A 144,179-nucleotide genomic window follows, 5' to 3' on the forward strand; every position below is an offset into this window, starting at 1 on the left:
GAAATTAAAGGTACATCTTAGTGCTTAGTGTGTGTCCAGTGTTTACCGAGGTTGACAACTGATAAAATTAAGTTGACTATTAAAAAGAACTACTGCCTTTAGTTATATTTTGAAATAAATGTAAAAATGCGTATCTTGATGAGATGTATACTTGGCTTTAATAAACAGAACACTAATTGCCTAGTTAATGTTTAAATACAAAATAGAATTGTTTCTGGTTTCTTTTTTATTTAATGTTTATTTAACCAGGAAAATGTGACAACATTAAGTTAACTGGGACATGAATTTACATTTGATTAAAAAAAAAAAAAAAAAAAAAACAACTGCGAGGACTTTGTCATCTCATTTCAGAACACCACTGTACAGAACTACATATATTGAAATAGATGATAAACTAAAAAAAATGGTAATGTAAAATTTAAAAACCCTTTTTCTAATTTCTCCAACCATATGTTTTTACAATTGTATTATTTTGTGTATTGATGACCGAATTTATTTAGTTAAATTACTTTTGCATCTAATCTCAAAACTGAATAAAAATGACAGAAATTATCAGAAATTAAATGACAGTTTATATGGATGGAAAGAAATTTGTTGTTCTAACATAATGATGATAGCAAACACAGTGAATCAGATACATAAACATGACTTAATTCAATAATGGTTTTATTTATTTATTTATTTGCTTGCTTGCTTTGTTTAAACAATTACTCACCTCTCTGGCAAAGCGGACCCTCTGAAGGGAGAGCTTGAATACATCCACAAGTGCCTCCCACAATGCCATCACACACCTGATAGGCCCTGCAGGTGTCATTGGGCCAAACATGATGCTCCTCACACTTGCACTCATATTCTGTTCCATTTAACCCACACACTGTAAAAAAAAAAAAAAAGATGATGTAGACTTTTAGGCTATATTCATACAATCAAAAGAACTTTTGAAAATCATTCATGTTCAGTTTAAAACCAAGAAAGCATTTCTGGATCTTTGCATCTGTAAGCAAAATATATATTATGGAAGTAACTTTGTGTTTATGCACATGTTAATATCCAAATACAGTCTACACTTGTGTGGTATATAGTCTCACGTCAAAATACCCCAAATTTGATGATTTTATGGAGTCTAACTAACATGATAAGCAATATATAACTAATCATATTAAAATTGCTACTTTTTGTGCAAACACAGATGTAACAAAGCTTTATGCTCTCACCGGTGGTCACATCGACATCTGTGATATTTATGTTGTTGCTGAGAGTGAAAGGCAGGCTGATGTTCATGATTAGATTTCGTAAGTAGTTCACCTGGACCAAGTCAAAGGAACTCACATCAATGTCAATCTCATAGTTAGTAGGTGGTGCTGTGGAAAAAAAAAAAAAACATGAGCAGAGCAAAAGTGAAACTATGTACTCTCACTGCGAAAAACAGGTTTTTCTTGATGCCAGTGCCTTCTACTGGAATGTTGTTGTGTTGCTGTATTTTTATGAAAGTTCTTACTCTGCAATAGAGATCAGCCGATACTGATTCAGATTATTTTATACACCAGTGTCCAATTACTGATATGCTGAATAAATCTTTATGCAATTTCTGCTTTTTTACACAATATCTGGATGATCAATTGACTACCAATATAAAAAAAATGATATCCATTACAAATGTTTTATTAATGATTTTATTTTTTATTTTAAGAAATTACTCAAGGTGAAATGGAGATGAAATGTGAAGTCCATGGTACACAAATAATAAGTAGTTATTTATGCCATTATATTTATACAAAATTCTGAAAACTAAATGGTCTGAAATTCATTTTCAGCTTTGTTTTGGGTTATATTGGGTTATATGCTACACAGAAATTAGATATAGATATTAACTGCTGTTTTAAAAAAAACATGGTTGTCTTATCCAAACAATTCATTAAATAAGTTACTGTGAATACTGTTGGTGGAAATGTTTCTTTAGAGACTCAATAAATGGTTTCAAATTATCAGTAGACCAGATATTAAGACAAAATTAACCAAGTTTAAGATGGGGTGCTACAAATCAAATGTCAAATATAAAGAGTTTATTAGAGAATGCTGTTGTTTTCAGATTTATGAATGTAATGTCTCACCTTCTTTTAACTGACAGAACTGTCCGTTGGTTGGAAGGGCATTGATACATGTACATGAACCATCAATGATGTCATCACAGGCCTCATATGAGTGACATGTGTCATTTGGCCAAACAAACAGACCCTCGCATTTACACTGATACTGTGTTTCGTTCAAAGAACACACTGGAAAGCAGAATCCACAAGTTCATCATTCATTTATAGCAGTATAGTATAAAGTACAAGTCAAAACGGAGACAAAGCTCATACCAGTAGTTATGTTGATTTCTGTGATGTTAGTGCTGTCACTGATTTTCAAGGGCAAACTGAAAGCCATCAAATAGTTCATCAGCTGATCAATGACGGAAGTATTCTCAGCATCTATCTGAATTTCTGTTAGATATTCAGCTGGAACTAGAGTGAGTGTGGGGGGGAAAAAAGAGTTAGGAATATTCACTCTTCTCTTCTAATATGCATGAAAATGCTGCAGTTAAATGGACTTTGGGGTTTAAGTCAGATGTTTATGTACCTGTTGATGGTTGCGCACATGCTGTGTTATTTTATGGGAAAAGGATGAGAATGGATTAGAAATAATTTGTAACAGTAACTGAGGTCTTCTATGTGATTAAAAACAGAAATGTATAAAACTATTTTACTTGTTATCTCATTGACTGGTTGACAGAACTGTCTATCACTTGGAATATCATTGATGCAGCTGCATGTGTTGTTAGTGATGTTGTCACAGCTCCCATATTCTGTGCACTTTTCACACGACCACAAATACTGATCCTCACATACACATTTGTATCCACTGTCATTGAAACTGCACACTAAGCAAGATAAACATAAATGTAAGCTCATTTTTAACAGATCAGGACTGCTGTGTTAGTGTTTAGAAGGTCATGAAGGTCACATGATATACGTCACCTGTCGTGATGTCCACATCTAATACTTCAACCAGCTCATCTAAATGAAGTGGAAAGGTGAAGTTCTGCAGAAATCTCATCATCTCATCGATCACGGAGATGCTTGATGATTCAATCTCAACTTCAAACAATAAGTCTGTGAAGGGTAGTTCTGTGACAGAGACAAAGTGCATAACTCTAATGACGCATTCATTTATTTCCAAGGGCAATGTGTTCATTAGCTATGCTTAATCCGCGCACGTCTCTCATAAGGAACGTCACGGCTGTGATTGACAAGCCAGAGGGCCAATCGTTTACGTGATGATCGCGTAAACGATTGGCTGATGTTTTTAAGGCCCGACCTCGTGCACAGATGATGTATATTAAAGGGATAGTTCACCCAAAAATTAAAATTTGATGTTTATCTGCTTACCCCCAGGTCATCCAAGATGTAGATGATTTTTTTTCTTCAGTCGAACGCAAATGATGATTTTTAACTGCAACCACTGCCGTCTGTCAGTCAAATAATAGCAGTGATTGGGAACTTGAACAATAAGAGTCGAAAAAACCTCCATAGACAAGTCCAAATTAAACCCTGCGGCTCGTGACAGCACATTAATGTCCTAAAACACGAAACGATCGGTTTGTGCGAGAAACTGAACAGTATTTATATAATTTTTTACCTCTAATACACCACTATGTCCAACTTCGTTCAGCTTCCGGCTAGTGAGGTCTGATCGCGCTCTGACAACGGAAGTGATGTCTCGCGCTCATTGAAGTATATGGGCGAGACATCACTTCCGTCTTCAGAACGCGTTTTTTGACCTCACTAACAGGAAGCTGAACGAAGTTGGACATAGTGGTGTATTAGAGGTAAAAATTATATAAATAATGTTCGGTTTCTCACACAAACCGATCGTTTCGTGTCTTAGGACATTAATGTGTCGTCACGAGCCGCAGGTTTTAATTTTGATTTGTCTAATCAAGTTTTATTTACTGTTATAGTTGAAGTTCCCATCTACTGCTATTATTTGACTGACAGACAGCAGCGGTTGCAGTTAAAAATCATCATTTGCATTCGACTGAAGAAAAAAAGTCACCTACATCTTGGATGCACTGGGGGTAAGCAGATAAACATCAAATTTTCATTTTTGGGTGAACTATCCCTTTAATATTATTCCTTTCAGTGCACCTAATAAATAGTCTTTTATCAGTTAGTAAAGACAGTTTCAAGTAATATTGCAAAAAATCTATAAAACAAAACATCCTATTTAGCACCTTTAACGCACACTAAACCCACACTATCTTGAATACCGCTTCGGAGCGGTATACAAGGCCAAGCGTATCCCATCAATCCATCAATATTTTTCCAAATGTGCATGATTTTAAGCTAAAAGCCTATATGAAATGCCACAGAGGTAACATGAATGTTCAGCCGCTATGCATCACAGAAATACATTAAATTTTAAAGTATATTAAAATCGAAAACCATTATTTTAAATTGTAATAATATTTCACAGTATTGCTGTTTTTTCTGTATTTTTGAATTACAAATCTCGCGTCATAAAAGCATTAGCCGAGGTGCAAGTATAGAGCACGTATTCACGTCGACCGTTACGACTGCGGTCACGTCCAATGAGTGCCAAAAAACTGAGCGGCAGCATTGGTTTTCAGCGTAAATGTCGCGAAAAACACACAAAACACATCCAAAACGGTAAAAAGCTTTGTGATTGACTGTACAAATAGCTTTGACACAAACCCTGAGGTATACGTTATATTTAAAGACCGCTAAAGAAAGCTACAGAAAAAGAAGCAAATGGATCACATTCATAGAAACAACTTGACTCCAGCAGATAAACATAGATTTAATCATTTTGTGTCAAATTGTTGGATTTTGAGGTAAAATCACACCGTATATATTGTATTGTTATATATTATGTTGACAACTCATTAATTAAATATTTTCCATCTATATTCTGCATAATTGGGTGTTTTTAAATAAACAACACTGACAAAAACTATACTATAAAACTATATACGTTTTAAGGCTGGACAATATGACGATATAACATTGATATAAGTGATTACGCGGATTTAAACTTACCTATATTGTAGTTATATAAAATATTAACAGGCAGATTTGCTTTATGTATTTCCCCGCTGTCGAAATCAGGCACATATAACTTAAATGTCAGGAAACACGACTCATGGCTGCATGTCAATATCCATGGATTAGGTTTATTTGACAAGTTGTAAAGAACACATTCAGTTCCAACCTTTAGTGTAATTCGTTAGTTTTACTCGCGTTTTCGCAGTTTCCCCTACTAAATCCAGTCACGCAGCAGCTTCTTTTGCCACTCAGTCCAGCAGAGGGAGAGCGCTTTCGGAGGGAAAGTGACGTCGATGCATACCCTCTACCTTATGTAGCCCCGCCCCTTTTCAGCGCTCCGCTCGTTGTCTTTTGACTTCCGGCTTGCATTTCCACAGCGATCTTATGTATTTATGAATGAACTGCTCATTTTAAAATCTTCCCGTTCTACTGACATTTGTTAAGACACCCGCTTTAAACATTACAATGCTCATGATAACTTTGGTCAACTCTACAACACGTAAATCCACTTCACCAGCTAATAGAGTGCCCCATGGATGACGCGTTTTTGTAGGCCAATTAACCCGGAAGTTAGCGGCGCACAGGTTCCCTCGACTGAAAGCCGATTCATTTTTCCCATAGACTTTTTGAAAATCGCAGAAAATAAGCTCTGTGTTTAACAAAGGGTTATGACACTTACACGTTTTGTCTATCAAGATAATCTTTACAAGTTAACACAGCATTTATTAATTTTAAAGCCCAAATAAAGTCGTCAGATATAAAAGGCTAACAGTAGGCTATAAACGGACTACAGCACACCATGGTCGCGGATCAACATCACCACCACCAAGCTTCCTCAAACTGTATTTAGAAAACAACTTCATTTATAAACATGCTCGCTGATTATGATCTGCGCTGTGTATGAATACTTATCCACTTTTTCATGAGAAATGCTGTCCAAATGTCCTGTTTGTCATGATGACGTCTAAAGTCCCCCCAAAGGAAGTAGTCCCTTTTAGCAATTTGTTAGCAACCGCCGATTTTAAGACACAGTAAAAGTTTAAAAAATCACAATTGGGTTATAACTGGTGTGTTTTATGTCATAGATCAAAACGTGAAAGTATTTAGAGGCTTTGTTAACCACAGACCTTTCAGGCGAAAACAAAGCAAAAACCCATTCAAAAAACCCATAGACTTTACGGCGTTGGAACTGGAAGTCCTAAAATGCTAACTCGCTTCCGGGTTTTGCCTACAAAAACGCGTCATCCCTGGGGCACTCTATTCTTCTTCAACAGCGATGCCATAGAAATATACAGGACTACCGCGAAAACGGAAGTTCAAAGACAATATTCTAAAGAAGGCAGCGCGCATGTTTCTCTGGAAAATAAGTCTATGGCTGCGTCCGAAAACTGGAAAATGCTGCCTTCTGAGGACACATTTCAAGGTAGTAAGGCATCAAGGCACGTCCGAATCCAATGTTAGCTTCACTTCCTGTCTCATGAGATATCTTCCTCAGATCAATTTTTGAAGGAAGCATGGATGTATCCTTAGCTGCCTTTGATATCCCACAATCCTGTGCTTTCCATTCTGTGACAGTTGAGCTAGAAAAATAAAGATGGCGTCCGAAAGTTCCATTTGCTGCTCATTTTGTGTATAAATGTATGATTTTGATCAACATATTTCAATTTTGATATAATTTCTATCGAGAAATTACTACTGTAATAATTAAATATTTGTTTAATTAAATATTTTGTTCTCACCAAAGCTCGCTGTAGATCATTAAACTCTTACGCTGCTTCAGAAGTCTTTCCGAAATCAGTTTCGTGAGGTGCCTTCATGCACAAACGCTGCCGTACAAGTCATTCTCTTATAAGACAGTGAGACAGCAAGACAGCTACTTAGGTTTTTGGACACAGCCCTTATTTAACCACTTACATGACAGCCGAACGCATGATCGCTATCCAGCACTCTTCTTTGTGAGCATTTAAGTGTGTGGTAAAAAACTAGCCTAGAGCGCCATCTAAAAACTAAGCTAAGCTCAGAATCGATTCAAGAGAGAAAATATCAGGATCGATCTAGATTCATTGGCTGCGTCCGAAAACCTAGGTAGCTGTCTTGCTGCCTTGCTATCTTATAAGAGAATGACTTGTATGGCAGCGTTTGTGCATGAAGATACCTCACGAAATTGATTTCGGACAGACTTCTGAGGCAGCGTAACAGTTTAATGATCTACAACAATATAGCGCGAGCTTTGGTGAGAACTAAACAAATATTTAATTACTACAGTAGTAATTTCTCGATAGAAATTATATGAAAATTGAAATATGTTGATCAAAATCGTACATTTATACACAAACTGAGCAGCAAACGCAACTTTCGGACACCATCTTTATTTTTCTAGCTCAACTGTCACAGAATGGAAAGCACAGGATTGTGGGATATCAAAGGCAGCTAAGGATACATCTATGCTTCCTTCAAAAATCGATCTGAGGAAGGTATCTCATGAGAGAGGAAGTGAAGCTAACATTGGATTCGTACGTGCCTTGATGCCTTACTACCTTGAAATGTGTCCTCGGAAGGCAGCATTTTCCAGTTTTCGGACGCAGCCCTTGTATCGATCGAGAATCGCTGTATTGTCCCAGCCCTAACACATCCACGTGTTTGGCATATAAAACCACAACATCGACTTTTATGACACAATGTTTAATTATTTAAAATCTATGAGGTTTCCGCCTGACAGTGACGATATTTAAATTTGTTATTTCATCATTACCAACAACATCAAATAGATACCTACCTATGATCTTATTGTGTTCCTACCTGCTCAAGTTTCACAATAAATGTGAGTTCTAACTTTAACATAATATCCAGTTTTAATATGCCATTTGAAGCAATGCATGTTTGTGAAATTTTGTTGTTTTAAATCATAGGCCTACTGGTGTGCCATGGCAGTGTTTACCTATCAAAACCGTGCCATTGCATAAAAAAGATTGGGAAACACTGTCCTACATCATACGTTGGGTCAGAGGTCACTCTTTCGCTGGAACTCGACTTGCGTATGGCCATTACCGAAAGCCAGTGATTATAGTTTATAAAGTTTTAAATAGGGATATTTTTCTCACAAAAAAAACATTGCTTTGCTTCAGAACAGATTTATTAACCCACTGGAGTCATATGAATTACTTTTATGATGGATGTAACTTCAAAAACTCAGGCGCCATTCAATCTCATTACAAAGCTGGAAGAGCCAGGATATTTTTTAATATCAACATTCAAATACAGGTACTTCTGGCTGTTAGCAGTCTGCAGCGTGCTTTTAGAAACCCTTCACCTTCCTCAGCTCCACCTATATAGATCTGCTATTGGGGTTATTTCATTTATGTTATGTGTGCAGCAGCATGTCTTACATGCTCACTCACAGCAATGTTTGTGAATGTATTGGCAGTAGCAAGTCTTGGTACTTTCTCTGCAGTAGCAGCGTATCAGATCTATTCCGCCAAGACCAAATACTTTAACACTACCATATCCATTACCATGTCTGATATAATGTTAATGTACCAACCTACAGTAAATCTATTTTGTACCTTAAAGTGATCAGCAGCACCATAATAATACATGAAGACTTCAGATGCAAAAGCCTCTAAGTGCCATCTGAAATTTTGTTCTAAAATAATCATTTTTATCAGGCTCCTATGTTTATGTTCAGTTATTTCACTTTAACGGTAATGAAAAGGATCTATTAACTGCTAATAAAGTGAAAATGCTAAAATTAAAACATAGCAGCCTGATAAAAACACTAATTTTAGAAGAAAATTTCAGATGGCACTTAGAGGCTTTTGCATCTGAAGTCTTCACATGCTCATGATGACTAAAAGTTAATAAAACACACATATTTATATAATTGATCAGAATTTATTTTCTTAAATTGCTTTTCAACATAATTTATAAGGTGACGCATAATTTTTCTTAAATACTGTATATGTTAATGTAAACATGCATATATTGTCTTGTTAAAATGTTCACTTTAAATTATATGCAAATTCATACTTTTTACTGTATATATTAAGGTAACTTACAGTATACCTATTTTATTTATTTATTTATTTACTGTAGCATTTTTAACATAAACATTAATAAAGCTTTTTGAGTGCATTTGCAGTTGGCTTGTTTGATCATGATTCTTACCGCTCTCCGGCACACACATCTCTCCATCACTCGGAACGCCACTGATACATCCACATGAGCCCAAACTGATGGCATCACAGGCATCATATGTCCTGCAGTTGTTGTATGTCCATGCATAACCATCTTCACATACGCACTGGTATTCGGTCACATTTGGCTGGCACACTAATGTAAATATAATAAAACAAAAGAATATTTACACAACATTAGAGAAAATGAAGCAGTGTGAATGACGTAAATTGCTTTTGATCACCGGTTTAACAGGCTCACCTGTTGTGATGTTCGCAGCAGTAAGTTCAGTATTGTTGTCCAGTTGAAGAGGAAACGTAATGGAGGCCAATGACGCTCTTATCTGTTCAATCACCACAGCTTGGGATGCATTCACTTCCACAACCACAATGAACTCCAATAGCTCTATACATAAGAGAAAATGAATCAGATTTTAATAATAATGCAGTCATAAGGAGCCCTGTACTCTTGAAGTAAAGGATGAGACAAAACCATTGACAGTGTCAAAAAATAAAGCATATTAAGTTAATGTGTCTGGATTGTTATATCAATTACATCAAACAATTATAACAGTGTGTGAGTAAGGGACAAAACTGTGAATCAGACCTGCGCTTCTTGGTAATCTATGACGCAGTTGCCCATCTATGTAGCTAAACTGAAAAAATAAAATAACACAAAAATAATTTTTTTTTATTTTTTATTTATAATCATTTATCATGTGAGTTAATCATTTGACCATGGTAGGGTTATTATTATTAACTAAAACCATTAAATAAATTTCTGTTAATAGAAATAAAGCTGAAATAAAATATAATATGAATTAGTTTAAAAACGTAAAATATTAAATTAGAAATGTTGCCTTTGTGATAAACTGGTTGAAATTATTAAAATGAATTAATATATATAATATATAATACTAAAATTATTAACTGGAAATAAATCAAAACTAACACTAACTAAAACTAAATCTGAAATAAAAATAAATTAAACAAGTAGCACAATAAATAATAATAATAATAATACAATCACAAAAGTGCATAACAAAATTACTAAAATTATAAAAATAAAAGCAAATTCAAAATATGAATATACCTATAATAAAACTAAAACTTTTACAAAATATTTCATTCTTAATGAAAATTATATTATTGTAAGTTAATCTAAGTAAAGACAGAAATCTGTTGTTTTCCATGCATGATTTGTGTTTATGTATAAACGAACCTTCCCCTACCTCTAAATCTATACTTGTTTCTGGGAAATCAAGTGTTTCCACAACACATTCATGGGTCAGCAGAACCGTCATTATGATTCCAATGAAGTACTTTAATATTTGTCCTGTATCTGAGAAATTGAGAAATTAAACATACACACACACACACATATTATATATATATATATATATATATATATATATATATATATATATATATATATATATATATATATATATATATATATATATAGCATTATATCAGATCTAAGTACAATGTTTTGCATTACAGCATTTTTGTGACAACAGCAGTTACAGTGTATCAAAGATAATTTAGTTGATTTTACCTTGACCGGCCATGTTTCTCACTGATGTATGTTAGTCAGAATCACTTTAACATATTTCTTCAGTACAAAAGGCAATTATATGGCTCATCCAGATACCTTAAATCTATGAAATAGGAAATTCTGTCACAGATAATCATTGGACAATGATAAGTCTTGTAATATCTCAAACCAATCATATTTTTGTGCTATTTGTCACAAGTCAACAGAAATTGTCATGATAAAATGACTTTCAGTGATTTAGAAAATGTAATTCCTTAAAAATCAGAGGAACTATTTGTTTGATTGTTCTATCTATTAATTGTTACAACAAATATTTACATTATAGGCTAGATTAGGGTCAAATATTTCATAAAAGTACCCTGCAATTAATAGATTAAAATAAAATAAACAAAAGGATTATTTCTTTATAAATTACAATGACACAACCTGCAAGCACAAATAATGGTTGCGTACCAGTCAACTGCAATCACTCATCTAAATTTAGGTCAAATTTCTGCTCTTTTATAATAATAACAGACTCCAGAAATGACAGCTTTCAAAAGTACAGCACTGAACAATACATTTTAAAGTCAAGGTAAGCATTTCTTTCAATGAATGTACATCAAAAAGGAAATTTAAAACAGTTATACATTGAAAAGATTAAACAAGCTCACTCCTAGCTTACCTCTGGAAACAACCATGAAGAGATGCCGAACCTGTTTCTCAGGGTCTGAGATTTTGTTTCCTTGTCAAATGATCCACCTACAAAATCTTTCTGGAATTGACATGTCTTTGTGCAGGTCACCACTACAATGTGACTGCGTGTGGGTCACCTGCTAGACGAGTTTGATTCTCTCTATTATTTCCTTGTTCTCTTGTGTAAGAGAACAGAAGTGGGCTGAGATTTAAAAGAAACAGTGTAAGGTCTTATGGGCTACATTATCAGGAGTAAATCACATATTATATATACTCAGATATCCTTAGACAAAAAAAATCCATTATTGGCATATTATGAAAATTTAAGAGAGTAGGCTATTATAAATATAGTTACATACTTTATCATGCCTCATCTCTGACATTCGATCAATAAAGCAAAACGGTATCCTATTTGAACTGCTGATAATAAATAGATTTTAATATCTCTTTAATCAACTCAATGTTTTACATTTGTATAAATATAAGAAAATGCATTTTCATGAGAGGAGTATAAGATATAGTATCGTCATTGCATAATTATATGTACACTCCTATCATTATCTGTGAAACAGAGCATTTGAGAGTTGTTATGCAAGATTCATCAGATTCCTTTACGCTCAATGAACATTAGTTATACTGTTCCACTAAAGGATGGGGCCAACACATTAGTAATCCTGAATACATTTATAACTTTATTAACTTGTTCAGGTGTGATTAATCAGGGCTGGAGCTAAACTTTAGGCCTGATTGATATGTGTGTGTGTATATATATATATATATATATATATATATATATATATATATATATATATATATATATATATATATATATATATATATATATATGTATATATAAGTCATTAATAGCCATAAAATAAGTAAATTAGCCAATTTTGTATATATTAAGAATTGCAGAACTGAATACACCCTAGATTTAATTCAACAAATGTATAATACTCTAGCACTTAGTATGCCCTCCATAATTTTGAATATACTGCTCTGACCCTTCTTGGCATGGAGTGTACACGTTCATGACAAATTGTCACATCTGTCCTGTTTAACTCCTGGATTGATGAGCTCCTTAAATGCCCTGATCTGTAATGGGGAGTGTTGCTCAACTCGTCTCTACAGAATCCCCCACAGGCGCTCAAGAGTGTTAAGACTGAGTGCAATACGTGCCCACAGAAGGTGAGAATGCATCCTCATTGTCATGTTGAAAAACATGCCCAACAATGCAGGGAATGTGGAAAGGGTAACAACTTCTGCTTCAAGTTTGTGTATTAAATTACACAGTGGTGTGGGAATTCAGGGCAGCATTGATAAAGCACAACTCCCTCACACCTTCAGCACGCATACATCCCTATATAAGAGCTTTACTACCACTGAACTTTACTGTGGGAACCAGGCACTTCTCACTGTACTCCTCCTCTAGCAACACCATAACATTTTGGATGCTGTTAGATCCAAAATGATTGATTTGGTCTCATGAGACCAGAGTATTGATTCCCAGAATCTATATTTTACAAATATGGACTTTGGAAATGGCCAACTGACTTTATTGTGCTTTGGCTACAGTAGTTCCAGTGAGAACAACAACCACAGTTTTATTTAGTTACTTTTAGGAGGGTGTACTCATTTTTGCTACACAATATTTTTGTTGATAACAAAATCCTATTTTCCGGAATAATTTTGACATGCTTATTTGGTAATTGATTAAGCAGACTTGCTGGAACATTATATCTCTAAAGAACCCTAACATGTCTTCTAACTCGTAATCTGTAAACATTATTTTGCTCAAAATGAAAGTATGAAAAGGACAGCATAACAAAATAAAGCCCTTTGCTTTTATTTGTCTTGCGCAGCAAAAATCTTGACTGACAGCATTCTTATTTCCAAACCTTAATCATTTTTCATATGTAACAGAACCATCCGGGTTATAATGTTGCTTTGAAAACAAACAAATCTGACAAAGCTGCCAAAGAAAAACAGCAACTTTTTATGTTTTTATTTTTGTGTGTTTTTTTTTTTTTTTTTGTTCTAAACTGGCATGAATTTTGTAAGGCCTATCATTTTTACACCGTAAAACATTTTCAGCTGGTTAAACTGCCTTAAAAATTTGAGTGAACTATCAGGACCACTACCGTCAAATATGATTGATAATTGCATAGAGTTTGTATTGGCGGTATGGTTCTGTTCTGGGCAAGAACTTCCTGCGCATACATGCAGCCTAACATGGATAAGCGCAGGGAGAGCAGCAATAACCCCCCTAGGGTAAACAGAACAGAACCAACATATGCAGATATAATTAATATCAATAATTTAACATGTACACATATTTCAAGAAGGGGAGGAGCTGGGGATGGAGGAGGGTAATTAGCTCCTGAGAAATGCAATAGCTGATAATACTGAGGAGCTTATACGAATGCCGTGATAGGTGTCGTACAGGTAGACGTAAGTCACCTGGGAGTCAGCTGATGCAAGCTTGACTGACGTGATCTGCCAACGTGACCTTCTCCTGGCAAAAGGTGCCTTTAATTTTATTTTCCTCTACACCACTAGATGGCACAAAAACTTGCCGCAGCACTTTCCTAAATATCTGCTTTTCAAGATGCACATGCAAATTTGAAGCGATTGCAGGCAGCAACATAGTTGATTCTTAGATAGTTTGATCTAATATTTTATGTTTTTGATGCATTTGAAGCAAATGAGAATCTATTAAATTAATATTTGTATTTTCAGACAAAGGTCTTCTTAATGATTTTGAGTTTTGTTCATGGTAATTCAAGCAACAGTTTTTCAATAACGGAAGAATATGTAAAAGTATGGTATTTGGGGTAAAAGGTACAGTAATTAACATGATAATGAATAGCTGACTGACTTTTCCATTTGTTGACGTGACATGGTTAGATTCAGATGGCAAATATCATATATCAAAATGGGTATCCATCTTAGAGATAATACCCATATTTAATGAAACAAACATATTTATATATCATAATAAAATGTAATTTATTGTTACTACTGTAAATCTATATTAAATACTACGGGATCTCCTTCAATGCTTTCAGAATCTTTACTTTTTAAAGTTATTTTGTTTTTGTAAAATATATTTTTATATTAACATACACCTATTTTAATGACTTGATGTATTTATTGAACAAAAATGAATTCTTTTATTTATCAAAATAAACAGAAAATACCAACTTTGCTAAAGTGATTCTTTTGAACAAGTATTAATTTACACATTATTAAAAACGTTATTTTGGCTAAAGTATTTGTATGAATACTGTGTGCCTTTTACCCCATGTGTGGGGTAAAAGGCCCCCCTTACCACCTAATATTTTATAAAAAATTAACCAATTGTATGATTTATTTTCACACAAAATATGTTGCTTCATCAATATTCAATACAAATATATATTTTTTCCTGCAATCATACACTTTGGAGAGTAGTGAAATGCACATTTTTTCCTAAGGTGTTCCTTTAGCCCCGTTGTACCCTATTCTCGTCGCTTCATAATATTAGAGTTGAACCACTGTTGTCGCGTCGACGGTTTTAACTATGGGTGCGTTCACACTTGTCATGTTTGGTTCGATTAAGGGTGCGTTCACACTTAGTTCGGTTCGTTTGGTTCATTTGGTCCGGACCAAAGAATGGTCATGTTTGGTTCGATTAAAACGAACCCTGGTGCGATTGCTCGGTTAGTGCGGTTTATTTGAACATATGTAAACGCTGCCATCCGAACCCTGGTGCGCACCAAACAAGCGGACCGAGACCGCTGAAAAGATGGGTCTCGGTCCGCTTCCAAACGAACTCTGGTGCGGTTTGAATGATATATGAAAGCAACACGGACCAAAGACATGTAACTGAACCAAAAACAGGAAGACGAGACCCTAAAAAGGACAGAATCCTCACGCATGTCGGTTTTTCTTGTCAAAGTCGCGCGTTTGCCCATCACAGGCAACAGACGCGCGTCTCCATGCAGCAGATCATTTGTGTGTGTGACGGATGGATTCCCGCCGCTGTTTTGACTACTTTACACATTTTATAAGCTCTTCACGAGTTCCCAGCACCTGCCAGTTGGCAAAAATACCATCACATGCAGGCCACGCACCGCTACGCACACACAACGAACACATTTACCTCAGCAAACAGCACTGTTTTGGATGTTTGGTAAGTTCCATCTCAAAATAGGCAATACGTCATAAAATCCGTCCAATCACGTTGTGAACATATCCCTATGCCTGAAGGTTCGGTATCTTTTGGTTCGGTGATAAAATTGGCAATCTGAACGCTAACCGTAACAGGACTAAATTTTTTTTTTTTTTCTTTGGTCCGGACCAAATGAACCAAACGAACCGAACTACAAGTGTGAACGCACCCTATGTTCCCTTTCGATACTTCACTCGTACTGCGTATGGGGAAAGGTCTCCCTTTTTCCCCGCTGCTGAAGCCTTTTTCAATAACGCAGTGTAACTGCACCGTCATTGGTTCACTCATAGACAAGTTGTTGAACCAATGGCGGCGCGGCATAGCTGCGCGGCCTATGGCGACAAAGCGCGCGAATATTCCCGCCGAAATGGGCGGGGTATAGGGCTATATAAGCAGGCGTTTCGCCATAGGATTTCAGTGTTTTCTCCTTCAGCGACGACATCTACTTCTCTTCGCTGATCTCCGCCTGAAGCCGAAGAAGCTCGCCGCCTTCTGCTCTCGCCGCCGTCTGAAGAGGCTCCCGCAGCGGACTCGCCTGGACTCGCCGGTGGAGGAAAGCGCCGGCGCCCTCGCGGACTGCAGCTTCTAGCGCCGTCGCCGAGCCGCCGCCTCCCGCTTCCCGCTTCCGGCCGCTTCCTGTGCGTCCCCTGCCGCCATCCGGCGCGCCGCCTGAGAGCTTCATCCGCGGCTTAAACGCCGCTCTAAAAGAGCGATTTCCAGCGGTTTTCACCGCTCTAAGAGCTTCCGCGGCCCTCGCCGCTCTAAAAGAGCCACCCAATTGCCGTTTTCACGGCAGCGGCGTCTCACGATGCCCCGCCACTCATGTGGTACTTGCAGGGCCCCCCTGCACTACGACGATGGACACAGCGAGTGTGTCGCTTGCCTGGGCAAGCCCCACGCAGACGGCGCGCTCGCTGGAGACTCATGCCCGCACTGCGAGTGTATGAGTCTCGCTTCCCTGCGCTCGCGGGTCGCCTTCTTCACTGAAGGCGATCTCGCCGCTCGCGCCCTCCCGTCTCCTTCCTCCCGCGAGCCGGCGAGGAAAAGACAGCGGGGTAGAGCGACTCAGCGCCAGGAGTTGAGCGAGCTCACGCCGGCCCAGCCCCCGCGTGCCTCGCCCTCTCCTCCCAGGGAACTCTCTCCCGTTCTGTTCTCTCGCCCTGAGCAGCGTCCCTCCGCAGAAGCGAGTGACCTCGTCTCATTCGGGGGAACAGACGACGAACAAGACGACTCCATGTCTCTTGCGGCTTCCGAAGCGGAAGGATGGGCTGGCGAGCCGGAAGACCCCGCTCCACCGCCTCCCTTGGAACCCATCGAGCATGGCCAGGGCATGGATGCCGAGCTCTTCCGCATCCTGTCTAGAGCCGTTGAAGAGCTGGACCTCGAGTGGGCCCCTCCAGAGGAGCCGTCTCGCAGCCGCCTGGACGAATGGTTTCTGCCAGGCCGCCGCCAAGCACCTCGCCAGCGTTCAGCGCCCTTCTTTCCTGAGGTCCACGAAGAGCTGACGAAGTCGTGGCGCGCTCCTTACTCTGCCCGCCTCCACACTACGCACCGCTCCGCCCTCACCGCCGTCGACAGCGCCGAGGAGAAGGGATACGAGCGCTTGCCACCCCTAGATGAAGCGGTGGCTGCTCACCTCTGTCCTCCCGCGGCTGTGGGTTGGAAGACGAAGAGGGCCCTTCCTTCCAAGCCCTGTCGGACCACCTCTACTCTGGCTGGACGGGCTTACACCTCGGCGGGCCAAGCTGCCTCTGCGCTCCACACCATGGCCATATTTCAAGCATTCCAGGCCAAACTCCTCCGCTCTCTGGATGAGTCTGGAATCGACGCGCCAGCCTTCAAAGATCTCCGCAGCGCCACGGATCTTGCCCTGCGAGCTACGAAGGCTACGGCCCAGGCCATCGGTCGTTCCATGGCCAGCCTGGTCGTGTTGGAGCGCCACCTGTGGCTCAACCTAACGGAGATCAAAGACCTAGACAAGACGGCCTTCTTAGACGCCCCGGTCTCGCCTTCTGGTCTCTTCGGGCCTGCAGTGGATGGCTTCACTGAGCGCTTTACTGCCGCGCAGAAATCGTCTCAGGCTATGAGGCATTTCTTGCCTAAGCGCTCCAGCTCCGCTTCTGCGTCTAGCCGCCCCAGGACTGCGCCGGCTCAGCAGAACAAACCAGCCCCACCTGCAACACAGGCAGCGCCGCCCCAGGAGCATCGCCAGCGCTCGCGCCCTGCGAAGCGCCCTCCCTTCCCGAGGCGCCAGGGACCCCGGCCCAGGATTGTGCTGGACCCGGTGCCTCCGAAGTCGTCCTGATTCGTCGGACAGGAAGAGGATGGGGGACCGTCCCGTTACGACCGGACCACCCCAAAAGCTCCCACGAGTAATTTCCCCTCCGCCTCGTTTATTTCCGGGCGTGGGAAACATACTCCAAGTGACAGCTGGGCCCACACCTGTTGCGCCCACTCCAAACGCCGTTTTCACGGCGGACAAATTTTTACCTCATCACAAAAAGAGCAAATTTCCTCTTCCACCCCTCGCGGTGTACGACCCTCTCAACGGCGGTCTGTCACCCAACATTATTCAACCCCTAGCCACTCGGGCCGAGGCCTGGCAGGCCATCCCCGATGTGTCAGAATGGGTCATGGGGATCGTAAACCAGGGCTACTCGCTCCAGTTTGCACGACGGCCCCCCGCTTCGCCGGGGTGCTTCAAACATCGGTCAATCCGGACGACGCTCATGTCCTCCGGGCCGAAGTCATGTCGTTGCTGGAAAAAGGAGCTGTGGAAATGGTTCCTCCGTCAGAGAGCGAGACAGGCTTTTACAGCCGCTACTTTCTGGTCCCCAAAAAGGATGGCGGTCTCAGACCCATCCTAGACCTCAGGCTTTTGAATCACTCCCTCATGAGACGGAAGTTCAAAATGCTGACGCTGAAGCAGATCCTCGCGCACATTTGCCCCGAGGACTGGTTCTGCTCGCTGGACCTGAAGGATGCATATTTTCACATCCAGATAGCCCCCCGTCACAGACGATTCTTGAGATTCGCATACGAAGGGGTGGCATACCAATATACGGTCCTGCCCTTCGGGCTGTCTCTGGCTCCCCGCACTTTCACCAAGTGCATGGACGCGGCGCTTTCCCCTCTGAGACAGATGGGAATCCGGGTTCTGAATTATCTCGACGACTGGCTCATCTTAGCCCGTTCGCGAGACGAGCTGGAACGCCACAGATCCGTGCTCCTCAGCCATCTACAATGCCTGGGTCTCAGGGTCAACTTAGCCAAGAGCTCGCTATGCCCCACTCAACGAATTTCGTTTCTGGGAGCAGTTTTCGACTCGGTCCGTATGACGGCAGTAGTCTCGCCAGAGCGCGCCCTGGCAATTCAGCAGCTCACGGCATCTGTCACGAACAAAGCCTATCTCCCTCTGAAGTTTTTCCAGAGGCTGCTAGGGCTGATGGCTTCCGCCTCCCCGGTGCTGCAGCTAGGCCTTCTTCGGATGCGGCCTCTTCAGTACTGGTTGAAGTTCCGGGTTCCTCCCAGCGCATGGCGGCACGGCCGCCTATGTCTCAAGGTCAATCGGGCCTGTCTTCTAGCCCTGAAACCTTGGATGGATCCAGTATGGTTCCAACGCGGAGTCCCTTTACAGGCGGTCTCACGGAGGACGGTGCTCTCAACAGACGCCTCCAACTTGGGCTGGGGCGCTGTGTGCGAGGGCAGACCGGCCTTCGGCTCGTGGAGCCACGAGGAAAGCCATCTACACATCAACTGTCTAGAGATGCTAGCAGTGATGAAAGCCCTTCAGTTCTTTCAGGCTTACTTGACGGGACGTCATGTTCTAGTTCGGTCAGACAGTATGACGGTGGTGTCATACCTGAACCACCAAGGCGGTCTTTCGTCCAGCCGCTTATGCGCTCTGGCGAAACGTCTGCTGGAATGGGCTCTTCCGAGGCTTCAGTCGCTCAGAGCGACTCATGTTCCTGGCAGGAACAATCTGGGTGCGGACATGTTGTCACGGAGCAACATCCCCTCCGACGAGTGGATGCTCCACCCCCAAGTGGTCCTCACGATCTGGGAGTTCTTCGGGAAGGCAGAGGTAGACCTCTTCGCCTCAGAAGACAACTCTCATTGCCCAACATTTTTCTCGAAGGAAGTAGATGCTCTGGCCCACACATGGCCCAGCACGCTCCTTTATGCTTTCCCTCCGATCGCACTGATCCCCCAGGTCATCAGGCGTATCAGAGAAGACCAGCACAGAGTCCTTCTGGTGGCCCCGCTCTGGAGGAACCAGGTTTGGTCCTCAGAGCTATTCAGGCTCTCTCTAAGAGCCCCGTGGCCGATTCCCCTGAGACGGGACCTCCTCTCTCAGGCAAACAGAACAATCTGGCACCCACAGCCGCAGCTCTGGGCTCTGCACCTCTGGTCCCTCGATGGGAGCCGACTAGCCTCCCCGAGGACGTCCTAAATACCATTTCTCAGGCTAGAGCCCCATCTACGAGGCGCCTCTACGACCAGAAGTGGTCAGTCTTTGTTGATTGGTGTTCAACACGCAACATAGACCCTGTGGAGAGTGACGTATCTTCCATACTGTCTTTCCTCCAAGAACGCTTGGAAATGGGGCGCTCCCCTTCCACGCTTAAGGTTTACGTAGCAGCCATTGCAGCGTTCCACGCTCCTATTGCTGGCCAATCGGTGGGACGAAACGGGCTCGTGATCCGTTTTTTGAGAGGTGCTAGGCGTTTGAATCCTCCTCGCCCTCTCACTATTCCCTCCTGGGACCTCTCGTTGGTCCTCAGGGCCTTGAAAGGAGCCCCATTTGAACCAATGGGTTCAGCCGACCTCAGGCCCCTAACACTAAAAACCGCTCTGCTACTAGCACTAGCATCGGTAAAGCGTGTTGGCGATTTGCAGGCCCTCTCTGTGAACCCTGCATGCCTCGAATTCGGGCCTGGTGACTCTAAGGTCGTTCTGAAACCTAGGCATGGCTACGTCCCTAAAGTGCTCTCAACTCCGTTTAGAGCTCAGGTCATCTCGCTCTCTGCTCTTCCTCCCTCGGCGGACGAACCAGAGCTGCAGCTACTCTGCCCAGTCAGGGCATTGAGGACCTACATAGACCGATCACAGTCTTTCAGACTGTCGGATCAGCTCTTTGTTTGTTTTGGCGGCCGCACCAAAGGGTCTCCGGTCTCGAAACAACGCATTTCCCGTTGGATAGTGGATGCTATTAACCTGTGCTACTCCTCACTGGGCACTAATTGCCCCATAGGAGTCAGGGCCCACTCCACTAGAGGAATGGCTTCCTCGTGGGCTTGGTCCAACGGAGTTTCCATCCAAGACATCTGTGAGGCGGCCGGCTGGTCTTCGCCGTCCACCTTTGTCAGGTTCTATCACCTCGATGTCCCGACCTTACAAGCTCGGGTCCTGTCGGTGTGATTAGCGGCTTCCAACAGGTCCCGCTTCACGCCACCATAGGAAGTATCTTCCTTCAGTGTAACCATGGGTTCGGTTAGGCTTTGCCTCCGCTTGTCCTTTTTGCCCCCTCTGGGTGGCCAAATGCAAGCTATATCGTTCCCAGCCGTGGCACGGCGTGGTTGAATTCGTTCCCCATACGCAGTACGAGTGAAGTATCGAAAGGGAACGTACTCGGTTACTAACGTAACCTCGGTTCCCTGAGATACGGAACGAGTACTGCGTCACTTGCCGTGCCACGAGGCTGCGGCTCAGGGTCGTCGCTTCAGTCGATTGACACTGAAATCCTATGGCGAAACGCCTGCTTATATAGCCCTATACCCCGCCCATTTCGGCGGGAATATTCGCGCGCTTTGTCGCCATAGGCCGCGCAGCTATGCCGCGCCGCCATTGGTTCAACAACTTGTCTATGAGTGAACCAATGACGGTGCAGTTACACTGCGTTATTGAAAAAGGCTTCAGCAGCGGGGAAAAAGGGAGACCTTTCCCCATACGCAGTACTCGTTCCGTATCTCAGGGAACCGAGGTTACGTTAGTAACCGAGTACGTTTTTAGTAGGCCTACCTTTCTGGACCTCAAAAAGTGCAATGTCGTTGCTGCCTGTGTGGATCAGATACCACCGTATTTCATCAAAAAATATCTTAATTTGTGTTCCTTACGTGTATGGGACGACATAGTGTTATTACTTAATGACAGAAATTTCATTTTTGGGTCAACTAACCCTTTAGGAATCATGCAGTAGAAACCTGGGAGACTGCTACAATCGACCAACAATAGCCTACAGCAAATATGTGTTAACTTAAAAACCATCTCTGTGAAACTTGCAACATAATAGACATTCAAATAACACTGAAAAGGAACATGATCTGTCTTATCTCTAGCGTCACCTCTGAAAATGCCTCCTGTGAACTTGAGCCGAACCCGTTTTTGTTCAGCAGTTTAACTGCTTTTTCACCGCAGGCAAAACTAAGAATGGTTGCTTTGTAAATGAACAACAGCAAAAATATATGAAGAGTATAGGCTACATGCCAGTTATCAGCATTAGCTTTACGAAGCTCCGTTGCTGATGTATTGCATTGAGCCCACATTCATAGAAATTACTTCTGTAATTTGTATGACAAAATTTAAATCCTTTAAGGAGAGTGTCGCTGCCCCCTGCTGTCTGCCCAGAGTTACAGAAACTGTAATTGCCTGTTATTTAAAGGGTTAGTTCACCCGAAAATGAAAATAATGTCATTTATTACTCACCCTCATGTCGTTCCACACTTATATAAGACCTTCGTTAATATTCGGAACACAAATTAAGATATTTTAGTTGAAATCCGATGACTCAGTGAGGCCTGCATAAGGAGCAATGACATTTCCTCTCTCAAGATCCATAAAGGTACTAAAAACATATTTAAATCTGTTTATGTGAGTACAGTGGCTCAATGTTAATATTATAAAGCGACATTGGATTTCAACTAAAATATCTTAATCGGTGTTCTGAAGATGAATGAAGGTCTTATGGGTGTGGAACGACATGAGGGTGAGTAATAAATGACAGAATTTTCATTTTTGGGTGAACTAACCCTTTAAATGATATTCCCCAGCCTGACCCAGATTAAAACAATATGCTGATTCACAATACTGCAATTGTACTTTCTTTACAAAAAGAAAAGGTACTCTGTTGAACATTTGGTAAATATTCTAAAACTGTATAGTTCTTCACTATTGAATGAGGTATTAGGGCCTACAATTCTATTTAACTCGGTTTACATACATTCAGGAAATGTTTGACCTATAGGCTATTTTGTTAGTTAATATGCATATTTTATGTAAAAATTTCATATTCATGAATTGCGTATACTAATAATTCCATACTACTAATAAAAAATAAGTATAAAATTTGATCATTTATATAGATTGTTGTAAAATTCATTTAAAAATTTGGTCTGAAAATCAATTGTTGGAGTAAGAGTTAATGACCAAATGCATCAAATAAGTGTTGGTGCTCAAGGTATCTGTATTTTTTATGATCAGAAGATCTGTGTTCCATTGTTCCAATCTCATTCTCTTCCCTACTTCCACTGCTTTTGAACTGTTCCCTCTGGTCTAAGGCAAGAAGAACACCCCCTCCCCCAAACACACCCACTCTTACACACTTTTTAAAACATTACGCCAACAGATCGACAGAGGTTTAATGTCAGAACACTTAGATCGCACATGTTTATTTATTTATTTATTGCAGTTATTTGTTTATCCACAAGATGCCCTGGGGCTGTCAATTCTCAATTCACAAGGTAGTTGAGAAACTGCTAAACAGAACAGACCGGTGTCATCATGTCATGACAAATCGCGTCTCCTCAAACTGTCAGTTCAGATTATCCTAAATATATATACGAATTGTATAAATTTAAATATCCATATCGCTTACTATATAATGTGTAAGAAAACAAATTAGTGCATAATTATTACACCAATTAAATGTAATTTCTTACACATGATGAACTGTTAAATAATAAATATTTATAATAGCCTATTAAGTGAATACTTGAACATCATTAATTTGTCTTATTTATAATTGAAATATTTGGATATTTAACACTTAATTTAACACAATTACATTAAAGATGACAGTGGCCTTGTATGGCAGCATGCCCAGTGCATTATGGGTGTTGAAGTTTTCCTATTTGGCAAAGGGGAAGACAACAGCCTTTTTTTCTCAAGTAATCTTCAAGCAATTGTGCATGAAGATGCATTTTTATTGGTGATGCAGTAACATTTAGACATCTTGGGAACATTTGGAATTTATTAAAATCTGAACAACAATTTTTTAATAAAAAAAAAAAAGTGATCTCAAAACAAAGGAAACTCTAGAGCTGTGAAATTAAAAAATTACCCATTTTTCAAGTATAGATAAAAGTAGCCTTAACCACTGTACAATATACAATACAGTATGAAGACATCTTGTAAATTTTCATATCATATCATATCAAATCATATCAGAACATAGAAAAATTTCTTCTACCAAACACTATCAGACAATGCAGTGAAAGAAACACTTTTAGAGTGTCCTTTAATTGCTTACAATGGCATATGAGCCGTTGGAGCTGTCTGAAGTTGTAACTGCTGGGGAAAGGTTGGCTTCAGACACGTTGTACACATCTGCAATAGTTAGATGTTAGTTACTCGCATCTATTGTTTTTGCATTAATTCATTAAGCAGACTTTTATCTAGATGATAAATATGACTCATGAATAATAACTACATTCTCACTATTAAAATATATATTAATCTTTTTCTTTTTTTCAGATGTATGTCATCTACTTACTCCTTCGCCGGATCCATGGCAGGAAATTGAGTCCAGGTATGGATGCTAGTCCTGCACTGGTGTTCTGTAAGGTGATATCAATCAATATATATGTCAATGTAAAAAATAATATTTAAGCATTGGTTAGAAGTTTAACATTAGTTAAAGTCCTATAGAGCTCATATAAGTATGTGCTTTTATAGAATGGCATTTACATTGGTACGGCCTGAACTGAGATTCTGTGACAGCTCTCCTTGTAGTGACTCACGAACCTGCAAACAAAGATCTCTGGTTAACATCCAGAAATTTGTTGTAAGTTTCTTAAATGTCTGCTTATTACACAGAATGCTTGTTTTTATCACACCAGATATTTCCCGATATTGGTCATCGATAGCAACTATCAAAATGTTTTCATGTACTATTATCCACTTCTGCTCTTCAGACCAAACAGTGAAGGCAAAAGTACATGATCTGAGCATAACAAAGCTGTCTCTGAACGTCACCATGAAATCAAAATTGACTAATATTCTTATTTTTTTAATTAATGATTTATCCATGCACATCTTTGTTTAAAATAAATAAATAAATACATTCACATGCTCTAGTAAACTTTAATCAAAATAGCTCCCTCTTACAGCAACATTTCTTCACTGAAGACATGTTTTTCAGCGTGAGTGCATGACAACCTTTCACTCACATTCCTTTTGGACAAACTCAATGTCCGCCCTACATTTTTTGTTTGTTTGTTTGTTTGTTTTGTTTTTGAGAAGCTGTTTCACTCAGATGTCACAATAGGGAAGACAAGGGCCTATTTACACTTGTCACTTAAAAGGTTAAGGATAGGCATTTTTCACAAACACCTTTTGTTATACTGGTTGAAACTTTCTTAAAGGGTTAGTTCACCCAAAAATGAAAATTCTGTCATTAATTACTCACCTTCATGTCTTTCCACACCCGCAAGACCTTTGTTCATCTTTGGAACACAAACTAAAATATTTTTTGATGAAATCCGAGAGGTATATGACTCAATATAATCAACATTTTCAAGGTCCAGAAAGATACTAAAGACACTGTTAAAACAGTCAACGTGACTACAATTCAACCTTAATTTTATGAAACGACAAGAATACTTTTTGTGTGCAAAAACAAAACGAAAATAACGACTTTATTAAACAGTATCTTCTCTTCCCTGTCCTTATCCCTGTCCATACAAGCACAGTGAAGGCTTCCATGTTTACGTCCGAATGCCGGCTTAGTACTGGCCAAAGCTGAGCAGCACGATGCATGCATATGATGCTGACGCATGTGCCGGCCAATAATGAGTCGGCATTCTGATGTAGAACCTGGGAGCAGGTAAACAATGTAAACAACGTTTGAGAATGACACAGAAGAGAAGATATTGTTGAATAAAGTCGTTATTTTTGTTTTGCGCACAAAAAATATTCTCGTCGCTTCATAAAATTAAGGTTGAACCACTCCAGTCACGTCGACTGTTTTAACGATGTCTTTAGTACCTTTCTGGACCTTGAAAGTGTTGATTATATTGCTGTCTATACACGAGTCATATACCTCACGGATTTCATCAAAAATATCTTAATTTGTGCTCTGAAGATGAACGAAGGTCTTATGGGTGTGGAACGACATGAGAGTGAGTAATTAATGACAGAAATTTCATTTTTGGGTGAATCCACCCTTTAATATTAGCCTACTTATTATATCGTTGCAGTGTTAAGATTACTGCTCAGTCAATTGCTTTGTATGTCGAAGTGAACTTATATAGATAAAATATATATAGATCAAATTTTGAATCAATATTTAATGTTCAAATATTTAGTGGGCAGCTCTGTAATAAAGCAGGATAAAAACAGTAAATAAATCTAGACAACGTGATTAATGATGCTGATGCTGTGTAATATGGTTTAAGGAATAAATTAAGTCTGTAATAGATCTTTAGATTACATCCAATATTACAAAATTAAGTGGCTGTACTTAAGCTCTTTACAAAGCAACAGAAGTGATCTCATACTGTACCTTGCTGTCTAGAAGCGTTCCAAACACCAAAATAAATAATCCCTATTAAAGGAAGTGTTACAAATGAAAATACAAATTAAATTCATAAAAACATGGACATTTAGAATAGACAAATGTACAGCATTACAGCAGAAAGATAATTTTATATATATATATATACAGCTATGGAAAAAATTAAGAGACCACTCCAAGTTCAGAAATCAATGTTAAGTGGTCTCTTAATTTTTTCCATAGCTGTATATATATATTACATTGAAAAATTTTCAATAAAATTTTAGAGACAAAAAGTGATACCTGCAGAGAATTAAGGAGTGCAAACACCACATGAATGCCTAAGTCACGTGAAACCATGGTTCCAATTCCAAATCCCCATGTTAGACCAAAGATAGGAGTCAAAATGGCCACACATCGACCAATGACCACCAGAGCATGTTTCTCATCTGGTTGAGTTGTGGCACCAACTCCTCTCCTCAACATCTTGTACAGAACCACAATCAAAACCACAAGGTTTATGGCTACAATAGTGAGAGCTGGAATCACAAATGCCAGCAGGGCCTTAGATTCATCCCAGTTCAGCCAGCACGCTCTTTGGGAAATATATTTTTGAGATCCAGCTGTCGACGCAACAGTAATGACCGCTATGAGCAAAGGTGCACCATAACCGACTATGAAGGCTATGGCCATCATTCTGGCCCTTGACATTTGGGACAAGACCATGACTGTCCGGTAAAAGAGAAACAGCGCTGAAATCAACATCCAGAAGAAAAGAGCCAGGTAAAAAAAGTGCATGAAGAAAACCGCTGGACTGCAGCGACCCACTGAGGGTGGCTGCTCTTGATCTGTGATTGCGGCTCCAATGAAAAAACAGATGTTTGCGATCAGAAGGGACACGGCAATGTTGACTATGGACACATGTCGCATATAGGATGTGTCATTTCTTCTTACTGACTTCCATACAATAGTCTCAATAATGAGGCATATAACCAAGCTGGCCATTGAAATAGCTACACCAATGTAAGTTATATAGGCTAAGGCTTTGTTTTTATGGGGAAACGGTGACATTAGGATTGAAAAAGAGGTTGTGTGGTTGCATTCACATGTAATCTTGTCCTTTTCATTCACTGAGGGTATTACTTCACATCCAGTGGAATCCCATCCGTCAAGACTGAAGTTCCAAAAGACACACTGAGGATTTCCCAAAGACTGATCAGTAATGTCAAACGCAAAAGAAATGTTGTTAATTGTTTGGTCCACCTTAACAACAACCACATCTCCATTGATGTGCACATCTGTATTATTAGTGTCAGTTTTACTACTAGTATTACGAGTAGGTAGGACATTGTTGAGTGTTGTGAAGATTATGATGGTTATGGTAGTCTCATTAGGAACCTGTGGTATTACAATCTCTGTAGTTGAGTTAAACAGTGTTGATGTTATACTGAATGAGTTATTAGTTGTAGTTCTGTTCAGCTGAATGGATTTTCCACTAATCGTAAAATCATCCGTGAGACGGTCACTTATCTTCTCAATAGCTTCCAGAAGTTTAACGCTGGTGTTGTTGTCATTGTTCAATATGGTCCATTGAGAACTGACAGTACCTGATACAATAATGTCCACTGTATGTAGGAAATCCTGGAAATTGAATATAAAATTTGTTTAATATGATAAAATGTATCCCATAATGTAATGAACAGGTTTAATTCATGATAATAGAGAAAATGACTGTTGCATAACACAATTACACTGCATCAACACTCTAGGCGTAGCTTCATTTTTTTTGGGGGGGGGGGGGGGTTGTCTCTCGTGGTGTAGTGATGTATGAAGCACAGGTCACACAGAAGTCCCTTTCAAACTGAATAGCTTTGGTCAACACTTGAAACTGTAGCCCAATTTGCATGGGGAAATGTTTCACCATCACGCAGATTTCCTATTGAAATTACTAGATTTAACTTGCAAAAATTCACTGAAAAGCAGTTAATGTCACCACACTGCATTATCATTCTGCACTGTATAGCTTAAGTAGTTTTGTACCAGATTCTAACTCTGTGTGAAATTCTGACTCAGTGGGGAGGCTGCTACCTGAGTGGTCCATATCTCTAAAGCAGTGGTTCTCAAAATTTTTAGCGTGGAGTACCCCCTGAAGGGATTCCCATCCTTCTGCGTACCCCTCTCTTCCACTTTGACTGCAGTCAAACCTTTTCCATTAAGGGACAATATTTGTCTCCCTCCCTCTGTATATTAGGTGACATATCCATAATCAATTTAAACAATACAAACAGTCAGTTACTCCTGGTGACTCTAACTATCGCCAAGAAAACTATCCTCATGAACTGGAAATCAAGGAACACCATACACATTACAACTTGGAAAAATTTACTAATAGAGTACATCTCCATGGAAAACTTGTCTACCTCCACTCAAAATAATGAGTGTTACACCCCTCTTGGTCATCTCTCTTTAACTTCCAACAGTCATGAATCCACTGACCTTCTTTGTCTGAAGCCATCCTCAATGATACACCATTAATATTCACACATGACTGGGGGGTGTGGGTCAGGAAGAGGTAGCAACACCGATTAATATTAAATATAAATAAAATACTTAAAAGATTACATTTAAATCTCTCTCTCTCTCTCTCTCTCTCTCTCTTGCTGCTTCTGGATCCTGGTTGGCTGTGGCATACTAGCCCCTGCTACGTACGGTTCTGATTAGTTGTGGGTTAGTGTGGTGTGGGGCCGGGGGCCTTGGGCTTTCGCCCTCCAGCTTGTATTTCTTGTACATGGGATTTCTTGTCTCCGGCTGGCTTAGCACTTGTCTCGCTGTTTTAATGCTTCACATGTTAGATGAGGTGCACACACACATTCATTTGGAATATAAAACAAGTTAAAAAAAAAAGAAAAAAAAAAGAGGGTAAGTGTGGCGTGACCATGGTGGCCTGGGCTTTGCACTGGGCTGGTTCCATGCTGCACGCCATACTTTTTTAATGCATTATACACTAGTTGACAAACATATCATGAGTATAACAATGAAAGCTGCCATATTTATAAAAAAACATAAAACAAAAAAACAAAAACAAAGGCAGGGTAAGCGTGGCATGTGTGGGACGGCTGGGGTTGAGTATGGGGTTTGGGACCCTGGCCCTCGCAGCACCTCACCTTGATAGCCGGTTGCAACATGACGCTGGCGGGGGTCTATCCTATCCCATGGCCATGAGGGGTGTCAGAGGCAGCTTTATAAAACCTTATTATTAATAGCTGTATCAATATTACCATTATTAATAATATTATTATTTTTTTTATTATCATTATTGCTATTATAACTACTACTATTATCATTACTATCAATGGCTGTACCAATATTATTATTATTATTATTATTACTGCTATTACTACTACTATTATCTTTGTTTGTCCTCTTCCTGATCCTTTAACCTCCCCCCTCATTCCGGATGAAATGAGTATATTTGTTAATATGTTTATCATTACTACTACTGCTAATACTATTATTACTATTTGTCATTTCTTATTAATTGGATTTTTCATTATTATTATTGTTATTATTGTTATCATTATTATTATTATTATTATTATTATTGTTATTAATATTGCTATTACTATTGCTTTTGTCATCTTTCTCATCCCTCATTTACGTTTTTTTTCTTTTTTTTCTTCTTGTGTGATACTATTACCCTCTTCATCATTATTATTGTCACTAAAATTCTTATTATTTATTATTATTTTCTCTCTTTGATATATATATATATATATATATATATATATATATATATATATATATATATATATATATGTGTGTGTGTGTGTGTGTATATTTATTTATTTTTATTTATTTTTTTAATTCTGGTTAAGTCTGTTGTACTTTCCCACATGCTCCTTTATTCATATATTTCCACTACCACACCCAGTTACACTTACATTCACACACACACACACACACACACACACACACACAAATTGTACTGTTATGTATGTTTTGTTGGTCTTTGTATTTGTATTCTGCATTTAATTTGTTTTTTGTAAATATTGTAATTGTCTGTGTGCATAATAATAATAATAAAAAAGGGACAATATTTGCCCCCTAAATTGATTTTCCAGTGCATATTTTTACGTTTATGAATAAATTTATAAAATAAATAATGTTTGAAATAAAAAATGTTTAATAGAGAAATATGCAATGATGGTAAAACGAAGTGATACTTTTAAATATTAAACTAAAACTGCCAGTAGGTGGCAGCAAGTCACTGTTTTTATGAATGAGTCAGAGTCATTCATTCAGTAATAAAGCAAGTGGCTGTGAATGAATCATTGAATCACTGACTCTCACAATTCGTTCAAAGCCGCATTCGTGTGTTGTAGTTCTGCTCTGTTTTTTTTTTTTTTGACCTGTTGTAATAATGCATGTACAATAATTCGCTGTGTCGTGTTAGTGGATTCATTATGTCGGACTCACCGCAGGTAACTCATAATCTGCAGTTGTTACTCCTGTCGCCTGACAAAAACATTGCATGCGGCGCCTGTGGATTGTGGAAAGTTACTGGAGCGCGCATCCGCGCTCGTCTCTCACAAGGAACATCATGGCAGTGATTGACAAGCCAGAGGGCCAATCACGTAAACGGTTGGCTGATGTTTTTAAGGCCCTACCTCGTGCACAGATGATGTATATTAATAATATTCCTTTCAGTGCACCTAATAAATAGTCTTTTATCAGTTAGTAAAGACAGTTTCAAGCAATATTGCAAAAATTTATAAAACAAAACATCTGCTTTAGCACCTTTAAGGCAGCAGATTCGGCACGCAATCTATCATATGCATGCTGCTTGTGTGGATGCAGTCATTTTAGACTGCAAAACATGAAGTAATTTGATTAAACGTAATGGATTTACGACATTTTGCCAGTTAGAAATATAAGGTATGGTAGAGTTAAATTAACTACTCCGCATTTTGTTCGCATACCCCCTTTTGTCACCTCATGTACCCCCAGGGGTACGCGTACCCCAGTTTGAGAAACAGTGCTCTAAAGCACACCCCCACACCTAATCCTAATCCTTATAGGAAGATTCAAGGGAGTCATCCTCTCACAGGGAGATTTTGACACCACAGCTGTGTTACATCGAATTCTGTGACTATCAAATTATGTGACCGTATAGTAAGCATTGTTAACCCTGCTCTGGAGCTATCAGAGTTAAAAGAAACAATAACATGATGTGTGAAAATACCAAGAAACATATCACAACATTTTGTTTTTGAGAATGAAAATGCAGTGTCCTACCTAATTAAGAGTTATGAGCCTTATTTTTAGACTTGTGAAGACTTGTGGACTTATTATTTTATCTGTAGTCATTTCTTTCAGCCGCTACGGGGGTCAGGCCTCCCTGGAAACTACGCCTATCAGCCCACGTCAACACTAATTTATCTTAATCATTAGATATTATCTTGTTAAAGTCATTTCAATACAAGCATACAATGTCTACAGATCAAAATTTACACAAAAGTTTGAATGTGAATATACATACCTTCATCACTGGCTCACTGATGGCAATTGATTGTGACAAATCAGCAACTATAAGGAGTATATCCACAATGGCTTGGACAGTAGCAGCAGATGCTGTTATACTAACATTATTCTGTGCTGTGACACTGCTGAGGTTATCCATAAAGTCTGTTATGTTTTCCTTAACCAAGGTCTAAAGAGCAAAGTACAAAAATACAAATATTAGAATCATTTAAGAATGGACAGATAATTGTTCAATAGTCATAACCAATAGATTACCTTAGCTTTGCTTTTAATGTCGTCGATCAAATCAAGAACACAGTTGTTCTGTACTGGTGTCCAAACAAGTGATTTACCATCACATCTGTAAGTTATGGTGCCTTTAAAGCCACTTTGACAGATTCCGTTCTTCTCTTCATTTGCTTCTCCAAGTCCAAGTTCTTCATTTTGACAGTTGTTAGCTGGAGTGGACAAGTATTTGATTGAAAGGCAGACAGAAATTAGATTCTATTCAACCCTTTATATCAAAATATAATACAATATAATACAACAATTAAAAATTTATATCACTTTTCAAAATGCATTGTTCCAAAAAGTGTTTTTTTTTTTTACTGTTTATTGAACGCACACTAATTAGATTGCTAAAATAAGCATTTTGATGCTGAATAAATTGAGAAAATGAAGGCTTACATTTTTCCTTTATCCCAACTGTTACACTGCTCCTGCTATAACTGTAATCCTGTAGTTGTGGCAGACCCTTGAGACGGCAAGTAAAGGTTTCCTCCTTACAGTTTTCTTTTTGAGTTTTATGATCTAATGTGATACTGTCAGATCCTGATTGGATTAAAAAACAAACCTTAATAAGATGGTGGATTTAACTGACTGAAAGTTTAAATGATGTCAATTAGTTTTGTATATATTAAAAAAATATATATATACACTAACAATTTGTATGTACAACCTGAAGTTTGTACTGCACCATTCAGGACCCACTCTAGATTGTAGCCAATCTCAACAGAACATCTCAGTTGGACAGTGCTGCCATCACATGGGAAAACACGGTATTTATCACCCACAATGATAGTGGGGCGTTGTTTAATAATAATGTTTTGCCACTGAATGTACGGTACTGTACTGCTTTGGATGAGGCATGAGTATCGACCTGCATGTGGGGGGAAAAAATGGTGAAAAGAATACATGTTTATTATTTTATAAAGTAAACCCAATACTTTAATTTTTATGGAAGATTTTTAGAAAGAAAAAAAAAATTCTTGTATATTTATTTGCTACCAAAACAATACTTTGTAAATGTTCATGACATTGACATACTGTAAGTGTAGCTTCATTTTCATTGGCTGATTGATTTCATATTTAAACTCAAAGCATAATCTATGCCAAATATGGTATCATGGAAAATAATTATATTAATAACCATATATGCTGTAGAATATGTGCTAATATACTTCAGTGAAACTATGGTAAAGTTTCACAGCAGTCTGCTTTTTAAAAAAAGGATCAACCACTTTGCCATAAGATAGAGAAGACAAAGAGAAATCCCACTCACCACTGTCACTTTCACTAGTGTTTTTCACAGTGAGAATGCTATTGTTGTTTGAAAGGGTGTATCTTGTGTTGTCCAGTGCAGGATCTTTGTTATTCACTATCCATTGTATTGGTCCCTTTGCAAAGTCTGGCTGTGTACAGATCAGGTTCAGCTTTTGCAGAGGATATAAATTACCTGTTGTGAAATCTGTTTGTTCTGAAAATAAAACCATACAGCTCATATAATTCAACAGTAAACAAAGACAAACAATAACATAATAAATATGATGGATATAAGAAATGTGAAGGGTTTTAGATTAGGCGCTGACTACCCTTACCACTTTGAGCAAAAGACAAGATTCCTTGTGCTTTTAGAGACTCAGAGACTGCTGTGTTTGCTGCTGTAAAATCAAGGTTGTTGGATGTTGCACTTATTGTGTAGTCTGCTATAACGCTACCAGGCCTGTGGAGCGAAACACAAACCACACCAATGTAAAGACACTGGATTTTTTTGAAAAAGTAGTGAATAAATTGGTATGTTGAGTAAAAAAATGTCACAAATTTAAATGGCAGATCATACCTGAAGCCAGTAACTTTTGCAGAATGAGAAATGTAGCCATTTAGCTTACTAGAATAACTTTCTTCAATCTGTAAAAGGAAAAAATACCCAATGAATGCTTGAAAATTTTATAATAATAAAAATTAAATAAATTTGTACATAAATTATATATATATATTATATATATATATATATATATATATAAAATTACAATGATAAAAAAATAGTAACATGTATGTTATGACTTTTTCAAAGGTAAATGTATATTCAAGCTGTAATTAAAGTTGTGCTTATAGTATTTAAACAAAAATCAACATATTACACAAACAATATATTCAAAATATGAAACATGTAGTACTCACTGCTGCCATGATTTGTCCAGATAAATCCAGGTAATTCTTGTCAGTAGAATCAAAAAGACTGTCTTCAAAATTCCGACTTAATGTCATCGACATTCCAATAACTGTAAAACAAGTGTACTTTTATGTGCATTTATCAACAGGGTTAACTAACAATCCTCGATACCAATGCTATGCTACCTAGTTGCTGAGGGTATGCAAGATTGGGGCCCCATCAAAATATATTACCTCAGACAAATAAATGAACAAAATCATTTTCTGCTATTATTGTTTGACATGCTTTGTATACCCATTATTTCCCCCATTTAAAAAAGAGAGAGAGAGAGAGAGAAAATAAAACACATTTGAGACACCAATTATTTATGTGCAATATTTCAAATTCAGTTTCACAGTAGTTCTGTGGAAAACAATGGGTTTTTTGGATTTATAATTTGTTCTCTATACATGCAAAGCAATAAAGTCATGTATTTATTTAAATGTATGTATTTATTCTTGAATCTATTTATTTCTAGATGTCAGAAATCTCAAATAAACATATAACTTGTTATCAAAATACCAATCTATTGTAATTGACATAGCACCTTTAAAAAAGGTTTAAGTCTGCACTGAATGAACAGGTTTCAGCAACAGTTCTCAATACTGATACAAATCTTCACTATCATAACATACAGTTGTTGTGCTATATTTATTTTTTACTGGACATACCTCTTGTCAGTGGTGGTGGTGTTGATGGTGTTGATGCTGTTGTTGATGTTGTTGATGTTGGTGATGCTGTTGATGGTGTTGGTGATGCTGTTGATGTTGATGGTGTTGGTGATGCTGTTGATGGTGTTGTTGATGCTGTTGATGGTGTTGATGCTGTTGTTGTTGATGTTGGTGATGTTGTTGATGGTTGTATTGATGGTGATGACAGTGTGGATGGTGATGCTAAAGTTGATGATGGTGACTGTGTTGATGATGGTGTCGGTGATGGTGTTGTTACTGTTGGAACTGAAGAAAAAAATTGATATGACTTGGTTTAAAAATTCATCATAACTTCCTATGCCTATAAACTTTTTAATCCTGATGACCACAGATCGTCATTACCTGTACTGCATTAGGGAATATAAAGGGTTTTAATATAAAATATTTTGCAAATTATAATTTTAGTAGTATTTTGTGCCGTGACCGCGGGTGAGGAAACGTTTATGACATGGCCATGCACGCTTACTAGACCGCCTGATTCTAGTGGTTTAATACTGAGGAGGACTCTAGCTTACAAGCCTCTGAAAGACTGGACTAGGAAGGACAAAGCTTCACTAGGTTGCAGCCTTACATTTGAGGTTCAGTTTATGGACTTACCTTCTTTTAACTGACAGAACTGTCCATTGTCTGGAAGGGCATTGATACATGTACATGCACCATCAATGATGTCATCACAGACCTCGTATGAGTGACACGTGTCATTCGGCCAAACAAACAGACCCTCACATTTACACTGATACTGTGTTTCATTCAAAGAACACACTGAAAAGCAGAATCCAAAAATTCATTATGCATTTAGGGCAGCATTCATAATGTTTTAAGTACAACTTGTCTAAATAGAGACAAAGATCATACCAGTAGTTATGTTGATTTCTGTGATGTTAGTGCTGTCACCGATTATGTAGGGAAAATCAAAAGACATCCAATAGTTCATCTGCTGATCAATGATGGAAGTATTATCGGCATCTATCTGAATTTCAGTAAGATATTCAATCAGAACTGGAGTCATGGTAGGAAAGATAAAAAAAAAAGAGTTAGAATATTCACTCATCTTTTTATATGCATGAAATTGCTGAAGTGACCTGGATTTCTGCATTTAAAGGCATAATTCACCCAAAAAATTAAATTCTGTAATCATTTACTCACCCTCTTGTAGTTTCAAACCTGTATGACTTTGTGTGGAACATAAACAATATTTTGAGAAATGTTTTTTGGTCCATACAATGATGGTGACCAAGATGGTTTGGTTTCCAACATTAATCAAAATATCTTTATTTATGTCCCACAGAAGAAAGAAAGTCATACAGGTTTGGAGCTGATGACAGATTTTTCATGTTTGGGTGAATTATATTTTATAGTCAGATGTTTTTATGTACCTGTTGGTGGGTGCGCACATGCTGTGTTATCTTATGGAAAAAGGATAAGAATGGATTAGAAATCATTTTTGAACAGTAACTAAGGGTGCGTTCACACTTGTAGTTCGGTTCGTTTGGTTCATTTGGTCCGGACCAAAGAAGAAAAAAAAGATATCAAAGATACCGAACCTAAAGGCATAGGGATACATTCACAACCTGATTGGTCGGATTTTATGACGTATTGCCTATTTTGAGACGGAACTTACTAAACATCCAAAACAGTGCTGTTTGCTGAGGTAAATGCACTCGTTGTGTGTGCGTAGCGGTGCGTAGCCTGCATGTGATGGTATTTTGGCCAGCGGCGGGAATCCATCCGTCACACACAAACGATCTGCTGCAAGGAGACGCGCGTCTGATGTCTGTCATGGGCAAACTCGCGACTATGACGAGAAAAACCGACATGCGTGAGGATTCTGTCCTTTTTAGGGTCTCGTCTTCCTGTTTTTGGTTCGGTTACATGTCTTTGGTCCGTGTTGCTTTCATATATCATTCGAACCGCACCAGAGTTCGTTTGGAAGCGGACCGAGACCCATCTTTTCAGCGGTCTCGGTCCGCTTGTTTGGTGCGCACCAGGGTTCAGATGGCAGCGCTCACATATGTTCAAATGAACCGCACTAACCGAGCAATCGCAGCAGGGTTCGTTTTAATCGAACCAAACATGACAACTGTGAACGCACCCTAAGATCACAAACAGATTTCAAACAAATGTATAAAACTATTTTACTTGTTATTTCGTTGACTGGTTGACAGAACTGTCTATCACTTGGAATATCATTGATGCAGCTGCATGTGTTGTTAGTGATGTTGTCACAGCTCCCATATTCTGTGCACTTTTCACACGACCACAAATACTGATCCTCACATACACATTTGTATCCACTGTCATTGAAACTGCACACTAAGCAAGATAAACATAAATGTAAGCTCATTTTTAACAGATCAGGACTGCTGTGTTAGTGTTTAGAAGGTCATGAAGGTCACGTGATATACTTCACCTGTCGTGATGTCCACATCTAATACTTCAACCAGCTCATCTAAATGAAGTGGAAAGGTGAAGTTCTGCAGAAATCTCATCATCTCATCGATCACAGAGATGCTTGATGATTCAATTTCAACTTCAGACAAGAAGTCTGTGAAGGGTAGTTCTGTGACAGAGAGAAGCTTATCATTGTAAAATGTAAAATGAGCTATTAAATCTAATATATATTTTTACTGCATATGTTAAGCAATTAACAGTTTTTTTTTAATTGAATTGTATAATTTTAGCATTATTGTTCTTTTAACATTAAAAACTTTTCTTTTTTTTTGGGTGCATTTGCAGTTGGCATGTTTGATCATGATTCTTACCGCTCTCCGGCACACACATCTCTCCATCACTCGGAACGCCACTGATACATCCACATGAGCCCAAACTGATGGCATCACAGGCATCATATGTCCTGCAGTTGTTGTATGTCCATGCATAACCCTCTTCACATACGCACTGGTATTCGGTCACATTTGGCTGGCACACTAATGTAAATATAACAGAACTGGTTAACAACATTAAAGATGAAAATTAAGTAGCAAGAATTACGTAAATGGCTTTTGATCACCTGTTGTAATGTTCGCAGCAGTGATTTCAGTACTGTTGTCCAATTGAAGAGGAAACATGTTAAAGGCCATCGCTGCTCTGATCTGTTCAATCACCAAAGCGTGGGATGCATTCAGTTCCACAACCACAATGTATTCCAGTTGCTCTGTACATATGAGAAAATGAATGAGATTTTAATAATCATGCGGTCATAAGGAGGCCTGTTGAAGTAAAGGTAAAGACAAAACCATTGACAGACAAAATGATAAAGCATATTAAGTTAATGTATCTTCATTTTTATATGAATAACATGTATGAGTAGAGGTCAAAACCATGAGTCAGACCTGTGTGTATATAATGGACTTGCCCTTCTATGACACTGGAATAAATCTGGAATAAAAAACACAAAAATACATTTATTTTACATTTTTTCATTTAATCATGTGATCATGGCTCTACTACACAGTTTATAGCAATAAAACAAAAAAAAATATGTTAAATAATTTAAATTTGGATTAAATGTGTACAAAACATTTTATTAATTATGCAAATGATTTAAAGTTCTGAAAGTGTTGGTGTTCATATATATGTTTCTGCGGTAAATAAACTTTCCCCTGCCTGGAAATTTATACTTGTATTTGAGAAATCAAGTGTTTCCACAACACATTCATGGGTCAGCAGGAAAGCCATGATTCCTGCAAAGTACTTTAGTATTTGTCCTGTATCTGAAGAAATGAGATATAAAGAGACACAATTAGTAGGAAAATAAAACATTTATTAGCCTTTAGTCCAGAAGCTAAATGTCTCGGAAAATAAATTAAACATAATTGTACTTCTATCTTAGACTATGCAAATATTTAAACTTGTTTCTACAACCAACAACTTTTAATGATTTGGTCAGAGTGAGTCATGTCTGACTCATAATGAATCAAGAACTGGAAGATCCGCAGAACTTGTTTGTGTGTGACTGATGGTGCAAAAAGTGTGAGCTGTCTACGCCCAAAAACTTGAAAACTTGACATTTTTCGCTGTAAACTCTAACGCTCAAAATACTTAATTGGTTTGAGTAGGACAAACTTAAATTAAACAAATTAGTTCAGTTAACTAGTTAAATCAACTGTATGGAAGCTCGTTTCCACCACTAAATAAAAAAATAAAAACAGTAATTGTGACTGTTTGTCTCAGAATTCTGACTTTTTTCTCACAATTGCAAGTTAGAAAGTCACGATTCTGACTTTTTTTTCTCCTCACAATTCTGACTTTTTTCTCACAATTGTGAGATATAAACTTGCAATTCTGTGAAATTTTTTTAGTTCATATCTCACAATTCTGACTTTATATCATGCAATTGTGAGTTTATATCTCAGAATTGTGAGACTGTGAGCAAAAAAAAAGTCAGAATTGCGGACAAAAAGTCGCAATTACTGTTTTTATTTTTTTATTTAATGACAAAAATGGGCTTCCATTTATGAGTATTTAGAACTTTCTTTTTCTTTTGAATTCACAGCATTTAAAGTAAACTGGACTGTTTCATTGTTTTGAGTTGTAAGAACTTTTTTTGTTTTTAATTTGTGCAAAATTAATGGTAAGGGAGATTTTGTAGTGATTCATGTTTTGTTATGTTGGTTCATGCTGCTTGGTTTCAGAGCAGGTAAGTTACATGTTTTAAGTTGCTGTACTCATTCATATAAACACTAATGTTAACATGTTAGCAAGTTAGCATTTTCTGAATTAGTTTGCTATAGCTAACAAAATATTTATGTTGAAATAACCTAGTAATATTAAGTTATATGTATGAAGTAGTGAACTCAAATATTTCAAGTTAGGAACAATAAAAATGTATGAGTATAAAATAACAATCTTACTTAAACTTTGAGTTTCTTAACTTTTTTGAGTTGTGACAACTTAGGGTTTACATTGAAGTAAATAACTCATTTGATTTCCAAGAAGTCAAAATAAAAAATAAAAAAAGTTAATTAACTACATCTCTTATGTTAATTAACATTCATGAGCACTACAGAATCAAAACCTGATAGTTCTGCTTACTTAAAATAGGGAACATTATAACTAAAAAAAAAGAAATTGATAAATTTTTTGAGATAGCCCAACTTATTCATGTTTACCATACACTGCCATTTTCAATTATATAAAACTATATGTTTGCATAGCATTCTTCTTAACACATTCTGCCCCATGTGATGTCTGTATATTGTATGCTTACTGTGTATTATGTAAGCAATCCGTTACACATTTTCTTAATTTTTAAAATAATACACAGACTTTGTTATTTCAACTTGTTTGCATATTTGAATGACCAGTAACTTTTTAAGTAAATATTTAAGTATATTGAAGTTTAATGTTTTTAAATAGTGTATGACGTGTATATAAGTTTTGGTAATAAAATAAAATGTTTCGGTATAGTGCATGTACATTTTGCTAATAAAATCTTTTTTTTTTTTTTTTTGCTTAGTGTGGTTTAGAATAAAAAACATGGTTCACTGACTAGTACTTTTAATTTTACTACTTAAAATTAAAAATCGAGTAATGTTGTAGATCTTGCTCAATTAAAATTGAAAATGAGTACTTGTTTCTTGTTTTTTTACCACCACTGGCATTCTGACAAATTGCAAATACTATACTTCTTTATATAGTGTTTAAGTAGGTATTATTTTAACAGTTAGCTATTTTTGACAGCAAGTGTATGACAGGTGATAAAAGGTGTAAACAAAGCCAGAAAATATTTGTCATTATACACTCTCAGGAACAACAACAACAACAACAACAACAACAAAAATCGTATAGCTGTCACTGGGGCAGTAGCCTTTCAAAATGTAGACCTTTTGAAAGAGTATCACCACTGTGAGAGCTGTTGTTCCATTTTTTCTTAGAATGTAGCAAAACTAAAGCTTGTTATAGCGGTTTAAGAGCCAAGATGTCTTGCAGTATAGCATTTTTGTGACAAAAGTAGTTACAGTAATCCAAAATGAGTTATTTGTTGTTTATTCTACCTTGACCAGCCATGTTTCTCACTGATGTATGTCTGTCAAAATCACTTCAACATATTTCTTCAGAAAAAAAGGCAATTGTCTGTAAAATAGGAAATACTGGGATATATAATCAGATAATAATGAAAAAACTGAACAATCAGTGATACTTTCATGCTGTTTTTTGTCACAAATCACCAACAAAACTACTGTCTTTGACTGAATGGAGTGGAATTTTTTCAGTAAATTTAAATATAAATTAAAATTATAAAACATCTGAAGCACTATGTTGTATCCATTAATGTTTACAACAGATATTTACAGGAAAGGTCAAATCTTGCGTGGAAGAACCTTGGCATCAGTCAGAAAATAAAATAAGATTATTTAATTATAAATTACAATGACACAAAGTCTACAGCATTTACACATTTAAAAGAATAAACATGCCGATTTGTCACTCCTACCTTACCTCTGGAAACGACGGTGAAGTGATGCCGAGCTTGTTTCTAAGTGTCTGAGATTTTGTTTCCTTGTCAAATGATCCACCTAAAAAATGATCCTGGAATTAATATGTCTGTGCAAGTCACTACAAGAATGTGACTGCGTGTGGATCACCTGCTAGACAAGTTTGATTCCCTTTATTATTTTCATGGTCTCTTTGGTGAACAGAGAGGAGTGACATCATAACAGAAACATTGTGGGCTACATTATCAGGTGTAAATCACATATTATACCTTAACAAAATTCCCTTGATGAACTAGGGATAGAGAGTATTACTGTGACACACTTCAAATAAAGTCTTCTTCCTGAAATTAAATCAAAAAATCAAACAGTTACTGTCATTGCATAATTGTATGAACACACCTAACAGCTTTTGTCTAAAAACGTGTATCTGTGAAAGGGGACGTTTGAGGTTTATAATCCATGATTAATCAGATTCCTGTAAGCTTAGTGAACACTATTTATATCCTATAATATCCCAAATAATATTCATATATTAGTCTAGGTTACAATGGAATGGCATTAATCTACTCAAACTTCAACCACTGTACATCAAAAGGAAAAAAGTGTGAAAGTATTAACAAATTGCTATCAGGAAACTATGTAGAACCCTGAAAGCTTGAATGAGTCTTTCTGTATTAATAATTACTGTAGTAATATATGTAAGTCTATATTAAAGGTACAATATGTAAAATTTTTGCAGTAAAATATCCAAAAACCACTAGGCTAGTGTTATATATTTTGTCCAGCTGATTACTAACAATATCTCTAATGTTTTCAACTACTTGTAAATCATGAGAAAATTCCCATTCTAAACAGTGACACGGGGCGGTGCAGTCGCCTGTCAATGACGTCAGTTACCTTTGTTACCGCCTTTACTGACGTAGAAACCACATGACAACAGTGCCGTGGACAAATGCGGAAGTAGTGTCTAGCGTCCAGCAAACCACTAGCTTGCTTCAAGCAGTTCCTTATTTACTTCTTGCATGTTTTATGGTGGATTGTGTTACTTATTTATGGAACATAATTACTGTTTACCATCTGCCGCTGGTTCTGTCGACAAGGACAGCTCCTGTGAACTCATGACCGGAAAAGCGGAAGCGGCGCCGGCGACTGTGTCATAATAAAAGTCCCGCTGCTCGTGAGGCGTGTGTTGATCAATCGCTCCAGCTCCTTGTTCAGCTCCCGCAACACTCGGTCCTGCTCTGCTTCATACTACAGTAACGTTAATAATCGCATCCACGAACATGAGTTCTTCCAGACTCCAAGCCCTATTCTTTTGAACCGTCTGTTGAGGTGGAGACCACATGTCCCAAGTTTCCGCTCTAAAACTTGGCGTCATCAAACTACGCCTTTGTTTTGAATAGGCTTCTAGCGACCTCTAGCGGAAAAAAATATCACAAATTGTACCTTTAAGTGGAACACTGATGGATTCAAAGTGCTTTCTGTCATTTTAACAGATAAAGAACAGATCATAAGAACATGATTCCTGTTGTCTTTTTCATAGTTATGGTGAAATACTAAAAAAAAAAAAAAAAGAAAAGAAAAGAAAGAAAATAACCTGCAGGAACAGAACACAGAAGACTGAATAGAGCTCTCAACACAGAAATTCTTCTGACATCAATCTCACATTAAAATTCCAAGCAAGCGTTACATTATTTCCTGATGGATAAAAATAGAGCATGACAGCTCATTTAGTCAAACTGACAGATCAGGATTATTTGTAGGGCAACCTTATTATTTGAAATGAATTGTTCTTTTGTGTGCCAGCTTTCAAAACCAGAAGTGCCACCCTTATTTTAATATACATAAGGCTTGTTCGGAAATAGGTGGATATACTGTCAAATATAAGCAAAGCTTAAATTGTATACTTGCATATGTAACAGGGCCACCAAGGTTATATAACATTGCTCATAAAATGTATAAAGCTGACAAATCTGACAAACAGTAGGCATTTATGATGCTTTTTGGTTGTCTTTGTTTTTTTAAATTGGCATAAATTTTGTGCGTTTGTGCCTAAAATTCATTGTCATGACCATGACCATCACCAGCCCAGTCACCTTAGCACACTACATTTCCCAGCATCCCTCCTGTTCCTCACCTGCACTCACTCAGCCATCACCTGCACCTGTTATTTTTGTACAATGTCGTTTTGACCATAATAATCTACTAAATCTAACTTGTATAAATATTGCAGTAGTATAGAGAAATATTGTACATACATTTATAGGTAAAATCAAACTCTGAGACTCCTGTGCCCATTCTGTGATAAAAAACAACTTCACTGTGCAAAGAATCATGGGGGCCCGAAGTGTCCATCAGTTGTACCCTTCGAAATCCTTCATTCCGACGGGCTCTTTGAAGTGGCCAGTTTTCAGCACTTTGGAATTTTGGAGCGACCCTTCAATATGGCGGCCATGATTGTTTTCACTTCACAATGCCCTTCGGAGGGTGATATCTGTCGTTTGGAACACACCGTAGATGTATCCTTTGCTGCCTTTGATATCCCACAATCCCACTGTGCTTTCCATTCTGTGACAGTTGAGCTAGAAAAATAAAGATGGCATCCGAAATTTGCGTTTGCTGGTCAGTTTGTGTGTAAATGTATGTTTTTGACCAACATTTTGCAATTTTGATGTAATTTCTAGCAAGAAAGTACTACTGTAGTAATTAAATATTTGTTCAGTTCTCACCAAAGCTCGAGCTATATTATGGTAGATCATTAAACTGTTACACTGCCTCAGATGTCTGTCTAAAATCAGTTTCGTGAGGTACCTTCATGCACAAATGCTGCCTTACAAGTCATTGCTTTATAAGGCAGCGAGGCAGCAAGTCATATGACTTGAACTATGGATAACCCCCCCCCATGTGTTAAAACACCCAACTTTACAGCAGAAAAAAAAAATGTTTAAAGCCTGGTACAAAAAGTGGTTTTGGTCTATATAGCTAATTTTGCCCTTCATGACAACTGTGAGGGGGGGTGAATTGTTTTTATAATTCATCTGTTGAAATTATATTAAGCCTTAAAGTTCTGCATAATTAAGGGCGTGGTCACTTGAGTGACAGGTGGATTGCCACCTCATCTCAGCTAATTCCAGCTGCTGAACTTGGCATCTCTGCCGTGTTTGTGCTATTTTCAGGAATTCGGGAAATGTTTGACATATTTTGTTAGTTTATATGCACATTTTATGAAACTGCATTTTCAAAAATTGCATATAGATAAAACAAAATAATTCACATCACTGCATATTTAGAATAGAATTTTCTCTCTCATCCCCTTTCTAGCTTTCTGCTTTTTAACTCTCCAATTAAGACAAGGAACATTTTTATTAGTTTTGATTTTGACCCAACAATTTAAATTAGCAGTTTACAAGAAGTATAAAATTAGTTGCTTAAGAAAGCTACTCAAGTAAATACAATATGCAGAGGCATATAATTATTGGTTATTATCAGTCCAAAGTAACATTTGGAAATTTTGGAAACATTTGGAATTTATCATAACAAAGCATATATATATATATATATATATATATATATATATATATATATATATGTGTATAAGTGAACTTCACAAACCACAGAAAACTTATTTGATTTGTAAAAAAAAAAAAAAAAGAAAAAAAAATACCCTAATTTCCAAATCCATACCCCTAAACACTGCATTTACAGTACATTACCCAAAGAAGTAAAAAAAAAAAAAGTCATTGTAACCTCATCATTTGACTAATGATCTCAGAACATGGCAGACATTCTACATTTAACAGACATTACAGTAGACGAAACACTTTTAGAGCGTCTTTTAAGTGTTCAAACTGGCATATGAGTCATTTGAAGATGTAACTGGTGAGGAAAGGTTGGCTGCAGACACGTTGTACACATCTGCAAAAAGTTAGATGTATCTTATTTGCATTACTATTGTCTTTACATTCATTCATTTATCAGCCACATTTATTTACTCATTTATTGATTCATCTTAATGAAAATATATTTAAAAATATTTATTTTTAGATTAATGTCATCTACTCACTCCTCTGTCGCATCCTTTGAAATAAAGTCCCGAGTCCAGATGTGGATGATGATCCTGCACTGGTGCTCTGTAAAGAGATATCAGTCAAATAATGTAAAAATATTTAAACAATGGTTAGAAGTTGAATGTTACTTAAAGTTCTATAGAGCTCATATAAGTGTGTACTGCTATAGAATGGCATTTACCTTGGTATTGCTGGAACTGAGTTTCTGTAGTAACAGCTTTCCTGGAAGTGACTCACGAACCTGCAACAAAAAGATCTCTACTTTACTCCCAGTCTCCTATATACTTTCATATTCATACAAATGGATACAAATGCAGCTATCTCTGTTAGGGTCTCAGTTATCGATTATAATGAAAATCCCTATTAGATTAAATCCAGCATTAGAAATTTAAATGGCTTTACTTAAGCTCTTATAAAGCAACAGAAGTAAGCTCATACCTTGTTGTCCAAAAGAGTTCCAAACACCAAAATAAAGAATCCCTAATAAAGAAAGTGTTACAAATACAGGTAGCAGTTACAATATGGTTCAATTTTAAATACATTGAAGACAAAAAGCAAACATGGAAATACACAATAAATCAAAGTGCAGCATTAGTGGGTTGCACAAACTGGAATACACAAAATGCAACATTAATATAAAATTAATAGAGATAGAAAGTGATACCTGCAGTGAATTGAGGATTGTAAACACCACATGAACACCCAAGTCACGTGAAACCATGGTTCCAATTCCAAGTCCCCATGTTAGACCAAAGATAGGAGTCAAAATGGCCACACATCGGAAAATGACCACCAGAGCATGTTTCTCATCTGGTTGAGTTGTGGCACCAACTCCTCTCCTCAACATCTTGTACAGAACCACAATCAAAACCACAAGGTTTATGGCTACAATAGTGAGAGCTGGAATCACAAATGCCAGCAGGGCCTTAGATTCATCCCAGTTCAGCCAGCACGCTCTTTGGGAAATATATTTTTGAGGTCCAGCTGTCGACGCAACAGTAATGACTGCTATGAGCAAAGGTGAACCATAACTGATTATGAAGGCTATGGCCATCATTCTGACCCTTGACATTTGGGACAAGACCATGACTGTACGGTAAAAGAGAAACAGCGCTGAAATCAACATCCAGAAGAAAAGAGCCAGGTAAAAAAAGTGCATGAAGAAAACCGCTGGACTGCAGCGACCCACTGAGGGTGGCTGCTCTTGATCTGTGATTGCGGCTCCAATGATGAAACAGATGTTTGCGATCAGCAGGGACACGGCAATGTTGACTATCGTCACATGTCGCATATAGGATGTGTCATTTCTTCTTACTGACTTCCATACAATGGTCTCAATGATGAGGCATATAACCAAGCTGGCCATTGAAATAGCTACACCAATGTAAGTTATATAGGCTAAGGCTTTGTTATCGATGGAAAACGGTGACATTAGGATTGAAAAAGAGGTTGTGTGGTTGCATTCACATGTAATCTTGCCAGTTTCGTTCACTGAGGGCTTTACTTCACATCCAGTGGAATCCCATCCGTCAAGACTGAAGTTCCAAAAGACACACTGAGGATTTCCCAAAGACTGATTAGTAATGTCAAACGCAAAAGAAATGTTGTTAATTGTTTGGTTCACCTTAACAACAACCACATCTCCATTTATAAGCACATCTGATTTCCTACTGTCATTATTAGTATCACGAGTAGGTAGGACATTGTCAAGAGTTGTGAAGATTATGATGGTTACAGTAGTCTCATTTGGAACCTGTGGTATTACAATCTCTGTAGTTGAGTTTGGCAGTGTTGATGTTATACTGAATGAGTTTTTAATTGTAGTTCTGTTCAGCTGAATTGATGTTTCATTAATCGTAAACTCATCTTTGAGACGGTCACTTATCTTCTCAATAGAGCTCAGAAGTCGAATGCTGGTGTTTTCTGTGGTGTTTCCTTTGTTCAATGTGTTCCATGTATCACTGACATTACCTGATACAATGATGTTCACTGTTTTTAGGAAACTCTGAAAATTGGATATAAAAACATTGTTTAATATGATAAAGTTTAGGACAAAAAAGGTCAAGGTACGCACATCCAAAATATCTTGGCTAGGTGCAAGATCAAAAAATACATCAATAATACAAAAAAGATCTGCACACTGTTGTTCTCCCTTTACTTAGAAAAAGTTAAAAGTGGCAATGTTTCGGTCAAAGACCTTTGACAGGCTCACACATACAAAGGCAACAGCTCAATAAGTAGGCTATTCAGAATCAACTGTTAGCAATCAAGGTCAATCATGTGAACAGCATACCACAATTAACACAAGACAACCACATTGAAGAAACATTTAAATACAAACACAATATCTAAACACTTTCAAAAATCCCCAAACAACCTTAACACAACACCCAGCCCGCCCCCCATCTTTTTTTATAATTTACAATTATTAGTCCTAGAAGCAATCAATACATACAAGTTTAGGTACAAATAGGGCTGCATTAACGACATTCACATTTCAATACAAAACGACCCACTCACTTTATCTATTCCTTTAGGTAATTATAGTTTTGGTGGCTGTGCCCAGTGTAATTTTACTACAAGTGTTTTTTTTTTTTCCTCATCCTTCCTTTTAAAATCACGGGTGTCATCACTTGTACTACTAAAAATGTTATATGATAAAATGTCCATGTTGGTTAGCATATATAGGAAAAACTAGGATTACAGAACATCAAAGCAGTATATGCACAAATTTTCAAATAATAATAATTAAAGCTGCAAGCAGCGATGAAAGGGCCCTCGCACCTGGGCTCACCGCCACCCGTTCGCATCAGGAAAACAGTGAAAAGTGGGTGACATGGATGCAAGCGAGTAAATACAGGAGAAATATAGCCAAGTCATTTCAAAGTGCCACACTTCCTGCTGCCAACAGGTGGCGCTTTGACCGTAACTGAATATTGCCATGTAGATGTCCTCAGGCCAGGACTATTATCAAACATGTTAAGTTTGGGGCAGATCGGACATTGTATGCCTGAGTTACTAGAACTTCCTGTTTCTTGGCTTTAATCGCATACATTAGCACTTAGCCAAGTGTTTTAGTGATTTAACATATTTCTAGTATGTTTGGTACATCATGGCATATTAAAATGTTTTTTCTGAGAGTGAACTAAAGTGTAAAGCATACCATTTCCTGTTGCCAGCAGGTGGTGCTATGACTAACTGAATATTGACATATAGATGTCTTTAGGCCATGTGAAGTTTGGAGCAGATCCGATGGTATGCTTGAGTTACAACAGCTTCATCATTCATGGCGAAACATCAGAATTTGTCAGGCTGTCACGGACACGCCCTTCAACAAAAACTCAAGATCTTTGTAATTAAATGTCGCTAAGGCCTTAAGATTAGACTGACCATATATGATGTTTTTATTATTAAATGTCTTTGAGGAGTTAATCACAGTGTTGCTGGCAGGTGGTGCTATGACAGCAACTGAACATTGGCATATAGATATCTTTAGGTCAGGACTCTAATAAAACTTGTGAAGTTTGGGGCAGATCCAACATCGTATGTCAGAGTTACAACAACTTCCTGTTTCATGGCAAAACATCGAACTTTGGCAGGCCGCTACAGCCACACCCTTCAGCGAAAACTCTAGATCTTCGCAATTTAACGTCATAAGGGCCTTTAGATTAGACTGACAAAAAATATGATGTTGATCTGATTAAAGCTCTAGGAGGAGTTCGTTAAAGTACAACATCTGGAAAGGGCAACAACATCTCCAAGTGACTTTTTTTGTAGGTATTGGGCTGTACCAAATTTCATACCTGTACGTTAAACGTAGTGTCAGGGGCAATTCGTTGAAATTTTTTAGGTGGCGCTATCGAGACATTTTGCCACACTTAATTCTGAAATCCATATCAGATGTAAATTTTCACCACTTCTGACGCATCTGCAAAGTTTCATGAATTTACGAGTATGTTTTGGCCCTCAAAAAGGTGATTCACCTTACATGGTGAAACATCAGACTTTGTCGGTCACCACGGACACGCCCTTCAACGAAAACTCTAGATCTTCGCAATTTAACATCTCAAAGGCCTTAAGATTAGACTGGCCATATATGATGTGCTTCTGGTTTAATCTCTATGAGGAGTTAATCAGAGTGTAAAACATGTAATTTCTTGTTGCCCCCAGGTGGCGCTATGACTGTAACTGAATATTGTTATGAAGATGTCTTCAGGTCAGGACTCTAATAAAACATGTGAAGTTTGGGGCAGATCAGACATTGTATGCCCGAGTTACAACAACTTCCTGTTTCATGGTGAAACATCAAACTTTGTCAGGCCGCCAGGGACACGCCCTTCAGCGAAAACTCTAGTTTTTCTCAATTTAACGTCTCAAATGCCTTTAGATTAGACTGACCAAATATGATGTTGATCTGATTAAAGTTCTAGGAGGAGTTCGTTAAAGTACAACATATGGAAATGGCAAAAACTGCCAAAATTTTGTAGAGAAAATTCTAAATATCTCACTTCCTGTTGGGTTTACAAACTTTGCAACCATGGGCTTTTTTGTAGGTATTGGGCTGTTACATCTGTCTACTGAATTTCATAACCGTACGTGAAATGTAGCACGAAGGGTGCTTAATTGAAATTTTGAGCCATTTTGCCACACCTAATTCTGAAACCCATGTCAGATGTAGATTTTCACCACTTCTGACGCGTGTGCAAAGTTTCATGAGTTTTTGAGAACGTTTAGGCCCTCAAAAATGCAATTCATTTTGGAGAAGAAGAATTGGCTGAGCAATTCCAATAGGGTCCTCACACCATCGGTGCTCGGGCCCTAATAATAAAAAAAAAAAAATTGGTAGCAGTACTTTTCAACTTAAAAAGGCATAACCTTTCCACACTTGGGTATATTGGAATTGAACATGTTAAATTACCCAGGAGAGGTGGTGATGTTAACATTTTTATATAAAAAAAATATATTATATTTACATGGACATAGTACTATTTTCCCCAAGGGTTAAATTTAGAACTTGAACTTAACTCATTTTTATAATTGGTATTTTTTGTATTAAAATGTGAATGTTGTCAATGCAGCCCTATTTATACCTAAATTTGTGTGTTGTATAGCTTCTAGAACTAATAATTGTAAATTTATATAAAGATTGGGGACAGATTGGGTGTTGTCTTAAGGTTATTTGGAGATTTTTTTTAAAGTATTTGGATATTGTGTTTGTTTTTAAATGCAAAGTAAAACTAAACTAGAAGTTTACTGAGACTTGAGTAAAATTAGGTAAGTATACTTAAATACACTTCAAAGTGTACTTTCATTAATTAAAAAATGTGCTACAAGTATTTAACAAGAAAACGATCAGTATACAAGTAAACTAGTTGTGTACTCAGTTTACTACTGTTACACTGAAAAAAATATATACACTAAAAAGTGGACCGATTTGGTCATAAGTAGTACACTTACAAGTATTATTGATATTAGTATACTTTCTACATACAATGTCTACACATTAAATTCTACATAAAAGCTAGAATGTAAATATACAAACCTCCATCACTGGCTTATTGATGACAGTATCTTGTGACAAATTAGCAATTTTGAAGAGTATATCCACAATAGCTTGGACAGTAGCAGGAGACTCTGTTATATTAACATTATTCTGTGAGGTGGCACTACTGAGGTTAGCCATAAACTCTGGAATGTCATCCACGAGCAAGGTCTATATTGCAAAAATACAAATATTAGAAATGCTTAAAATGGCTAGATGATTGTAGATGGAGATACATGATCAATAGATTACCTCAGCTGTGTTTTTAAGCTTAAAGATAACATCCACTATACAGTTGTCCTGTACTTTTGTCCAAACAGGTGGTTCACATCTGTAAGTTATGGTGCCTATATAGCCAGTTCTACAGATTCCCTTCTTTTCATCATTTGTTTTTCCAAGTCCAAGTTCTTCATTTGAACATTCATAATCTGGAGAAGAATTTGATTGAAAGTCAGAAGGAAACAGACTGTATTCAAGAATTGCTTTCAGAATATAAAATCACATTTTGAGACTTGAAAGTATACCCTTGCAAGGTGCCCCACACTATTCAGAAGCATCAAAAATAAGTGTCAAATACAGTAACTAAATAACAGGACCAAAAAAGTCAACACCACAAGATCAGGTGTGATGCGATCCATAGAAAAGTCTGCTAGTTTGTTAAAATCATCCAATGCAATTGAATCACAGTAAAAATGTATATAATTTGATGCTGAAAAGAATGAGAAACTGAAGGCTCACTTTCTGTGCTTGTCTTTACTGTGACTCTGCTCCAGCTGTAACTGTACGCAAGTAGTTGTGGCAGATCCTTGAGACGGCATGTAAAGGTTTCCTCCTTACAATCCCCACTTTTAGTAGGATGGTTTAATATGATGTCAGAGCCTGATGCAGGTACTAGAAAAAATATGAATAGCATGGAGGATTTTATAGAATGTTTAAATGAAAACTATTTAGTAACTTTTATAAAATATATAAAAATACAACCAATTTTGTATGTACAACCTGAAGTTTGTACTGCACCGTTCAGGGCCCACTCAACATTGTAGCCAGCATCAACAGAACATCTCAGTTGGACAGTGCTGTCATCACATGGGAAAACACGGTATTCATCACCCACAAAGATAGTGGGGCGTTGATTAATAATAATGTTTTGCCATTTAATGTATGGTATTGTATCCGTTTGTATGATGCATGAGTATCGACCTGCATGGGGAATAATGAACCAAATAATTATTAATACAATTATAAACATAATACTTTGTAAATGAGATGACATTCAAGACCATGTCCCAAAGTGTAGCTTAATTTTGATTGATCTATGTCATAATATGGTATCATATAGTATAACATATGCTATAGGATATCAGTTCTAATATAATTTAATATAACTATAGTAAAGTTTTACAGTAGTCGTTTTAAAACAGGACTAACAGCTGTCAAACACTTAACTTTGCCATGTAAGATAAAGAGGACAAAGATAAATCCCACGTCACTCACCACTGTCACTTTCACTAGTGTTTTTCACAGTGAGAATGCTATTGTTGTTTGAAAGGGTGTATCTTGTGTTGTCCAGTGCAGGATCTTTGTTATTCACTATCCATTTTATTGGTCCTTTTGCAAAGTCTGGCTGTGTACAGTTCAGGTTCAGCTTTTGCAGAGGATATAAATTACCTGTTGTGAAATCTGTTTGTTCTGAAAATAAAACCATACAGCTCATATAATTCAACAGTGAACAAAGACAAACAATAGCATAATAAATATGATAGATATAAGTAGGGATGTCCAGATCCGATCACGTGATCGGAAATCGGAAATCGGGCCAGATCATCTGGAAAGGCACCATCAATCATGTGGTTTCAGACTCGATCGGAATTGGACGTTACCTCCTGATCAGGACTCGGATATATGTATTAGGGGTGCAAAGGTAAAAAAAAATTCAAACCGTATGGTTCTCCACTTATGGTTCGCTACGCACTTGCACCGCGGCCCATCTCGAATGACGACGCATCTGTTAATATGGTTTTTTTAAAATAGCAACGTGGAAAACAGACAGAGTTCAGATAATGTATGTTTCAGTCGATGGATGCGCAAAGCGTTAATACAACAATAATCAGAAAGTGTGGACAAAACAGTCATTCTTTGTAAATTGTTGACTGCGAGTGCTCTCTGCTCCAATGTCCAGTCATTTACGCCGTCATCACCCGGGTCGGGATCGGATCGGGACCCGGCATCTCAAAATCAAATGACTCGGACTCGAGGGCAAAAAACATAATCGGGACATCCCTAGATATAAGAAATGTGAAGGGTTTTAGATTAGGCACTGACGACCCTTACCACTTTTAGCAAAAGCATCTGCAGCTAAAATGATTCCTTGTGCTTTTAGAGACTCAGAGACTGCTGTGTTTGCTGCTGTAAAATCAAGGTTGTTGGACGTTGCACTTATTGCGTAGTCTGCTATAACACTACCAGGCCTGTAGAACGAAACACAAACCACACCAATGTGAAAACACTGGGTTAACACTGGATTTTTTTTTTTTTTTTAATGCAGTGATAAAAAAACGGGAATGTTGAGTCAAAAAATGTTACAATTTAAAGATCACACCTGAAGCCACTGACTTCTGTAGATCCAGGAATGTAGCCATTTAGCTGCTTAGAATAAGTTGTGTCAATCTGTAAAAAGCAAAAGTACCCAATGTATGCTTGTAAATGTGTTGCAATGATACAAATTAAGTTATTTTGTGTATTAATATGACATTACTATGTTATATGTATACAGTATTCGGATCAACCTCTCTCCTTTAAGACCTTGCAAAGAGGTTGTTATTGAAGGATACAATATATGTTTCTGACTGTTAAAGGGTTAGTTCCCCCAAAAATGAAAATTCTGTCATTAATTACTCACCCTTATGTTGTTCCACAACCATAAGACCTTCGTTCATCTTCGTAGCACAAATTAAAGGGCACCTATTATGCTAATTTTCCCTCGATACTGAAGCCTTTTTCAATAACGCAGTGTAACTGCACAGCCATTGGTTCAAACTGGGAAACTTTTTGAACCAATGACGGCAAGTTGGAACTGCGTGAGCCTATGGCGATGCAACGTGCCAAAGCCCGCCAGAATGAGCGGGGTGTCTGAGCATTTCGCCATGTGAAACATTTTGAAATGTCATGTCAAATATTGGCTCATTTTGGAATTCATGAGAGCTACACATTCCAAAAAAGTGGGACAGGTAGCAATAAGAGGCCGGAAAAGTTAAATATACATATAAGGAACAGCTGGAGGACCAATTTGCAACTTATTAGGTCAATCGGCAACATGATTGGGTATAAAAAAAGCCTCTCAGAGTGGCAGTGTCTCTCAGAAGTAAAGATGGGCAGAGGATCACCCAATGCTGCGGCGAAAAATAGTGGAGCAATATCAGAAAGCAGTTTCTCAGAGAAAAATTGCAAAGAGTTTGAAGTTATCATCATCTACAGTGCATAATATCATCCAAAGATTCAGAGAATCTGGAACAATCTCTGTGCGCAAGGGTCAAGGCCGGAAAACCATACTGGATGCCCGTGATCTTCAGGCCCTTAGATGGCATATCTAAACATGATCCAGAAGTGCAGGCGTTTTCTCTGGGCCAAGGCTCATTCAAAATGGACTGTGGCAAAGTGAAAAACTGTTCTGTGGTCAGACAAATCAAAATTTGAATTTCTTTTTGGAAAACTGGGACGCCATATCATCCGGACTAAAGAGGACAAGGACAACCCAAGATGTTATCAGCGCTCAGTTCAGAAGCCTGCATCTCTGATGGTATGGGGTTGCATGAGTGCGTGTGGCATGGGCAGCTTACACATCTGGAAAGGCACCATCAATGCTGAAAGGTATATCCAAGTTCTAGAACAACATATGCTCCCATCCAGACGTCGTCTCTTTCAGGGAAGACCTTGCATTTTCCAACATGACAATGCCAGACCACATACTGAATCAATTACATCATCATGGCTGCGTAGAAGAAGGATCCGGGTACTGAAATGCCCAGCCTGCAGTCCAGATTTTTCACCCATAGAAAACATTTGGCGCATCATAAAGAGGAAGATGCAACAAAGAAGACCTAAGACAGTTGAGCAACTAGAAGCCTGTATTAGACAAGAATGGGACAACATTCCTATTCCTAAACTTGAGCAACTTGTCTCCTCAGTCCCCAGACATTTGCAGACTGTTATAAAAAGAAGAGGGGATGCCACACAGTGGTAAACATGGCCTTGTCCCAGCTTTTTTGAGATGTGTTGATGCCATGAAATTTAAAATCAACTCATTTTTTCCCTTAAAATGATACATTTTCTCAGTTTAAACATTTGATATGTCATCTATGTTGTATTCTGAATAAAATATTGAAATTTGAAACTTCCACATCATTGCATTCTGTTTTTATTCACAATTTGTACAGTGTCCCAACTTTTTTGGAATTGGTTTGTATTATTCACAATATGGAAAGAGGAAATAAAACATAGTTTGTTAAGAGCATGACTCAAACATGCCATTAATGTGCTTTTTCAAGTCTCTTTTATTTCTCTTTATTTTCCTCTTTTATTTTTTTGAGTTATTTTTGCAAGTTGGTGAATGAAAATACTAGCCAGGTTACGTGTCACTACTCAGCTTTATTAATTTATCAAAAGTAAAACAGCACCACACAAATGTGTTTTTTTTTTTTGTTAATGACTGTCCTACTAAAGGATTTAACACAAAGTAACAGCTCACTACCAGTTACAAAAGACACTGTAACAGTCAATTGGCAATTTTTTTTTCATCAAATAATTTCTTAAATTATCCTTTGACTATGTTCTGGCGCATCATCTAGTGCCGCCCCCTGTCCTATGCCTTCCCTATTCAACTTACGGAAAAAAATGTAACTGACATGATGACAGTTTACACTTTCTTTGGAACTTGAATATAGAAGGCAGTCTGGCGGAAGTTACATATTTTACTTCAAAACTTGTTGAATATGAACACTGCAGTCACGTCGACTATTTTAACAATGTCTTTAGTACCTTTCTGGACCTTTAAAGCGGTGGTTAAAATTGTGTTTCGAAGATGAACGAAGATCTTACGTGTTTGGGACGTCATGAGGGTGAGTAATTAATTTCATAATTTTCATTTTTGGGTAAACAAACTTCTTAAGTGGTGGTTGGAGAAAAAATAAATAATTAAATAAAAAGTAACTAAAAATAATAAAATGTATGTTATGACTTCGTCAAAGTTATATTCAAGTTGTATTTTTTGTATTAAAGCAACAAAAATGAAATGCTCTTTTTCATAAATTGCACAAACAATTAAATATGAAACGGAGTACTTACGGATTTTTTTATTTTTCCAGATAAATCTTTGTAATTCTCACTATTACTGTCAGTAAGACTGGTGTCAAAAGGCTGATTTATTCTCATTGACATTCTAACAGCTGTAAAACAAGTGTACATTAATGTGCATTGCATCAACAAGTTTAAGCCACAATCCTCAATCCTTAAAACAACACTAATACTAAAATATTAAAATTACACAGTTATGGGTATGCAAGATGAACATTGGTGAAAATTATTTCCTGTTATTTTGACATGCATTACAACACAAAATATCATCTTAATTCAGACATAATTTATTTTTGTTCAAGATTTAAATTTATATTCAAAGTACTTGCTCTACACAGCTGAATAAAAAAAAAATAGTACAACAAAAATATGAATATCATTTTATCTGCATGAAACAAAAAAATTAAAAAGCAATGGGTTTATCAATCTAAAATTTGTTTTCTTAAACATGAGAAACAATAAATGAATTTGATGTACTTGTGTCTTAATATTGCTAGAGGCCAAAAATGTGAAATAAACTGATATGACTTGGTTTTCAATATATATGTTGTCATTGACAAAATATATGTCTAAAGAGATTACGTGTCAATTTAAACAGGTTTAAACAGATTTCAGCAACAGTTCTCAATATTAATACACATTTTCACCATTATCATGCAGTTGTGCTATATATCAGAATTTGTTGTGCTGGGCATACCTGCATTTGTCGTTTTTCTTGTTGTTGATGATGGTGTTGTTGTTGGTGTTGTTGATGATGGTGTTGTTGGTGTTGTTGATGATGGTGTTGTTGATGATGGTGTTAATGGTGTTGGTGTTGATGGTGTTGTTGATGATGGTGTTAATGGTGTTGTTGATGATGGTGTTTGTGGTGTTGATGATGGTGTTAGTGGTGTTGATGGTGTTGGTGTTAATGGTGTTGTTGATGATGGTGGTCGTGATGGTGTTGTAGGTGTCAATGGTGTTGATGATGATGGTGTTGTTGGTGTTAATGGTGTTGATGATGGTGTTGTTGGTGTTGGTTGTGGTGGTGTTGGTGGTGGAGCTGTTGATGGGGTTACTCTTGTAGCTGAAAAAAAATTCAACTTCCCCTTGAGCCTATAAATTCTTTAAATCTTGTAAAATCTTTATAACAACACTGACAAATTTGAACCACACACAAATGAACTAAGCAGAAATTCATTTATATCTGGAAAGGGAATAACACATTTCAGAACAATATCTCAATATTTGAAATAATTAAAAAGGTTATTATTGAAGGTAAGAGTATACATGTGTGAAGCTAAAACCCACTTCTACATTTCAGTCAGGACCACTCTGTTTGATTAAGATTATTTGTAGAGGCTCTGAACCATAGTTTATTGGTGGCAGACTTCGCTCTGAAGGGTTCAGATTCTGAGCTGTTCACGAGCAAACCTTGCTGAGGTTTGAACCCCCCTGAAACCTAAGGCAATTAACCAGAATTTTTTTCATCAGCAACAGTTAAATAATTGCATGTGGTAGTAATAGTAAATACTGCAACGAGATTGGACAAGAATGAGCAACAATGAGCTGAATAGATAGATATCTCTCATGGACAAGCAACTATGTAACGTCTGGACCAATCAGCCACACAATTATTCATTGTATTTAATGAATTACCCATAAACTCACTCTCCCTATCAAAGTTCTCTGAACTCATCCCCCTAAAACTGTAACCAGCATCCCAATGTTGCTAGCACACAGGCCAACCTAGGTGTCCTGTTACAGTTATATGGTACTTTTATGATCCAGAAGAATGCTGTAGAGACTAGTGACTCATTCTTTCTGAGAATGACAAATAAACTCTCTTAATCCTATGTATTCTCTATATAACCACTTGGGAAATGTATAAACATGTATCCAAGTTTCCCATCTCATGACTTTCCTTTTATAGGCTTTATTCTATGTATTAATTCTCTCTTTTGAACTACTTTGGTATTAATGTTCCATAGTTGCAAATGTATAGTTAACTGAGATCACATTGGCAGCATGCTTGGTATCTACGGACTCCAACTTTCATTTCCTATTTGGTAATTTATGTCACATGTTACTAACTCTGTGACACATTAGTATTATAAGAATCTAGAAGGTTATTCTCTCATTCATCCAATCCAGTGTCTTATGCTAATATCTTGCTACAGAACAAAGACTTGTAAAACTTCCCTCTGAAAGGGGAACTCCTTATTGGCTCAGACACCTCAAGAGGGTGTGACATCTTCACCCCTTATATTCACTGATCACAAGGAACCCCCTCTCTTCCTGCTCTTCCTCCTCTTCTTCTCTTTTACTGATGAATGCTGACGTCAAGATGATGCTTTAAGAAGCTAGAAGCTTCTAAGGAACCCCAAGCTTGTGCCAGGCCTCGGCCTAGACCTTCCATTCACCAAAGATCCTCTGAATCCAGCCGGTTCTCTTTCGTCAAGAAAATATCAGCAAAGATTCAACAGGAGCCTCCACAAATTGCATCAGGACAGTTTTAATTCAACTTGGAGAGACATGCAAGTATCAAACTTAGTCTCATTATCGGATACATTGAGTATCCTTACCCCTTTTAAAGAAGGGCCTGTTAAAACTAAACTGATGGTTTGCTCAAGGCTGTTGATCTGCTGAATGTCCAACAATGCTGTAACTTCTTGCTTCCTGTACTTTGCTTTCTCTCTCTCTCTTGGTAAACTGTATGCATGTATGTGTGTGAATGTTAGAGTAGTTTAAGTGTTTAGTCTAGTTAATAAAGTCTTGTTCATGTCACACGTAAGGTTGTCCGTGTTTTGCGCTCATGTACGGGAGTCCCTATTCATGTCGGTCCTGACTACAGGCTTTTAGTAGAATAAGATTGTTATTTCCCATAACCTGGAAATGAACATTTCTTAGTTAATAAACAATTAACACTGTGTGTTCATTGAACAACAGGTTAATTGATTGTAATATTAATTTTATTACATTAAGTTAATTTTATTGACTGATTAAAATATTAATAATTAATTATAACTAGTTATGATTAATTATTCATATTTATTTTGAGCTAATTTGCTACAACTATGATCATGTGCCTGCAAAAGGAGGAGTTGGGGATGGAGGATGGGTGACCGCATGTCCGTGCGACAGACTAAGGTAAGTTAACGAGTTCGTTTGCCCATATAATCTTTAGGGTATTAGGTTAGCTAATTTGGCTTGCTGTCCACTGAGGAGGGGCTCGATGAAGCATCTTCAACTCGAGCTCTGATTCACCCCCCAGTGAATAAATAGGATGTGATTACATAGGGCAAGGTACCTGAAATGAAGGTGGAGTTTGGGGAGGTGGAGGGATGCTGAAACAGCTGAGACTGAAGAGAGGTAAGCAGCTGCTTATATACTCTGACTGTTGATTGGAAGATTAGATGCTCGCTCCTCCCTAAATTACGTTTAGGAACTTCACTAAGTGTACGGATGAGCTTATATGTCTTGATTACTTGTTTGTAGAAGGACTTACAGATCAGTTTAGCCTCAGCTTATGGCTGGCTGTCATGCCGTGGTCTGTCTGCACTTAAGCTCTATTCAGTCGCTTATTTTACATTTGTTATGTGTTATATCTTTTCTACATGCTTACAATTGCATGGGTTATGTAGCGTCTGGACCAATCAGCCACACAATTATTCATTGTATTTAATGAATTACCCATAAACTCACTCTCACTATCAAAGTTCTCTGAACTCATCCCCCTAAAACTGCAACCAGCATCCCAAGTGTAGATAGCACACAGGCACAACTAGGTGTCCTGTTACAGTTATATGGTACTTTTATGATCCAGAAGAATGCTGTAGAGACTAGTGACTCATTGTTCCTGAGAAGGACAAATAAACTCTCTTAATCCTATGTATTCTCTATATAACCACTTGGGAAATGTATAAACATGTATCCAATTTTCCCATCTCATGACTTTCCTTTTATAGGCTTTATTCTATGTATTAATTCTCTCTTTTGAACTATTTTGGTATTAATGTTCCATAGTTGCAAATGTATAGTTAACTGAAATCACATTGGCAGCATGTTTGGTATCTACGGACTCCAACTTTTATTTCCTATTTGGTCATTTATGTTACATGTTACTAACTCTGTGACATGTTAGTATTATAGGAATCTAGAAGGTTATTCTCTCATTCATCCAATCCAGTGTCTTATGCTAATATCATGCTACAGAACAAAGACTCGTAAAACTTCCCTCTGAAAGGGAAACATCTTATTGGCTCAGACACCCCAAGAGGGTGTGACATCTTCACCCCTTTTATTCACTGTTCACAAGATCAAACCCCCTTCTCTTCCTGCTCTTGCTCCTTTTCTTCTCTTTTACTGACAAATGCTGATGTCAAGATGATGCTTTAAGAAGCTAGAAGCTTCTAAGGAACCCCAAGCTTGTGCCAGGCCTCGGCCTAGACCTTCCATTCACCAAAGATCCTCTGAATCCAACTGGTTCTCTTTCATCAAGACAATATCAGCAAAGATTCAACGGAAGCCTCCACAAATTGCATCAGGACAGTTTTAATTCAACTTGGAGAGATATGCAAGCATCAAACTTAAGCCGAGTTCAGACTGCACGATTTTAGCCCCGATTTTGGCTCGCCGACAGGTTTTGAGAAATCGCCGACAAATGCCCGAAATCACAGGCAAATCGGTGCTCGTTCACGCGAGTGACAATCACGCAGTGTGAATGAGCAAAGACGCGATCTGATAGAATCGCCGACGAGTCGACGACACCCGTGAGATATTTGGCATGCTAAATATCTGGACCTGTCGGCGATTCAAAATCCTGCAGTGTGAAAAGTGTTCTGACTGAAAACTACATCGGCGATGACTGACAGCCAATGAGAGAGCAAGATACAGAGCAGCGGGGAGTTTGGGGAGGAGTTATAGACCACATTATCAGCAAGCATGGCTTCATTCACATAAACATTACAATTCTATCAAACAGAAACAAAGCACAAACATTTGCTTGACCATCCGCAACAGCAGCACATTGAAAAGTTACGTATTTAGCTCCAACTGTCATTGAGAAACACACAATCCTTGTACTTTGCGTCTCCCCAAACATTTCCTCCATATTCTTCTTTTCTTTGTATTGTTTTCGCTGCAAATCAGCGCACAGGCAATTCATATTTCAAGCTTCTTGCGGACTACTATTTTTAATAATAATCCCACCGTGTGTCTCAATCAGCACCCTAATTCAGTAGTCAGGGCACTGATCAGGGTATCAGCCACATTCACTTTCATTATGTACTGATTCACTACCTAGGGAGCTAGGGAGCTGATTGAGACGCAGGGCCAGTCTCACGTGAGAACTCTGGTCTTGCGCGCGTTGTTTCCTTGTCAGGTCTCGCGTGTGTTTGGTTGTGAAACGTTGTTTGCGTGCCAGACAGATTTGTCGGCGATTCTTCCTATTGTAAAGTCACGCAGTGTGAAACCTTCTGTCGCCGATCCATCGTGCAGTATGAACGCAGCAGCGACTGAATGCTGGCCAAGATAGTCATGCAGTGTGAAAAGAACAGTGACCCGACTGCTTTGAAAATCGTGCAGTCTGAACTCGGCTTTAGTCTCATTATTTGATACATTGAGTATCTTTACCCCTTTTAAAGAAGGGCCTGTTAAAACTAAACTGATGGTTTGCTCAAGGCTGTTGATCTGCTGAATGTCCAACAATGCTGTAACTTCCTGCTTTACTGTACTCTGCTTTAGCTCTCTCTCTCTCTGGGTAAACTGTATGCACGGATTTGTGTGAATGTTAGAGTAGTTTAAGTGTTTAGTCTAGTTAATAAAGTCTTGTTCATGTCACACGTAAGGTTGTCTGTGCTTTGCCCTCATATACGGGAGTCCCTATTCATGTCGATCCTGACTACAGGCTTTTAGTAGAATAAGATTGTTATTTCCCATAACCTGGAAATTAACATTTCTTAGTTAATAAACAATTAACACTGTGTGTTCACTGAACAACAGGTTAATTGATTGTAATATTAATTTTATTACATTAAGTAAATTTTATTAACTGATTAAAATATGAATAATTAATTATAACTAGTTATGATTAATTATTCATATTTATTTTGAGCTAATTTGCTACAGTTACTAGAGCTGACTGGTTGATTCCTGTTTGTAACAGTAAAACCACTCAAGCAGGAACAGATGTAACAGACTTTTAATTGTGTTGGTTAAAAAATGCAATGGTCACTATCATAAAAAAACCTATTTATCCTAATGCTTATGTGCCTTAAAGGATTAGTCCACATTTTAAAATAAAATTTTCCTGATAATTTACTCACCACCATGTCATCCAAGATGTCCATTCTTTCTTCAGTCGAAAAGAAATTAAGGTTTTTGATGAAAACATTCCAGGATTATTCTCCTTATAGCGGACTTTAATGGACTCCACTGTTCCCTGTTCTACTTATGGAGCGAACACGGCGCCAGTGCGTTTTTTTTCGCAGCTTAAGCTTTTTGAAGAATATGGAAAACGGAATGGCGGAACCACTTGCAAGACGATCATTTGTGTTCATAAAGCATATACAGATATATTTTTTTTAGAAAATGATGATCGTTTTGCTAGATAAGACCCTTATTCCTCGTCTGGTATGGTTTAAAGCCCCTTTAAGCAGCACTGAAACTGTCATTTTGACCTTCAACCATTTGGAGTCCACTGAAGTCCATTATAAGGAGAATAATCCTGGAATGTTTTCATCAAAAACCTTAATTTCTTTTCGACTGAAGAAAGAAAGACATGAACATCTTGGATGACATGGGGTGAGTAAATTATCAGGAAAATTTTATTTGAAAGTGGACTAATCCTTTAATTTACAATAACTGACATGAAAAAAGCGCTCAAGATTATACAAATATCTGATTAGAGAATATACCTGTACATGTGTTGTTGATGCTGATAGGAAGACTTGAATTTGTTGCAGTAAATCCATTTGAACACAAGCAACTGTAACTTCCCATCTGATTTGTGCAGGTGGAATTTGGACCACATACAGATGGACTGAACTGACATTCATCTATATCTGGAAAGGGAACACATTTCAGAAAAATAGTTCAATATTTCAAATGTTTTATAGTACTTAGTAAAAACCTAAATATTTGAAACTATTCTAACAACCATATCAAAAATGTGATAATGCAAATTCAGTGAATCACCTCTCTGGCAAAGCGGACCCTCTGAAGGGAGAGCTTGAATACATCCACAAGTGCCTCCCACAATGCCATCACACACCTGATAGGCTCTGCAGGTGTCATTGGGCCAGAAATGATGCTCCTCACACTTGCACTCATATACCGTTTCATTCAACCCACACACTGTAACACAATGGTAAGGTATGACAGTTGCTATGGACAACAGTGGCTCAATGCTGCAGTTAACCAGTCAAATTAAATAATCCCAAGAGCCATTTAATTAAGTTTAATATATCATTGGCAAATGTTATATTTTCACCTGACATGAATTAATCATTCTGCTCTCACCAGTAGTCATGTCAATTTCTTTGATATTTATGCTGTTGCTCAGAGTCAAAGGCAGGCTGATATTTCCGATGAGTTTCCGTAAGTTGTTCACCAGAAACAAGTCCAGGAAACTCACATCAATTTCAGTCTCAAACTTAAACTCAGAAAGCGGTGCTGCAAGAACAAACAGAAAAAGTTTGAGCAAAACAAGCGGTACAATTATATTCTTATGTTAAAAACATCTCCAAAAATATTTCTCCTTCAGGAATCATACAGTTTTCAGTTAAATAAAATGATTAACTCTATTAACTATTAACTCCATAGCAATAAATTCATTGTATGTATTTAAGTCTTGACTCTATTCACTACAAGAAGCCATAAATGTAAAATAAACTGAAATGATTTGGTGTCAAAATATAGATGTATGGTCACTGACTTAATATCTATAAAAAGGGCTTCAGTCTGCACTGAATGAACAGGTTTCAGCAACAGTTCTCATTACTAATACAAATCTTCACCATCATTACATACAGCTGTGCTATATATCAGAATTTGTTTTACTGGACATACTTGTTGTTGTCGTTGTTGTTCTTGTTGATGGTGATGGTGTTGATGGCGTTGTTGCTGATGGTGGTAAAGAATAAAATGAAGAAAACTTGCATGATTGTTTTGAAAATTCAGCATAATCTTTTCTGCCTATACAATCTTGTAAAATCAGCAGTTACATCACTCTAAAAAATGCTGGGTTAAAAACAACCCAAGTTGGGTTGGGAAATGGACAAACCCAGCAATTGGGTTGTTTTAACCCAGTGATTGGGTTAAATGTTTGCCCAACGTGCTGGGTAGTTTTATTTAACTCAACTATTGTATAAAAATTACTGTATTGCTTGCTTAAAATGAACCCAAAATATGCTGGAAATTAACATTTATTAATATGTTTAACAAATGAGCATTTATTAATAAGATAATGAATAATAAGCAATAAACATTTATTAAATTGCTTATTAATAAATGTACACCTTTTGATTATTATTGTTGCCTCTAGTAATTATGTGTCTGATTTTTAATTTCTCACCTATTTTGGATTCATTTTAAGCCAGCCATATAGTCATTTTTAAACAATAGTTAGGTTAAATAAAACTACCCAGCAGGTTGGGCAAACATTTAACCCAACCACTGGGTTAAAACAACCCAATTGCTGGGTTTGTCCATTTTCAACCCAACTTGGGTTGTTTTTAACCAAACATTTTTTAGAGTGATGTCTCCTGATGTTCCAAGCAACTGACACATGTTGTAAAAGTTCTAAAGAGCAAATTTTATCTTCCACTGGGACAAGACATTTAAGCTATGTTCATTTTTTAAATATTAAACGAAAATAAAATCACCGGCATATGTGAAATGAGCTATACGAATAAACTTGATGCACCTTACCAAGTCTAATAGCAAGCACCAACTGTGTTAAATAGAATTTGATGTGTAAGCAAAAAGGTAGCCTATCTGTCCTACAGCATTTTTTCTACTAACATGTTATTTCTTTTATAAACAAAGCTTTGTGCTTCTCTCGTGTCATAATATTCCCTTAAAATAGCATTCACATAAAAAAAGTCTTTTGGCGTATTGTTGCCAGTGCTACTCAGCCACTGCGGTGGTGGGGTTGTCAAGTTTTCCAGCACAACCCCAGTTACTGGTGCTGATTGGTTGATTCATATTTGTTACAGTAAAAACACTCAAGCAGGAACAGTTATAACTCCCAAATGAGTTTGTGCAACAAGAGTTTGGACCACAGAACTCTGATGTCTTAAGACATTCATTCACATCTTTATTACATGAAGATAAACAGTTAAAAATGCGCAAAAATGTCATGGTCAGTGTCATAAAAAATATCCAAATGCTTATGTGCCTTAATTTACAATAACTGTAAAAATAGACTATACCTGTACATGTGTTGTTGATGCTGATGGGAAGATTTGAGTTTGTTGCAATGAATCCACCCGAACACGAGCAATTGTAGCTTCCCAATTCATTTATGCAGGTGGAATTTGGACCACATACAGATGGACTGAACTGACATTCATCTATATCTGGAAAGGAAACACATTTCAGAAAAGCAATTCAATATTTCACATGTTTTATAGTATTTAGTAAAGACCTAAATATTTGAAACTATTCTAACAACTACAACGTCAACCATATCAAAAATGTGATAATGCAAATTCAGTGAATCACCTCTCTGGCAAAGCGGACCCTCTGAAGGGAGAGCTTGAATACATCCACAAGTTCCTCCCACAATGCCATCACACACCTGATAGGCCCTGCAGGTGTCATTGGGCCAAACATGATGCTCCTCACACTTGCACTCATATACTGTTTCATTCAACCCACACACTGTAACACAATGGTAAGGTATGACAGTAATGTTACAGTTATAAATTAATTTTTAAACTTAATATTTTACTTATTCAAAAATAATCAAGTTGAACAGGACCTTATATGACCCTGAACGGGGCTATTTTGTAATAACGACCAGCTAACAGTATTTATTCCACACTAGAAGATTGCTTTCCACATTTACAAATATCTGATAATGTTGATATGAGATTAAAGTAACGTTACTTTATTTATTATCCAGCTTGTATTTTGTCTTTGTCAAACTAGAAAACCTAAACAATAGGCTATTACACTATTAACGGATACATTATTATTACAAATTCATATTCTTTACTGACTAGTTAGCTAACATTTTTAGCAACAATGTTACGTGCCTTTCTCTATTTTACATTCTTTCTCAATTTGTTTTTCTTGCCAGTTTGTTGTTCTTCCAAGCGACGTGTGTTTTCTTCCTTTAATTAAGGACTTCTGACATTCCAGCAATTTATCAGAAGATTTGTGATATAATCAGATGGCAGGATGGTGCAATTTAGCGAGACCGCGGAGTGATACGAAGATGTGAAAGACGTTGCTATGGACAACAACCGCTCACTGCTACGATTAACCAATCAAATTCAAGTACTCCAGATAGTATTTCCAGATTTAATTAATTTTAATATTTCTTTAACAAATGTTTAATTATCACCTGACATGAATGACACATTCTGCTCTCACCAGTAGTCATGTCGATATCTGTGACATTTATGCTGTTGCTCAGAGTCAAAGGCAGGCTGACATTTCTGATGAGACTCCGTAAGTAGTTCACCACAAACAAGTCAAAGACACTTACATCAATTTCAGTCTCATACTCATACTTGGAAAGTGGTAAAGGTAGTACTGCAAGAACAAACAGAAGCAGGTTGAGCAGAACAGTAAAATTATATTATTATAATGAACACACCATTCAGATTTCAGTTAAATAAAATACAAATTATCAATTAACTTCATTAGAATGTCACATCTTCAGTGTTCTTTGCAAACAGAAAACCAAGAATATAATTACTCTTAATAGCCAAGTACACAAGGCTGTTAAAAATAGGAAAATATTGTTTTTGCACAACTTTGCAAGTACTATACTTCACCTTGGCAGAACTGTCCATCAGTTGGAAGGCCATTGATACATGTACATGAACCATCAGTGATGACATCACAGGCCTCGTACGAGTGACACGTGTCATTCGGCCAAACAAACAGATCCTCACATTTACACTGATACTGCGTTTGGTTCAATGAACACACTGAAATGCATAGGAGTATAATACTTTAATTAAGATTAGATATCAGTCAGCATGTTTGTTTTTATAACTTTAGTAGTATCACTAATTGTAGGTTAATTGTCACTTTATTGACATCAGAAGGATTTTAGCTGATGAATGATGATGGATTTAACAGGCTCACCTGTTGAAATGTTCAAAGCTGTAATTTCAGTACCATTGTCCACTTGAACTGGAAGTGTAACAGCGGTCACAGAAGATCTGATTTCATTGATCGCAACCGTTTCGGATACATTCATTTCCACAACTATAATGTATTCAACTGGATCTATACATATGGAAACATAATGTGATTTTAAAAACAATGTGCGCAATAGGCCTTTACTCTTAAAGCAAAACAATGACAAGCAACTTTCTCAAAACAAATGGCCTATTTAATAACATAATTAATCTTAATACATCAAACTATTATTAGGACATTGTATTGAGTAGAGGACAAAACTGTGAATCAGACCTGCACTTCTTCGTCTTATATGATGCACTGGCTCATCTGTGTAGTTAAACTGGAATGATGCGAAAAGAAAAAATGTTTTCATTGCAGACTTTCAATGAAGTTTTACACGTTTATTATTATTATTATTTGTTTCTTATGCTTTAAATAATGTAATGACATGAAAAAATATAAAAAAATAAATAAATAAATAAAAAAATTCCCCCAGGTCTTAGGAGGTTAAAAAGACTGTACAGTTCATCATCCAACTTTATGATTTTTATTGCTATATGATAATATTTATTAAACAACCTTTCCCTACCTGTAAATCCATATTTATTTCTGAAAAACTGAGAGTTCCCACAACACACCCATGGTTCAGCAGGATAGCCATGATGACTCCTAATAGGTATTTTAATATTTTACCTGAAATTGAGAAATTATACATTTTCTTAATGTTGGCATGAAACGGAATTTGTGACTGTCTATTCTTCCATATTGTGGCATTTATCAAAATGCAATGGCTTCTCAAACAAAACAAAAAAAAATGTAGGACGGGACTTGATTTTGTCCATCGAGACCGTAAAAAGTCTAAATTGAGGAGGGAGGAGGCCCTGGAGGACGATGAGGGAGGAGAAGAATATGGTGGGAGGAACCAAGGAGGAGATGATGGGAGAATCCAGAGCGGAGACGGGAGGAGCCAGAGGATGACCCAGAGAAGAAACATGAAGGCCCACGGTGGAGCCGATGGAGGAAGAAGCCATGTTAGAGCCTTGGTTGAGAGGCAGGGCTGCACCAGGGAGACCAGTAAACCAGGGAGGCAGAGCCAGTGGAGGTGTAGAACCATGCAAAGCAGAAGAGCTGAAAACACAGGGTGACATCACTGGTCTGGAGAGCCACAGACAGGCGTGACTGTGGTAGAGACGTGGGCTTGGCAGGCCTAGGTGGACTCGTGGTTACTGAGGATGATGGTGGAACCGAAGGGAAGGAGGAGCCCAGCGGAGCCAGATGGGTGGAGGATCAAGGTGCAGCTGATAACTCGGTAGACAAGGCAGCCTGGCGGGGCCTGAGGGATGACAGACTATGGTGGAGCCAAGGAAGCATCGAACCAAAGTGGAGCCAATGGGTCAGAGAGCTGACGTGGCGTCACAGGGCTTAAAGGCTTGATGTGGAGCTGAGGGATCCACAGGCCAAGGTGGAGCTGATGACTGGGAAACCCAAGGCAGATCCACTGGAGGAGCTGAGAGGTTGAAGGGAGACAGAAGAGGCGAGGCTGAGGAACTGGATGGCTTAGGAGGGTGAGTGAGGCTGGGGGTTACCATCTATGAATAAGGAGACTTGGAGCTTAGCAGAACCAATGGTGATGAAGGATCCTTGAAAGAGCAATTCCCCTTCTCCAGCAAGAGAAGGAAAACGGCAGGGATATCCATAGTTTTTTAATCATGTCTAAGTCGGTCATGGGTGTCACATTCTGTCAAGGGTGAGCTGAAGATGATCCAACAAGAATAAGATGCGTGACGCAGAATGAAATATATAATCACTAATAAACACTGAGAACAATCAGGTGCTACACACTCAAAACATAATGTTAAGATCATTAACAAAACAGAAAACTGTAAACAGGAAAGGATTAATCAGAAAGCATGATAATGATGAACTAAAACACACAAATAAACAGAACACAACAATGAAACTAATCACATGACTGTGACAGTGATCAGAGAAAAGAGGGCAGGGAAGTTATTTTGATTAAAGATTACGAGGACGTGTAACCTACTGTGTGTTGTAAGGAGTCACGACACAGGTTACCTTGAACAAATATATTTAATTTAGAGGGAAACGCAAAAAGAATGCAGAATGGCGCAGAATATCAGCCTATATACAACTCTGTGTGTATATTTTTTACAGTCTATAGTATACAGGGCTCTTGGGGGAAACCCCAAATACGGGTCTTAAAGGAATATAGCCCCAGACCATTACAGGTGCATAAATAAAAAATAAAAAAAAAAGATAATTTATCATACTGCCATATTAGAAAAAATTAATTTAATTTTTTTTTTTTATCTTTCACTTATTTATCAATTAACTTTATCTTAAATTTACCTGAACTGAAATGGCACAAAATGAACTGATATTTTAACTGGGCCTTCTATTGATCATTATATTGGCAACTAAAATGTAATAAAACAGTATCAAATATCTTATTATATTGATTATGCTAAAATTATACAGCAGGATTTCAACAAAAGTATGTTTTAGTTTATTGTACCTTCACCTGCCATATCTCACACTCAAGGTAATCGCTTCAGCGTATTTCTTCTAAATGTGGATTTTCTTTTATTCATCCAGACATCCTGTATTTTTCTGTAAAACAGAAAATTCTGTCATAAATGACATCAGAATCATAAAACTATGAACATGAGTAACTGCTTTGAAAAATGTAGCACTTCATTCTGTAAAAAAGTATATATGTGAAAGCACAGATTTTACACTAAAGATACTAAAGTTTGTATGTACGTTTTGAACAAAAAGACATTCACTGCAAGATAAATAAAATTTCTTCAATTAATCAGAGTTTCTTGTTAGTTAATACTAGAGTGTTAATAATGCATTACTCATTTGTTCCTGTGTAGATATTCATTAATGATGGAACAGTATTCTAAAGTGTTACCCTTATAGACACACAACTCGTTAAGTAAAAACATGATCATGATAAAGGTCATTGTATATAGAAGTGTATATATAAACTTTTAAATGTATGCCCTACCTCAAATCAAAACACGAATTTCTATTTTTTCATGAATGTACTCTTAAAACAAGAGAGCAGATATATTTTGACATTTTAAAGAACAGATTTAGCATTCTTACCTTGCTTCTGGAAAATAACACTGTTGATATGATGCCCTAAACTGAAGTATCTGTCTGAAGATCAGCATTTTTGTTTCCTTTGTGAACTGACGCACCTACAGAACATTCCTGCTTAGTTTTTATCTAATAGTTTCCATGCATTTCTCAATAACGAGTGCATCTTTTCAAAACTCATCATGATAAAAAAGACTAGTTTCCGTTGGAGTGAGTTATGAGTTTAAATGAGCTTACTGAATTAAGAGAGCTTAAATCTTCAGACAGTCTTCACAGACAGTATAGACATGTAAATGTACATTAGTCTTCCGTAATGTAAATGTAAGATGAGAAAAAAATAAAACAGAAAACAAACAAGTGATTCAGTTCCTGACTGATTGCATTCCTGTTTTTTGTTTGTTTCTTTGTTTTTTACGTAACAGGATTCTCAAGTTTACAAGTGAAAGCTCAAAGAATGATTACATTTTTCCTGATTTATACATTAATATATCGAGGGTATGCTTCTTATGCAGAATATTATACAAAAAATTATATTTATACATTATGTGTAATTGTCAAGGTTCCAGTCATTCCCAGAATATATACTTCCCATAATCCTCCCTGCCAATCACCTGCACTCACTCCACCAATCAGCTAACACTAATCACCACATCCAGCTGCCACGCACACATTATCTGGACTATTGAAGAATCTTACACACACCACCTCATTGTGAAGTCTTGTATTGCCACGGTATACATCTCTGAGCGTTATTATTCTATCCGACTGTCTGCCTGTGACCGATCCTGTTTGCCACACGTTTACGATTCTCTGCCGCCTACCTTTGGACTGTGTGTTGTTTCCTGACTTGTGAGTGATATCTGCCTGCCCCGATCTATTGCCTGTTTCCTGACCACGATTCTGCCTGTCCCTTACCATGCCTGTTTGCCCCTGTTCGCCTGTTGTATCACGCTATTCTCTAATAAAGCTTGCAAATGGATCCCTGTCTGAGTGACGATTCATTACAGTAATAATATATAAACATAATTAGGATTATTCAAATAAAATGACTCATTACTTATTTATTTCTTTTTTATTTTGCCTTTATGCACTCTTGTGAATTTAAGTATAACCTGAGAAAAGCAGGTGGGAAATATGCAAAAAGCCTTTTCAGACCAAAATAAGCAAAGAATGAGGAGGAACACTTTTATATATATCAGCAACAGGTTGCACCTGTCAGACAGGCATCATCATAACTTTAAGTATTGGAACACCATTACACCAACAGGGACTGTAATGACATCACATTCTAAACACATAGACATTAACATGGAATTGGTCCCCACTTTGCAGCAATAACAGCATCCACTTTTCTGGGAAGTCTTTCCACAAGATTTTGGAGTGAGAATTCTGTGAGAATTTTTGCTTATCCAGTAGAGCATTTGTGAGGTCAGGCATTTTGGATGAGAAGGCCTGGCTTGCAATCTGAGTTCCGGTGTAGACACAGTGTTAATCCGGCGCCACACAGACTGATCAGTGCCTGACAAACCGTAATGTATTCTGGTTAGGAAGTTTGTCCGACTTTTGTTTGGCACTGCTGCCGTGTCACAATCGCGTGTGCCATCAAAGTACAAGACGTAAGACTAGACCAATTGCCTGCGTGCACAGAAAGCTGCCTCTCTCATGCAATCCCAAATTCAGTTCACAGCTTATTATGCTTAAATGCTGAAATACTCACACAATTATGTCAAAAATGCCCATCGTGTGGAGTATTCACATAAAAAGTCAGTTATGTCTTAAATGAAGGTAAACAAATGTGTGTCAGTATATTAGGCCAGTACATTTGGTCTTAAAGTGACAGCAGCCTAATGTACCTAATGCCGTTGGTCAATTCATGTTAATCAAACAACAAAATACAAAGAGAAAATCACTCACTGCTACTAACTTTGCTATCTTTAACAAGAATCAATTTACAGTGGGTACGGAAAGTATTCAGACCCCCTTAAATTTTCACTCTTTGTTATACTGCAGCCATTTGCTAAAATCATTTAAGTTCATTTTTTTTCCTCATTAATGTACACACAGCACCCCATATTGACAGAAAAACACAGAATTGTTGACATTTTTGCAGATTTATTAAAAAAGAAAAACTGAAATATCACATGGTCCTAAGTATTCAGACCTTTGCTCAGTATTTAGCAGAAGCACCCTTTTGATCTAATACAGCCATGAGTCTTTTTGGGAAAGATGCAACAAGTTTTTCACACCTGGATTTGGGGATCCTCTGCCATTCCTCCTTGCAGATCCTCTCCAGTTCTGTCAGGTTGGATGGTAAACGTTGGTGGACAGCCATTTTTAGGTCTCTCCAGAGATGCTCAATTGGGTTTAAGTCAGGGCTCTGGCTGGGCCATTCAAGAACAGTCACGGAGTTATTGTGAAGCCACTCCTTCGTTATTTTAGCTGTGTGCTTAGGGACATTGTCTTGTTGGAAGGTAAACCTTCAGCCCAGTCTGAGGTCCTGAGCACTCTGGAGAAGGTTTTCGTCCAGGATATCCCTGTACTTGGCCGCATTCATCTTTCCCTCGATTGCAACCAGTCGTCCTGTCCCCAGTCGTCGTCCTGTCCACCCCCACAGCATGATGCTGCCACCACCATGCTTCACTGTTGGGACTGTATTGGACAGGTGATGAGCAGTGCCTGGTTCTCTCCACACATACCACTTAGAATTAAGGCCAAAAAGTTCTATCTTGGTCTCATCAGACCAGAGAATCTTATTTCTCACCATCTTGGAGTCCTTCAGGTGTTTTTTAGCAAACTCCATGCAGGCTTTCATGTGTCTTGCACTGAGGAGAGGCTTCCGTCGGGCCACTCTGCCATAAAGCCTCGACTGGTGGAGGGCTGCAGTGATGGTTGACTTTCTACAACTTTCTCCCATCTCCCGACTGCATCTCTGGAGCTCAGCTACAGTGATCTTTGGGTTTTTCTTTACCTCTCTCACCAAGGCTCTTCTCCCCCGATAGCTCAGTTTGGCCGGACGGCCAGCTCTAGGAAGGGTTCTGGTCGTCTTCCATTTAAGGATTATGGAGGCCACTGTGCTCTTAGGAACCTTAAGTGAAGCAGAAATTTTTTTGTAACCTTGGCCAGATCTGTGCCTTGCCACAATTCTGTCTCTGAGCTCTTCAGGCAGTTCCTTTGACCTCATGATTCTCATTTGCTCTGACATGCACTGTGAGCTGTAAGGTCTTATATAGACAGGTGTGTGGCTTTCCTAATCAAGTCCAATCAGTATAATCAAACACAGCTGGACTCAAATGAAGGTGTAGAACCATCTCAAGGATGATCAGAAGAAATGGACAGCACCTGAGTTAAATATATGAGTGTCACAGCAAAGGTTCTGAATACTTAGGACCATGTGATATTTCAGTTTTTCTTTTTTAATAAATCTGCAAAAATGTCAACAATTCTGTGTTTTTCTGTCAATATGGGGTGCTGTGTGTACATTAATGAGGAAAAAAAATGAACTTAAATGATTTTAGCAAATGGCTGCAATATAACAAAGAGTGAAAAATTTAAGGGGGTCTGAATACTTTCCGTACCCACTGTATATTTAATTCATACAGAGAAGACTATGCAGTGTTTTTTTGATTATTCAATTTCTGTTCTATTTCTTATAGGTTTAATAAACCTGCCATACCTGACAGTTTATCGTATTTGTATCTTTGTTCAATTTTATGAATTATTTGCTTCTTTGTTCTTATTTTTATAATAAAATAAAAGAAATAGCTATATTGGATTATTGTTATCATGAAATAAGATATTAGTCATATCGTGCACCCAAACTACTTGGCCTTAAAACTACTTGGACTGAATCAAGTAGTATCTGGCATGCTTCTTTGACTCTTCACTCCGGCAATCTTGAACCAGCTTATTCTCTGCCAGTGACAGAAGAATGTGACAAGAGAATGGAGTGTTGCCATTAACAAAACAAATATTTTAGGACTTATTCATTATACTCTTTATGACCAGTTACTAAAAGAAAAGTGCAAAATATTTACGAGGTGGTGTGATGAAAGCTTAAAGTGTAACTTCACAGATTTTCAACTAAACTGATTGAACGGCAGTTTGTTTCATTTTTTACCTCTGCATTTGGCCTAAAACATTGTGTTTATTATCATCACGTTTGAAATGTTGACTTGACTACAAACCCTGAGGTTTTTTAGATTTTCCATCACTGTGTTCTCTTCATATTTATGATTCTTTGCAGCTTTTCTAATAACCACTGCTTGCGACATGATGCTTCTCTTTGGATCTGGCAGACACATGTCAAGTCAAGTCAAATTTATTTATATAGCGCTTTTACAATTGGTAATTGTTTCAAAGCAGCTTTACATATTAGAAGCACAGAAAAAAAAAAAAAAAAAAAAAAAAAAAAAAAAAAAAATGCGAGTTTGGATCTAATCATGATGAAATATTTTGCTTATGTGTACTTGTCAGGAGATTGCTATAGTTCACATGTTGGTTATAAAAAGATGGTATTGTTGGCTTCCTTTTTCTTTCTTGGATCTTGAATAAATCTAAGAACCAAGAACTTTCTCGGCCTCATGCTTACCAGGAGTAAACATTACATAACTCACTGCCACTAATTGTTTCAACATGTCCTCCAACTAATATGCACATATGTCTTTTGTCACTTCCCTGAAATATGACCTATAGGAGCGTTTACTAAAGTTGAGCCCCTATCAACAACAGGACACTTTCATTTTAATGCATGAAATACGACTCATAGGAGCGTTTGCTAAAGTTGTGCCCCAGGACACAACTACAACAGGACACTTTCATTTTAATGAATTGTTTCCTTTTATCTGCATCATGTTTTGGGTTTCGGGTAGCTCAGTTGGCAGAGCTTTGCAATAACAATATGCAGTCATGTGATCATGCAATTGTGGGTTTGATCCCAGGGAACGCATGTGCTCATAAAGAGTCTATACCATAAATCACTAAGGGTATGGTTTAGGGTTGGGGTAGGTGTAGCTGTTTATATATATATATATATATATATATATATATATTCCATTTGCTAAATGGAAATAGGACAAATGGCAGGAAAGGGACCATGTAAAAAGTCCACACATTGCATTTAAATGAACACGCATTTTGATTGGTAACATACGTCATTTCATGACGACAGACGTAACATGACACTGTCATTATTTTTATGCCAGCTAGGGGATTTGGATGTGCCTTGATGCCTTCCTACCTTGAAATGTGTCCTCAGAAGGCAGCATTTTCCAGTTTTCGGATGCAGCCATATCATAAAAAGGTGCTTGAAAAAACGACCTGTAGGATCGTTTTTTGGAGGAGGACAGTCTCAATTGTTTAGTTTTTGAATTCTTGCAACCCAGAACAATACAAGTTTACACCATTAAGACTTAAAGTTTGCTAATAAGTATTTTCTACTAAAGCAAGGCGGTATTTTTTTCCCCTCTGTTTTCTGTAGTCAGGTAGTAACGATTTCATTTTTTCCCCATTTCTGCTGCCAAGTTTTATTGAGAGCCCATTTTGCCAGTGGTGAGCTGGCTACCCCATTAAATTTTTCCTGATTTATGTATATATTTAGGTTAACAAAAATTGTACTACTTGTTATACACAATATTATAACAGTTACATTATGAGTGATAATGTGTAGCTTAAGTTGCTTAATTAGGATTTTTCAAAAGAAATAACATATTGAAAAGCCGACTTACTGAGAAAAGCAGGTGGAATGTATTCTAAAAGAATTTTCACAACAAGAAAACTAAGAATGAGGAAAGACACTGTTGTTACAAGGGTAGCATGTCTTACAGTCATCATCATAATCTGATAGGCTTACCTAAAAATCAAGTCATGAGATGAATGGATAAAAATCCGCCTTGGGAATAGCTATCTACAGATAGCATCACTACTAGCTTAACTTCATTTTTTCAGTAGCTTTTCAGTAGCTCAGCTACTTTTAAAACAGTGTAGCTTTTCCAGTAGTAAACTACTTTTTCCGGCAAGTAAGTAGCGGTGTATCGCTACATTCTGCATTCTGATGAGTCACGAACCTCTAATGCTGTGAAGCAGCGTCTTCTTACTAGATCACAAACAATTTTTTTTTATTATTATGCAAGACAAACAAACATTTAGATATACAAAACAACAACAACAAATAAACAATGGGGATTACTTCATATAAGAAAGGCATAGGAGTGGCTGACAATTGTTATTATTAAATTCATAGAATATAATGATTAACATTAGCCTTAAATCAGATTTGAAATGCTTTCAATAAGAATCGGAATTAACTTCAGCATAATGGAGTAGCTGTAATCAGATAAAGATTCAACCAGATGTCAAAGAGAAACCTTTTAAAGCAAGCAACATCAACACAAAAGGCCATCAGGAACAAAAATCGTCTATTATTTTAGTCTTAAATTGGTTTGAAAGTAAGTATACCCGTTGAAAATGAGCTCTGTTAAGAAAGCAACTTGCCAGTATACCACTATGATTTAAACATTTTTTTATGCAAAAATAACCAGTATTAGGAATTTTTGCATATATAAAAAAAGAGCTTTATATTCAACATCAATATGTTTAAGAAGAAAATAGGAAACATTAGAACAATGAAACACCAGATCACTGTAAAAAAAAAAAAAAAAAAAAAATAAAATTACAACTTATCGCATTCAACTTTAACTCAACTAATCCACTCCAGTTTTGTTCATCTAATGAGTACCAGGTAATCTTTTGAACTTGACTTAAAAGTGACCTCGCATACTTCTGAAACTTTCTGTCTGATGTTTTCCTGGTTGCTCGGGCAGACCGTGGAGCCGCAGATTCCATCTCGGCAGAGATCCTGAACTTTATTCTCCAAATCACTGATTGTTTTTTCTGCACTTGTTACCCTTTGTTCGACACGCTCCACTTTTCCCTTGATATCTTTTATTTCCTCTGTCAGAAATTCTACTGACATCTTTACATGCTCGATGCTTTTGTCAAGAATGTCAGCTCTTTTGTTGATGACGGACTTGAGAGATGTTCTTTTGTGGCTAGACAAGGCTGCAGGTTTTCATCAACATCATCGTCATCACCACCACCATCATCATCAATTCTGCCTTTTTTATGTATTGGTTCCTTTATTGGAGTTTCGGGTAGCGGAACGATAGCAGACGAGTCTGTGTCAAAGTCCACCGTGACATATGCTCCAAGATTTAAAGATTAATCAATCAGTTTAGATTTGCGTTTCTTACCTTTTTTACAGTTCACAATCCCCAAGGATTTAATCACAGCACTATGAATGAAGTTTAAGCTTAGGAAATAAAGTGGGTTTCGCTTACTAACACCTAGCTAAATAAAACAAAGTTCACGTGAACTTTGAGAGTGCTTCCGAGGGGAAAAAATATAATATTGTACAATATGCACTCAAAATTGCAATTTAAAAAACAAATGATCAAGGACTGATTCACCAACAGTGAACCTCACATCGCCATTTTCCCCCCTCAACTAAATTTGCTACCGCCATCTCGCATTTTGCATTGTGGCTTTACAGTCTGTCCATCGACAAGAGATCATCTGATTATGTAAAGGAAGTACATAAGTGGATGGTCACCGTGATTTTGCCAAGTAAGACATGGATCAACATATTTTGTTGATCCTGGAACAACATTCCAGTCTGAAAATTTAGTCTTAACCATATTCCTACCCCTAAACCTACCCATAACTTATCCCTAAAATCAAAAGGGGAAAGATAGATGAATAACATTGATGTAGAAGCACCTAACCCTGGTTGCAAGGCTAAACGTGACATAAACAGTAAACTTGTCCCTCAAATCTGATTGGTTGATTGGAATGTTGTTCCAGGATCAACAAAGATGTTGATCCAGGATCATGTCTTACTTGGCAAAATCAGGGTGACCCTTTTGGTCCAGCTAACTACTTTTTCAGAAGGGTAGCTTGAATGCAACTTAACTAGACTACTTAAACTTACAAGTAGCTTGTAGCTTGTCAGTCTGCAGTTTCAAAGTTGCTTCCCCAACACTGATAAAAACGACTTAGTCTGGGGGAGAATGTTTTCAACAAAATGTGCACAATTAAGACCAAAAAAAAAAAAAATAATAACTAGGCTATTATAATTATGAAAAAAAAAAACCTTTAATCAGTTGATTTCTCAGGTTTCATGATAATTATTAAATCGTTACATGTATGCCTGTATTTCAAAACAGCCAGTAGAATGCATATTCTGTATCACATATCATCTGCAGTATTTCAAATAAATGTAGGCCTATTTTAAATACAAAATGTTAATTTGTACTTTGTATTTTAAAGGCTTAGAGTTTAAAATACATATAAGTCTGGTAACTTTCTACATTAAAAATACATAAAATACTTTGTGCTAGTCAACCTCTATATTAGACTTTATTAGATGATGATCTGCTAGATCGACTCGAGCAACCCTAAATGTTTATGCGCATGAGCCGCAGATGCCAGAGAGAACGGCTCCATCTAGCGGTATTTATGCATCCCTGCAAGGAAATATTAAGTATTGCTGGCTGGGGCTCTCCAAAAAATGTCAATTCCACCCCAGGAAATCGAGTCAACAAGATAAGAGAAGTTTCTTTTCGAATTGTACCTCGTGTATATCCTGTTAATACCTCCTCAAAGAAATTAAAAAAAAAAGACAGTGACACAAATTGGTCGTTTTATAAACAGCACCCAGAGACTAGTGTGCATTTATTTTTGGCTTTACTCAAAATTACTGTGGAAAGACTTTTCCCTATTTGTTATTGAGAACATTGGGAAAATGTTTTGTTTGGAATTGTTAATTGGAAAAAAAGAGCATTACTGAAAAACAAAATATACTTAATCTTTTTATTTAGCTAACAAACTTTTATTATGTAAATTTTCAGGTCAGAAACCACTTTTTTATGTTTTGTTTGCTTAACTGCATTTATTTTATTGACTTTGGCACTATCTTTAACTCATGTAACAAGAAGGCATTAAAAGGTTAGTTCACCCAAAATGAAAAAAAAAAAAAAGTTTTTTGTTACTCACCCTCATGTCGTTCTACACCCGTAAGACCTTCAACCCAATAGCGGAACCATTGAACATGAGTCTATGGGTTTTTACCTGATTTCTGATAAGTCTTATACACTTGTAGAGGTTTTTTTTTTTTTTTTTTACGGTGTACAACTGAGACGTTCTCATTGTAAATAAGTGGTTTTAATCTCTGTTTTTGTTCATAGATTTCCTGTGTGAGAGTTCTTTTGAGTTTATTTTATAGAAGTGACTGGTTGTGCAATGCAACAATACAACAGGAATGCAGTCAGTCAGGAACTAAATCCCTTGTCTGTTTTCTTTTTTCCCCTAATTTACATTTTTCTTAGGTATTTAATAACGTACTTGCAAGTGTATTATTACACTATTACATTTAATCCCAAACTCTGCCATGTTTGGTATTAAAAATCAATATTCAGGAAGACTTTGTCTATCACGCTGTGTTCCAAATTATTGACATATCAGTAGGATTCTCTTTGTAAGAGTTGGTTAGGGGGGCTGTAATGCAACTTTGTGCAGCTGCCAGGAGAAGTTCTTGAGACTCCAGAGACACAAGCCACTTCAAATACCTGTTTGCTGCTCAACAGTGGCTTTTTTTTTAATACCCTGCTCTTTTAATACAATTAATTTGGTTGAGAGAAACTTTCCTTAATAAGCCTTTATCCGTCTAAATTCTTCTGTGCTCTAAATCACTCACACAACTTTGATACCATTATCTAAAAAGATAAGAGAAAAAACAAACAATTTCTTTGAAAAATGAAAATCAGAATGTTTATTTTACTGACATCCTACTGATATGTCACTTACATAATCATTTGGAATACAGGGTAAAGAGTTAATCTCTGATTATTTTGATGATCTTTGAAAAGAGGTACTAATTGTTGAGAAATGCATGGAAACCACTGGATAAAAACTGTAATGGAGAATGTTGTGTAGGTGGGTCATTTCACAAAGGAAACAAAAACTCAGATCTTCAGACAGATTACTTTAGTTTAGGGAATCACATCAGCGTTGTTGTTAGGTAAGAATGCTGTTTCTTCTTTAAAAAATACAATAAAAGTCTGCAGTTGTGATATATTCATAAAAAGAAAGATTTGTTTTGTATACATTTAAAAGTTTAAATGACCACTGCTATATACAATGACCTTTATCTTGATGATGCTTTTACTCAAGGTAATCAATGCATTCACTTTTTGATTTTTTTTTTTTTTTTTTTTTACAGCAGTTACTAGGGATGTAACGATATCAAAATCTCACAATACGACAATATCTCGATGAAGTCCACGATACGATATTTATTGCGATATTTAAAAAGAAATAAAATTAAAAAAGATAAATGAAGACTTTGTCAGTTTGAAACAGAAACTTCCAATTCCTTTTTGTGTTTATTATTCTTGTAAAATGAGTTTAACAGACAGCTAATCTCAACAAATTCACTAACACTTTACAAATAGGTTCATTAACAGTTAACTACATTAACTAATAATGAACTGCATTTCTACACCATTCATTAATCTTTAACGTTAATTTCAACATTTACTAATACATCATTAAAATCAAGAGTTGTATTTGTTAACATTATTTAATGCACTGTAAACTAAGATGAACAATATGAACAGCTGTATTTTTTATTAACTAACATTAACAAAGATTAACAAATACAGTAGGCTATGATGTATTTGATCGTGTAACCATGATGATATAGAGACAATTTTGCTATTGCGATATCATGATATCGATAATACCGTTACATCCCTAGCAGTTACTCATGATTACATCACTTGTTTTTTGTAAAATGACGTTATTAGTCTCTGATGTCATAGCCTATAGCCTATGGCCTATGAATTCTTCTTCTTTTTTTTCTTTTTTTTTATTCTGAATAAATAAAAGAAAATCCACAATCTGAACAAATGTTCTGGAGTGATTGTGATTTACCTTGAGTGTAAACATGGCCAGTGAAGGTAAAATAAACTACGCATACTTTTGTTAGAAATCCTGTATATTTTAAGCATAGTCGATTTAATAAGATATTAATTTTATGACATTATTGATATTATGTTTTATTACATTTTTAGTTGGCAAAAAATTACAAATTTAAGAAAATATATAATTTCTGTTTCAGGGAAAATGTTAAAATACCTATTAGGAATCAGCATTGCTATCCTGCTGAACCACTGGTGCATTGTGGAAACTCTTGATTTTTCAGAAATGAGTATGGATTTACAGGTAGGGAAAGGTTGTTTTATAAATTTTATCAGCAATAAAAATTAGGGATGCACCGATACCACTTTTTTCTAGAACAAGTCTGATATCGATACTTTCAGTTTTGGTATTTGCCGATTCCAGAGTAGCCTACCGACACCTGTATTTTCATTGCATGTTTAATTTTTAAATATAACTTAAATGTAACAATTATATATATATATATATATATATATATATATATATATATATATATATAACAGAAGAATAGAGCTTTCCTTCAGTTATTTTCATTCTTAATTATGCCTGTTAAAATGTGCATGAGCTTCTGTTACTGTTCTGTTCTGTTCTGTTCATTCTATTGCTATTATAATTCAACATACTATATCAGTGATTCAACAGCATAAGAACAAGCAACCTTTCAATAATCAGTTATTTAGTAGAATATGTAAGTCCTTATAATGCATAAAATATTTAGAGCTCCTGCATAACTTGCACAGCAGAGACATCAACAATCAGAATATGAATCTCAACAATGGTGACATCCAAAAGTTTAATGTTGCAGTGCATGCTGGATGCCAGCATAGTACAAAACTCCCAGCATGCAATGCAGAATGAATAAATTATGCAGCTTTATTGCCACCATTGTTGAGATTGATGTGCTGATTTTTGATATCTGTAGGCCCCATTTACACTGCACGGTTCAAGTGACTCAATTCCGATTTTTTCCTCCCATGTGGCACAGATCGGATATGAGTCACGACCGTGTAAACAGGAAAAAAGCGCATGGATTCCGATTTTCACAGATCGGTTTCAGGCATCATTCATATGTGGTTATAAATCAGATATGAATCGGATACGTGCATTTGCGCCTGCAGTGTAAGCGGGCAGTTCGGATATTTCCCTGTTAATGCGACTCCTGCGTCATTGAAAAGTGAGGGTTTTTTAACATTTCGCGGTACAGACATAACAAACGGAGCATCTTTAGTTGACTGGTAGATTATTAATTTCATTTGTTTGTGTTAAATAAAAGGCGATCTGACGTTGAAATGTGTTGCTCTTGAAATCACACTGAAGGCTCGTTGCCGCTGTTGTCAGTGACGACGGCTCGCGCTTCAGTCCCGTTGTGGAGACTCTAACTATTCGTTAAATTAAAACCACAAAATAAAAAGCACACAAACTTGCAACTGCCCTTGATATACAATCACTGATGAACGCGTTGGTTTTAATGACAAAAAAAAAAAAAAAAAACTAGTAAAGGATGGCGGATTCGAGCCCATGAAGCTGTGAATATCTACCCATAAAGTTACCCGAGTATTATTCAACTCGCACGCTTCCAGCGGAGCTGCAAATGTCGTGAATAATTTGTATTATTTTTATATATGGAAGTAACTATTGCATTAAAAGGGTTTCTGTATGAATTCATGTCAATAAATTAAGCTCAATGTACCATTGAAATTGATTTGTAATGTCATATAGGCTATTTTTGGTACGTTTCACCAAGTGCAGTGTAAAAAGGAGACATCCGATACAGGTCGCTTTTAAAAGAAATGTAAGCACGTCGTCCAAAAAAATCGGATATGGTCAAAAGATCGGATCTGTGCATTAAGACTTGCAGTGTAAATGCGGCCTAAATAATGCAGTAGCTGTTTTAATGCATGACATTTAAAAATAAACTCTCTTTAGCTGGTTGTTGGAACTCTTGCTGTAGTTTCACAGTGGCAATAATGAAAAATATTAGTCTGTTAATAATGTAACAATCAATAAAACAGTATGAATTCAGTGAATCAAGAGATTATGTGATGGTTACGTCTTCTCCAACACATAACTATCAGCACTCAACTATTTTTTTTTTTTTTTCTCTATAGTTGTTTCAGCCATAAATATATGAATAGTTTAAGCAACCAAAGAAGAAAAAACTGACGTATTAAAAGGTCATGGGTAAAGAACTTAACTAAAGCAAATGCTGATCTCCTCGATGGTAACATCAAACCAAACATTTTCACCAAAATATCAACATCTAAACTTCTGTTATTTCTCAATAAGATTTCTTTTGTAGAAATAAAGTTAATCTGGTCAGTAATAAGTGTAATGTGTGGCTGAAAGACAGTTGTAGTTTCTGCCTCGTATTTATTCTGTTCTTGTTCCTCTTTTCAGTGGTTCTGCTTGTTAACAGCAGGTGTTCATCATTAATGCTCAATCATCACTTAAATATAAACTTAATTATCTCACTGCAACACAGCGTCAATGTTACTTTTACTCTGTAGTGTGGACACTAGAGGATGTTCCTGTGGGGTTGAAAGGGTTAAAGGTGTAAGATAAAAAGACACACCCACAAAATGTAATTTAACAGTTACAAACTGTTTGTTAAAAAACAGTTATGTACTGGCAACACTGTTGCCAGCAGAGGTGGAAAGTCCAGGGGTCAGAAAGTAAAAGTCCTGCCATATTTTTATTCCACCCACTGAAGCATTAATGAGATAATTAAGTGATTAATTGAGTGATGATTGACCATTATTGAAGACACCTGATGATAACAAGCAGAATCACTAAAGGAGAAAATCACAATTTTTAAGACACCATCACAGAGGTCAGGGTTTGCTTTAGTTGGGCTCTTGACCCTTCACTCTTTAATATTAGAATTTGTTTGCCTGCTGTAACTGAGTTATAACAGCCAGACAAGCAAAGAGAAAAGATGATCAGGTGGTGTTGGTTATGTTTTCACATAATCATTATTGGATCTGAATCACTGAACTCATTTAGAGCCCAATCTCTGTGTTAGATTTACATTATTGAGTAGCCTACAGCAGAAGATCAGCTTTATCAATATAATCTGAAGGATATCTTAAAAGTTGTTCTGATCAAAAAAAAAAAATCCTTCTTTTAGGCACACACAGACATCAAGTATCAGTGTATGAATCTCAACAACGGTGACAAGCAACATATTCTGATAAACAGATCAACTCTGAACATTAGAAAACAAGCTTCTGAAAAGTCACAGAAAAACAGAAAAAAAATAAAATAGTGAGAATAAAGAAAATTACTAAGACAATTCAGCTCATAATTTATTCATGCAGCAATGCATGATGGGAGCCATGGATGAATTTTGATTGGTGGCTCCCAGAATGCACTGCAACATGCTTTATTATCCTCACCACTGTTGAGATTCACAGGCTGATTCTTGATCTATGTGTGTCTAAATAAGCCTTTTTTTCTTTAGAACAAATTTTGATAAACCTTTGGATTATTTTGAAAAAACTGAAACTTCTGCTGTAGAATCAGAGTGCTGCTGTAATCAATAATGTAAATCTAACTCAGAGTTTGGGCTCTAAATAAGTTCAGTGATTCAGGTCAAATAATAAATATGTGAAAACATAACCAACACCACCTGATCAACTCTTAACTTTGCTCATCTGGTTGGTTTTAATGCAGTTACAACAGCTCAAACAAACTCTAATATTAAAAATTCAAGGGTCAAGAGCTCAACTAAAACAAACCCTGACCTCGATGATGGTAACTTAAAAACTGTGATTTTCTCCTTTAGTGATTCTGCTTGTTATCATCAGGTGTCTTCAATAATGGTCAGTCATCACTCAATTAATCACTTAATTATCTCATTAATGCTTCAGTGCATGGGTGGAATAAAAATATGGCAGGACTTTTACTTTCTGACCCCTGGACTTTCCACCTCTGGTTGCCAGTAGTTTACTGCAAAATTGAGTTTTGCAGGTCACCATTGTGCTGAAGAGTAGAGCCTGTGCTTAGGTTCAGGGGAAGCTCAATAGGCATTGGTGATATGCTGCATGTTGTTTTATTTAACAGATGGTGACTGTGTAGTTGCTGGTGCAGTGAAAATCTTTTTGTTTAAAATGTTTGTATTGAACTCTAAAGAAATAAGTTCATAGTAATGATATGCTCATATTATTAGCATGTAACAAAAATTAGTAAATTTAAATGGCACTCTGACAAATTAAGGCAGTTGGTTTCTGCAATTGAAGTGAGGCAATACGAGTTTTAATTTAGTGCATGGTATCTTTACACTAACATACTGTAGATTACAGTAAATAACTGTATAAATTTTCAGGGCTAGTTTTGTTTGTTCCATGGATGGCTCAGCTAAACAGGCCAATAAGAAACTATTATCTATTATTCCTTTAAATTATAATGTCTCATCAAAACATCTACAAATGTATAAAACTTGTCAGAAATCAGATAAAAACCCATAGACACGTGTTCAATGGTTCGCCGTTGGGGGGCGTTCTCAGAGAGTCCGCTTGATTTGTGGGTTCAGAGATCATCATTCAGGGTCATCATCACAAAATCATAATTTTTTATTTTTTTTTTTTATTTAGAACATTTAGATAAAGAAAGAAGCAGTCACATTGTAGAACAAATAAACAAATAAGAAAATAAAAAAATTAAAAAGGTACAAGCCAGATAGCCTAACTAATCAGAATAGATAACATCAAAGGAAAAGATCAAAGACTGCTTTCTAATGCTGCAATTCAGCAAACAAAATATAACAAAAGTGGTTTCTGACCTGAAAATTTACAGTTATGTATATAAAATTTTGTTAACAAAATAAGATTTAAGTATATTTTGTTTTTCAGTAAATGCTAATTTTTCTAATTAACAATTCTTAAAACATTTTCCCAAAGTAAAGAACAATTCTTATCAATGTTCTCAAAAACAAATAGGGAAAGTCTTTTCACAGTAATTTAGAGTAGCCTAATAGCAAAGCCTAAATAAATGAACAATAGTCTCTGGGTACTGTTTATAAAACGAATAATTTGTATCAATATATATATATATATTTTTAATTTTTAAAGAAGGTATTAACAGGATACACACGATGGACAATTTGAAAGGAAACTTCTCTTATCTTATTAGTAATTAAGTATCTATTCAGAATCAGCCAAAGTTTCCTCCTGTCACGGAGTCAGCAACACCAGACGCACCCACTCACTCACAATCGCCGAAATTCACCATCATCTGATCACTTGACTACAGACTCACCCATACTCACCTGAGTGCTTACCTGGCTATCCTGATCCTGGCCCTCGTCTTCAGTCTCATTGTCTTCATCATCCTGGTCCCTGGCTGTTCGTCTGTCTGTTTCACCACCATGCCACCTGCACCAGAAAGACTGTCCCCGCTAGAAATTTGACATTTTCAGAACGTCCCCACTTAAGGATGTTGCCTAGTAACGTTCCCAATACGTTCAGAGACGGTCACGATATGGAGTTCTTTTAAGGTTTGGGGGACGTTATTTGGTGGACCTTCACAGAACATTTAAGACATTCTCTGAACGTTTAGGAAACCTTATTTTATTTGGAAATCTTCTCAGAACGTCCCTGATGCCCTCGTCAAAAAATTGAATTGAAAATTGCAACAACAACACACACATGAGTTAATATAACTGTATCAGCGCATCAACAACTACACAGTTACTACAGCCTTTAAATAAAGCAACATGCAGCAGAACATCAATGTTTATCAGCTCATCATTGAGTGAAGCACAGGCGCTGCTCTCCAGCACAATGGTAATCTCACAAAACTCAGATAACAGAAACAACATTAACACTAACAGATCTCTCTAGATCTCTGCATCTTCACTTAACACAAACCACTCTTACTTTGTTTCTTTCATAAAAATCTTCTTAATGAGGAGTTGTTTATCAAAATTTACAAATGTCACTGTTATATGGAGGTAAGCGCTTGCTTTAGTTGGGCTCCTGACCCTTGACGTTTTGACTTTATTTTTTTTTTCCAATTGTTATAGCTGTGTCTTTCTAAAGCATTTCTAACAAAAAAAAATCTGAGAAAAAAAATCTGATCAAATGGATTTGGTTGTTCATTGTTAATGATTTTATCATCATGCAGTGATCTTGTTCACTGATCGCTGAATATTTCTTTCATACTGGTGTAGTTCTATGATACTTTGAAAAATTTTATCATTATGCAGAAATTATTCAGACATCAAGATTCTGCGTATGATCCTCAACAATGGTGATAAAATTTTCAGATAACAGTTTAACTCTGAACATCACAAAACAAGCTACTAAAGTCACAAAAATTATTTTTAAAATGGCCGAAGTATACGCAGGGCTTACAAAGAGGACATTTGTGAAGTTAAGAACGTCCTATAGTAATAGTCCCCTAAACATTCCTGAATGTTCCCTGAAGGTCCACCAAATAACGTTCCCCAAACCCTTAAAAGAACTCCACATCGTGACCGTCTCTGAACGTTCTGGGAATCGAGGTGCTCCTGTCGAACCATTGTAGAAGTCTTGCAGAATCCAGTGTTTCTTTGGCTCAGGATCAGTTCAGCTGTTCAATCTGTCTGGATCTACTGAAGGATCCAGTGACCATTCTCTGTGGACACAGTTACTGTATGAGCTGTATTACAGGCTGCTGGGATCAGGATGATCAGGAGGAGTCTACACCCAGCTAACAGAATTTTGTTATAAGAACCTTCTCTAAATATTCAGTGTTGGTTCTGGGAATGTAAAAAATGTCCAGTTTTCTTGACGTTCCAGGAACGTTTTTATAAGGTATAATGTTTCTCAAATGTTTTTTCAACTTAATTTTGATGTAAAATTTAACATTGTAGGAATGTTGATTTGTAACATTCCAAGAACATAAATTGTCCAGTTTCCTTAATGTTAGTAGAATGTTATTTAAAGGTTAGTATGATGTTCCTGAAACATTATTTCAATCATTCAAACACCTGCTCTGAACAAGCGCTAAAAGAAATAGAAATAAGAACACAAACTACAACTTTCTTCAGCCACAGCCTTAGATGAACTGAAGATAAATTATGTTTTATTAATGTAGTTTGGGAGTAAAAAGTCAAATAAGCTACCTATAATCATTACGTCATCTCAACCAGCTGTCAACAATCTGTAATCAACATATCTACCCAATTGGCATGAGTTCAGGCCTATCAGTCAAACTCACCCAAGAATCCTCGACAGTTTCCAGAATTCCTCCACCACCCCGTCTCCTCACACTCTCTGGGTTACTTCATATAACCTGAAGGGAGGGGGTGTACTCTGTGTTTGGGCCGATTACCGATCTCAGAGCCCTCTCCCCGGACAGCATGCCAAATAAGTTAACCAATTAATTTCTGACTTATTTATAAGTGTGAACTTGTGAAAAGACATTAAATCTCTGAAGATCTGATTAAACAACTCCACAAATGACATACCAGTGGGGACGTTCTGAGAACCTAAAATAACCTCCCTGCTAGAAATTTTACATTCCTAGAACATCTCCACTGGTGTTATTTGGCAGACCTTCACAGAACATTCAGGATGTTAGAGAACCATATTTTATTTGCAAATGTTCTCAGAATGTCCCTGGTGCTCTTGTCAAAAAATTGACTAATAAAAGTGGCTGTTTAAACAAAAACATTTTTTTTTTTTAAATTTCTTACAAAAGACAAAAAAAGCACATGCATGAGCTAATGGAACTGCCGTATCAATGCATCAGCATCTACACAGTTACTGCCTTTAAACAAAGCAACATGCAGTTATCAATAGTTCTCAGCTCATCATTGACTAAAGCACAGATGCTACTCTCCAGCACAATGGTAACCTCACAAAACTCAGATAACAGAAACAACATTAACACTAACAGGGGCCTGTACCATGATGGTAGATCAACAAACTCAGGGTTATAGGATTAGTTTTGAGCTGACAAAACCAAACCACTCCAATCCGGCTTTGTTGGTACCATGATGCTGATCATCAACTTTCTCTGTCAACTCAGGCTTTGATCTTGAGTTTGTGAAGTGTGTGCAAATGAATCTGTGACATCAGTGGTGAACAGCCAATCACATGCCTTGCAACAGAAATAAACTGTGATTCACTTCTCACGAGAGAGCCAGCGAGATTCAATTCGCTGAAAATTAAGAATTTAAATGCATTTACACTAATGGAAAATACTTGTCTGTGAAAGAGGACAAATAAAAGAAATTATCTTTCTCTATCAGTCCAAGTGAAAGTTGTGAAGTTAGTTTATATGGTTAATAATATATAGCGATAGAGACTCAAACATACAAGCTCACATGTAGTCATATTTAAATAGTATATTTACACCTTATTTATATTAGCCTACATATGATCTATATATATTAATATTCATTGAAACTAAGTGCTTAATAACAACTGTTAAACTAAACTTGCATGTGTGTAATGGATTAATAAAAATATAGATCATATACAAATCATATATAAATTATATCATTAAAACCAGACAATTTCATCATTAAATATTTGCTTTTACTATATAATGACCTTTAATTTGGAGGAAGAGAAACTGGGGGAGTGACTTTATTGCGTTGGGTGTGTCAGTGTCACTTAGCTTACACCTGATTGGTCCAATTTCAGTTTGAGATCTCTAACGCTGAACATAACCTGCCCCGGAGCAGGTTAGCCGTGGAGCGTAAGTTACCATGGCGATGAACACCGCTAAAAGCCAAGTCTCTTTCATGGTACCTAAAACCCAGGATTGGTGCAAACTAATCTGAAACTTACCTGGCTAGCCAGCTAATCCAGCTTCATGGTACAGGCCCCAGATCTCTCTAGATCTCTGCATCTTCTCTTATTACAAACCACTCTGACTTTGTTTCTTTCATACAAATTTTCTTAATGGGGTGTTGATGTTTTATCAAAATGTATAAATGTCACCGTTACGGAAGTAAGCGCTTGCTTTAGTTGGGCTCCTGACCCTTGACTTTGCTTCTCCAATTGTTGATATTTTGAAAGTTTTTTATCATTGTGCATAAATTATTCTGACAGCATCATGTAGATTCACACAGAGATCAAGATTCTGCGTATGATCCTCAACAATGGTGAAAGAAATTTCAGATAAACAGATTAACTCAAGCTACTATAGTCACAAAAAAGATTTTTTGTTTAGTGTCACCATTGTTGAGAATCATACGCTGATTCATGATGTCTGCGTGAGTCTAAAAGACACTGATTAAACACTGGTCTGTATAATGAAAAAAAAAAAAACAAAACTTATAACCATTGTTTAATGCAAAACTAACAGTTAACACACCCCCAGTTTAGACTTTATTGATAACACTCCATGATGATTGAATCACCAACACTAAACAAACCAATTAATCTGATCAGAATTTTTCTTGCGTTTTTTTTTTGTAACTAATGTGTCTTGAAAACACAGCTTAAAGGTGCCCTAGAAATTTTTTATAAAGGATGTAATATAAGTCTAAGGTGTCCCTGAATATGTCTGTGAAGTTTCAGCTCAAAATACCCCATAGATTTTTTAAATAATTTTTTTTTAACTGCCTATTTTGGGGCATAATTAGAAATGAGCCGATTCATGGTGTGGCCCTTTAAATCTCGTGCTCCATGCCCCAAGAGCTTGCGCTTGCCTTAAACAACATAAAAAAAGTTCAAACAGCTAATATAACCCTCAAAATGGATCTTTACAAAGTGTTCGTCATGCAGCATGTCTAATCGCGTAAGTACAGTGTTTATTTTGATGTTTACATTGATTCTGAATGAGTTTGATAGTGCTCCGTGGCTAAAGGCTAATGCTACACTGTTGGAGAGATTTATAAAGACTGAAGTTGTGTTTATGCATTATACAGACTGCAAGTGTTTAAAAATGAAAATAGTGATGGCTCTTGTCTCCGTGAATACAGTAAGAAACGATGGTAACTTTAACCACATTTAACAGTACATTAGCAACATGTTAACGAAACATTTAGAAAGACAATTTACAAATATCACTAAAAATATCATGTTATCATGAATCATGTCAGTTATTATTGCTCCATCTGCCATTTTTCGCTATTGTCCTTGCTTGCTTACCTAGTCTGTTGATTCACCTGTGCAGATCCAGACGTTAATACTGGCTGCCCTTGTCTAATGCCTTTCATAATGTTGGAAACATGGGCTGGCATATGCAAATATTGGGGGCGTACACCCCGACTGTTACGTAACAGTCGGTGTTATGTTGAGATTCGCCTGTTCTTCGGAGGTCTTTTAAACAAATGAGATTTATATAAGGAGGAAACAATGGAGTTTGAGACTCACTGTATGTCATTTCCACATACTGAACTCTTGTTATTTAGCTATGCCGACATAAATTCAATTTTTGAATCTAGGGCACCTTTAAGCAGCCAAAGAAAACCAAAGGTTAAATGTCAAGAATCAAGAGCCCATCTAAAGCAGACGCTCACCTCAATAACGGTGAACACCATTTTGGTTATTCTTTCCCAGAACATTCAGAGAAGGTCACGATGTGGAGTTCTTTTAAGGGTTGGGGGACGTTATTTGGTGGACCTTCAGGGAACTTCCCAAATGTCCTCTTTGTAATGTTCTTGCATGACCATAAAATATAGAAAATAGAATGTCCCCCTAAACTCATATCAGGAACGTTATAAAATGACCAACAGGGGACCGTGTGGGAACGTTCTGTTAATGTCCCAAATGTCCTCTTTGTAACGTTCTTTTTTGACCATAAAATAACCAAAAGAGAACGTCCCCCTAAAGCCATATAAGGAACCTTGAACTGCAGCTCTTTCATTATCAAAAGAGCACGTTTTAGGAACGTCCCAAATGTTCTGTAAAGGTTCTGAATTTTCGTCACCTTCAGAGAACTTTTAGGGAACGTTGCGCAAGGTCACGAGAACGTTGCATTCTATGTGGGTATATACCTGAAATCTAACATACACAAAGCTGAGTAAAAACCACAATTACAGCAATTACAATAACAGCACAAAGAAAAAATATCTGTGGAATCAGTTTCGTAACAATTTTTTTCTAGCTGATAAATAAAAATCATTGACAACCAATCAGAATCCAACCTGCTTTAAAGAGTGTGAGCATTTAAGGTGGCAGATGTCACAACTGCAGCACATGCTTAGAATAAACAGAACAATATCATCTGCTGGTGTAGATGCTACTAAAGTTATCAAAGTTGTCTTTATGGTAATCATTTTTGGTGTGAATCGGCCTTAAGAGTGATGTGTGTGTGTACCAAAACTGGCATACCATCAGAGCTGTGGTGCAGTGGACTATGTACATGCTTGGGACACATATGAGCTGTTGGCTCGAAGGGGACCAGAGGTGGGTAGTCCAGGGGTCAAAAAGTAAAAGTCCTGCCATATTTTTATTCCACCCACTGAAGCATTAATGAGATAAATAAGTGATTAATTGAGTGATGATTGAGCATTATTGAAGACACCTGATGATAACAAGCAGAATCACCAAAGGAGAAAATCACAATTTTTAAGTTACCATCATCGAGGTCAGGGTTTGTTTTAGTTGAGCTTTTGACCCTTGACTTTTTCTGACCCCACCTCTGCAGGGGATTATATCTGTTTTATCATTGTCAAATTCTGAAGCTTTGAAAAAGAATAAAATACAAATAAGTACCATGCTTAATATTAAATACAAAGGCATTTTATTATTGTTGAAGCAGTAACATTTAAAATTTTATTTTGTTTTTTTTTCCCTCAGACAGCATAGAACAAGATACATTTAATGACACCAACTGTGCAGCAAATCTGATTCATTTAAAATGGCAAACAAAAAATACATTACGCAAAACAAAAACAAAGCTATTGCTTTAGACCCATTAAAAGCATCTTATCATGCCACCAGCCACGTCATTAAAATGCACCCTTAATTACATATCAAATCTCAAAACTGTTAATTATAACCTGATTTTTTAAAAAGGACTTCAGAACAATTCTTCCCAGAAACCAGTAACAGAAAAGGCAGTTTACAGATATTTGCAATGCACAAAGCACTTATGAAAAAGCTGTTTAATTGGTAATGAAGTAGACTATAGTTAATGTAGTTAATTATGTATTAGAGGCACTGGAGATGTTTGAAGATGTTGCTGCTGATATGTTGTACCCATCTGCAAATAATAATTATTATGTTACTTAAAGTATATACACAAATATCTTGTATAGTTGTGTGTGTGAATATATTATATATATATATATATATATATATATATATATATACACACACACACATTTTAGACACAACATGTAAACGTCCCCTATGGCTGCATCTCCATTTCTCCAACTACGGGCTAGGCCAAGGGTCAAACAGAAAATGTGTGCTGCATTAATCGCGTTAATAAACTCAGTGCCGTTAAAATGAATCTGCATTAATGCGTTATTAACGCGTTAATTTTGACAGCCCTAATATATACACACGTTAGTGTTGTCAAAAGTACCGACTTCGATACCAAGTCAGTACTGAAATTTTAAAAATGATTTTGCTTTGAGCACTGTTGCGAGGATTCGTAAACACCTCTGATTGGCCTTTTTGTTCACACGCTCAACATATTTGTCTATGATTGCCTACAATGATCATTGCATGGGAGCATTTGAAAGCACAAGGAAGTGTTTGAATTTAAAAGTGAGAACATTTGAAAGTGGACTGTAAATAGTATTACTTACTTCTCTTTTGTTTCCTTCGTAACAAACCACTTGAAGATGATGGTCCTGCACTAGTACTCTGTAATTTAGAAATTTAAGACATCAGCTGTAAACTGAGTACATCTATCATGAAGAATTTATGAATCAGATGCAGTTTGTTGCCAAGTACCCTGGTATGGATAGAGCTGGTAAGGTTCCTTAGTGACAGCCTTCTTGCCAGTGTCTTGCGTATCTGCAACCATATATCAGAAAATGAGTTAAAGCACTACAGTAGAACTGAATGCCTCTAAGATCATTTTAACAAAATTCATACCTTGCTGTCTAAAAGCGTTCCAAACACCAAAATGAAGAATCCCTGCAGAATTGTACAAAATATGAGGAAAATGTTATAAGTAAATAAATAATACTAGTTGTAATGCTGTTCAATTTCATATTCATAACATTGTAAATAGCTTATTTTCCATTATAATATGTTGTTATGAGGCTTTATAATACATATATAAAAATATTGATTATAATTATTGCATTATTTGTATTTAAATCAAGCAGACAAAATAACCTCAATATAAAGTCAAAATAGAAAGACAAAAAGTGATACCTGCAGTGAATTGAGGAGTGCAAACACCACATGAACACCTAAGTCTGGTGACACCATGGTTCCAATTCCAAATCCCCATGTCAGACCAAAGATAGGAGTCAAGAAGGCTACACATCGGGCAATGACCACCAGGTCATGTTTCTGTTCTGGTTGAGTTGTGGCACCAACTCCTCTCCTCAACATCTTATACAAAACCACAATCAAAACCACAAGGTTTATGGCTACAATAGTGAGAGCTGGAATCACAAATGCCAGCAGGGCCTTAGATTCATCCCAGTTCAGCCAGCACGCTCTTTGGGAAATATATTTTTGAGGTCCAGCTGTCGACGCAACAGTAATGACCGCTATGAGCAAAGGTGCACCATAACCGACTATGAAGGCAATGGCCATCATTCTGGCCCTTGACATTTCGGTAAAGACCATGACTGTACAGTAAAAGAGCAACAGCGCTGAAATCAACATCCAGAAGAAAAGAGCCAGGTAAAAAAAGTGCATGAAGAAAACCGCTGGACTGCAGCGACCCACTGAGGTTGGCTGCTCTTGATCTGTGATTGCAGCTCCAATGATAAAACAGATGTTTGCAATCAGCAGGGACACGGCAATGTTGACCAAGGAGACATGTCGCATGTAGGAAGTGTAGGAATTTCTGGCTGAACTGTCATTTCCTGTCACTGACTTCCATACAATAGTCTCAATTATGAGGCACAAAATCAAGCAGGCCATTGAAATAGCTACACCAATGTAAGTTATATAGGCTAAGGCTTTGCTATCGATGGAAAACGGTGACATTAGGATTGAAAAAGAGGTTGTGTGGTTGCATTCACATGTAATCTTGCCTGTTTCGTTCACTGAGGGCTTTACTTTACATCCAGTGGAATCCCATCCGTCAAGACTGAAGTTCCAAAAGACACACTGAGGATTTCCCAAAGACTGATCAGTAATGTCAAACGCAAAAGAAATGTTGTTAATTGTTTGGTCCACCTTAACAACTACCACATCTCCATTGATGTTTAAATCCGAATTCCTACTGTCATTATTAGTATCACGAGTAGGTAGGACATTGTCAAGGGTTGTGAAGATTATGATGGTTACAGTAGTCACATTAGGAACCTGTGGTATTACAATCTCCGTAGTTGAGTTTGGCAGTGTTGATGTTATACTGAATGAGTTTTTAATTGTAGTTCTGTTCAGCTGAATTGATGTTTCATTAATCGTAAACTCATCTTTGAGACGGTCGCTTATGTTTTCAATAGAGCTCAGAAGTCGAATGCTGGTGTTTTCTGTGGTGTTTCCTTTGTTCAATGTGTTCCATGTATCACTGACATTACCTGATACAATGATGTTCACTGTTTTTAGGTAATTCTGGAAATAGAATATAAAATTATATGTAAAATGTTGAAGTTTAACCCATAAAATGTAAAAATATTTGATATATAAAATATTTGAATAATCTGATAATACACAGCATAAGATATATTATTATAGCCTAATATAAAAATATGATCTGCCAAATTTTAATAAAGAATTTCTGGATATAATATAATATAATATAATATAATATAATATAATATAATATAATATAATATAATATAATATAATATAATATAATATAATATAATATAATAACCAGTTTAATTCATGATAATAGAGAGAATGACTATTGCACAACACAATTAGCAGCACTAACACTGAAACAGCACTAGTTTATCTTTAACGTCACACTATCTTGTTAAATTCAATTCAATACATCAAGCATAAAATGTCTACACATTAAATTCTACATAAAAGCTAGGAAGTGAATATACATACCTCCATTACTATGCTATTTATTAAAGTAGCTTGTGACAAATCAGCAATTTTGAAGAGTATATCCACAATAGTTTGGACAGTAGCAGGAGACTGTGTTATATTAACATTATTCTGTGAGGTGGCACTACTGAGGTTAGCCATAAACCCTGGAATCTCCACCACAAGCAAGGTCTAAATCGAAAAGAATATCACAAAATTCACAAAAAAACAAATATTAGAAATATTTAAAATGGCTAGATGATTGTAGATGGTGATACATGATCAATAGATTACCTCAGCTCTGTTTTTAAGGTTGAAGATAACTTCAAGTACACAGTTGTCCTGTACTGGTGTCCACCCACGTGATTCACATCTATAAGTTATGGTGCCTTTAAAGCCAGTTCTACAGATTCCTGTCTTTTCTTCATTTGTTTTTCCAAGTCCAATTTCTTCATCTCTACAGTCATAATCTGGAGTAGAATTTGATTGAAAGTCAGAAGGAACCATATTAAATTGAAAAGGTCCTTGAATACTATGCAGAAGCATCAGAAATAAAAGTATACAATATTAATAGGACCAAAACAACCAACATCACAAGATCAGGTGTGATGCAATCCACAGAAAAGTCTGCTAGATCATTAAAATCATCCAATGCAAATGTACAACAGTAAAAAGCAATGTGATGCTGAAAAGAATGAGAAACTGAAGGCTCACTTTCTGTGCTTGTCTTTACTGTGACTCTGCTCCAGCTGTAACTGTACGCAAGTAGTTGTGGCAGATCCTTGAGACGGCATGTAAAGGTTTCCTCCTTACAATCCCCACTTTTAGTAGGATGGTTTAATATGATGTCAGAGCCTGATGCAGGTACTAGAAAACATATTAATAACATGGAGGTTTGAACTAAAGATTTAAATGACAACTACTCGATAACTTTTTATAAAAATGCATAACTGATTAGTATGTACAACCTGAAGTTTGTACTGTATCATTCAGGACCCACTCAACATTGTAGCCAGCATCAACAGAACATCTCAGTTGGACAGTGCTGCCATCACATGGAAAAACACGGTATTCATCACCCACAATGATAGTGGGGCGTTGATTAATAATAATGTTTTGCCACTGAATGTACGGTATTGTATTCGTTTGCATGATGCATGAGTATCGACCTGCATGTAGGGGGGAAAAAAAATCAATAAACAAAATTATGATTAATATCATATTTTGTAAACAAGAGGGCTACAAGTGTAGCTTAATTTTGATTGGTTTCATTATTAAACTTATGTTGATATGGCAGCATCATCTATGCTATATATAGTATCATGTATAATCATATGCTATAGTACATCAATGTTAATATACTTAAATCAAACTATGGTAAAGTTTCACAGCAGTCTGGTTTTTAAAACAGGACTCTATAAAGCAATCAGCCACTTTGGCATGTAAGATAGAGAGGACAAAGATGAATCCCACGTCACTCACCACTGTCACTTTCACTAGTGTTTTTCACAGTGAGAGTGCTATTGTTGTTTGAAAGGGTGTATCTTGTGTTGTCCAGTGCAGGATCTTTGTTATTCACTATCCATTTTATTGGTCCTTTTGCAAAGTCTGGCTGTATGCAGTTCAGGTCCAGCTTTTGCAGAGGATATAAATTACCTGTTGTGAAAACTGTTTGTTCTGAAAATAAAAACCATACAACTCGTATCACCCAGCAATGAACAAAAACAAACAATAACATAACAAATATGATGGAACTAAGAAATGTGAAGGGTTTTAGATTAGGCACTGACTACCCTTACCACTTCGAGAAAAAGGATTTTCAGCTAAAACAATTCCTTTCGTCTTTAGAGACTCAGAGACTGCTGTGTTTGCTGCTGTAAAATCAAGGTTGTTGGATGTTGCACTTATTGTGTAGTCTGCTATAACACTACCAGGCCTGTGGAGCGAAACACAAACCACACCAATGTGAAAACACTGTTTTAACACTGGATTTGAAAAAAAGTAGTGAATAAATGGAAATGTTGTTAAAATGTAAGTGGTAGATTATACCTGACGCCAGTGGGTCTGGCAGAAAAAGGAATGTAGCCAACTAGCTTACTAGAATAAGTTAACTCAATCTGTAAAAAGCAAAAGGACCCGATGAATGCTTGAAAATATGTTAAAATAATAAAAATTAAATAAAGTTATTGTGTCTATTAATATGACATCTCTATGTCATTTGCATATGTGGTTCAAGCCTCTCAACAAGGTTTTTCAAAGTGATTGTTATTGAAAAATAAATAAATATAATTAAATAAAATAATTAAAATTAATAAAATGTATGCCATAACTTCTTCAAAGTTATATGCAAGCTATACTCAGAATTGTATTCATCAAATATCAACATGTTCTTTTTCATAAACATAAATTTCATTAAATATGAAACACAGAATACTCACTACTGGTGCAATTTTGTCATATAAATTTCTGTATTTCTCACTAGTAGGGTCAGTAAGACTGATGTCAAAAGTCTGATCTATTGTCATTGACATTCCAATAACTGTAAAACAAATATATATTTTATGTGCATTGTATCAACAGGTTTACATAACAATCCTCAATCATTATAACAATACTAATACGAATATACACATACTAATGGGTGTATGCAAGATGAACACTGGTGCCCCCCAAGAAATAAATTGACAAAAATGATTTCATATTATATTTTTGACATTCATAACATCTCTGTGCACCTGCTAACACAAAATATCATCTTAATTCATACATCAAATATTTTTGTGCAATATTTAGATTCACAGTAGTTGTCTGCTTTGTTGCTGACACTGATGAATAAATATATTAGTACCATAAAAATATTAGCCAAACAGTTAATATATCTATAATTTGTTTTCCTAAACATTCAAAGCGATAAATTCAATGTATGTATTTAAGTCTTGAATTTATTCACTCCAAGAAGCCATAAATGTAAAATAAACTGAAATGACTTGGTGTCAAAATATAGATGTATGGTCACTGACTTTATATTTAAAAATCTTCAGTCTGCACTGAATGAACAGGTTTCAGCAACAGTTCTCATTACTAATACAAATATTCACCATCATTACTGTGCTATATATCAGAATTTGTTTTACTGTAACTGGACATACCTGTTGTTGATGGTTTTGATGGTGTTGATGGTGGTGTTATTGCTGATGGTGGTAAAGAATAAAATGAAGAAAACTTGCATGATCGTTTTGAAAATTCAGCATAATCTTTTCTGCCTATAAAATCTTGTAAATCACCAGTTAAACATTAAAAGTAGGGTAAGCAATGTTTTTCATAAACACTTTTTGTTATACTGGTTGAAACTCTTTTCACATCCTGATAGCAATCAATAATACAAGTGGGTTATCTTCTGTGGAAGTCTCAGGACCAAAAAATGTTTGTCCAATCATTGCATTTGGTCCGAATGCAATGATTAAAAGTCCAACCTGCCTGTTAAACTATGTATTTCCATACCTCCGCGCACCCTGCTCATGCAGACATCACACATCATCAGAACATTCTGTAAAGCTATGAAGAGTTGTCACTGAGCACCACAAACAAACAGCAGCCACCTTTTACAGTTCCTCCTGAACCTTCTGCATTCACGCCATTTCATAACCGTAACTACAAGATGTTACCATGGCGTTCTACCCGGAGTTGTTCACGTCCTCAGACTAGGATTTGTGCATTTCTATGGGAACACTATCGATGCCAAAATGAATTTGCAGCAGTCAAAATAATACAGTCAAAATAATACAATCTGCTTAGTTTAACTGCTTAGAACAAACAAATGACTCATAAACAACTATCACAAAACAAAAAAAAAACCAGACGTAGATCCAGGTAACCACACACAATATTATGAACCAATGGTTCCCAAACTTTTGATTGGGGTTATTTTAATAAATTCAGTTATTTTTTGTCTTGTGAACTATATGTAAACATCATTTATGTACAATATCTTACTCAGGACAGTACTAAATAAAAAATAACATGCATTTTAATAACATTTTGTATGATCTCTCTTATTTTGTCAAAATTATTCACATTTTCAAAGATTCTACAAGTGGTTCACATACTTTTGCATGCAAGCCATTGACACCAAAACCTCACCACAACAAGCAATCAAGTGGACCGTTGAAATCGATGCTGCCTTCAACGTATTAAAACACTCCATCATGTTGGGCCTTCCTGACTACAAAAAGGACTTCCACCTTTACGTGCATGAGAGCGGGGGCATTGTGGCAGGGATACAGGTCCAGGAACAAGGTACAAGTTATCGCCCTGTGGCGTATCTATTCAAAACATTAGACAACACTGCACAAGGTCTGCCTACATGCCTTCAAGCAGTGGCTGCTGCTGCGCTGATGGTACAAGATGCTGAAAAAACAGTCCTCTCACATCCATTGACACCACAAACCTCACACCAGGTAAATGCAATTTTACATAATCTTAACACGCAGCACATGACGGCACAGCTTCGTTCAGGTTATGAGGCAACATTGTTAGCGACTACAAATTTAAAGATTAAGCCAACATCTGTGCCACACACTGCTGTCATTGCTTTGTGAGATTTGCTTAGTACTGCCGACCAAACCACTGACAGCACTGATGAGGTACATGATTGTTTGAAAACAATTGAAACCGAAAATGTTTCATCTGTTAGATACAGCCCTAGAAGTGGGGGATAGTCTAAACCAGGGGTCTCCAAACTTGGTCCTGCAGGGTCACTGTCCTGCAGGGTTTAGCTCCAACCCCAATTAAACACACCTGAACAAGATAATCAAGGCCCAATTAGGTATACTAGAAACTTCCAGGCAGGTGTGTTGAGGCAAGTTGGAGCTAAACTCTGCAGGACAGTGGCCCTCCAGGACCAAGTTTGGAGACCCCCGGTCAAAACCATCAGATGTTGTATATCAGGGGTGCCCAATCCTGTTCCTGGAGATCTACCTACCTGCAAATTTTAGCTCCAACCCTGATAAAACACACCTGAATCAGTTAATTAATTAATAATTATAGAGAGGTGTGTTGAGCTGGGCTGGAGCTGAACTCTGTAGGAAGGTAGATCTCCAGGAACAGGATTGGGTACCCCTGTTGTATATTTATGTAGCTATGCAGTTGTTAGACTCCCAGACGAAGTGGTAGAAACAGAATCATTACTATACACATCAGCACAGGCAGCAGAACTAATGGCACTAACGAGAGCTTGTGAACTTTCAAAAGATAAAATTGTCACAATTTAAACTGATTCTAAGTATGCGTACAGTGCAGTTCATCACTTTGCCAAAATATGGAAACAAAGACATTTTTAGACAGCGAATGGAAAACCAATAGCGCATTCTGATTTGATAGGAGATTTAATTAATGCAGTGCAGCTGCCAGGCAATTAATGCTTTGTATTGTACTGCAGATGTACACAAGACAACCAAATTGGTGTTAAATTTGTGCTTAATCTGTGCAAAAACACATCTATTGACCTGTAAGTCATTCAGCTTTACCATTTCCAGAGGCTCCATTTCAACATTTGCAAATAGATTTTACACAGATGCCACCAGTTTAAAATTGTAAATACTTGCTTGTGATTGTTGACAGATTCACAAAAAGTGTCCAGAAGCTTCTCCATGTGTGAGGGAGAATGCAAAAACGGTCGTTAAGATTTTGTGCAAAGAAATTATACCCAGATTTTGGATACCAAGTAATTAAAGTGATAATGGAACACCTTTTGCATCAAAGGTTACACAATTATTGGCTAAAACTTTAGATATTGATTGGCATTTTAATATTCCATACAATCCTCAGTCGTCCGTGGTAGTCGAAAGATTTAATAGAACGATCAAAGATCGATTAACTAAAGCATGTTTAGATACTGGAAAAAATTGTATGACTGTATTGCCAGCTGTTTTAGCTGAAATATGAATGACACCATCCTCCACTACTAAAATGTCTACTTTTGAAATTCTGATGGGTAGGCCTTTCCTGACACCATGGGTCAAAGGCCGCGCTGGCGTTTCTTCTTAAGGTGAAATGGAGGTGATCCTTGATGACTATGTCACAGAGCTGGTCGAAAAATTGAATTCTATTAATGGTGATGTCTCTTCCCTCAGAGAAATCTACATACCAGTTTGTGCTCAACCAGCAGGTGCTGATAAGGAGTTTAAAGCCAGTAAAGATCGGAGAGCCAAAATATCTGGGGCCGGCCACAGTGACTGCAGTGATGAGGACGGGATTGCTGACTGACCTGCAGCCGCAGTGGATACACGCAAGTAGACTGAAGGCTGCCCCATGCCAAGAAGGACGTCCAGATTAACTAGGAGAGTAAACATATGGGCGGAAAGGTGCTGAACACACAGCGTTATGTCCATATGTGATCTGATTAGTTAATCAGGCAGGTGTGTTGAGGAAAGTTGGAGCTAAACTCTGCAGGACAGTGGCCCTCCAGGACCAAGTTTGGAGACCCCCGCTCTAAAACTTGTGGTGCACAGACTGCAGAATGGGACTTGTAACAATAACTTTGACCACGATTCTGTTAATTGCCACCAGAGGGCATAGCTGGACGGCATACAACACCACATATTTGAGGAAATACTGCCTGTGCTCTGTCTGCTGCCATGGCGGAGAACATGGACACCAAGACACTGTGTATGGCATGATTTGTCATGCCATACACAGCGTCTGGTCCATTGTCCCTTTAACTTACAACGTTGCCAAGACAATCAACATGAACGATGTAAAAAGCAATCAGACCTGCACCCTGCCAATCACCATCATGAATATTTTAGCTTTAGGAGACTGGAACAGAGGAGGACCTCACGTATGGAATCGGAATAATGGAGTTGTGAATGTTTCAAATGCATGTGATCTTTAAACAAAGCGAACTGACCTAGAAGAAGTTAGAGTGCAAAATGATGATTGATGTCACACGAACCAGAAATGGACTGAAATGTTCAATCAAAGAGAGGAATGTCTCTGGGTATTGCCCGTTCAGTGAACTGTATACATCAGACAAGACACCTCTATACTGGGTGTGCAGTGGTAAAAGAGTTACTATATTTCCCAAGTGCCTGGAGTGGATGCTGCTATCCTGGAATAATAGTTTCAGGAATTCATCTTGTTGAATCACCAAGTTCCCACACTTTGTCCTGACAGAAGAGAGAAATGGCTACATACAGGGGATACATCCTCGCAGATCCATGGACATCACAAGCAACGAGTGCTGGTTGGGGAATGTACTGGTTGGGGAATGTTCCCCTTTGGGGAGTGGTTGCTGCCTTGCAAAAGATAAATGGACTGGCTTTGATGTTAGAGCAAATGAAGAATGACACTGCTGATTCCATCACTCTGTTAAATGATGAAATGAGAGCAATAAGAAGTGAAGAACAGAATGACCTTAGACTTTTTAACAGCCAAGGCAGAAGGAGTTTGTAAAATGTTGAATCTGTCATGCTGTTTTTCAATTCCAGATTACTACAATACTATTTTTGACTTGATAAATCATATGAAAACCATAATTGTTGATCCACCTGAAGCATTATGACTGGGGTAAATGGTTCTTTAACTGGGCGACGTACCTTAATTTGTTGTTTCCTGTTGTACTGATGATTTTACTGCTTTTATGTTTGGCTCCATGCATATTACAATTCTTACAGGGAACGAAAAAACCAGGTTGGATTTTGTCAACCCTAAACCTACTCTGAAACTCAGTGTTTATTGCAACAGCTCTCTTCCTTCAGCAATGCATTTTTTCAACTAACTCAACAATGCCCCCTCGTGGGCGAAAAAAGTATTCAGGGTTCAACCCTATGGTTCAAACCACATAAAACACTGTTATGTAGTTTCACTATATAGATTATCCCACATCTCCATTTTTAACAAAGAGAAATCAATGAAAAACATAACATTGACATATTACTCTTACTAGACTTTTGTACAGACGAACGCATTGCCCGAAAACTGTTCACTTTAAAGGGGACCTATTATGCAAAATTCACTTTTACATTGTGTTTGAACATAAGTGTTGGCAGTGTGTGTACACAACAATTCTATAATGATAAAAATCCACCCACTCCTTTTTTTAATTCCCATAAATCATAAGCAGCATCTCAGAACAAGCTGTTTGCAGATTCTGTACAAAGTGACGAACATAACAGTCTTCGTTCACTCCCGACATCTAAGCCGCTAAAGGCGCAGTAAAGTCGTTTTGGGAATGCGCCACAGATCTAATACACACATGCCACGTATGTTTCTGCTGTTTATGTTCACAGACATAACTGACTGTGTTTATGTGAAATTTGTGTGTTTTTGACATAACCTTGTGTGTATTTGACAGTACAGGCACAATAAAACGTTAAAGTTAGTTTAACGCTAGGAATCGCTATTCTGGATTGGGGTTGGGGAGCAGCAGCTCATTTGCATTTAAAGACACATGCACGAAAACAGCATGTTTTTGCTAGTAATCAAAAACAATATGGTATAAATTATTTGTGAGGTATTTTGAGCTGAAACTTCACAGACACATTCTGGGGACACTTGAGATTTAAATTACGTCATGTAAAAAGGGGCATAATAGGTCCCCTTTAAACTTATAAGTTATGAAAAAACACATTACCTACTGTTACCTACTATATATTTTTTCAATATTACAGCAGCATTTATCTGTTTTCTCTGTTTTCTCCTATACCATGAGGCTGGTTTAGCTGGCTAGCCAGGTAAGTTTCAGTTTCGTTTGAGCCAATCCTGGGTTTTAGGTAACATGAAAGTGCCTTGGCTTTTAGCGGTGTTCATCGCCATATGACTTTATTTTTTAAATTGCTGGCTTTATAGGAGAAGATGCCAGACTTTTGTGCAGCCTAGTAAATGACCCAACCCTTAAAATAAAATCAGTAAGAATTTTTAATGTTTTAAAAGAAGTATCTTCTGCTCACCAAGCCTGCATTTATTTGATTAAAAATACAAACAAAAACAGTAATATTGTGAAATATTATTCCAATTTAAAATAGCTGTTTTCAATGTCAATATACAGTAAAGTGTAATTTATTCCTGTGATCGAAGCTGAATTTTCAGCATCATTACTCCAGTCTTCAGTGTCACATGATCCTTCAGAAATCAATCTAATATGATGATTTGATGCTCAAGAAACATTCATTATTATTATCAATGTTGAAAACAGTCGTGTACAAATTTTTTTCAAAATTCTTCGATGAATAGAAAGTTCAAAAGAACAGCATTTATTTAAAATAGATTATTTTATAACATTATAATTGTCTTTACTGTAACTTTTCAGTTTAACTCATCCTTGATGAATAAATGTATTGATTAATTTTATTTCTATCCCCCAAAAATAAAATTAAAATTCTTACTGAACCCAAACTTTTGAACAGTAGTGTTTAATATTACAAAAGATTTAGATTTCAGACAAATGCTGTTCTTTTGAACTTTCTATTCATCATAGCATCATGAAATAAAAATGTAAATAACTGTTTTCAACATTGATAATCATAAATGTTTCTTGAGCATCAAATCATCATATTAGATTGATTTCTGAAGGATCATGTGACACTGAAGACTGGAGTAATGATGCTGAAAATTCAGCTTCGATCACAGGAATAAATTACACTTTACTGTATATTGACATAAAAAACAGCTGTTTTAAATTGGAATAATATTTCACAATATTACTGTTTTTGTTTGTATTTTTAATCAAATAAATGCAGGCTTGGTGAGCAGAAGATACTTCTTTTAAAACATTAAAAAATCTTACTGACCCCAAACTTTTGAACGGTAGTGTATATATCTCATGTTGCCATTCTGTACAATTTTTAGTAGCCTATATATTGATTTAACATAAATACCTTGTGCGTGTGTATATTCATTGCACCTATCTGTTCTGTTCAGTGTTATTTTCATATGGAAGTCCATGGTTATAATTATTAATAAGTATGCAGTGTCATAAGTACATCTCTGACGTTTATAACAAACCAAACAGTTTGAAAATTGGTAGAAAATTGAGCAAGTTATTGTTATTTAAAAAGTGCATGCACCATTAAAACACAATGTTACGAGTGAGCGAGCTGACTGTGACAAGATGGCCACCAGGTGCGGACATCAACCTCCATTGGCCAGCAGCACGGACAAGACATCTAGGGCCCTATTTTAACGATCTAAACGCAAAGTGTAAAGCGCACGGCGCAGGTGCACTCAGGGCGTGTCCAAATCCACTTTTGCTATTTTAACGACGGAAAAACGGTCCGTGCGCCGGGGCGCATTTTTGAAATGGGTTGTCCCTATTCTCTTAATGAGTAATGGGCGTAACGTTCAATAAACCAATCAGAGTGTCATCTCCCATTCCCTTTAAGAGCGAGATGCGCTCGCGCCATGGCGGATTGCTATTTACATGGCGGAATTTGTTGGCGGAAAAGCTGAACGCTTTTCAAGCGAAGAAACCGATCTGCTCGCGCGCGAAGTTAAAGCGCGCGAGCAGATCATCTACGGGACAAGCAGGAATCCACCAAAGCTTCCCGAGGTGAAGAAGGCGTGGGATGAATTAGCAGTGATTGTGTCCGTTATAAGTAGTAATAGGCTGAATTGAAAATAGGTAGCCTAATTCTAATACACGCAATGACTATTCATCATTACATTTTTATATTTATGTAGCCTACACAATAATATTCTTTTACACTGTAATCCTTTTGTTTTTAATATTTGGCATGTTTGTGTGATGCGCATAAGCAAAGTCAACGCGCACTGTGGACGCGCCCAGAGGCGCAGTTTCTACCAATGTGCTCTAACAAAAAAATATTGCGCCATTGACTTCAGACTTTAGACCAGGTTTGAGTTGGTCTATGGCGCAGTCTATTTTCAGCTCCTTAAAATAGCAATGCGCCGGCAATGCGCCTGAACAGTCTGGCTTTAATGATAATATAATTATTTTACATGATTTATATTCGATTTATTGAATTATTATATCCTTAATCCAATACACACTAACAATTTTAGTTTAAAAATTATCAAGAACTCAAGTTTAAATGAATATTAATATATACAGATAATATGAAATAAACTGTAGAATAGATAATAGTCTAAAAATTAACGGATGTGCTGGAGTCATGCTCGAGCCTCTCTCTCTCTCTGTAAATATATATACAGTATATATATATATATATATACATATATAGATATATATATGAGCAATATCACACGAGAAGCCGTGCGATATGGCTGTATATCAGCACGCTGTGATTCGTCCGTAGGCACGAGGCCGCAGGTAATCACAGCGTGCTGATATACAGCCATATCGCATGGCTACGAGTGTGATATCGCGTTTATACAACAGTTAGACGGCACGAGTGTGTAAATAAATAAGAACAACAATGGAGTGTCTTTAAAACCCTCTTTTCTGCAGCACTACTTCCTTCCGCCACGGATTCAAATCTCAATTTGTCAGTTGGACCAAGCCTCCGTTACTAATTCTAAAACGTCACTTTAGAACTAGTAACGAAGGAACGTTGAGTCGCTTCATTGAAACGCACTGAATTTTGTACAGTATTAGAGAGAGAGAGAGATCGCCTGAGAGAGTAGGCTATTACCTGTGTCTGATATATTGCATTACATTAATTCTTCAAGTCGGTGTCCATAATATTATATCCATTATAAGTCAGTTTGAATGTCTGCTGAGGAAAGCGATCTTGTATTTGTCCTTTTTTACAGCTTTGGGAATTTTCCATAACATCCATAACACCACAGCGCTAAAACAACTTCCTTTGCAAAAGTTCCTTTCAATTTAAAAGTGTCTTGTGCTTCACTGACTCATTCTCCTGTAAAGTGTTGCCGCCATCTAATGGCGTAATGTAACTTTCACTCAATCCATACTACTTACTAATGGACATATTTATATAAAATAAAATTTACTGAACAACAAATAATCACAATTGTACAATTCAGTCAAAAATAAAGCAAAAATTAAAAAAAAAAAAAAAAAAAAAAAAACTATAGGTCACCATTTACACTTGTATGTGGGTTTTTACAAATATTTAACGAATGAAAAGGATTTAAAAGAGCAAAACCTCCTAACTCCATTGGATCCTCAAACTGTCAATCAAACCTCATTAATCCGCCTCACCTCGTGAATGAAGTGCGCACTCAGTTTGGACATCTCCTCTATGCAATGCAAAGGTAAATAAAGATCTGATGTTTGAAAAAAAAAAATTGTAAAGCGTTTTCTTTACTCAAAAAACCCTATGTTTATAAAGTTTAATGTTTTACGTATTTGAAGAGCGGAGAAGAGTCTTCGACTGATATGTCCCGTTTAGTTGTAGCCAATATGCTATATAAGGATGTAACATAACGTTTATTATTATCAAATTTAACATAGCATAATTCGACTTGCTCTGGTACAAATAATAGATTAATAAGACCAAAGATTGCCCGTTCAATGTACTCAAATTGAATTATGTCTGATGTTGAACCACTACAAGAGCCAGCGGTAAATCCCCGAAGCACTGGCCGAGATTAAGCTGTTATCGGTGGGTACACCAGCACTGAACGCCCGCTGACGCCCTGGAGCTCGCATCTCCGAAAACGTCAAAACAAATTGTAAAATAGGTGCTATTATTAAATACAAGTCACATAATTCAGGTCTAAACAACTACATTCTCGCCTAAAAAACTATTAAAACTACAGTTCGTGGTACAACAAGTAGTTTGTAAAAAATTACGGTTGATTTGATCGGCCGCCATGACGGTCACTTCAAGCGGAGTGATACAAACGGTGAAAAGGTAGGAGGAGTGCTGTTATCACTGAAATATCGCATGGTTATCAGCCAATCAGATTCGAGAACCAGACAGAACTGTTGTATATATATATATATATATATATATATATATATATATACACACCGATCAGGCATAACATTATGACCACTGACAGGTGAAGAGAATAACACTGATACTGATTATCTCTTCATCATGGACCTGTTAGTGGGTGGGATATATTAGGCAGCAAGTGAATGTTTTGTCCTCAAAGTTAATGTGTTAGAAGCAGGAAAAATTCATCAAAACCTAAAAGGGTTACTGCTATTGATAGTTTCATTCATCTTTGTAACATTATATCCTTCCCAACAAAGCATGAAAGGTTTCCAATAGCATTCGGCCCACACACTGACAATGAGTTGAGACATTCATTGATATCTAAAATAAAACAAATGATAAAAACAAGACAAGATTAAAAGGTCCAGTCTGATATCAAGCAAGCAAGCTTTGAATGTAGGACAAATAGAAACTGACCTCAGAAATTCAGCTGTTAATTATAACAAAACGTTTTAAAAAACATATCTGTTATTATTGAATGCCAGAGTATGCATATGTGAAGCTAGAACCCACTTCTAAATGTGTTATGTGTTATATATTTTCTGAATGCTTACCAATGCATGGGTTACTGGTGCTGACTGGTTGATTCAGGTTTATTACAGTAAACCCACTCAAGCAGAAACAGTTGTAACTCCCAATTGAGTTGGTACAATGAGAGTTTGGACCACAGAACTGTGATGTCTTAAGACATTCATTCACATCTTTATTACAGGAAGAGAAAAAAATTGATGTTCAATGTTCAAATATCTTTTTATCCTTATGCTTTGTTTGCCTGAATAACAGGCATGAGCAAAACTCTCAAGGTTAATACAAATATCTGATTATAGAATATACCTGTACATATGTTGTTGATGCTGATGGTGAGACTTGAGTTTGTTGCAGTGAATCCTTTTAAACATGAGCAATTGTAACTTCCTATTTCATTCCTGCAGTTGGCATTTGGACCACATACAGATAGACTGAACAGACATTCATCTATATCTGGAAAGGGAACACATTTCAGAAAAACAGTTCAATATTTCAAATGTTTCTTAGTATTTAGAAAAGACCTGAATGTATGAGACTATTCCAACAATTACATCGTTAACAACATCACAAAACCGTTATCAGTTTGTAGTAGTAAACGAAATTGATAATACCTAAACTAGTTGATAATACCTAATATATCAAAATCAACCACAGATGGTAGATCCTTCTCCTATTTGGCAACTAAACTTTGTAACAGTCTTCCTAGCATTGTTCAGGAATCAGACACACTCTGTCTGTTAAAATCTAGACTAAAAACGCATCTCTTTAACCTGACATACACATAACACTTTATCAATTTATATTTTCACATCCATTAAAGGATTGTTAAGCTGCATAAAGTAGGTCAGCCGGAACCGGGAACACTTCCTATAACACCCAATGTACTCGTTACATCAGAAGAAGAATGACGTCTATGCTAATATTAGTCTCTCTGTTTATCCCGAGGTCTACCGTACTCAGTCGGATCCGGGTCGTATCCAGATCAGGTGAAGGACCTGCACCTAGACAGACACGACCACGGCATCCCTTAAATATCAGCTGATATTGTGTCAACTAGACCATCCCCTGTGAAGGCCTCATCGACATGACAGCCAGTGGTACAGATCCCCAACAAACCGTTTCCATACCGGCGTGATGAATCCGATCATCAGCTAGATGGAACTGGATTAAATATTTTGACTGTTGTGATCCCAATCTGACTTATGCTGCCTGAATCACAACCATGCACTGTTTGTTGTTGGCCAGACAAGAACTGGCCCCCCGACTGAGCCTGGTTTCTCCCAAGGTTTTTTCTCCATTTTGTCACCTGTTGGAGTTTGGGTTCCTTGCTGCTGTCGCCTTTTGGCTTTCTCAGTTGGGGACACTTGATATTTAACAATGTCTCTGATCTACCTGCATTGACACCATTGTATGCGAACTGAACTGAGCTGAACGATGACATCACTGTTTTCTCCAGAGCCGATGTATAGATGAATTAACTAAATTAATAACTATTGATTTTTTTACAAAGGAATGAATCAACACTGAACTTACTTAAGCTGGACAATGACACCATTTTCTTCTAGAGCTGCTGGGCACGCAAAATTAGTAAAATAGTAAATTGCTAACAGTGTTTCTAAATTAACTGCCTAAATTATCATATTATTTGCTAACTGCATTCTTTAAATTGTAATGTTGACATGCATTCTCTGTAAAGCTGCTTTGAAACGATATGTATTGTGAAAAGCGCTATAGAAATAAATGTGAGTTGAATTGAATAGAATTATTTGCCAGTTATCACTGTAAAGCTGCTTTGACACAATCTGCATCATAAAAAGTGCTATATAAATAAAGTTGACTTGACTATATATACATACTGACTTCACAACTTTCATTTGCAAAGATAAAACAAGACATTTTCTTTTATTTGTCCTTTTTCATGCACAAGTATTTCCATCTGAGTAAACTGACCTCAGAAATTCAGCTGTTAATTATAACAAAAAGTAAAAAAAAAAAAAAAAAATCCATGTTATTATTGAAGGTCAGAGTATGCATATGTGAAGCTAGAACCCACTTCTAAATGTGTTATGTGTTATATATTTTCTGCATGCTTACCAATGCATGGGTTACTGGTGCTGGTTGACTGATTCCTGTTTGTTACAGTAAACCCACTCAAGCAGGAACAGTTGTAACTCCCAATTGAGTTGGTACAATGAGAGTTTGGACCACAGAACTCTGATGTCTTAAGACATTCATTCACATCTTTATTACAGGAAGAGAAAAAAAATTGATGTTCAATGTTCAAATATCTTTTTATCCGTACGCTTTGTTTGCCTGAATAACAGGCATGAGCAAAACTCTCAAGGTTAATACAAATATCTGATTATAGAATATACCTGAACATGTGTTGTTGTTGTCAATGCTGATGGTGAGACTTGAGTTTGTTGCAGTGAATCCTTTTAAACATGAGCAATTGTAGCTTCCTATTTCATTTGTGCAGTTGGCATTTGGACCACATACAGATAGACTGAACAGACATTCATCTATATCTGGAAAGGGAACACATTTCAGAAAAACAGTTCAATATTTCAAATGTTTCATAGTATTTAGAAAAGACCTGAATGTATGAGACTATTGCAACAGATACACGTTAACAACATCACAAAACCGTTATCAGTTTGTAGTAGTAAACGAAATTGATAATACCTAAACTAGTTGATAATACCTAATATATCAAAATCAACCACAGATGGTAGATCCTTCTCCTATTTGGCAACTAAACTTTGTAACAGTCTTCCTAGCATTGTTCAGGAATCAGACACACTCTGTCTGTTAAAATCTAGACTAAAAACGCATCTCTTTAACCTGACATACACATAACACTTTATCAATTTATATTTTCACATCCGTTATAGGATTGTTAAGCTGCATAAAGTAGGTCAGCCGGAACCGGGAACACTTCCTATAACACCCAATGTACTCGTTACATCAGAAGAAGAATGACGTCTATGCTAATATTAGTCTCTCTGTTTATCCCGAGGTCTACCGTAGTCAGTCGGATCCGGGTCGTATCCAGATCAGGTGAAGGACCTGCACCTAGACAGACACGACCACGGCATCCCTTAAATATCAGCTGATATTGTGTCAACTAGACCATCCCCTGTGAAGGCCTCATCGACATGACAGCCAGTGGTACAGATCCCCAACAAACCGTTTCCATACCGGCGTGATGAATCCGATCATCAGCTAGATGGAACTGGATTAAATATTTTGACTGTTGTGATCCCAATCTGACTTATGCTGCCTGAATCACAACCATGCACTGTTTGTTGTTGGCCAGACAAGAACTGGCTCCCCGACTGAGCCTGGTTTCTCCCAAGGTTTTTTCTCCATTTTGTCACCTGTTGGAGTTTGGGTTCCTTGCTGCTGTCGCCTTTTGGCTTGCTCAGTTGGGGACACTTGATATTTAACAATGTTTCTGATCTACCTGCATTGACACCATTGTATGCGAACTGAACTGAGCTGAACGATGACATCACTGTTTTCTCCAGAGCCGATGTATAGATGAATTAACTAAATGAATAACTATTGATTTTTTTTTTACAAAGGAATGAATCAACACTGAACTTAAGCTGCACAATGACACAATTTTCTTGTAGAGCTGCTGGGCACGCAAAATTAGTAAAATAGTAAATTGCTAAAAGTGTTTCTAAATTAACTGCCTAAATTATTATATTATTTGCTAACCGCATTCTTTAAATTGTAATGTTGACATGCATTCTCTGTAAAGCTGCTTTGAAACGATATGTATTGTGAAAAGCGCTATAGAAATAAATGTGAATTGAATTGAATAGAATTATTTGCCAGTTATCACTGTAAAGCTGCTTTGACACAATCTGCATCATAAAAAGTGCTATATAAATAAAGTTGACTTGACTATGTATACATACTGACTTCACAACTTTCATTTGCAAAGATAAAACAAGATATTTTCTTTTATTTGTCCTTTTTCATGCACAAGTATTTCCATCTGAGTAAACTGACCTCAGAAATTCAGCTGTTAATTATAACAAAAAGTAAAAAAAACAAAAAAAAAACATGTTATTATTGAAGGTCAGAGTATGCATATGTGAAGCTAGAACCCACTTCTAAATGTGTTATGTGTTATATATTTTCTGCATGCTTACCAATGCATGGGTTACTGGTGCTGATTGACGGATTCCCGTTTGTTACAGTAAACCCACTCAAGCAGGAACAGTTGTAACTCCCAATTGAGTTGGTACAATGAGAGTTTGGACCACAGAACTCTGATGTCTTAAGACATTCATTCACATCTTTATTACAGGAAGAGAAAAAAATTGATGTTCAATGTTCAAATATCTTTTTATCCATACGCTTTGTTTGCCTGAATAACAGGCATGAGCAAAACTCTCAAGGTTGATACAAATATCTGATTATAGAATATACCTGAACATGTGTTGTTGTTGTCAATGCTGATGGTGAGACTTGAGTTTGTTGCAGTGAATCCTTTTAAACATGAGCAGTTGTAGCTTCCTATTTCATTTGTGCAGTTGGCATTTGGACCACATACAGATAGATTGAACAGACATTCATCTATATCTGGAAAGGGAACACATTTCAGAAAAACAGTTCAATATTTCAAATGTTTCATAGTATTTAGAAAAGACCTGAATGTATGAGACTATTGCAACAGTTACATCGTTAACAACATCACAAAACCGTTATCAGTTTGTAGTAGTAAACGAAATTGATAATACCTAAACTAGTTGATAATACCTAATATATCAAAATCAACCACAGATGGTAGATCCTTCTCCTATTTGGCACCTAAACTTTGTAACAGTCTTCCTAGCATTGTTCAGGAATCAGACACACTCTGTCTGTTAAAATCTAGACTAAAAATGCATCTCTCTAACCTGACATACACATAACACTTTATCAATTTATATTTTCACATCCGTTAAAGGATTGTTAAGCTGTATAAATTAGGTCAGTCGGAACCGGGAACACTTCCTATAACACCCAATGTACTCGTTACATCAGAAGAAGAATGACGTCTATGCTAATATTAGTCTCTCTGTTTATCCCGAGGTCTACCGCAGTCAGTCGGATCCGGGTCGTATCCAGATCAGGTGAAGGACCTGCACCTAGACAGACACGACCACGGCATCCCTTAAATATCAGCTGATATTGTGTCAACTAGACCATCCCCTGTGAAGGCCTCATCGACATGACAGCCAGTGGTACAGATCCCCAACAAACCGTTTCCATACCGGTGTGATGAATCCGATCATCAGCTAGATGGAACTGGATTAAATATTTTGACTGTTGTGATCCCAATCTGACTTATGCTGCCTGAATCACAACCATGCACTGTTTGTTGTTGGCCAGACAAGAACTGGCTCCCCAACTGAGCCTGGTTTCTCCCAAGGTTTTTTCTCCATTTTTGTCACCTGTTGGAGTTTGGGTTCCTTGCTGCTGTCGCCTTTTGGCTTGCTCAGTTGGGGACACTTGATATTTAACAATGTTTCTGATCTACCTGCATTGACACCATTGTATGCGAACTGAACTGAGCTGAACGATGACATCACTGTTTTCTCCAGAGCCGATGTATAGATGAATTAACTAAATTAATAACTATTGATTTTTTTTTACAAAGGAATGAATCAACACTGAACTTAAGCTGGACAATGACACCATTTTCTTCTAGAGCTGCTGGGCACGCAAAATTAGTAAAATAGTAAATTGCTAACAGTGTTTGTAAATTAACTGCCTAAATTATTATATTATTTGCTAACCGCATTCTTTAAATTGTAATGTTGACATGCATTCTCTGTAAAGCTGCTTTGAAACGATATGTATTGTGAAAAGCGCTATAGAAATAAATGTGAATTGAATTGCATAGAATTATTTGCCAGTTATCACTGTAAAGCTGCTTTGACACAATCTGCATTGTAAAAAGTGCTATATAAATAAAGGTGACTTGACTATATATACATACTGACTTCACAACTTTCATTTGCAAAGATAAAACAAGATATTTTCTTTTATTTGTCCTTTTTCATGCACAAGTATTTCCATCTGAGTAAACTGACCTCAGAAATTCAGCTGTTAATTATAAAAAAGTTAAAAAAAAATATCCATGTTATTATTGAAGGTCAGAGTATGCATATGTGAAGCTAGAACCCACTTCTAAATGTGTTATGTGTTATATATTTTCTGCATGCTTACCAATGCATGGGTTACTGGTGCTGGTTGACTGATTCCTGTTTGTTACAGTAAACCCACTCAAGCAGGAACAGTTGTAACTCCCAATTGAGTTGGTACAATGAGAGTTTGGACCACAGAACTCTGATGTCTTAAGACATTCATTCACATCTTTATTACAGGAAGAGAAATAATATTGATGTTCTATGTTCTATTATCTTTTTATCCGTACGCTTTGTTTGCCTGAATAACAGGCATGAGCAAAACTCTCAAGGTTGATACAAATATCTGATTATAGAATATACCTGAACATGTGTTGTTGTTGTCAATGCTGATGGTGAGACTTGAGTTTGTTGCAGTGAATCCTTTTAAACATGAGCAGTTGTAGCTTCCTATTTCATTTGTGCAGTTGGCATTTGGACCACATACAGATAGATTGAACAGACATTCATCTATATCTGGAAAGGGAACACATTTCAGAAAAACAGTTCAATATTTCAAATGTTTCATAGTATTTAGAAAAGACCTGAATGTATGAGACTATTCCAACAATTACATCGTTAACAACATCACAAAACCGTTATCAGTTTGTAGTAGTAAATGAAATTGATAATACCTAAACTAGTTGATAATACTTATATATCAAAATCAACCACAGATGGTAGATCCTTCTCCTATTTGGCAACTAAACTTTGTAACAGTCTTCCTAGCATTGTTCAGGAATCAGACACACTCTGTCTGTTAAAATCTAGACTAAAAACGCATCTCTTTAACCTGACATACACATAACACTTTATCAATTTATATTTTCACATCCGTTAAAGGATTGTTAAGCTGTATAAATTAGGTCAGTCGGAACCGGGAACACTTCCTATAACACCCAATGTACTCGTTACATCAGAAGAAGAATGATGTCTATGCTAATATTAGTCTCTCTGTTTATCCCGAGGTCTACCGTACTCAGTCGGATCCGGGTCGTATCCAGATCAGGTGAAGGACCTGCACCTAGACAGACATGACCACGGCATCCCTTAAATATCAGCTGATATTGTGTCAACTAGACCATCCCCTGTGAAGGCCTCATCGACATGACAGCCAGTGGTACAGATCCCCAACAAACCGTTTCCATACCGGCGTGATGAATCCGATCATCAGCTAGATGGAACTGGATTAAATATTTTGACTGTTGTGATCCCAATCTGACTTATGCTGCCTGAATCACAACCATGCACTGTTTGTTGTTGGCCAGACAAGAACTGGCCCCCGACTGAGCCTGGTTTCTCCCAAGGTTTTTTCTCCATTTTGTCACCTGTTGGAGTTTGGGTTCCTTGCTGCTGTCGCCTTTTGGCTTGCTCAGTTGGGGACACTTGATATTTAACAATGTTTCTGATCTACCTGCATTGACACCATTGTATGCGAACTGAACTGAGCTGAACGATGACATCACTGTTTTCTCCAGAGCCGATGTATAGATGAATTAACTAAATTAATAACTATTGATTTTTTTTACAAAGGAATGAATCAACACTGAACTTAAGCTGGACAATGACACAACTTTCTTGTAGAGCTGCTGGGCACGCAAAATTAGTAAAATAGTAAATTGCTAACAGTGTTTCTAAATTAACTGCCTAAATTATTATATTATTTGCTAACCGCATTCTTTAAATTGTAATGTTGACATGCATTCTCTGTAAAGCTGCTTTGAAACGATATGTATTGTGAAAAGCGCTATAGAAATAAATGTGAATTGAATTGAATAGAATTATTTGCCAGTTATCACTGTAAAGCTGCTTTGACACAATCTGCATTGTAAAAAGTGCTATATAAATAAAGGTGACTTGACTATATATACATACTGACTTCACAACTTTCATTTGCAAAGATAAAACAAGATATTTTCTTTTATTTGTCCTTTTTCATGCACAAGTATTTCCATCTGAGTAAACTGACCTCAGAAATTCAGCTGTTAATTATAAAAAAAGTTAAAAAAAATATCCATGTTATTATTGAAGGTCAGAGTATGCATATGTGAAGCTAGAACCCACTTCTAAATGTGTTATGTGTTATATATTTTCTGCATGCTTACCAATGCATGGGTTACTGGTGCTGATTGACTGATTCCCGTTTGTTACAGTAAACCCACTCAAGCAGGAACAGTTGTAACTCCCAATTGAGTTGGTACAATGAGAGTTTCGACCACAGAACTCTGATGTCTTAAGACATTCATTCACATCTTTATTACAGGAAGAGAAAAAAAATTGATGTTCAATGTTCAAATATCTTTTTATCCGTACGCTTTGTTTGCCTGAATAACAGGCATGAGCAAAACTCTCAAGGTTAATACAAATATCTGATTATAGAATATACCTGAACATGTGTTGTTGTTGTCAATGCTGATGGTGAGACTTGAGTTTGTTGCAGTGAATCCTTTTAAACATGAGCAATTGTAGCTTCCTATTTCATTTGTGCAGTTGGCATTTGGACCACATACAGATAGACTGAACAGACATTCATCTATATCTGGAAAGGGAACACATTTCAGAAAAACAGTTCAATATTTCAAATGTTTCATAGTATTTAGAAAAGACCTGAATGTATGAGACTATTGCAACAGATACACGTTAACAACATCACAAAACCGTTATCAGTTTGTAGTAGTAAACGAAATTGATAATACCTAAACTAGTTGATAATACCTAATATATTAAAATCAACCACAGATGGTAGATCCTTCTCCTATTTGGCAACTAAACTTTGTAACATTCTTCCTAGCATTGTTCGGGAATCAGACACACTCTGTCTGTTAAAATCTAGACTAAAAATGCATCTCTCTAACCTGACATACACATAACACTTTATCAATTTATATTTTCACATCCGTTAAAGGATTGTTAAGCTGTATAAATTAGGTCAGCCGGAACCAGGAACACTTCCTATAACACCCAATGTACTCGTTACATCAGAAGAAGAATGACGTCTATGCTAATATTAGTCTCTCTGTTTATCCCGAGGTCTACCGTAGTCAGTCGGATCCGGGTCGTATCCAGATCAGGTGAAGGACCTGCACCTAGACAGACATGACCACGGCATCCCGTAAATATCAGCTGATATTGTGTCAACTAGACCATCCCCTGTGAAGGCCTCATCGACATGACAGCCAGTGGTACAGATCCCCAACAAACCGTTTCCATACCGGCGTGATGAATCCAATCATCAGCTAGATGGAACTGGATTAAATATTTTGACTGTTGTGATCCCAATCTGACTTATGACCCAATCTGACTTATGCTGCCTGAATCACAACCATGCACTGTTTGTTGTTGGCCAGACAAGAACTGGCCCCCCGACTGAGCCTGGTTTCTCCCAAGGTTTTTTCTCCATTTTGTCACCTGTTGGAGTTTGGGTTCCTTGCTGCTGTCGCCTTTTGGCTTGCTCAGTTGGGGACACTTGATATTTATCAATGTTTCTGATCTACCTGCATTGACACCATTGTATGCGAACTGAACTGAGCTGAACGATGACATCACTGTTTTCTCCAGAGCCGATGTATAGATGAATTAACTAAATTAATAACTATTGATTTTTTTTACAAAGGAATGAATCAACACTGAACTTAAGCTGGACAATGACACAACTTTCTTGTAGAGCTGCTGGGCACGCAAAATTAGTAAAATAGTAAATTGCTAACAGTGTTTCTAAATTAACTGCCTAAATTATTATATTATTTGCTAACCGCATTCTTTAAATTGTAATGTTGACATGCATTCTCTGTAAAGCTGCTTTGAAACGATATGTATTGTGAAAAGCGCTATAGAAATAAATGTGAATTGAATTGAATAGAATTATTTGCCAGTTATCACTGTAAAGCTGCTTTGACACAATCTGCATTGTAAAAAGTGCTATATAAATAAAGTTGACTTGACTATATATACATACTGACTTCACAACTTTCATTTGCAAAGATAAAACAAGATATTTTCTTTTATTTGTCCTTTTTCATGCACAAGTATTTCCATCTGAGTAAACTGACCTCAGAAATTCAGCTGTTAATTATAAAAAAGTTAAAAAAAATATCCATGTTATTATTGAAGGTCAGAGTATGCATATGTGAAGCTAGAACCCACTTCTAAATGTGTTATGTGTTATATATTTTCTGCATGCTTACCAATGCATGGGTTACTGGTGCTGATTGACTGATTCCCGTTTGTTACAGTAAACCCACTCAAGCAGGAACAGTTGTAACTCCCAATTGAGTTGGTACAATGAGAGTTTGGACCACAGAACTCTGATGTCTTAAGACATTCATTCACATCTTTATTACAGGAAGAGAAAAAAAATTGATGTTCAATGTTCAAATATCTTTTTATCCGTACGCTTTGTTTGCCTGAATAACAGGCATGAGCAAAACTCTCAAGGTTAATACAAATATCTGATTATAGAATATACCTGAACATGTGTTGTTGTTGTCAATGCTGATGGTGAGACTTGAGTTTGTTGCAGTGAATCCTTTTAAACATGAGCAATTGTAGCTTCCTATTTCATTTGTGCAGTTGGCATTTGGACCACATACAGATAGACTGAACAGACATTCATCTATATCTGGAAAGGGAACACATTTCAGAAAAACAGTTCAATATTTCAAATGTTTCATAGTATTTAGAAAAGACCTGAATGTATGAGACTATTCCAACAATTACATCGTTAACAACATCACAAAACCGTTATCAGTTTGTAGTAGTAAACGAAATTGATAATACCTAAACTAGTTGATAATACCTAATATATCAAAATCAACCACAGATGGTAGATCCTTCTCCTATTTGGCACCTAAACTTTGTAACAGTCTTCCTAGCATTGTTCAGGAATCAGACACACTCTGTCTGTTAAAATCTAGACTAAAAACGCATCTCTTTAACCTGACATACACATAACACTTTATCAATTTATATTTTCACATCCGTTATAGGATTGTTAAGCTGCATAAAGTAGGTCAGCCGGAACCGGGAACACTTCCTATAACACCCAATGTACTCGTTACATCAGAAGAAGAATGACGTCTATGCTAATATTAGTCTCTCTGTTTATCCCGAGGTCTACCGTAGTCAGTCGGATCCGGGTCGTATCCAGATCAGGTGAAGGACCTGCACCTAGACAGACACGACCACGGCATCCCTTAAATATCAGCTGATATTGTGTCAACTAGACCATCCCCTGTGAAGGCCTCATCGACATGACAGCCAGTGGTACAGATCCCCAACAAACCGTTTCCATACCGGCGTGATGAATCCGATCATCAGCTAGATGGAACTGGATTAAATATTTTGACTGTTGTGATCCCAATCTGACTTATGCTGCCTGAATCACAACCATGCACTGTTTGTTGTTGGCCAGACAAGAACTGGCTCCCCGACTGAGCCTGGTTTCTCCCAAGGTTTTTTCTCCATTTTGTCACCTGTTGGAGTTTGGGTTCCTTGCTGCTGTCGCCTTTTGGCTTGCTCAGTTGGGGACACTTGATATTTAACAATGTTTCTGATCTACCTGCATTGACACCATTGTATGCGAACTAAACTGAGCTGAACGATGACATCACTGTTTTCTCCAGAGCCGATGTATAGATGAATTAACTAAATGAATAACTATTGATTTTTTTTTTACAAAGGAATGAATCAACACTGAACTTAAGCTGCACAATGACACAATTTTCTTGTAGAGCTGCTGGGCACGCAAAATTAGTAAAATAGTAAATTGCTAAAAGTGTTTCTAAATTAACTGCCTAAATTATTATATTATTTGCTAACCGCATTCTTTAAATTGTAATGTTGACATGCATTCTCTGTAAAGCTGCTTTGAAACGATATGTATTGTGAAAAGCGCTATAGAAATAAATGTGAATTGAATTGAATAGAATTATTTGCCAGTTATCACTGTAAAGCTGCTTTGACACAATCTGCATCATAAAAAGTGCTATATAAATAAAGTTGACTTGACTATGTATACATACTGACTTCACAACTTTCATTTGCAAAGATAAAACAAGATATTTTCTTTTATTTGTCCTTTTTCATGCACAAGTATTTCCATCTGAGTAAACTGACCTCAGAAATTCAGCTGTTAATTATAACAAAAAGTAAAAAAAACAAAAAAAAAACATGTTATTATTGAAGGTCAGAGTATGCATATGTGAAGCTAGAACCCACTTCTAAATGTGTTATGTGTTATATATTTTCTGCATGCTTACCAATGCATGGGTTACTGGTGCTGATTGACGGATTCCCGTTTGTTACAGTAAACCCACTCAAGCAGGAACAGTTGTAACTCCCAATTGAGTTGGTACAATGAGAGTTTGGACCACAGAACTCTGATGTCTTAAGACATTCATTCACATCTTTATTACAGGAAGAGAAAAAAATTGATGTTCAATGTTCAAATATCTTTTTATCCATACGCTTTGTTTGCCTGAATAACAGGCATGAGCAAAACTCTCAAGGTTGATACAAATATCTGATTATAGAATATACCTGAACATGTGTTGTTGTTGTCAATGCTGATGGTGAGACTTGAGTTTGTTGCAGTGAATCCTTTTAAACATGAGCAGTTGTAGCTTCCTATTTCATTTGTGCAGTTGGCATTTGGACCACATACAGATAGATTGAACAGACATTCATCTATATCTGGAAAGGGAACACATTTCAGAAAAACAGTTCAATATTTCAAATGTTTCATAGTATTTAGAAAAGACCTGAATGTATGAGACTATTGCAACAGTTACATCGTTAACAACATCACAAAACCGTTATCAGTTTGTAGTAGTAAACGAAATTGATAATACCTAAACTAGTTGATAATACCTAATATATCAAAATCAACCACAGATGGTAGATCCTTCTCCTATTTGGCACCTAAACTTTGTAACAGTCTTCCTAGCATTGTTCAGGAATCAGACACACTCTGTCTGTTAAAATCTAGACTAAAAATGCATCTCTCTAACCTGACATACACATAACACTTTATCAATTTATATTTTCACATCCGTTAAAGGATTGTTAAGCTGTATAAATTAGGTCAGTCGGAACCGGGAACACTTCCTATAACACCCAATGTACTCGTTACATCAGAAGAAGAATGACGTCTATGCTAATATTAGTCTCTCTGTTTATCCCGAGGTCTACCGCAGTCAGTCGGATCCGGGTCGTATCCAGATCAGGTGAAGGACCTGCACCTAGACAGACACGACCACGGCATCCCTTAAATATCAGCTGATATTGTGTCAACTAGACCATCCCCTGTGAAGGCCTCATCGACATGACAGCCAGTGGTACAGATCCCCAACAAACCGTTTCCATACCGGTGTGATGAATCCGATCATCAGCTAGATGGAACTGGATTAAATATTTTGACTGTTGTGATCCCAATCTGACTTATGCTGCCTGAATCACAACCATGCACTGTTTGTTGTTGGCCAGACAAGAACTGGCTCCCCAACTGAGCCTGGTTTCTCCCAAGGTTTTTTCTCCATTTTTGTCACCTGTTGGAGTTTGGGTTCCTTGCTGCTGTCGCCTTTTGGCTTGCTCAGTTGGGGACACTTGATATTTAACAATGTTTCTGATCTACCTGCATTGACACCATTGTATGCGAACTGAACTGAGCTGAACGATGACATCACTGTTTTCTCCAGAGCCGATGTATAGATGAATTAACTAAATTAATAACTATTGATTTTTTTTTACAAAGGAATGAATCAACACTGAACTTAAGCTGGACAATGACACCATTTTCTTCTAGAGCTGCTGGGCACGCAAAATTAGTAAAATAGTAAATTGCTAACAGTGTTTGTAAATTAACTGCCTAAATTATTATATTATTTGCTAACCGCATTCTTTAAATTGTAATGTTGACATGCATTCTCTGTAAAGCTGCTTTGAAACGATATGTATTGTGAAAAGCGCTATAGAAATAAATGTGAATTGAATTGCATAGAATTATTTGCCAGTTATCACTGTAAAGCTGCTTTGACACAATCTGCATTGTAAAAAGTGCTATATAAATAAAGGTGACTTGACTATATATACATACTGACTTCACAACTTTCATTTGCAAAGATAAAACAAGATATTTTCTTTTATTTGTCCTTTTTCATGCACAAGTATTTCCATCTGAGTAAACTGACCTCAGAAATTCAGCTGTTAATTATAAAAAAAGTTAAAAAAAATATCCATGTTATTATTGAAGGTCAGAGTATGCATATGTGAAGCTAGAACCCACTTCTAAATGTGTTATGTGTTATATATTTTCTGCATGCTTACCAATGCATGGGTTACTGGTGCTGGTTGACTGATTCCTGTTTGTTACAGTAAACCCACTCAAGCAGGAACAGTTGTAACTCCCAATTGAGTTGGTACAATGAGAGTTTGGACCACAGAACTCTGATGTCTTAAGACATTCATTCACATCTTTATTACAGGAAGAGAAAAAAAATTGATGTTCAATGTTCAAATATCTTTTTATCCGTACGCTTTGTTTGCCTGAATAACAGGCATGAGCAAAACTCTCAAGGTTGATACAAATATCTGATTATAGAATATACCTGAACATGTGTTGTTGTTGTCAATGCTGATGGTGAGACTTGAGTTTGTTGCAGTGAATCCTTTTAAACATGAGCAGTTGTAGCTTCCTATTTCATTTGTGCAGTTGGCATTTGGACCACATACAGATAGATTGAACAGACATTCATCTATATCTGGAAAGGGAACACATTTCAGAAAAACAGTTCAATATTTCAAATGTTTCATAGTATTTAGAAAAGACCTGAATGTATGAGACTATTCCAACAATTACATCGTTAACAACATCACAAAACCGTTATCAGTTTGTAGTAGTAAATGAAATTGATAATACCTAAACTAGTTGATAATACTTATATATCAAAATCAACCACAGATGGTAGATCCTTCTCCTATTTGGCAACTAAACTTTGTAACAGTCTTCCTAGCATTGTTCAGGAATCAGACACACTCTGTCTGTTAAAATCTAGACTAAAAACGCATCTCTTTAACCTGACATACACATAACACTTTATCAATTTATATTTTCACATCCGTTAAAGGATTGTTAAGCTGTATAAATTAGGTCAGTCGGAACCGGGAACACTTCCTATAACACCCAATGTACTCGTTACATCAGAAGAAGAATGATGTCTATGCTAATATTAGTCTCTCTGTTTATCCCGAGGTCTACCGTACTCAGTCGGATCCGGGTCGTATCCAGATCAGGTGAAGGACCTGCACCTAGACAGACATGACCACGGCATCCCTTAAATATCAGCTGATATTGTGTCAACTAGACCATCCCCTGTGAAGGCCTCATCGACATGACAGCCAGTGGTACAGATCCCCAACAAACCGTTTCCATACCGGCGTGATGAATCCGATCATCAGCTAGATGGAACTGGATTAAATATTTTGACTGTTGTGATCCCAATCTGACTTATGCTGCCTGAATCACAACCATGCACTGTTTGTTGTTGGCCAGACAAGAACTGGCCCCATGACTGAGCCTGGTTTCTCCCAAGGTTTTTTCTCCATTTTGTCACCTGTTGGAGTTTGGGTTCCTTGCTGCTGTCGCCTTTTGGCTTGCTCAGTTGGGGACACTTGATATTTAACAATGTTTCTGATCTACCTGCATTGACACCATTGTATGCGAACTGAACTGAGCTGAACGATGACATCACTGTTTTCTCCAGAGCCGATGTATAGATGAATTAACTAAATTAATAACTATTGATTTTTTTTACAAAGGAATGAATCAACACTGAACTTAAGCTGGACAATGACACAACTTTCTTGTAGAGCTGCTGGGCACGCAAAATTAGTAAAATAGTAAATTGCTAACAGTGTTTCTAAATTAACTGCCTAAATTATTATATTATTTGCTAACCGCATTCTTTAAATTGTAATGTTGACATGCATTCTCTGTAAAGCTGCTTTGAAACGATATGTATTGTGAAAAGCGCTATAGAAATAAATGTGAATTGAATTGAATAGAATTATTTGCCAGTTATCACTGTAAAGCTGCTTTGACACAATCTGCATTGTAAAAAGTGCTATATAAATAAAGTTGACTTGACTATATATACATACTGACTTCACAACTTTCATTTGCAAAGATAAAACAAGATATTTTCTTTTATTTGTCCTTTTTCATGCACAAGTATTTCCATCTGAGTAAACTGACCTCAGAAATTCAGCTGTTAATTATAAAAAAGTTAAAAAAAATATCCATGTTATTATTGAAGGTCAGAGTATGCATATGTGAAGCTAGAACCCACTTCTAAATGTGTTATGTGTTATATATTTTCTGCATGCTTACCAATGCATGGGTTACTGGTGCTGATTGACTGATTCCCGTTTGTTACAGTAAACCCACTCAAGCAGGAACAGTTGTAACTCCCAATTGAGTTGGTACAATGAGAGTTTGGACCACAGAACTCTGATGTCTTAAGACATTCATTCACATCTTTATTACAGGAAGAGAAAAAAATTGATGTTCAATGTTCAAATATCTTTTTATCCGTACGCTTTGTTTGCCTGAATAACAGGCATGAGCAAAACTCTCAAGGTTAATACAAATATCTGATTATAGAATATACCTGAACATGTGTTGTTGTTGTCAATGCTGATGGTGAGACTTGAGTTTGTTGCAGTGAATCCTTTTAAACATGAGCAATTGTAGCTTCCTATTTCATTTGTGCAGTTGGCATTTGGACCACATACAGATAGACTGAACAGACATTCATCTATATCTGGAAAGGGAACACATTTCAGAAAAATAGTTCAATATTTCAAATGTTTCATAGTATTTAGAAAAGACCTGAATATATGAGACTATTCTAACAATTACATCGTCAACAACATCACAAAACCGTTATCAGTTTGTAGTAGTAAACGAAATTGATAATACCTAAACTAGTTGATAATACCTAATATATCAAAATCAACCACAGATGGTAGATCCTTCTCCTATTTGGCACCTAAACTTTGTAACAGTCTTCCTAGCATTGTTCAGGAATCAGACACACTCTGTCTGTTAAAATCTAGACTAAAAACGCATCTCTTTAACCTGACATACACATAACACTTTATCAATTTATATTTTCACATCCGTTATAGGATTGTTAAGCTGCATAAAGTAGGTCAGCCGGAACCGGGAACACTTCCTATAACACCCAATGTACTCGTTACATCAGAAGAAGAATGACGTCTATGCTAATATTAGTCTCTCTGTTTATCCCGAGGTCTACCGTAGTCAGTCGGATCCGGGTCGTATCCAGATCAGGTGAAGGACCTGCACCTAGACAGACACGACCACGGCATCCCTTAAATATCAGCTGATATTGTGTCAACTAGACCATCCCCTGTGAAGGCCTCATCGACATGACAGCCAGTGGTACAGATCCCCAACAAACCGTTTCCATACCGGCGTGATGAATCCGATCATCAGCTAGATGGAACTGGATTAAATATTTTGACTGTTGTGATCCCAATCTGACTTATGCTGCCTGAATCACAACCATGCACTGTTTGTTGTTGGCCAGACAAGAACTGGCTCCCCGACTGAGCCTGGTTTCTCCCAAGGTTTTTTCTCCATTTTGTCACCTGTTGGAGTTTGGGTTCCTTGCTGCTGTCGCCTTTTGGCTTGCTCAGTTGGGGACACTTGATATTTAACAATGTTTCTGATCTACCTGCATTGACACCATTGTATGCGAACTAAACTGAGCTGAACGATGACATCACTGTTTTCTCCAGAGCCGATGTATAGATGAATTAACTAAATGAATAACTATTGATTTTTTTTTTACAAAGGAATGAATCAACACTGAACTTAAGCTGCACAATGACACAATTTTCTTGTAGAGCTGCTGGGCACGCAAAATTAGTAAAATAGTAAATTGCTAAAAGTGTTTCTAAATTAACTGCCTAAATTATTATATTATTTGCTAACCGCATTCTTTAAATTGTAATGTTGACATGCATTCTCTGTAAAGCTGCTTTGAAACGATATGTATTGTGAAAAGCGCTATAGAAATAAATGTGAATTGAATTGAATAGAATTATTTGCCAGTTATCACTGTAAAGCTGCTTTGACACAATCTGCATCATAAAAAGTGCTATATAAATAAAGTTGACTTGACTATGTATACATACTGACTTCACAACTTTCATTTGCAAAGATAAAACAAGATATTTTCTTTTATTTGTCCTTTTTCATGCACAAGTATTTCCATCTGAGTAAACTGACCTCAGAAATTCAGCTGTTAATTATAACAAAAAGTAAAAAAAACAAAAAAAAAACATGTTATTATTGAAGGTCAGAGTATGCATATGTGAAGCTAGAACCCACTTCTAAATGTGTTATGTGTTATATATTTTCTGCATGCTTACCAATGCATGGGTTACTGGTGCTGATTGACGGATTCCCGTTTGTTACAGTAAACCCACTCAAGCAGGAACAGTTGTAACTCCCAATTGAGTTGGTACAATGAGAGTTTGGACCACAGAACTCTGATGTCTTAAGACATTCATTCACATCTTTATTACAGGAAGAGAATAAATGTGATGTTCAATATTCAAATATCTTTTTTATCCTTTGTTTGCCTGAATAACAGGCATGAGCAAAACTCTCAAGGTTGATACAAATATCTGATTATAGAATATACCTGAACATGTGTTGTTGTTGTCAATGCTGATGGTGAGACTTGAGTTTGTTGCAGTGAATCCTTTTAAACATGAGCAGTTGTAGCTTCCTATTTCATTTGTGCAGTTGGCATTTGGACCACATACAGATAGATTGAACAGACATTCATCTATATCTGGAAAGGGAACACATTTCAGAAAAACAGTTCAATATTTCAAATGTTTCATAGTATTTAGAAAAGACCTGAATGTATGAGACTATTGCAACAGTTACATCGTTAACAACATCACAAAACCGTTATCAGTTTGTAGTAGTAAACGAAATTGATAATACCTAAACTAGTTGATAATACCTAATATATCAAAATCAACCACAGATGGTAGATCCTTCTCCTATTTGGCACCTAAACTTTGTAACAGTCTTCCTAGCATTGTTCAGGAATCAGACACACTCTGTCTGTTAAAATCTAGACTAAAAATGCATCTCTCTAACCTGACATACACATAACACTTTATCAATTTATATTTTCACATCCGTTAAAGGATTGTTAAGCTGTATAAATTAGGTCAGTCGGAACCGGGAACACTTCCTATAACACCCAATGTACTCGTTACATCAGAAGAAGAATGACGTCTATGCTAATATTAGTCTCTCTGTTTATCCCGAGGTCTACCGCAGTCAGTCGGATCCGGGTCGTATCCAGATCAGGTGAAGGACCTGCACCTAGACAGACACGACCACGGCATCCCTTAAATATCAGCTGATATTGTGTCAACTAGACCATCCCCTGTGAAGGCCTCATCGACATGACAGCCAGTGGTACAGATCCCCAACAAACCGTTTCCATACCGGTGTGATGAATCCGATCATCAGCTAGATGGAACTGGATTAAATATTTTGACTGTTGTGATCCCAATCTGACTTATGCTGCCTGAATCACAACCATGCACTGTTTGTTGTTGGCCAGACAAGAACTGGCTCCCCAACTGAGCCTGGTTTCTCCCAAGGTTTTTTCTCCATTTTTGTCACCTGTTGGAGTTTGGGTTCCTTGCTGCTGTCGCCTTTTGGCTTGCTCAGTTGGGGACACTTGATATTTAACAATGTTTCTGATCTACCTGCATTGACACCATTGTATGCGAACTGAACTGAGCTGAACGATGACATCACTGTTTTCTCCAGAGCCGATGTATAGATGAATTAACTAAATTAATAACTATTGATTTTTTTTTACAAAGGAATGAATCAACACTGAACTTAAGCTGGACAATGACACCATTTTCTTCTAGAGCTGCTGGGCACGCAAAATTAGTAAAATAGTAAATTGCTAACAGTGTTTGTAAATTAACTGCCTAAATTATTATATTATTTGCTAACCGCATTCTTTAAATTGTAATGTTGACATGCATTCTCTGTAAAGCTGCTTTGAAACGATATGTATTGTGAAAAGCGCTATAGAAATAAATGTGAATTGAATTGCATAGAATTATTTGCCAGTTATCACTGTAAAGCTGCTTTGACACAATCTGCATTGTAAAAAGTGCTATATAAATAAAGGTGACTTGACTATATATACATACTGACTTCACAACTTTCATTTGCAAAGATAAAACAAGATATTTTCTTTTATTTGTCCTTTTTCATGCACAAGTATTTCCATCTGAGTAAACTGACCTCAGAAATTCAGCTGTTAATTATAAAAAAAGTTAAAAAAAAATATCCATGTTATTATTGAAGGTCAGAGTATGCATATGTGAAGCTAGAACCCACTTCTAAATGTGTTATGTGTTATATATTTTCTGCATGCTTACCAATGCATGGGTTACTGGTGCTGGTTGACTGATTCCTGTTTGTTACAGTAAACCCACTCAAGCAGGAACAGTTGTAACTCCCAATTGAGTTGGTACAATGAGAGTTTGGACCACAGAACTCTGATGTCTTAAGACATTCATTCACATCTTTATTACAGGAAGAGAAAAAAAATTGATGTTCAATGTTCAAATATCTTTTTATCCGTACGCTTTGTTTGCCTGAATAACAGGCATGAGCAAAACTCTCAAGGTTGATACAAATATCTGATTATAGAATATACCTGAACATGTGTTGTTGTTGTCAATGCTGATGGTGAGACTTGAGTTTGTTGCAGTGAATCCTTTTAAACATGAGCAGTTGTAGCTTCCTATTTCATTTGTGCAGTTGGCATTTGGACCACATACAGATAGATTGAACAGACATTCATCTATATCTGGAAAGGGAACACATTTCAGAAAAACAGTTCAATATTTCAAATGTTTCATAGTATTTAGAAAAGACCTGAATGTATGAGACTATTCCAACAATTACATCGTTAACAACATCACAAAACCGTTATCAGTTTGTAGTAGTAAATGAAATTGATAATACCTAAACTAGTTGATAATACTTATATATCAAAATCAACCACAGATGGTAGATCCTTCTCCTATTTGGCAACTAAACTTTGTAACAGTCTTCCTAGCATTGTTCAGGAATCAGACACACTCTGTCTGTTAAAATCTAGACTAAAAACGCATCTCTTTAACCTGACATACACATAACACTTTATCAATTTATATTTTCACATCCGTTAAAGGATTGTTAAGCTGTATAAATTAGGTCAGTCGGAACCGGGAACACTTCCTATAACACCCAATGTACTCGTTACATCAGAAGAAGAATGATGTCTATGCTAATATTAGTCTCTCTGTTTATCCCGAGGTCTACCGTACTCAGTCGGATCCGGGTCGTATCCAGATCAGGTGAAGGACCTGCACCTAGACAGACATGACCACGGCATCCCTTAAATATCAGCTGATATTGTGTCAACTAGACCATCCCCTGTGAAGGCCTCATCGACATGACAGCCAGTGGTACAGATCCCCAACAAACCGTTTCCATACCGGCGTGATGAATCCGATCATCAGCTAGATGGAACTGGATTAAATATTTTGACTGTTGTGATCCCAATCTGACTTATGCTGCCTGAATCACAACCATGCACTGTTTGTTGTTGGCCAGACAAGAACTGGCCCCATGACTGAGCCTGGTTTCTCCCAAGGTTTTTTCTCCATTTTGTCACCTGTTGGAGTTTGGGTTCCTTGCTGCTGTCGCCTTTTGGCTTGCTCAGTTGGGGACACTTGATATTTAACAATGTTTCTGATCTACCTGCATTGACACCATTGTATGCGAACTGAACTGAGCTGAACGATGACATCACTGTTTTCTCCAGAGCCGATGTATAGATGAATTAACTAAATTAATAACTATTGATTTTTTTTACAAAGGAATGAATCAACACTGAACTTAAGCTGGACAATGACACAACTTTCTTGTAGAGCTGCTGGGCACGCAAAATTAGTAAAATAGTAAATTGCTAACAGTGTTTCTAAATTAACTGCCTAAATTATTATATTATTTGCTAACCGCATTCTTTAAATTGTAATGTTGACATGCATTCTCTGTAAAGCTGCTTTGAAACGATATGTATTGTGAAAAGCGCTATAGAAATAAATGTGAATTGAATTGAATAGAATTATTTGCCAGTTATCACTGTAAAGCTGCTTTGACACAATCTGCATTGTAAAAAGTGCTATATAAATAAAGTTGACTTGACTATATATACATACTGACTTCACAACTTTCATTTGCAAAGATAAAACAAGATATTTTCTTTTATTTGTCCTTTTTCATGCACAAGTATTTCCATCTGAGTAAACTGACCTCAGAAATTCAGCTGTTAATTATAAAAAAAGTTAAAAAAAATATCCATGTTATTATTGAAGGTCAGAGTATGCATATGTGAAGCTAGAACCCACTTCTAAATGTGTTATGTGTTATATATTTTCTGCATGCTTACCAATGCATGGGTTACTGGTGCTGATTGACTGATTCCCGTTTGTTACAGTAAACCCACTCAAGCAGGAACAGTTGTAACTCCCAATTGAGTTGGTACAATGAGAGTTTGGACCACAGAACTCTGATGTCTTAAGACATTCATTCACATCTTTATTACAGGAAGAGAATAAATGTGATGTTCAATGTTCAAATATCTTTTTATCCGTACGCTTTGTTTGCCTGAATAACAGGCATGAGCAAAACTCTCAAGGTTAATACAAATATCTGATTATAGAATATACCTGAACATGTGTTGTTGTTGTCAATGCTGATGGTGAGACTTGAGTTTGTTGCAGTGAATCCTTTTAAACATGAGCAATTGTAGCTTCCTATTTCATTTGTGCAGTTGGCATTTGGACCACATACAGATAGACTGAACAGACATTCATCTATATCTGGAAAGGGAACACATTTCAGAAAAACAGTTCAATATTTCAAATGTTTCATAGTATTTAGAAAAGACCTGAATGTATGAGACTATTCCAACAATTACATCGTTAACAACATCACAAAACCGTTATCAGTTTGTAGTAGTAAACGAAATTGATAATACCTAAACTAGTTGATAATACCTAATATATTAAAATCAACCACAGATGGTAGATCCTTCTCCTATTTGGCAACTAAACTTTGTAACATTCTTCCTAGCATTGTTCGGGAATCAGACACACTCTGTCTGTTAAAATCTAGACTAAAAATGCATCTCTCTAACCTGACATACACATAACACTTTATCAATTTATATTTTCACATCCGTTAAAGGATTGTTAAGCTGTATAAATTAGGTCAGCCGGAACCAGGAACACTTCCTATAACACCCAATGTACTCGTTACATCAGAAGAAGAATGACGTCTATGCTAATATTAGTCTCTCTGTTTATCCCGAGGTCTACCGTAGTCAGTCGGATCCGGGTCGTATCCAGATCAGGTGAAGGACCTGCACCTAGACAGACATGACCACGGCATCCCGTAAATATCAGCTGATATTGTGTCAACTAGACCATCCCCTGTGAAGGCCTCATCGACATGACAGCCAGTGGTACAGATCCCCAACAAACCGTTTCCATACCGGCGTGATGAATCCAATCATCAGCTAGATGGAACTGGATTAAATATTTTGACTGTTGTGATCCCAATCTGACTTATGACCCAATCTGACTTATGCTGCCTGAATCACAACCATGCACTGTTTGTTGTTGGCCAGACAAGAACTGGCCCCCCGACTGAGCCTGGTTTCTCCCAAGGTTTTTTCTCCATTTTGTCACCTGTTGGAGTTTGGGTTCCTTGCTGCTGTCGCCTTTTGGCTTGCTCAGTTGGGGACACTTGATATTTATCAATGTTTCTGATCTACCTGCATTGACACCATTGTATGCGAACTGAACTGAGCTGAACGATGACATCACTGTTTTCTCCAGAGCCGATGTATAGATGAATTAACTAAATTAATAACTATTGATTTTTTTACAAAGGAATGAATCAACACTGAACTTAAGCTGGACAATGACACAACTTTCTTGTAGAGCTGCTGGGCACGCAAAATTAGTAAAATAGTAAATTGCTAACAGTGTTTCTAAATTAACTGCCTAAATTATTATATTATTTGCTAACCGCATTCTTTAAATTGTAATGTTGACATGCATTCTCTGTAAAGCTGCTTTGAAACGATATGTATTGTGAAAAGCGCTATAGAAATAAATGTGAATTGAATTGAATAGAATTATTTGCCAGTTATCACTGTAAAGCTGCTTTGACACAATCTGCATTGTAAAAAGTGCTATATAAATAAAGTTGACTTGACTATATATACATACTGACTTCACAACTTTCATTTGCAAAGATAAAACAAGATATTTTCTTTTATTTGTCCTTTTTCATGCACAAGTATTTCCATCTGAGTAAACTGACCTCAGAAATTCAGCTGTTAATTATAAAAAAAGTTAAAAAAAATATCCATGTTATTATTGAAGGTCAGAGTATGCATATGTGAAGCTAGAACCCACTTCTAAATGTGTTATGTGTTATATATTTTCTGCATGCTTACCAATGCATGGGTTACTGGTGCTGATTGACTGATTCCCGTTTGTTACAGTAAACCCACTCAAGCAGGAACAGTTGTAACTCCCAATTGAGTTGGTACAATGAGAGTTTGGACCACAGAACTCTGATGTCTTAAGACATTCATTCACATCTTTATTACAGGAAGAGAAAAAAATTGATGTTCAATGTTCAAATATCTTTTTATCCGTACGCTTTGTTTGCCTGAATAACAGGCATGAGCAAAACTCTCAAGGTTAATACAAATATCTGATTATAGAATATACCTGAACATGTGTTGTTGTTGTCAATGCTGATGGTGAGACTTGAGTTTGTTGCAGTGAATCCTTTTAAACATGAGCAATTGTAGCTTCCTATTTCATTTGTGCAGTTGGCATTTGGACCACATACAGATAGACTGAACAGACATTCATCTATATCTGGAAAGGGAACACATTTCAGAAAAACAGTTCAATATTTCAAATGTTTCATAGTATTTAGAAAAGACCTGAATGTATGAGACTATTCCAACAATTACATCGTTAACAACATCACAAAACCGTTATCAGTTTGTAGTAGTAAACGAAATTGATAATACCTAAACTAGTTGATAATACCTAATATATCAAAATCAACCACAGATGGTAGATCCTTCTCCTATTTGGCACCTAAACTTTGTAACAGTCTTCCTAGCATTGTTCAGGAATCAGACACACTCTGTCTGTTAAAATCTAGACTAAAACGCATCTCTTTAACCTGACATACACATAACACTTTATCAATTTATATTTTCACATCCGTTATAGGATTGTTAAGCTGCATAAAGTAGGTCAGCCGGAACCGGGAACACTTCCTATAACACCCAATGTACTCGTTACATCAGAAGAAGAATGACGTCTATGCTAATATTAGTCTCTCTGTTTATCCCGAGGTCTACCGTAGTCAGTCGGATCCGGGTCGTATCCAGATCAGGTGAAGGACCTGCACCTAGACAGACACGACCACGGCATCCCTTAAATATCAGCTGATATTGTGTCAACTAGACCATCCCCTGTGAAGGCCTCATCGACATGACAGCCAGTGGTACAGATCCCCAACAAACCGTTTCCATACCGGCGTGATGAATCCGATCATCAGCTAGATGGAACTGGATTAAATATTTTGACTGTTGTGATCCCAATCTGACTTATGCTGCCTGAATCACAACCATGCACTGTTTGTTGTTGGCCAGACAAGAACTGGCTCCCCGACTGAGCCTGGTTTCTCCCAAGGTTTTTTCTCCATTTTGTCACCTGTTGGAGTTTGGGTTCCTTGCTGCTGTCGCCTTTTGGCTTGCTCAGTTGGGGACACTTGATATTTAACAATGTTTCTGATCTACCTGCATTGACACCATTGTATGCGAACTAAACTGAGCTGAACGATGACATCACTGTTTTCTCCAGAGCCGATGTATAGATGAATTAACTAAATGAATAACTATTGATTTTTTTTTTACAAAGGAATGAATCAACACTGAACTTAAGCTGCACAATGACACAATTTTCTTGTAGAGCTGCTGGGCACGCAAAATTAGTAAAATAGTAAATTGCTAAAAGTGTTTCTAAATTAACTGCCTAAATTATTATATTATTTGCTAACCGCATTCTTTAAATTGTAATGTTGACATGCATTCTCTGTAAAGCTGCTTTGAAACGATATGTATTGTGAAAAGCGCTATAGAAATAAATGTGAATTGAATTGAATAGAATTATTTGCCAGTTATCACTGTAAAGCTGCTTTGACACAATCTGCATCATAAAAAGTGCTATATAAATAAAGTTGACTTGACTATGTATACATACTGACTTCACAACTTTCATTTGCAAAGATAAAACAAGATATTTTCTTTTATTTGTCCTTTTTCATGCACAAGTATTTCCATCTGAGTAAACTGACCTCAGAAATTCAGCTGTTAATTATAACAAAAAGTAAAAAAAACAAAAAAAAAACATGTTATTATTGAAGGTCAGAGTATGCATATGTGAAGCTAGAACCCACTTCTAAATGTGTTATGTGTTATATATTTTCTGCATGCTTACCAATGCATGGGTTACTGGTGCTGATTGACGGATTCCCGTTTGTTACAGTAAACCCACTCAAGCAGGAACAGTTGTAACTCCCAATTGAGTTGGTACAATGAGAGTTTGGACCACAGAACTCTGATGTCTTAAGACATTCATTCACATCTTTATTACAGGAAGAGAAAAAAAATTGATGTTCAATGTTCAAATATCTTTTTATCCATACGCTTTGTTTGCCTGAATAACAGGCATGAGCAAAACTCTCAAGGTTGATACAAATATCTGATTATAGAATATACCTGAACATGTGTTGTTGTTGTCAATGCTGATGGTGAGACTTGAGTTTGTTGCAGTGAATCCTTTTAAACATGAGCAGTTGTAGCTTCCTATTTCATTTGTGCAGTTGGCATTTGGACCACATACAGATAGATTGAACAGACATTCATCTATATCTGGAAAGGGAACACATTTCAGAAAAACAGTTCAATATTTCAAATGTTTCATAGTATTTAGAAAAGACCTGAATGTATGAGACTATTGCAACAGTTACATCGTTAACAACATCACAAAACCGTTATCAGTTTGTAGTAGTAAACGAAATTGATAATACCTAAACTAGTTGATAATACCTAATATATCAAAATCAACCACAGATGGTAGATCCTTCTCCTATTTGGCACCTAAACTTTGTAACAGTCTTCCTAGCATTGTTCAGGAATCAGACACACTCTGTCTGTTAAAATCTAGACTAAAAATGCATCTCTCTAACCTGACATACACATAACACTTTATCAATTTATATTTTCACATCCGTTAAAGGATTGTTAAGCTGTATAAATTAGGTCAGTCGGAACCGGGAACACTTCCTATAACACCCAATGTACTCGTTACATCAGAAGAAGAATGACGTCTATGCTAATATTAGTCTCTCTGTTTATCCCGAGGTCTACCGCAGTCAGTCGGATCCGGGTCGTATCCAGATCAGGTGAAGGACCTGCACCTAGACAGACACGACCACGGCATCCCTTAAATATCAGCTGATATTGTGTCAACTAGACCATCCCCTGTGAAGGCCTCATCGACATGACAGCCAGTGGTACAGATCCCCAACAAACCGTTTCCATACCGGTGTGATGAATCCGATCATCAGCTAGATGGAACTGGATTAAATATTTTGACTGTTGTGATCCCAATCTGACTTATGCTGCCTGAATCACAACCATGCACTGTTTGTTGTTGGCCAGACAAGAACTGGCTCCCCAACTGAGCCTGGTTTCTCCCAAGGTTTTTTCTCCATTTTTGTCACCTGTTGGAGTTTGGGTTCCTTGCTGCTGTCGCCTTTTGGCTTGCTCAGTTGGGGACACTTGATATTTAACAATGTTTCTGATCTACCTGCATTGACACCATTGTATGCGAACTGAACTGAGCTGAACGATGACATCACTGTTTTCTCCAGAGCCGATGTATAGATGAATTAACTAAATTAATAACTATTGATTTTTTTTTACAAAGGAATGAATCAACACTGAACTTAAGCTGGACAATGACACCATTTTCTTCTAGAGCTGCTGGGCACGCAAAATTAGTAAAATAGTAAATTGCTAACAGTGTTTGTAAATTAACTGCCTAAATTATTATATTATTTGCTAACCGCATTCTTTAAATTGTAATGTTGACATGCATTCTCTGTAAAGCTGCTTTGAAACGATATGTATTGTGAAAAGCGCTATAGAAATAAATGTGAATTGAATTGCATAGAATTATTTGCCAGTTATCACTGTAAAGCTGCTTTGACACAATCTGCATTGTAAAAAGTGCTATATAAATAAAGGTGACTTGACTATATATACATACTGACTTCACAACTTTCATTTGCAAAGATAAAACAAGATATTTTCTTTTATTTGTCCTTTTTCATGCACAAGTATTTCCATCTGAGTAAACTGACCTCAGAAATTCAGCTGTTAATTATAAAAAAAGTTAAAAAAAATATCCATGTTATTATTGAAGGTCAGAGTATGCATATGTGAAGCTAGAACCCACTTCTAAATGTGTTATGTGTTATATATTTTCTGCATGCTTACCAATGCATGGGTTACTGGTGCTGGTTGACTGATTCCTGTTTGTTACAGTAAACCCACTCAAGCAGGAACAGTTGTAACTCCCAATTGAGTTGGTACAATGAGAGTTTGGACCACAGAACTCTGATGTCTTAAGACATTCATTCACATCTTTATTACAGGAAGAGAAAAAAAATTGATGTTCAATGTTCAAATATCTTTTTATCCGTACGCTTTGTTTGCCTGAATAACAGGCATGAGCAAAACTCTCAAGGTTGATACAAATATCTGATTATAGAATATACCTGAACATGTGTTGTTGTTGTCAATGCTGATGGTGAGACTTGAGTTTGTTGCAGTGAATCCTTTTAAACATGAGCAGTTGTAGCTTCCTATTTCATTTGTGCAGTTGGCATTTGGACCACATACAGATAGATTGAACAGACATTCATCTATATCTGGAAAGGGAACACATTTCAGAAAAACAGTTCAATATTTCAAATGTTTCATAGTATTTAGAAAAGACCTGAATGTATGAGACTATTCCAACAATTACATCGTTAACAACATCACAAAACCGTTATCAGTTTGTAGTAGTAAATGAAATTGATAATACCTAAACTAGTTGATAATACTTATATATCAAAATCAACCACAGATGGTAGATCCTTCTCCTATTTGGCAACTAAACTTTGTAACAGTCTTCCTAGCATTGTTCAGGAATCAGACACACTCTGTCTGTTAAAATCTAGACTAAAAACGCATCTCTTTAACCTGACATACACATAACACTTTATCAATTTATATTTTCACATCCGTTAAAGGATTGTTAAGCTGTATAAATTAGGTCAGTCGGAACCGGGAACACTTCCTATAACACCCAATGTACTCGTTACATCAGAAGAAGAATGATGTCTATGCTAATATTAGTCTCTCTGTTTATCCCGAGGTCTACCGTACTCAGTCGGATCCGGGTCGTATCCAGATCAGGTGAAGGACCTGCACCTAGACAGACATGACCACGGCATCCCTTAAATATCAGCTGATATTGTGTCAACTAGACCATCCCCTGTGAAGGCCTCATCGACATGACAGCCAGTGGTACAGATCCCCAACAAACCGTTTCCATACCGGCGTGATGAATCCGATCATCAGCTAGATGGAACTGGATTAAATATTTTGACTGTTGTGATCCCAATCTGACTTATGCTGCCTGAATCACAACCATGCACTGTTTGTTGTTGGCCAGACAAGAACTGGCCCCATGACTGAGCCTGGTTTCTCCCAAGGTTTTTTCTCCATTTTGTCACCTGTTGGAGTTTGGGTTCCTTGCTGCTGTCGCCTTTTGGCTTGCTCAGTTGGGGACACTTGATATTTAACAATGTTTCTGATCTACCTGCATTGACACCATTGTATGCGAACTGAACTGAGCTGAACGATGACATCACTGTTTTCTCCAGAGCCGATGTATAGATGAATTAACTAAATTAATAACTATTGATTTTTTTTACAAAGGAATGAATCAACACTGAACTTAAGCTGGACAATGACACAACTTTCTTGTAGAGCTGCTGGGCACGCAAAATTAGTAAAATAGTAAATTGCTAACAGTGTTTCTAAATTAACTGCCTAAATTATTATATTATTTGCTAACCGCATTCTTTAAATTGTAATGTTGACATGCATTCTCTGTAAAGCTGCTTTGAAACGATATGTATTGTGAAAAGCGCTATAGAAATAAATGTGAATTGAATTGAATAGAATTATTTGCCAGTTATCACTGTAAAGCTGCTTTGACACAATCTGCATTGTAAAAAGTGCTATATAAATAAAGTTGACTTGACTATATATACATACTGACTTCACAACTTTCATTTGCAAAGATAAAACAAGATATTTTCTTTTATTTGTCCTTTTTCATGCACAAGTATTTCCATCTGAGTAAACTGACCTCAGAAATTCAGCTGTTAATTATAAAAAAGTTAAAAAAAATATCCATGTTATTATTGAAGGTCAGAGTATGCATATGTGAAGCTAGAACCCACTTCTAAATGTGTTATGTGTTATATATTTTCTGCATGCTTACCAATGCATGGGTTACTGGTGCTGATTGACTGATTCCCGTTTGTTACAGTAAACCCACTCAAGCAGGAACAGTTGTAACTCCCAATTGAGTTGGTACAATGAGAGTTTGGACCACAGAACTCTGATGTCTTAAGACATTCATTCACATCTTTATTACAGGAAGAGAAAAAAATTGATGTTCAATGTTCAAATATCTTTTTATCCGTACGCTTTGTTTGCCTGAATAACAGGCATGAGCAAAACTCTCAAGGTTAATACAAATATCTGATTATAGAATATACCTGAACATGTGTTGTTGTTGTCAATGCTGATGGTGAGACTTGAGTTTGTTGCAGTGAATCCTTTTAAACATGAGCAATTGTAGCTTCCTATTTCATTTGTGCAGTTGGCATTTGGACCACATACAGATAGACTGAACAGACATTCATCTATATCTGGAAAGGGAACACATTTCAGAAAAACAGTTCAATATTTCAAATGTTTCATAGTATTTAGAAAAGACCTGAATGTATGAGACTATTCCAACAATTACATCGTTAACAACATCACAAAACCGTTATCAGTTTGTAGTAGTAAACGAAATTGATAATACCTAAACTAGTTGATAATACCTAATATATTAAAATCAACCACAGATGGTAGATCCTTCTCCTATTTGGCAACTAAACTTTGTAACATTCTTCCTAGCATTGTTCGGGAATCAGACACACTCTGTCTGTTAAAATCTAGACTAAAAATGCATCTCTCTAACCTGACATACACATAACACTTTATCAATTTATATTTTCACATCCGTTAAAGGATTGTTAAGCTGTATAAATTAGGTCAGCCGGAACCAGGAACACTTCCTATAACACCCAATGTACTCGTTACATCAGAAGAAGAATGACGTCTATGCTAATATTAGTCTCTCTGTTTATCCCGAGGTCTACCGTAGTCAGTCGGATCCGGGTCGTATCCAGATCAGGTGAAGGACCTGCACCTAGACAGACATGACCACGGCATCCCGTAAATATCAGCTGATATTGTGTCAACTAGACCATCCCCTGTGAAGGCCTCATCGACATGACAGCCAGTGGTACAGATCCCCAACAAACCGTTTCCATACCGGCGTGATGAATCCAATCATCAGCTAGATGGAACTGGATTAAATATTTTGACTGTTGTGATCCCAATCTGACTTATGACCCAATCTGACTTATGCTGCCTGAATCACAACCATGCACTGTTTGTTGTTGGCCAGACAAGAACTGGCCCCCCGACTGAGCCTGGTTTCTCCCAAGGTTTTTTCTCCATTTTGTCACCTGTTGGAGTTTGGGTTCCTTGCTGCTGTCGCCTTTTGGCTTGCTCAGTTGGGGACACTTGATATTTAACAATGTTTCTGATCTACCTGCATTGACACCATTGTATGCGAACTGAACTGAGCTGAACGATGACATCACTGTTTTCTCCAGAGCTGATGTATAGATGAATTAACTAAATTAATAACTATTGATTTTTTTTTTTACAAAAGAAAATGAATCAACATTGAACTTACTTAAGCTGGACAATGACACCATTTTCTTCTAGAGCTGCTGGGCACGCAAAATTAGTAAAATAGTAAATTGCTAACAGTGTTTGTAAATTAACTGCCTAAATTATTATATTATTTGCTAACCGCATTCTTTAAATTGTAATGTTGACATGCATTCTCTGTAAAGCTGCTTTGAAACGATATGTATTGTGAAAAGCGCTATAGAAATAAATGTGAATTGAATTGCATAGAATTATTTGCCAGTTATCACTGTAAAGCTGCTTTGACACAATCTGCATTGTAAAAAGTGCTATATAAATAAAGGTGACTTGACTATATATACATACTGACTTCACAACTTTAATTTGCAAAGATAAAACAAGATATTTTCTTTTATTTTATCCTTTTTCATGCACAAGTATTTCCATCTGAGTAAACTGACCTCAGAAATTCAGCTGTTAATTATAACAAAAAGTTAAAAAAAAAAAATCCATGTTATTATTGAAGGTCAGAGTATGCATATGTGAAGCTAGAACCCACTTCTAAATGTGTTATGTGTTATATATTTTCTGCATGCTTACCAATGCATGGGTTACTGGTGCTGATTGACTGATTCCCATTTGTTACAGTAAACCCACTCAAGCAGGAACAGTTGTAACTCCCAATTGAGTTGGTACAATAAGAGTTTGGACCACAGAACTCTGATGTCTTAAGACATTCATTCACAACTTTATTACAGGAAGAGAATAAATGTGATGTTCAATATTCAAATATCTTTTTTATCCTTTGTTTGCCTGAATAACAGGCATGAGCAAAACTCTCAAGGTTAATACAAATATCTGATTATAGAATATACCTGTACATGTGTTGTTGTTGTCAATGCTGATGGTGAGACTTGAGTTTGTTGCAGTGAATCCTTTTAAACATGAGCAATTGTAGCTTCCTATTTCATTTGTGCAGTTGGCATTTGGACCACATACAGATAGACTGAACAGACATTCATCTATATCTGGAAAGGGAACACATTTCAGAAAAACAGTTCAATA

General features: G+C 36.9%; 3 protein-coding genes across 3 annotated transcripts; all 3 read right to left on the bottom strand.

Moving 5' to 3' along the window:
- Nucleotides 1-24,485: 24,485 nt before the first annotated feature.
- Nucleotides 24,486-34,567, bottom strand: LOC137018828 (adhesion G-protein coupled receptor F1-like). Its single transcript, XM_067383553.1, has 10 exons — nucleotides 34,475-34,567; nucleotides 34,134-34,201; nucleotides 33,892-34,016; nucleotides 33,576-33,770; nucleotides 32,291-32,472; nucleotides 32,034-32,204; nucleotides 26,798-28,135; nucleotides 26,504-26,545; nucleotides 24,688-24,744; nucleotides 24,486-24,557 (listed from the first exon to the last, which is right to left on the bottom strand). The coding sequence occupies exons 1-10, from the start codon at nucleotides 34,565-34,567 to the stop codon at nucleotides 24,486-24,488; spliced, it is 2,343 nt and encodes a 780-aa protein (XP_067239654.1).
- An 11,140-nt stretch (nucleotides 34,568-45,707) lies between these two features.
- Nucleotides 45,708-78,052, bottom strand: LOC137018831 (adhesion G protein-coupled receptor F5-like). Its single transcript, XM_067383559.1, has 21 exons — nucleotides 77,858-78,052; nucleotides 69,361-69,542; nucleotides 68,834-69,081; nucleotides 67,915-68,058; nucleotides 67,599-67,754; nucleotides 67,192-67,353; nucleotides 66,316-66,474; nucleotides 66,024-66,170; nucleotides 64,111-64,263; nucleotides 63,787-63,945; nucleotides 63,507-63,653; nucleotides 61,675-61,729; nucleotides 57,308-57,676; nucleotides 53,593-53,729; nucleotides 52,756-52,950; nucleotides 51,514-51,689; nucleotides 51,262-51,432; nucleotides 46,384-47,724; nucleotides 46,158-46,199; nucleotides 45,901-45,960; nucleotides 45,708-45,782 (listed from the first exon to the last, which is right to left on the bottom strand). The coding sequence occupies exons 1-21, from the start codon at nucleotides 78,050-78,052 to the stop codon at nucleotides 45,708-45,710; spliced, it is 4,473 nt and encodes a 1,490-aa protein (XP_067239660.1).
- A 2-nt stretch (nucleotides 78,053-78,054) lies between these two features.
- On the bottom strand, nucleotides 78,055-100,389 carry LOC137018835 (adhesion G protein-coupled receptor F4-like). Its single transcript, XM_067383562.1, has 11 exons — nucleotides 100,310-100,389; nucleotides 98,960-99,096; nucleotides 98,643-98,837; nucleotides 97,875-98,027; nucleotides 97,455-97,630; nucleotides 97,182-97,352; nucleotides 95,373-96,734; nucleotides 95,088-95,129; nucleotides 94,944-95,006; nucleotides 94,796-94,853; nucleotides 78,055-78,281 (listed from the first exon to the last, which is right to left on the bottom strand). The coding sequence occupies exons 1-11, from the start codon at nucleotides 100,387-100,389 to the stop codon at nucleotides 78,055-78,057; spliced, it is 2,664 nt and encodes an 887-aa protein (XP_067239663.1).
- Between the last annotated feature and the right edge of the window lie 43,790 nt (nucleotides 100,390-144,179).

This window comes from Chanodichthys erythropterus, chromosome 4 (assembly GCF_024489055.1).
Source record: "Chanodichthys erythropterus isolate Z2021 chromosome 4, ASM2448905v1, whole genome shotgun sequence".
NCBI classification, from domain to species: domain Eukaryota; kingdom Metazoa; phylum Chordata; class Actinopteri; order Cypriniformes; family Xenocyprididae; genus Chanodichthys; species Chanodichthys erythropterus.

What these genes read in the sequence shown, in the direction of transcription:
- LOC137018828 (XM_067383553.1), bottom strand. Translation starts at nt 34,567, where the DNA reads ATGTCGATGACATTAAGTCGGAATTTTGAAGACAGTCTTTTTGATTCT. An exon ending in ACATTAAAAGCAAAGCTAAG is followed by an intron (nt 32,205 to 32,290) that starts GTAATCTATTGG and finishes TTTGCTCTTTAG; the next exon opens with ACCTTGGTTAAGGAAAACAT. An exon ending in TCAGTGAGCCAGTGATGAAG is followed by an intron (nt 28,136 to 32,033) that starts GTATGTATATTC and finishes TTCAATTTCCAG; the next exon opens with GATTTCCTACATACAGTGGA.
- LOC137018831 (XM_067383559.1), bottom strand. Translation starts at nt 78,052, where the DNA reads ATGTCAGTAGAATTTCTGACAGAGGAAATAAAAGATATCAAGGGAAAA. An exon ending in TTTAAGCCCTGTGACGCCAC is followed by an intron (nt 69,082 to 69,360) that starts GTCAGCTCTCTG and finishes CTGTGTTTTCAG; the next exon opens with CTCTTCTGCTTTGCATGGTT. An exon ending in AGATGCTTTTGCTAAAAGTG is followed by an intron (nt 52,951 to 53,592) that starts GTAAGGGTCGTC and finishes TTTTATTTTCAG; the next exon opens with AACAAACAGATTTCACAACA.
- LOC137018835 (XM_067383562.1), bottom strand. Translation starts at nt 100,389, where the DNA reads ATGCAAGTTTTCTTCATTTTATTCTTTACCACCATCAGCAATAACACC. An exon ending in ATCAAAACCATCAACAACAG is followed by an intron (nt 99,097 to 100,309) that starts GTATGTCCAGTT and finishes TTCGCTCCACAG; the next exon opens with GCCTGGTAGTGTTATAGCAG. An exon ending in CCAGCTCTATCCATACCAGG is followed by an intron (nt 94,854 to 94,943) that starts GTACTTGGCAAC and finishes TCTAAATTACAG; the next exon opens with AGTACTAGTGCAGGACCATC.